At 39.6% G+C, this 144,179-nt stretch overlaps 3 protein-coding genes across 5 annotated transcripts; 1 reads left to right on the forward strand and 2 right to left on the reverse strand.

Annotated features, from left to right (window-relative positions):
* Positions 1-18,596: 18,596 nt before the first annotated feature.
* On the reverse strand, positions 18,597-46,724 carry ERCC8 (ERCC excision repair 8, CSA ubiquitin ligase complex subunit). 3 transcript variants are annotated; one of them, XM_032674892.1, is made up of 12 exons: positions 46,349-46,724; positions 44,386-44,481; positions 44,135-44,236; positions 35,274-35,397; positions 33,717-33,798; positions 33,038-33,106; positions 30,509-30,575; positions 29,163-29,266; positions 27,094-27,218; positions 25,748-25,945; positions 20,655-20,741; positions 18,597-18,956 (listed from the first exon to the last, which is right to left on the reverse strand). In XM_032674892.1, the coding sequence occupies exons 1-12, from the start codon at positions 46,423-46,425 to the stop codon at positions 18,888-18,890; spliced, it is 1,200 nt and encodes a 399-aa protein (XP_032530783.1). In that variant the 5' UTR covers positions 46,426-46,724; the 3' UTR covers positions 18,597-18,887. The 3 variants fall into 3 exon arrangements, with proteins under 3 accessions (XP_032530783.1, XP_032530782.1, XP_032530781.1); XM_032674891.1 differs by lacking the exon at positions 46,349-46,724 and adding an exon at positions 45,998-46,169; XM_032674890.1 differs by lacking the exon at positions 46,349-46,724 and adding an exon at positions 45,727-45,981.
* Positions 46,519-94,476, forward strand: NDUFAF2 (NADH:ubiquinone oxidoreductase complex assembly factor 2). The gene is made up of 4 exons (XM_032674893.1): positions 46,519-46,760; positions 75,827-75,916; positions 84,944-84,984; positions 93,367-94,476. The coding sequence occupies exons 1-4, from the start codon at positions 46,634-46,636 to the stop codon at positions 93,622-93,624; spliced, it is 516 nt and encodes a 171-aa protein (XP_032530784.1). The 5' UTR covers positions 46,519-46,633; the 3' UTR covers positions 93,625-94,476.
* On the reverse strand, positions 94,463-97,252 carry SMIM15 (small integral membrane protein 15). Its single transcript, XM_032674894.1, has 3 exons — positions 97,146-97,252; positions 96,999-97,055; positions 94,463-96,242 (listed from the first exon to the last, which is right to left on the reverse strand). Exon 3 carries the CDS (start codon positions 96,227-96,229, stop codon positions 96,005-96,007), a length of 225 nt encoding a protein of 74 aa, XP_032530785.1. The 5' UTR covers positions 96,230-96,242; positions 96,999-97,055; positions 97,146-97,252; the 3' UTR covers positions 94,463-96,004.
* Between the last annotated feature and the right edge of the window lie 46,927 nt (positions 97,253-144,179).

The raw sequence follows: 144,179 nt of genomic DNA on the forward strand, positions 1-144,179 counted from the left end.
AGTACATAGATATGGAGAATATACTGTATTTACAAATAAACTTAGAATGCATAGACACACACATGATATAATACACTTTATTATAAATACAGTGTGGTTCTCAAATGAAAACTGGTAGTGACTCACCTCTTCGGAGCGTATTGCTTGAATGTAGGCTGGTTGCAACTCAGTCTATAACAGGAAGGAGAATTAAATAATGTGCAAATAGTGCATTGCAGTCAGCCAAAGAAGCCTTATGAGAAAACCAAAGCCAGCACACCTGGCCATCTTATTCCCAAAAACCATAATCTTGCATCACCAGACTTTTCACTTTAGTCTGTCCCATGTCTGAAAACAATACATGAAAAAAAGAGCCAGACAGTGGCTGCTCTGGAGCCCACACCAGAAGGACAGAGAGCTCTAGAAAGATCAATAACAATAAGCTGTTAGTACATATTACACCACCTCTGAATCAGAATAATCAACAAGGATTTTTCCTTGATTCAAAGTCTGTTTCGTGCTTGTAGAAACAGGTGAGTTAATGAGGCAAACAAAGACAATCCAGCATAGCCTAGTGCTATGGTGCTAGTAAAGACTTAGCTGTCTGTGTCATTACCACATTCCATGTGCTGCGCAACATCTGCAAGGGTAAGAGTAAGATCTTAGGTATAGAGTTAAGTAGCTACTGATTTGCACTTTGTGAACACAAAAGGAACAGACTCTTTATCCAAGCAGCATGTGATGACACAGAAATATATAAATAGCTGTATTGCTCACATAATTTTCCTATTTACTCTGTAGTGAAAAATCACACTCTGTGAGCTCATGGGCTGCCATGTTCCCGTGAACAGAAGGGACATGGATGCCTGTCAAAGAGTTCACTCTGCTATGTTCAGCATCCATGCAAAAGTTCCAACTAATTTTGCCAGATTCCAGACATTTTGCTGTGAGAATATATTATAAGTATGTTACCCTTGGGTTAAAGAATGAGAAGAGATCTTCAAATCTGAGCCCTTGAATTGTTTCATTTGTTTCATATTCAGACCACTAAGGCTCAGAAGATAACTTATCAAGAAACTGAGGATCACTGTGAGAAACAGACATCTACAAAACTTCTGAGAAAGCTATAGAATGCTTGCCTTGTTCAAAAGCCAACCAGTTACTTTTTTTCTCCCATCTCTTCTCATATTTCTTATGCCAACATCCATAAGGACTCCTATGAAGGCTACTGAATTGCAGAATCTTGCTAACAGCAAAGCAACACCTCTTCCCTTTCTCTCCCAATCTCTGAGATATGAACAAAATCAAAAAAAACAGAAGAGTGAGTTTTACCATTAATTATAACAAATCCACAGTCCATTCTGCCTTGACAGATACGACAGCACTCAAAGAATGCAAAATTACAGTAAAATCATACCAAGAAGTTACTTTCTAAAATTGATTCTTGATCGCATTACATGTGCTTAATAATACATTGTGGAAACCTAAGCCTTTAATGGATTTCCACTTATTTATTTATCTATTTTTATACAACATTCTGCAGATGGGATTGGGAAGAAAAGCAGGAAAATAAAAGTCAAGAAATGGATAATCAAGACAAAGAGGTATTCAACACCATTTCTGTTATGCCTGGTTGGAGTTTCCATCTGATTTCAGACAAATAAGGTTATATTTGTCCCCATTATCCCCATGACAGTTATGTCTTCTGTGCTTGGTACACAGGCCAGAGATTAAAAGTAGCTTTGAAACTGAAGATACCTACTCATGCTCAAGGAAAGGTAAACCATGGAAAACAAGCTGTGTGGCAGACATGCTGTTCAAGACACTCAGAAAAGGAGCCATAGGCAAGATATATTTCAAATGGATTAAAGTACTGCCTCTTTCTTAATAAGAGCTCCAATAAATTTAGAAGCAACCTACCAATAAAGTGTAAGAACTTGGTAATTTAGATTAATTTTTAGATAAGATGCTAAGAAGAATAGGCTGGGAATTTCAGCAAATTTTGAATTGTGTGGCATGATAGAGGAGTCTTAGTAGCTGTTGTCACAGCTAGCTGACACACATAAACAGGTTAGTTTTGAAACTGAGACTCTTCATTGTCAATATGCCTGTGAGACAACAATTCCTGAAAAAGAAATCCCATAAGCTAATTACGAATCAATCAAACAGAAATCTGTATCACATTTCATAGCCAGTTACAATTCTGTGGCCTCCCACACATATAATACTACCACAGATCAGGTATTTTAAATTAGGATTTTGAAATTAAGGAAAAAGAACAAATGACAAAATAAAAACAAACAAACAAACCCAAAAGAAAATTAAAAATGCTCCCAGACAAAGAAGAACAAAATTCTTCACTCATGTATTTGTTTTTCTAGAAATATTTGCAAAGGTTATGAAGGAAATCTTCACTTATGATGCTTCTACATCTATACATGTGGACACTCAATGGCTTTCCTTTATGAAAGGATGTACTGTGCAGGTCTGCAGTTACGTTCGCAACCTATTAGAGTCACAAAAGCCCATCTCACTCACCATCCTGCAGTGCATGTTCAGATGGCATAGGTGTGTTGCAAAGTAGCAGTGGCAGTCATGAAGAGAATACTGGAGGAGTTGCAGATTTGTTTTAATCTGGAGAATGAGAGCACCATATGCCACCCTCCATAGAAAGGGCATTTACGCTTCTCTTTGGAGTGAGGTAGACACTGATCAGAACAATTAAGTCAACTAGATGCATGGTAAGATCTTACAAGGATGAACCTACAGCATCTTAAAGATATTTTGCCTAGTACAAGTTGCAGTCTTTCATTCCCTACAAAAAACAAGCTAAAACTGGCAGGAAAAACAGCAAATAGGGCAAATGTGTACAAAAAAACTTTTGCAATAAGGTAAGAAACAATTTCTCATAGAAATACTATCCTTGCAGAAACCAGACTTGAATTTCTGAAGAAGTAGGCTGCCAGCTTGATCTATTTCCCCTATTCTTTTGGGAAAACATCATTTTTGAGGAAATAGGATTCCACCAGATAATATACCAATCATCTTAAAAGTTTCTGTCTAAAGGAACCCAAAATGTTCAAGACCCTAAGTGCCAGCTATATGCTGCACCATGAAAAAGAAGGGAGGAAAGCAGCTAAAAAAGCTCTAGTTTCTGCTTATTGACAGTATGGTGGATCCACATCTTAGTTATGTCACTGAGAATATGGAGCAAGTTTCATTGGTTCAGACAATTTTCATAAATTATGTAATAATAGTCAGCGAAAATTTCCAAGAGTTGGAATTATTGTATATTTTGATCCAGAAGGACAATGAAAATAATATTGATACACCTGCATCTTGCATATGTGTGAGAACGAGCAGTAAGAGTTAAATGAATAACTCATTCTGGTATTTCTTAATCTAATCACCTAACCCTGAAGCTGTAGCAAATCACACTTTCCCAGTCCAAAAAGCAGCAGTTGATGAGCATCTCCATTCAGTTACTCATCTGCCCAGTGCAAAAGCTTGTGAAGATCACAGCTTTGCTGCCTAAAGCTGGTTCTTTCAGCACTCTGGATGGAGAGAATGACAAAGATTTCACCTCACAGTGTTGTTACCGAAACAACTACCCTGAAACACTTTCAAGTTCAGTTCTGCCCATGGTCTTCCCCTTCCTTTTGGGCAATAAGTTCATGCCATGGAAATAGGCATCAAGAATATACTCCTTTCTTGCATCTTCTTTCTCTCTTTGGTACGTTTTATACACTCTCCAAGGGTAGCACAGAGCTTTAAGACTTCAACAAAACAAAGTAAAAATAAAATCACATGCTCAAATACCTCAGATGTGCTCAACATTGACTTACATGAAACTATTTCTAGTTCTCTCCAAACAAAAATTTCTGATCCTGCCTACACAATCCTGACCAACCAGCACAGACATGCACACACCTCACTAGCTTTGCCTCCATGAGGAAGAAGACAGACAGTGTTCATAACACAAACTTTTATTCAAAGCATTTCTTGTTGTATCCCTCTTTTCTTTAGCCTTTACAATCAAATCTGACATTTTCACAGGAAAAAACTAAGCCACCACAATGCCCCAGCAAACCAACACAAGCCTTCCTATTGTGATTAAAGTTCTCCTTCTAGAGGATACACATTTACATTTTACTATCACAGGAATTCACAAAAACATACCTGAACTCCTTTTATTCTTACCAGTTCGAGTGTCTGTAACCACAGCAACAGCAAACTCAGAGCAAGGAACTAAAGCCTTCCTCGAGGGCTGAGTAAACATTCTTCAGTCTGCCTAGCCTGACAGAGCTGAGCTGTACTTAATTAGCACCATGGCAGGAGGAGAGGTGACAGGAGAGGAGTCAACCCCATGAGGCTATCGAACAGTTGCTTGGGCTGTTATTTGTCTGGGCATCACCTCCCTTTGGGGATTTTACTGGCCTGGCTTTGTTAGTGCCTCACAGAAAAAAACCCTGCACACCCCTTTGCAAGCCAACACAGACTCATTTGCATTGCCACATTATCCTTGATCTTTCAGGCAGCCATCAAAATATCTTTTAAGCAGACAGTACTAGCAAGCAGTACTACTGCTGATATAGATGTGAAATGCTTACAGAGATGTATTAAGTCATCTGATTTTTTAACAAAGTGCTTCAAAATCCTTTATTCCATTCCACTCACCATAAACAGCACTTGCAACAGTTCAGAACAATGAGTTTTGCACATAAAGATGTCTTTTCAACTTTCTAAAGGAGGGCAGCAGAGTTATCTCAGTGGGGCTCAAGGCCAGGCTTAAATATATGAATAGTAACATGCCTGGAAAAAATCATTCTATCTTGGAGAATCTGTTGGGAAACCTGATGTGTTCTCTGAAGGAGTCTAAGGCCTGTACCGAAGGAAGATGGGGAAAAACTCACCAAACAAACTAGTGAAACACGTAGTCTGAACTCAGTGAACCAAATGGTTTCTTCCAATAAAAAATTACTGTCTGTCTATTCTAGCTGAAAAATTAGACTTGTCAGTAAGAGACTTAAAATGCAACAGGGCATGTCTTTGCTACAGGGTATATCCCAGGTCTATACTCATGCTGAGGACCTTTTCCCAGGTGGACTTCTGTCATCTTCCACAGCTGCAACTGGGCAACTGCATGGGGCAACCTTATGTCTTACAGTGCTCTTCAGAGTAGTGCTGTATTTCTGCCTCTCCTCCAACTCCTTGTTTAGTGTTCAGGCTGAGAATTTAAGTAAATGTAGAGTAAAATGTGGAAGTGGAAATGTTGCTTCATATCAGATGGAAGAGCATTCTTTCACTCTGAGGTGTAGGTGGGAGCTCAGAAAAAAATCATAGATTGGTTTGGATTGGAAGGGACCTTAAAGATCATCTAGTTCTAACCCGCTGCCTTGGGGCCCCTTCCACTAGACCAGGTTGATTAAAGCTCCGTCCAACCTGGCCTTGAACACTTCCAGGGAGGTGGCTTCCACAATTTCTCTGGGTAACCTGTTCCAGTTCCTCAGCCCCTTCACAGTAACAAGTTTCTTCTGTAAAAGTCCTCTTAAGGGTGCTTGTTTTCATATCTCCACCCATTTTGACATGCCTTTACACTCACTGTAGAGTAGCCACAGGCAAAGCAATAAGCGGCAAGAACAGTTCAAACAGAGATTGGCTAAGATTAATGCAGCACGTTGAATCTTATTTTAAAATCTCAGCATTTCAAAAAAAAAAAGCTGCACTTGCTTGATTATTGCCATTGAATTAGTTGTTACCTCTGCATCAGTCTACGGCCTGTTATTATGGAATAATACATAACACATAGTCTGATGTATATTATGTTCATATAGACAAATTTTGAGGGCTAAATCTTCAGGGAAGTTTGCAAGACCTACATTTGTAGACCAGTTCTGCACCTGAGGTACTGTTTTCTCGGAGTATGTGACACCCGCAAACACATAAAACTATGATGTCTAGAAAGAGTATAGGAAAAATTTCGTATTTCTACAAGTCAAAAATTTCTCTTAAAATCTTAACCACTGAATAGGAGAAATCTGAAAAGTGATGCTACTGGTCTCTTATGGTGATTCTGACATGGCTTCTCAAGTATTTCTAAAGAATACTCTGCAGCTTTCTCCCTACTCTTTTCCTTTCCTGACAAATATTGTTTTATAAGAGACTTATCATGGCTGAGGTAAACCATTATTATATTTATCATGCTTACTTTTCTATTGAGAGATGTAGTAAGAGATCAAAATGGAAATTTTAAACATAGGTCAAGGTTTTCAGAGACATTCTTGAATGCAGCTGAAATGTCTCTCAGTAGATATAATGTAATTGTAACAAAAAAAAAAGGCTACATTACTTACTCTTGCTTACTATTCTCTCTTCCCATTTTTAAGGCAGCTTGTCTCTTTGTCATGTACTGAAGATGAGGAAAAAAAATTACCTCCAAGCACCTTTGTTTTTTCTGGTGGCAATACTTTCATATGTGCAGCCATACAGGAATTAGTGCTCTTTGTCAGGACATGCCCCCTAATCCTCTGGTACAAGATTCTGCAAATCACAGAGAATACTGAAAGAAATCATCCTACCTACTATGAATTAATGTAACAACAACCATAACATAAATTAAAAATAAATAAATTAGAAATATCAACATAATTCCCTTTTTCCCACTCTCTTTTTGTCAGTTGGGTTAGTTATTGTCCTAGAATGTTTGGTCTTTGCTCCTACTAGAAGATCCACACGCTTCCAGATCACAAATTAATATACAATAAAACTAATTACTTCCTTTTATGTCAGAAATTGAATAGGCACTTGAAATTTCACTGAAATGCCTAAAAACACGAGAAATTTCAGTCCAGTTTAATTCTATTGAAATGGTTAAATAGTTTCTACCATAATTTTATGACGAGATATAACTAAATATTTCAATATCACTAAAAAGGGACTAAGCAAAGTGCTATGTAGGAAACTTCTCACTGACATTGGAAACTGTATTTCATAACCTTGTATACAGGAAATGTCAAAATACCTATTAATCCCGGTAAATCCAGTAACATCGTAAAGATCTGAACATTTGGACCATGTTTGGTCCAAATTCAACATGTGTAGATACTTTTTGGAAAACCCCTATCAGTGCCAGGGCATTGAGTTTTCTTATCTGAAGCAATATTGTGTGATCTAAAATATTAATTTCAGAGCTTTGCTTTTTCAGCTGCACAAGTATGTCATTGTATTGGTTTTGAATGGCCGAGTTTTGGTAGCAGGAGTGAGGGACTACAGGCGTGGCTTCTGTTAGAAGCTGCTGGAAGCTCCCCTGATATCTGACAGAGCCAATGACAGCCGACTCCAGGATGGACCTGCTGCTGGCTAAGGCCAAGCCCATCAGTGATGGCAGTAGCACCTCTGTGACAATACATTGAAGAGGGTAAAAAAAAGATTTTGTGCAGATGTAATTGCACTCAGAGAAGAGAGGAGTGAGAATATGTGAGAGGAACAGCTCTGCAGACATCAAGGTCAGTAAAGAAGAGATGAAGGACGTGTTCCAAGGAGCTGGAGCTGAGGTTCCCCTGTAGCCTGTGGTGCAGACCATGGTGAGGCAGCTGTGCCCCTACAGCCTATGGAGGTCCACAGGTATGCAGAGATCCACCTGCAGCTCGGGAAGGAGACTGACACCAGAGCAGGTGGGTGCCTGAAAGAGGGCTGTGAACCTGTGGGAAGCCCGCACTGGAGCCGTCTGTTCTTGAAGGACTGCACCCAGTGGAAAGGGACACTGTTGGAGCAGTTTGTGAAGAACTGCAGGCTGTGGAAAGGACTCATGCTGGAGAAGTTTGTGGAGAACTGTCACCCACAGGAGAAACCCTGCACTGGAGCAAGGAAAGGACTCCTTTCTCTGAGCTGCAATAGAAACAACCTGTGAGGAACTGACTGTAACCCCCATTCCCCATCTCCCTGCACTGCCTGGGGGGAGGAGGTAGAGCCTGGGAAGAAGGGAGCGATGTAGGGAAGGTGTTTTTAAGATTTGTCTTCTCATTATCCTGCTCTGATTTTATTGGTAATAAATTCAATTAATATCCCCAAGTCCAATCTGTTTTGTAATCAATGTAATCTCTTCTGGTCCTTATTTCAATCCACGAGCCTTTTATTTTCTCTCCTCTGTCCAGCAGCTTTGGTGGGCAACTGGCATCCAGCCAGGGTTAACCAACTGCAATCACCCTTTCTAAAAACCCCTTTTTCTTTTATGTCCCTCACCTGAGCCTGATTTCCTGCATTCATCCCTTTTCCTCAGGCATGCATGCAAGCTCCTCTCTTCCACTCTTAAAGTGCACAAGCCACTCTCAGAAAACTCACTAGAAAGCTTCATCAAAATCGAAATGTCCAACAAATTGTGCCACTGAAAGACAGGTTCTTACACTGGCAGTTAGAGGCTCCCCACATTATGTGGCATGACATTAGCCTGCTTTTGTGCCTTCATATCAACCCAGTAAATGTGAACATGCTATTGAATCATTACAATAGCTGAGTTTCTCAATTTGCCAGGCTAGAGTCAAGTGTCAGGGAAGTGTGTGCTTTTTTGCAGATGGTTAATCTTTAATAGTTAAAAGGCTTTTAGATTAGAGTTTCTGTGGAAAATAACCCTTATTTTTCCAAACAGGCTGCAAAGAAAGGTGGGGAGGAGGAGAATATTTAAGTAGTACAAAAAAGGGAGATAGATGAAGCAGAGGAAAAGGAATGAAATAACCAGAGCAAAGTGGGAGAGTTTCCCTATAAACTCCTTCCATTACACTGGATTAGTTTTAGACTTTACCAAGACAGAGGAGGATTTTCATGCATGGAGAGCAAAGAAGCAACCCAGTACTGCACCAGAGCTCCCTTTCTTGCCACCTGAGGCAAGGTGAGGCAAAGTAAATTTTAGTAATTTTGAACTCTCCCACCCAATTGCCAAGGACATCCCTGTGCCTGAGTGGCCTGTCTTAAAAGTGAGGGGTTCAAAAACTGCAGACACTGGTGGCTGCTGTGGGGTAGCCTAGGCAGGCAGAGATGGTGTAGACATAAACAGGGCTGACTGTCCCTGATTTTGTCATTTCTGGTAACACCTTTGTCTTCTTGAATAGGTGACAGCTCTGAATGTGATAACATTTGGTGGATTTGGAATAATACAGAACATCTGTAGATTTCTGCAGAATCTAATCAAAGAACTCTTCTCTGCTTTGTGCAGCATGAGCTCAGATTTTATAAGGTTTGAGAGAACTGTTATTTTCCTCAAAGCATTTTTGCCAATAGCTTTTAACAAAGTCAAACATCTCTGTCAAGGCACTGTAATGCCATGTTACTTACACATTTCCTGTGTTTCTTGGCTAATTATCTTGTAATAATTTATAGTACATCTATGGATGCAACAAAATGCTGTTTTGTGTTTCTGCTAATGTCAGATGATATTAAATCACTCATATGTTTAATATACCTGTTAATAGTATTGAGTGGTATGAGACATGATACAATGAAGGGGTTAAAGCTTTAAGACAGCAGAAAGAAAGGGGAGTGGATGATGTGATCATGCAAAAGAAGCAAGGTCTAATGTTTGTCAGCTAAGGTTAGTTGTCCATTTTCCTGGTTGACAATGGCCTGCGGCTAAAAGCACAATGTGGAAACATAAAGTGGTAAAATCTCAACTCTGCAAGAAGCAAAGCTTGCAGCTCTGAATCATGGAAACTTCTGCCTTAGACATGGTGACAGGAGACAAGGCAGTGAGAATATTTTAAGAGAAATTAATTCAGTTTGGACTAACGAAATGGCACTTAAGAAGTGATGGGGTGAAAGGTAGAAATGTTAATTTGGGTAAAGAAAGATCATGGAGAAGTAGCATCTACCAATGAGGATAAACAACAAAGCCGGCAACTGGTTTATATTGCAAAAAATTATAAAACTGAGAAATACTTTAATAAAGCAATTAGTAGCAGTGCAGATGATTTTCAAAGATTTCTGTAATATTAAAGTTATACTTTTATTTAACTAAGTCTCTTTAGACAAACCAGACCTTGAACATTTATGTAATCAGTTTTGTTAATGACTGTAAGATTTAAAGAAGCTGCAACTGACTGGGGAAAATAATGAACATAGATCAATTATAAAATGAAAATAATATTTAAATGCCAGGTTTTCCAGATAACACTTTTTTACTGACTTTAATGAATAAATGATCCAAGTATGGGAACTAATGAGCTGTTACTCCATAGAAAAATACTGCACTAGGTCCAAGCAAGTTAACAAGCACCCAGTGTTATCCCAGAAACTGCATGTATTGGTTGACATAGGGTTATGAAAAAGCTAATGAAACCTTCCTCCCATTTTCCTTACTCTGTGGGTACCTTTCTGCTCAAACACAGTCAAATGACTTTCAGATCAAAGCTCTCATATTCTTGTGCTCAAAGACTATTTGAACTAGCAAACCACTATATGCACGCAAGCACGTAGCCAAATGGAAATGGAGAAGAAAGGAGAGGTCAGGCCCAAGGACTGCCCAGAGAGGTTGGGTGATATTTCAAAAGCAAACAGAACTACCAATTTTAAGAATAACATTGGGTGACCAACTACAACTACCCTTCTTTTTTTCTTTGTAGCTGTAGTTGTAACCCGTGTGGTAGACGAGGGATGAACAGGAGACCTTCCAGACAGATCTTCCTCTTGTCTGTCCTCTGCCTGGTTCTCTGAGTCCAGGGCCTCATATCTGTTCTCTAAGGGCACCTGGGGGGATGGTGGGGGTTGGGAGTGGATTCTTTTACCTCTCCGCTCAGGGACCTGTTTCCATTCCCCCCCCTTCCACCAGGTTTGCTCCATCTGCCTGATGGCAGGAGGGGCAGGGCTTCACCATCTCCTTCTGGACTTCTTTTGGGGGCAAAAGGGTGCGACTCCACCAGTCAATTTCCCTTTCACTGTCCCTAATACTTCCTAGTCTCTCTACCTCTTCCTTGAGCTCTGCCACCAGGCATAGCAAGTCATTCACCTGCTCGCATTGCACACAGACCCCACTCACACTGTCCTCTGGTGGTGCCAACCCCAGGCTCAGACACTCTGGGCAGTCAGAGGCCTGAACAGCTGTGTCCATCCTGGCGTCCCTCTTAAGGGATTCCATCTGTGTGGACACAACCTTCATCTTAACAGCAACAGCTTATGGTTTTTTGGAAACCATTGCTGGCTTAAGCTGACAAAAAAGAAAAAACAAAAACTCCTTCTAGAGAGCTGGGAGGTGGCTGTGCCCCTCCTGCTTGCCCTGCCTGCTTGAACTGCCTTGCTAACTGCCGTGCCACGTTCCTGTTTGCCTGCTCCTGTTCGCCGTGCTCCGGGTCACTGGCGCTTCCGGCAGCAGTTTAAATCCCTCTTGGCAGTGCTGGGTGCCATCCCCTTATCAGCTGATTGGCCTCACCTGAGACCTTCAGCAAAAAGGTGAGCACTGTCCTTGGTGACACAGCAGTGTAGCATGGAGGATTGCTGAATTTGCACCTGTGTGTCCTGTGGCAGAAGCAGGGGTCTACTTTTCCACCTGTAAACTGGAATGGCACCTTTGTTTCCTTCCTCTGTGTGCTGGTTCTGCCTGGAGTAGAGCTTGTTTTCTCCATAGCAGCTTGCATGGAGCTATGTTTTGGATTTGCACTGGAAACAGGGTTGATAATACAGGGATGTTTTAGCTGTTGCTGAGCAGTGCTTACACGGGGTCAGGGCCTTTTCTGCTTCTCACCCCATCCCACCAGTGAGGAGTCTGGGGGGCACAAGGAGTTGGGAAGGGACACAGTGGGGACAGCTGACGCCAAGTGACCACAGGGATAATTCCCTTTCATAATCACTGCGCTCAACAATAAAAGTAGAGGGAAAGTGAGGGGGAGGAAGGGGGAACATTGGTCAGGTGGAGGTAAGCAATTGTTTTTATTTGCAGCAATTATTTTTCTTGGGTTTTATTTCTACCTCTTTGTGGTTTTTAGTTGGTGTTGGTTTAGGGGTTTTTGGTGTGTGTTGTTTTTTCTTTTTCCTTTTCATTATAACTTATAATTATATTTTATTTAAATTATTAAACCATTCTTACCTCAACCCATGAGTTTTCTCACTTTTACCCTTCTATTGTCTTCTCCCCTTCATCCTGCCAGGGGGGGAGGGACTAAGCAAGCAGTGGTGTGGTGCTTACTTGCTGGCTGGGATTAAGTCACAACACTCTTATTTTTCCTATTCCGGTCAAGCTTAGTGCTTGAGCAGTCTTGTGAATTACTACCCTTTGACTTGCATCATTTTTCCTCTTTCTGGCAGGGAAAAAGCTTTGCCAGCACAGTTTTCAAGGCCACTAGAATATATAATAAACTTCCTTACTGATATGAGATGTACCAGTATGACCTTATACCTACCTAGAGCACACAAAGCAAGCCTCCTAAGGTACTGAAACCTGTAGTCCAAAACAGGAATTCTGCTAAGCACAAATATAATTCTTATACCAGAGAGTTCTGCATTTCTCACAGGTATCCACATCTAATATAGTAGTCCATTGCTGAGTGTTATTTAAATTACTTTGATATACTTCATTAGTCAACCTAAACTTCAATAGTTATCCAGAGTGGCAGAACAGGATGAAGCAGTTGTTTCAAACATTCATTTAGGCCCTCAGGTAAATTAGCTGTCTGCAAAACAATTAAGTGTTCTAGAAACTTTTTTTATAAACAATGATGAATAGTGTTCAGATGGCAAAGTTCCATGCAACTCTAGAGATTTTTTTTCCTTGGGAAACCGTTTATGCACTAGCCTGAGAAGTGCAATACATTCCAAGCACATGCCAAATGTGACCATTTTCCACAGGAGGTGTGTAGAACTGCTCAGTCCAAGGCTCCTGTTGTAAAAACTACAGAACAGCATCACACCATTAGGATACTTAACTTAGCTTCAACTCTGATAGGCCATAGTGCACGGTTCAGGTACAAAAATATATTCTCTGGGGCCATATACTTCACCTGGAAGAACTAGAGATGGGCAAAATCTATTATTTTATAAAGTCTCAAAACTTTTTTTCTCATCTTTGCTAGCATGAGAATCATCATCAGTTGATTTCCTGTGGTGTTACAGAACAGTGTAGGAGGTGATAGCAACCGTAATTAACTGTTGAGCAACACAAGACACTCCCTACTAACTGCCACAAAACATGAGAACCTGATATTCTTAACATACACCTACTCTCTGGTGTATCTTTTATCACAGCAGACATGGGCTCCCCCAATGGCAGTGTTCATTGTGTCCTTTGACACAGTGTACCTACAGAAAGTAGGAAAGAAGCACATCAGTAAAGCTCCATCAAGATGAATCAATACAGCATCCCCAGCCAGGTACATCGGTGTGTGATGGGGCTGCTCACAGAAGCTGAAGTTAACAGCTCTGTACCACACTGCTGCCTGCAGAATAGATGCACCCTAAGTTCAACAAAAGGATTAACTTTTTTTCTCTCTTCTCGTTCTCTCTTTTCTCTTCTTCACAGGCTCCCTCCCTTCCTTAAAATGGCAATGATATGTTCAAGATCTGCCATACAGACCAAGATCTATTTGTGTGGATGAAAGTAAAACACTGCACGCAGGCATTAATAGCTACAGTTCCTTCAGAGGCCATTCTGAACTACTAACAGAGAGGATTAAGAATCAGCTTTAAATTTTGGAACTGGCTGGCTGCCAAATTTAAGTTTATTCTTGCCAATGATCTCCAGTAAAAATATATTTCTTCTTCTGTTATGAATATTTTTGAGCTAACTTTTCTAAAAATATGATTCCAAGTTTTATTAGAATATTTTAATAATTATTTTGGAGGCTAAGACATTTTACTAACATAAAGTATCTTGTTAAATAAATGCTTTGCAGTCAATAGAAAAGGACAATGCCCAGTATCTTCCAAATGTAGCTGCTGAGAACAGTAAAAAAATGTTTTAATAAACCCCTTTTCTCTGCCCCCTATGTTAATCTATTTTGAATTAAACAAAGGCATATACCTATCATTTTTGTTGCTGAATACATTACCCTGTTCTTGCTTAAGCATGCTACTCTAGATTACAAACACATGGTTGTAAAAATAACTGGTTGGACTGATTAAAACTGCTGATTATAATCTCCAATTTGGCATGAGGAAATTTACTACAAAACCTGTTTAGGACTGCAGATGTATCTCTGTCCCACAACCGTAAGAAAAGGCTGGATTTCCAGTCTTCTAAGTGTACAGACCTCAGTGACTGACGGAAAGACTCATTCTTAGCACAAAGCTAAAATATGTAACTAAAAATATCTTCATTTCTTTCTGCCTTAATTTGAAGGCAAATGGTGATAAAATTAAAAGTAAGAACAAAGCTGTGTGCCTATGCAATTAAAACATTCTTTCATATGTACATAGAAACCTGCCTTCATAGTCCCAAATATTTTTTTCCAGTCTCTTGGGCTTGGTGGAATTTTGCAGGACTGGGTGTGGTTAAGGGTTCCCAGTGTGTTGGATGACACTGGTTAGTTGTCATCTGGGCAGAGCCCATGAGCTGGTGGGTAAGGCTGACTATACACACAGAGATATGATTAGAAGGGATGAAGCTGTGGGGAGTAGTTATGCACCTGCTTGAATTCCTGGCTCCTCAGTCATCCGTTTTTATCTTCCATTCCCACTGTTTTTATAAAATAGACTAGAAGAAAACAAAAGACGGGGGAGGATGGAAGAAGGCATGTCCATTTCATAACTCAGCCTTACCCACACAAAAGTACTTTATTGATATGTTTTACATACTTTTGCTTCTTTGGGTATTACAAGCACTAACTCCTGACCACTGAAACAAATATACTGCCTTCAAGAAGTCTCTCAGGTGTCAAAACCATCAGTATATGTGTACTAAGCTAGTACTAGGCTTACCCATTCTCAGTGGCAGATCCCAGGTCAGTGAGCACTAAAGAGCATGCAATTCTCACCTACATGCACCAGACCATTACCTGCATGTAAAAATTAGGTAGGAAGAAAACCAAGAACTATCCTCCAATGGTGCCAAAGCAGTGGTACTTTAAATATTTTTATATCTTGTGTGCATAGACATATGTGTGTGTACATTCAAGGCAGGATAAGGACTGTAATACAAGGATAAATAAAAGGTGAAAACCCCCATAACTAATTTTATTGATGTTCTCAAATCTAAGATATTTTAAGGTTTTCAATGATAAAGGTCTTAAATTCTGGGCCCTAACCTAACTGAGGAAATCATTCTTGATTTAAAAAAACAGATGTTTTGTGCAGCGAGAAGCCTGGACTGACTACAAACCCAAACAATGCAAAAAAAGGTGGCAAACAAATCCATACATTTTTAAACTTGTCAGTCTGTATGTAAGAGCTAGTATACCAGGGACAGAAAAAAGGGCAAAGGGAGGTAAGCACATGGTGTTAACTTGTTCTTCCCAGTACTTGAGAGTTAGCTATATTTAAATTCACAATTGCTAATGCTTTCTTCCAGATCTGTGTACAGAAGGAAAAAAAGAACAAGGCTTTTCTTGGCTGTCTCAATATCAGATTCTTTCTGAGCATCATAACCTAGACATAAATAATCAGAGTTGTATCTTACTGTCTCCACAGAACTCAACTTCCACTTAAGCTGAAGGAGGCTTGTCTTAGGCTCTTTGTATTTCTTCAGTTGGACTAGCTCAGTCTGACTCCACCTTTATTGTTTCCTTAGGCTAGAAGGGAAAGGAAACTCTTTGATCTCTTGTAAGAATAAATGCTTTTCCATCTTTTGCTACTGGCTGTATCAAGCTCAAAGAAAGTCTTCTAAGCAATATTCAGTTTCTGGAACAGCCTGAAAAGATTAAATTCTCTAGAATCTAAAAGATTAGATTCTCTGTGCTCTCTGACAGAATATGACTACTAAATCCCAGTACCACTACTGCAATAAGAATGAAGTTCATTACAGCCTAAGCTCTCTCCTTAAATTCTTAACTTTCTTACTGTTTTTAACAGTAAGAATCCACCTATCAGCTATAGTTGGCTCTCAAGTGAATAACTATTTCAATATGAACACAGCACCCATTTCAACATCTGACTGGATTTTCAGATGTGTTTTTTTTCTGACTGATATAAGGATGGGAAGTGCAATTAAGTCTATACTATTCTACTTGATCCCTCTCTGGTTCTGCAAGAGCTCTGATACTATAAAAACACATGTTATAAGCATTGAAGCAGAATAAACAAAGGAGAAGATTCAGATTTAATTATCACATCTAACACATAAACAAGAAATTGCACAGTTGCAACTGATACTGTTGGTTTAGTACTTAATTCTTGGCAGTGAAAAACAATATACAGGATACCTTCACTGTCCTTTAAAAATTTTCATTTTGAAGATACTAACACTTTAATTAGAAATTAAGTACAGACACCATAAGATTGCAGCAGACATAAAATACTCCTTTTTTCCGAGAAAAAGCTTGAATAATAAACTTATCACATCTACAGAAAACTAGAAGTACTGAAGGAAATCATAATAAAAATGCCATTCTTCAAAGAATAGTTTTCCCGGAAACTGGTGTTTGGTATGCTGACTAGTACCAAGAGGTTTCAAGTCTTGCCAACTAAACACCACCTATCAGCTACTGCCATTATATGGAAGGTTTGCAGGTGCTAGGTTGTAGAATATGCCTGAATTATTGCTCGTATTTCTCATTTCGTTCTCCAGAAATGCTTCCCCTTCCAGCAGAGGAAAACAGCCAAGAGGGAGAATAATGCCATCAACAACTGATACCAGAAGAAGATTTGAAAGGACTCCTACGTACAAGATACTAGCTACAGTAGGAGCAATAAGCCCGTAAGGCAAACATTTCTATTCTCAACTGTTTGGGACACTAAACCCAAAGGTGTCTGGGTGGGCAGATACCTGGGCAAATAATTCTCAGCCCACCTCTTCTTGAGCTGAATTCCACATTGCATTTGTGGTGCTACTTAGGCAAACCTGATGTGTAAAAAGTTATTCAGCAACAGTATGAAAATGAGCCCCATAAAAGTTTAGAGGAAAACTTCCACATTTCCAGCTAGATCCCTACTCAGGGTTCTGTCTGGAAAGGTCCCATGGGACATGGCCCTGATGAGAAGGAGTGTCCAGGAGAGCTGGTTGATTTTCAAGGATAGTCCAAGCTCACATGGGTGAGGAAATTAAGCAAAGGTGGAAGGATGTCTGCATGCATGAAAAAGGAACTTCTGACAAAAATCAGCATGCAAAAAGGAACCCACCTGGAGAACTGAATCCTGTGGTCCTCAGCACAGGAAAGAGGTGGACCTGTTGGAATGGGTCTAGAGGAGGGACATAAAAATGATCAGAGGGATAGAACAGCTCTTTTATGAGGAAAGACTGAGTGAGTTGGGGCTATTCAGTCTGGAGAAGAGAAGGTTCCAGGGAGACCTTATAGCATCTTTCATTAAGGAAGATGGGGACAAATTTGTTCCCTCGTTTTTCTGATTTTAGAGGGGAGCAGCCACTCTTGGTAATAAAAACTAATATGGGGGAAAAAAAATAGAAAATGCTCTTCTCTATTCCTGTAAAGTGAGTGTCAGGTGGATCCTTAACTTCAGCCTAAACTTCTGGAATTCTTGACGCTACAGCTATACAGTCAATAGTGGATCTGTCTCAGCAAACATGCACTAAATATGAAGGCTGTTTAACTACAACATTCCTTTAATATGCCCACTCCTCAGCTGTTATCATTTTACAATGCTAGGCATATAGAATCTGACAGCCTGTATCTTGTACAGATTTCAAAATAAAGAAGCACAGTGAATTATTCTATCATGCATACTAATGACAGAAATATCTCCACACTATACAAAGATTAAATTATTACCTTTCACTTGTTTGTACAATATTTTTCCCCTTTGTCTGAATTTGTGGTCTAAACTTCCGCTCTCCTTTGGAAGGAATTTTTCCTCTGTAGAGCTGCATCTATATCTGACACTAACCTTTAACTCAGCTCTCAGCTTGGTGACTACATTATGCCTGAAGCACAAACTAGTGACTGAGATGAGAATAACCCCATAAAATCCCTCCCTTTGAAAAAAGAGCAGGCATTAGGACCACAAAATGTTTTGAAACAGTTTTGAAGGATTACATTCGACATCCTTGAAATGTGATCCACTCTCTGCCTTGTACTGTACCTCAAGCCTGCTTTTCCAGGAAATCTTCAAGTTGGCTAGGGATGTGTGAAAAATTCATACATAAAAGACTGATCTTAAAAACCTGCTACAGGAGCAACAAAACCTCTAATTGAACTAGTTTCTATTCTTAACTTGCTGGGGCAGATTCAGATACTACCTGATGGAGTCACCATATAAATACTTGAATAGAGGATCCCCATATCTCTTTCTGAACTGAATATTGCCTTTATGGAAAAACATACAAAACTGAAAATACTAGAGAACAGGCACAAAAATCTGTTGACTCTCACAGCACATAAGCACTTGAAAATGCATTCAGTCTGCTCCACCTAGACACTGATAAAAATAAGCTGGTTCCTGAGCTAGTCCTCCTTCAGGCAAAATCATTTCTATCATGCATCTTGGAAATGAAGGGGTTATCTCCTCATGTACTAGTGATAATAGAAAAAATGTAATATTGACTGGTCTGAAGGGCTTTTATTTTTTCTTTATCAGCTGTTAAACACTGAATAAAGTATACCAATGTGTAAAGGTAAGTACAAAAGTCAGCATGAAAAAGTAATCCTTTAGATTTAACTCTAACAGTGACAAAAAACCACAGAGAACAGTGGAAACTTATTTCTGGAAGACATTGCTCTAACAGAACTGTACCAAAAATCCAGTCGTGATAAATCCAACAATATCCAATTCTGTAGATAAAGTCTGTGAATGCAGTCGATTTTGTATCAGCACATAATTTAAATTCAGCCTTCATCATCACTGCTGCTCCATGCATCTTCATATGCTGGATTTAAATGTTGTTGAGGCAGAGACTAAAGAAAATATAAATTATCAGTGTTTTTCTTAACTAAAAATACTAAAATCTTAAAAGCGCAAAGCTAAAGGCATTTTTTAAAATTACTCTATATAGACAAACTATTCTGTCTCTCATGAGTACTGGATTATTTTTAACTACCTTTTTGGCCATTCTGATTAGAGACATGATAAATTATGAAAAGAAATAGTCCTCTATTTAATTTCAATTTTGACAAAAAATATCTGGAGGACTGACTGGAAGTATTACAAATGTTTGGTATAAAACATAAACAAATGGATATTACTATGTTTATTGTGTGCCATTGTTTTAATTTAGGTCTTCATTTCCTCGGCCCAGCATAACTGAGCTAATGTTATGGTTTCAGGAAGCAGTCCTGGCCTTTATCCACATCCAAGATCTATTTCTCACATCAGCCCCACTAGGGTCCAAATAAACAGTTCGTGCAGCTATGCAGTGCACTGAATCACAATGACTTAGGGTAATTTTTTTTTATTTACTTCTATTCTGGGTTCAGATTCTGGTTATGCAAGCACTCAAGTGGCTGTTTTAACACATGGGAGCAAGCAGGATCAGTTGACAGCAGAACTACTTCTTACAGAGGCGGTGCTCATCTACAACATTTGCAAACAGCAGCTGTAGCTTAACAGATTTCAAAACAATGGCACATATTACACACTGCCACCATGTCAAATTTAAATGAGCAGTTCTAATCAGAGCTAGGTAAATAATCTTGTTGCTGTGGGTTTGTTTTTATTTTTCAGACTAAGAAAAATACAGTTTACTCACATATCAATTCTCACTGAGAACAAAAATGGTAATTTCAGGTCAAGTGAACACATTTTGGGTTCAGGCACCTAACTTTTGAAACTACCTTTTTTTTTCTTTGCTTAGGTGTAGGGTAGTTTTGAAATAAGTTGTCTTATAAAGCAAAGCAAATATTACAACAAATTTATGCTTCTTATAATTTCCCCATCCAAAATGGAACAATGCAGAAATTTTAAAAGTGACATTTTTGTATGGTATGGGGCAAAACGTTAATATATCTTCATTTTTCAACATTCGTAGAGTTTCCTAGACTCTGATTCTGTGAATGGTTTCAGTTCCTTAAAATCTAGAATTTTTTCTGCTCAGACTGCTCACTGAAATTTTTATTGCCCAGCCTTAATACCGAGAGAGAGAAAGTACTCTCTTGGAAAACAGTGTTATACATGATCTTCCTGCAACAGACCTGGATATCTTGCCTCAGACATGAAGATAACCTCACTTAGAATGTACTTTATTATATTTCTGCATCAAAAATATTTAGGTATGAAGTGTGACGTCCCAATATGCTTAATGGACAATATATTCTTAAACAATTTAAAATACAATTGTTGGCACCTTTACAATTCCAAAATAGCACAAACTACAGAAAATAGTTTGGAAATAAAGGAAGCTAAAGCAGAATTTGAAAGACCCATAGCCAAATTAACTACTTCTAGGAAGCTAGAAGTCTGCAAAAGACTGTACTAGACTATGAAAGAAAATGTTCTCTCAAAACTGTATAATAATTAAAAAAGTGCACAGAAACAATAGGTGATTCTGCTTTTAATTAGGAATTGTTACAAATTTTGATGGTGAATCACATACCTCATATTTAAATTCCACACAACAAGTCATAAAAAACTATAGTTCAAACTCCAAAATTCATTACCTTTTCAGAAATATCATCAAGAACTGGCTCTCGTGGAGCTGGTATCCATGCAAGGATATTGCAGTCTTTGCTACCACTATAAAGTTCCTTTAAAAAAACAAGCAAAAATTACTTTTATACAAATTTACAGAATAGTGATATAAGTACAACACTGGGGAGAAAAAAGATATAGAAATTTTATATAAAAATAAATTCAAGTAGTCAATTTTTAATTTATACTATAGTTTTGATAAACAGTATTTTAAATAATATGCCAAAACAAAATTAATACATTTTTCTTTTCTTTCCCAGACTGCTCACCAAAGCAGCACAATCCACATTTAAATGAGCTTTATTGCTTTTAAATACATTTTTCTCCTTCCTTCTCTCACATCTCCTGAAAATACACCTATTTTAACAGTTAGTAAACTTAAAAGATTATTTATGGAGGAGTAAAAAAAAAAAAAAAGGCAAAAAAGGAAAATATCTTTTTATAATTAAAAAAGAGGAACAAACTCAAAAGAATCTAGCAATACACGTTAGAAAAGTGCATATGTACAGAACAAAGAAGTATTAAATAAATGTAGTTTCAGTATGCTTAGGAAAGGAAAAAAACAAAGTAAAATTTGAAGCCTGTATCCTGTTGGAAAGGCACAGATAAGAAAGACCAATTTATTATTTTTAATATAAATAACTCTATTTATTATAGTGATGACTAAAGCCTGAGATTCCATTGTACAAGGCACCCTACAAACACATGGAAGCAAACAGTCCCTACATCAAACAGGTGAAAGTCAAATATATCTTAGTTTTCTTAGTTCTGTATTAAGGAAACACAGACTATCACTTTAACCTGAGGAAATTTTGCTAATAAGAGATACTGCACCATCTTTGCCATAAATTTTGCTCTAATAACACTTGTATTTTCCAAAGTGCTACTTAAATGAACAGACATAAAGATATTTTCATATGCCTTCAATCTTGAATCATCCTCTTGCATAGTATAGGCAATGTCTGAAAACATTTGAGTACTGCCGTGCATCTAAACTGTCTGAGTGAAGCACATAAAGTATTTTCTTTGGTATTTAGGCTAACAGTATGAAACTCTTGGTTCAAGTTGCTGGCTTTTACACTTAAACTAGCAACTCTCTGCATGTGGGCTCATTATTAATACATTGACTCAACATAAGTTCAAAATATTATAAGAGGTCTATCTTTGCAGAAGTCTCCTATATTATGTATAGTTAATTCTAAAACTGCATGAATTATGATGACATTTGGTGCAAAAACTTAATGCTCAATTCCTATAAATACTCATTTATGCGGGTAATCTCACTCAATAGAACTGACATACCCTCTTTTCTAAAACTGGTCCTATGCATAAAGTTCTTTATCATAAAACACATGCAAGATTAGAGTTTACAGTTTTAAGACAGAGAACCATGCTGCTTAACTTGCTTAAAAGAAAATATGTTATACCAAGGTATAGGTCAAAATCTACTATAGGACAAAAATTCTATCAGCAGTACACTAGTCGGGCCTTCTGTCTTTGATAGAATAAAGAATATCACTAGAACTCTAAAAGATCTTTCCATGTCAAAATATATCCTTGTGAGCAATGTCATAGAGATATCAGCATACTTCTATTTAATCCTTTTTACCCCTTGGCTCATTTTCTGATCCTGGTATGGCAAGATATTCAGTTAATATCCACTGCATTGAGCAATACTTACAATTAAATATTACAACCTGAAATGGTGACTCACACCTCAAGTCAGTCAAAAGAAAAGCTAGTCACTTCCATGTAGGATTATGGTACAATATGGGAGAGTCACATATATTGCACTACAAACATGCTCCATGCATGTTTACAGTATATTATATAGAAAGACTGTAAATAAAACCTAATTTAACTTTCAGCTAACTTTACTTAATAGCTTACTACTGGATTTACCGAATACCTTTGCAGATGTCACTAGCATTTCTTAAACAATATGAGAACCTATAATTTAAAGCAAAATTGCTTCCTGTTGCATACCTAATATTTTGCGACATGTTATTCCTGCATGATGCTTTACTCGATTTCCTTTTCTGAAAGGGAAATGTAGGTCTTGTTTGTTTACTTAAATTATTCTAAGCACATAATACGGCACAATAGTATCTAGCGTATTACATTCAACAGCAAACATCATCTAAGACATTGCACAATGAAGATTCTCTTTCACACCACCCTTGAAATTACTGTCCTCCTATTACATTAATGCCTCTTATTAGAGGGCCAAATTCTGCAGTTCTTATTACTCAAGCAGACTAACATCTTATTAAGTTCAGAGAGATATTTACGTAAGAATAGTTCAGGCAAACAATAATATAGTGGATTTTATGGTTCTGTTCCCAAGATCAGAAAAGGTTAAACTCACAGCATTCTGTGGAGAGAGCTCCATACCGTATCTCAAACTTAAAAAGTATTACACAAACATGCTAATTAATTTGGATAAGAACAGATAAAGACTAGTATCATTAGACTGCAAATAGCTAGCTGCTTGGCTATCAGTGATCATATTTGATTATATGGTTCTGAACAAACAGAAGACACTTCTCACCTCAAATACATAATTGGTGCAAAGTTTAAGTTCTTCTTAGAGCTTATTCTGGTTATGAGGTGAAACAAAGATAGCAATTAAAATACAGTTAATGAACAGAAAAAACATGAGGGACTGACAGCAACCAACATCAGTAAGAAATTTTCAACACAGTAAAAAATGGTAAGGAAAATCTAAGCACCAGATTTGATGATGGGTAGGACAAAAATCAGTCAGACAGTAGAAAAAGTTTAGAAGACTGTCAAAACGAAGAACACTCTTAACAGTGACAGAGACTCAATACTAGATGGAAATGGTCAAAACTATTAAAAAAAAAATGTAGAATTTCCTTCATATGAAGATAGTGCACTTATGTCAAACATGCTAATAAGTAACAAAAACATTAGAAAACCATCTGCTACACTTTTCAGCAGCAAATGCATATCTTACACCAGAGACTTAGAAGAATCATCAATGAAAATTTATGGCTTGCTTAATTTAATTATGTTTTGACATGTATTTACAAATTACAAAGGTGAAAGTGACCTAATATGCCAGTCAGGAAAAAAACAAAACAAACAAACAAAAAAAAAGCAGAATGATACAGATACAAATGAATTGACATTTCTTTAGTCCTAAACAAGACAACGGAAAAGGTGATTAAATGATGTTACTGTAGAGTTAAAATACAGGAATATAAATACCAGCCAATACAGTTTATAACAAAGCAGGTTTTGTCAAGCAAAACTAGTTACAAACTAGAAATGTACAGCTGTGAATAACTTTGCAGCATGCTGATTTAATATTGCTTGAGAGAGTAAAATAAAAAAAGTGCCTAAAATATAGGTACCTCAGAAAAATAATTTAACCTGCAAAATCATAATTTCTGTTGGAATTATATGAAGACAGATGAATGTACTTAATCGTCTCAAGACAGAATGAGCTATTTGGAAGTACATGTGTGAACACAGTCAAAATAACAGTACCACTACCTTTGGTGTTGATACACTGACATATACCAACGTTACTCCATCAGAGTAACTATTTAATACAACTGAAAGCAGAGCATTTACAGAAAAATAAAATCCAGTCACACTTCTAGAATGTAGAACTGAATTCTGGAAAAGGGTGATTCTGAAAGAAAATTAGGAATCACAACAGATAAATAAATGAAGTTGCTGACATCCATAAACCTACAGATACAGTGACAGATGAATTTTTTGTGTGCATACACACACACACAGGAGTGATCCTTTACTATGGATCTTAGAAGCCAAGGTAGAGACACCAGATGTAAAACAAGTATAAAATGTTTCACAGTGAGATTTAATTAGCCTTAGCTCTTCAGTTTATCAAAAAGAATACCAAAGATGACTTTATATAAACATACTGGAACTTCTGTCGGGAACCTATTCTTGGAAACACAAAGGGCTTTTCAAGAACAGTCTGGAAAAAATCTACTTTAGCTACAATGTGAATATTCCAGCTTTCAGTGGATGTAGAATTTCACTGCCTATTCATACCAGAACTGCCTTCCAGGCCTAATAAGGCTTATTAGCTTGCAATCTGTTGCATATTCATAACTTTCAGTGAAGTCTGTCTCAGTGATACAGCAACATTCAGTCAAAGTTATTTCACTCAAAGCAGAAGCTACCAGATTCACTTTGATGGTGCATTGTATGAGAGGTCACAAAAAGGTATCTGCACGCCCTTTCTGCCTCAGATATTTCTGCCTGATATTCAGAAACAAAAAGCAAGGAAGGAGGAAGTAGAACATGAAGTACAATCCTCAACATGTGAGGGCAACTATGTAATGGCCTGAAAATCCGTACTAACATCCACTCTGCTCTTGCCACAACACACACCATATGAACAATCTGTTCTAAAGTATGTCACAACAAATTAAGCTTTTTTATCCTTAAGTCTCTTGCTGCAAGAGAAAAATATACCATAGGTGGAGAAGAAAAGAAAAAGAATGAAGGCTGCCAAGCACTATGAGTTCCTGTAATGCTAAGGTATTTCTCAGGTGAAATGTTCTCAGATTAATTTAAGAATATTATCATGTTCTCAACACTTTATCCAAAGTATAACTACAGGCATTTGAGCAAGAACTTTAGAGCCTTCTCAGTACTGACAGCAATACTAATGCACTTCACATTCTTTCTTACTGTGATTAGTCTTAGGTATCTCTGAGAAAGACAAATACCTCCTCTTCAGTCTTACAGAAAACAGGCAAAAGCCTTTATGCATATTTATTAGTGAGTATGTATGCCAAAAAATTACTAGAAGTATATTGAGAAGTTACATATGTGAGACAAACTGAATAGTGGAAGGAAGCTAAACGAGAAAAGGCCATCCCAAGAATTTCACCAAACTTTTCTTGCATGACATGCAAGCCACAGAACTCTCTCCTATGTCATGATCTTTGATTAAAGCACATCCCTGAAAAGTTAATGCTTTTATGGTGCAAATTGTACAGCAGTCTATATAAATATTGCAGTTTGTCTGGAATACTGGTCTTATTTTACTTACCTGAAAATGAGGTTGAAATACACAGCAGTTGACAGTACTATAATGCCCTCTAAGCACAGTTATCAATTCGCCTGTGAAAATTGTATAAACAGCAATGGTACTTCCATATGGTATAAAGGCAAACTCTGGATTACAGCCACAAGAGATGGTAAATTTGAGTCCTTTCCAACTTTCATTACAGACTTTCCCATAGTTCACCTGTAAAATGAAGGATTACACAGTTAGCTATTAAGTAAAAGCACAGGAAATTATATTAAAAGGTCAATTTTATTTCATCCTTAATACTCAATAAAATCAATTTTGAGTTATGTTTGTATAATTCCTGATATTTCACATTACAGATGTCTATCAAGAGAATCATTTTTATGTTCATTCAAGATCACTCTTCTTAATATCAACTTTAAGAAAAAGAAAGAAAGTTATGTCTAAAAATCAGCAGTTCCACACTAAGAAATAGAATTTGCACAGGCTGTTCCATGCCAGATCTACATCGAACACCTAAACTCTAACTGAAATTAGACATGGTTGAGGAACTACCACCTATCATAGTTTAGGAATGGTATTCTCCAATTTAACAGTCCTGCTAAAACCATGCCACAGCTCGCTCCCCCTCACCTGCCTCCAATTGAAAGCACAAAGGCCAGAGATCACGGGTTGAGATAAGAACAATTTATTGGAAACAGCAATAAGAAAACAAACTGTAACAGCAACAATATTAATAACACAAGGTATAGGACAAGGAAACAATTTACACATAAAATAAAACAATACTGGACCGTTTCACCCACCACAGTCTCTCCCCCAGAAGGAACACCCTTCTCAGGAGAGAGAGAGTAAGCCCCCTTCCCCTACCTCTGTCAGTCATGTGGGGTGGTATTGAATAACATTGGGGTGTTGGCCACGCCTCCTTCTGATGATCTGTGCTGAAACCAGGACTTTATCCACCCCTTGTTCTATACCACCTATGATTCTATATATGCCTGGATGCTATACCTTCCCACTATATACATATACATTTTTATATAAATACACACAACCACAGGTATCATTTCTGTAGTCAATGGCCATCCTTCCAAGATGTCTGTTGAGTTCATTTAGACCATGACTATAAGTTCCATCCATCCTAGAGGTCTTCCAGGGCAGGAGGGCTGGTGTGCTGTCAACTGGTGGCAAGCTGCATCAGAAGCTCACGACTGGGGTATCTGGAGTAACCCATATTCATTGTCCATGGCAGTTATGGTATACAGTGGCAGTATAATTCAGCAAAAAATTCCAGCTTGTTTTTTTTAGAACAAGTAAACCTATGACACAAGTAAAAACATAACTGAAGTTCCTTGAAAACTTACTAATGTGTTTTCTCCAGTGGAGCTGTTCCAGAGTCTCATCCGATCATCTGTACCAATGGTTAGCAGATGAAGTCCATCACTGGTATAGCATATACCATTAACTCTCCCATTGTGAGCAGTATTTGCTGTCAGGAAAAAGAGCTGGTTCAGGTTTCTAGAGAAGAATTACTACTTTGTATACATTTTTAGTTCAACGCAGACCACTAGAAGTGCTGTTTAAATGGTAACATTCAGTAAATTAATAATTTAACTTCTGGTTTATAAAAACATCTGGCTGGCCAACAGCCACCAGTAGTGCTCCTCAGGGTGCAATTCAAGGGCCAGTTCTGTTCAATCTGTCATCGAGTGGTTGATGCTCTCAACCTGTCACTGTTTAAGAAGCATTTGGACAATGCCCTTAACAACATGCTGCAGCTTTTGGTCAGCCCTAAAGTGGTCAGGCAGCTGATGATCATTGTAGGTCCTTTCCAACTGAATATCCTATTCTGTATTGTTCATGGAGTACTAGAAATTAATTTCATTGAGTTTACCCTGCAGTACTGCACATTAAGCATGCTAAAATCCAACTCTGTGCTACCACAGCAAATCTAAATGTGGCGTCCATGAACTAACTCACTGAAAAACAGACAAAGTATCTCTACATTGTACTACACTACCTAATTTAGACATACCTCTTAGGTAAAAGTGTTATCAGCTTTAAAAATTTTTTTTAAAATCCTATTAGCTTCATTTGGTTTAGTTCATATATATTTTAATAAATCAGACATCCTACTCTATGTGATTAATATTAGATTGCCAAAAAATCATTTTGAACCTGTCAGACAGAAATAAAGTTGAAAAGAAAGATGTTGTGTTTGAAAAGTCAACACATTATTCAAAGGAATGTATAAAATGGCACTAATTATCTTTGGAGTTAAAAAGAATTTTGGTTTTTGTTAAGCAAAATTTGTCTGTTTTTGACAAAGTCTTAGCTTTCTTTAGACCATTTTCATCTCAGTAAGTTCTTGAATTTCAATGAAATTTAAAATAGTCAAAACCAAACATCTATATTACCATGCTACAAATGACATAATAGAGAGTGGCTATCAAAACAGATACTCACTGCTACTTCATGTTCTCTAGCCATACATTTTGGAAAATTAGTTTGACTTGACAGACATTTTCGTGAATTTTTCTACATGCAATTTAAACTGCACACAACAAGTCAGACTGAGCAGTAGCTTTAATCACTGATTTATGCTACACAAGTCCCTCTGTCCAGAGGTATAATACAGAGTTTCTCCATCGTGTTCAATTCCAAATACTATGTATTTCTATCTCAGAATAGCAACAGTTTAAGTACTTTCTTGGACTGTCAAAATGAAATTTATTTTGTCCAGAACTGGCCACAATTCATGAGGTTTGGGGGGTTTTTTCAGTTTCAGAAATGTGACTTAAAAATACATAAAAATGTTAATGCTGTAGTCAATTACAGCTAATACAAGGCATTATTATGCATTTGATTGTACTAAGATTTAATTCAACCTCCTGTAAAATGAAATACAATCATAACTTTACACTCTGTTGTAGGCTTTGGGTATAAAAGGAATAGAACTGATTTTATGACACCACATATGAGAAAACATTCTAAAGGCTTATATAGGAAGCAAGACTAATTTAAACAGGAAAAGGAATGCACTTTTGTGGGTTTGTTTGTCTTGTCTTTGTTTTCAAAAGAAGATAGCTACCATAACAGCTTATGAAGTATGAAGTGATTGTTGTTTATATAAAACCTAATCTACAGAATGAATGAATTCTTTCACCAACAATACAGATAACAAAATTTCCCATTTTAGGGGGGAAACCATTTAGAACAGATATACCACTATTGTCAAGGATATCCCTCTAAGAAAGATCCCTACCACAAACACTGTCTCTATAACAGAAATAACTGAATGGTCTGTGTTATGTAGTAGGTAACAAATGGATTACCACTACTCACTTCGCTAGTCTTAGTATTCAATGTATTTATGAAATATAAGAATGATTCTAGTTCCATATGCATTGCCACTAGTTATACTTTGTATTACCTGCCTCAGAAGACGCCTTGGACTTTTCCCCATTGTGCTGATCAAGTGTACTCAGACACCCAGAAGCTCTCCTCACATCCCATAGTTTTACTCTACCATCAGCACTAAGAAAAACAGATTTGCAAACATAACGTTAATTAAGTGCACCATTCTTCAGTAACTGTCTTCCGGCAACCCACCTGGCCCAGCAACTATTCTGAACCACTCATCATGCGGGCACATTCAAGTCAACAGAATTTCATCAAAATTTTTTAAGACAGATTTCAGGCATTCATTTACATGTATGAATAAGTATAGCTGTTACACTATCAGCACCTAAGAGTGAATCTTCATCTCTAATACAATACATTTGCCTCTTTGTCTACAATATAACACCCTTGCATATATACACAGAGGAGGAATAAACTTGCTAATTCTTCTGTTGATTAAACTGCAGCTACAGACTCCAGCATTATTTGTCATGGTTGTCTGACAACTCGGGGCTCCTGCTATCATAGATCTATCATGTGACTGGTACAGAAGCTGTCTGCAAGCAAACAATTTTTCATCTGCTAAAACAAAATAACCAACCAATCAAAAACCCCAAAGCCACCACGCTACCACACTCTGTTAAAACATTTTCCAACTTTGTTGAGCCTTGCAGAAACCTGGCTTTGGAAACAAAAGAGTTGCAACAATGGTATCAACTTATCCAAATTTCACTCTAAACTTATAAAACAGCCATTTCTCTCTGTAATTCAAAATAAAAAAACATGGCAACTAAAAAAATGAGAAATGTCACATTATAATCAAAAGATAACATACACGAAAAGCTATAGGAAGGTCAGACGATTTTTCACATTAAAAATAAAATTTTTAATGGACAGAAAATAAAAAAGGAAAATAAAAAAGGTCTAGGAGTATCAACATACAATCCATATTCAATGAATTACTGCAGCTTGGAAAGTTACTACCCATCAGCTAAGTTACCTGAGTTATGCTCTTTGACATGATTGAGTATGATTAACCAGGATTTTAATTTAAGCTAAACATGTTTTACTTTGTTATAAAAGAGATTAGCAACATACTACTAAATAGTAAGAAGTATCTCAATAATGTTCTATCATTTTCCTGTACCTGTAAATACAATTAGTGTTTCAAAATTCTGTACAAACTTCCCATAAAATAAGCATCACTTGTACAGTTCTTCAAATTTTGTTTTTCTATGGAAGAGCTACATAGGTAAAAGTCAGTGATGAAGATTAACTCCAAAAGTGCATTAGAATTCTAAAAAATGTTCATAAAGAACATATAAAATTTTACTGACAAACATTTCAGTGCTTTCAAGAGTTCAGCAACATCCCTACCTTCCTGTTGCCAAAACATATTCGTGACGTGGGGACCAAGACACTGCCAATACTTCTTGCCTGTGACCTAAAAATTATATGAAAAAGGTTTTACATAACATTTTATGTAAATAACTAAAAGTAAAAGCAAATATTTAGTTCTACAGGACACATCAAGTCAGAACAATAATCTGAAGTAACATGAATTTGAATTCTGTGAAACTATATAATTTTGTGATAGAAATTACTTCTCTTTGCTCTTCTTGCTTGAAGAAGAATGCAGTAAGCTGAAAGTGATGGAGTATTACATGTGTATAATTTTGATAATAAAGATGGTTTTACAGCTACAGCCACTGAGCTTACTTCTATTAACTTTTGTACAGCACTGGTGTTATCACACACAGAAGGAACTTTACATTTCTTTTTCTTCAAATCCTTTAAAAATGTTCAATAAAAGCTATATTTACCCTATGTACTTACATTTCAAACTTTACTCATCCTCAAATACTCTTCTCTTGAATTTATGGTCTGAAGTATTAAGATACCCATGAAGCTGGGGAAGGGTCTGGAGCACAGGTCTTATGAGGAGCAGCTGAGGGAGCTGGGGATGTTTATCCTGGAGAAAAGTAGGCTATGGGGATATATTATTGCTCCTACAACTGCCTGAAAGGAGGTTGTAGTCAGGTGGGGGTCAGTCTCCCAAGTAACATACAACAGGATGAGAGAAAGTGGCCCTATGTTGCACTACTGGAGGTTTAGATTGGATAATAAAGTTACAGCAGAAGCAGGTTTCCCAAGGCAATGGTTGAGTCATTAATCCAGGGATATGTAAAAGATGTGTAGATGCAGCACCTACGGAAATAATCTAGGGAGGGACCTGGCACTGCTGAGTTAACAGTTGGACTCAATGATCTGAAAGGTCCTTTCCTATATATATATATATATATATATATTCACATACACATACACTTCAAAATTTGGAAAGTTTTAAAAATGTTAAATAAATACAGACAATAGGAGGTGTAAATTGTCCTAAATGGGGAGACTGCAATCAGGCTTCATGTAGTAATAGAAACACATTGTTGAAAAATAAACTAAATCATACAAATACATTTCTGCTAGTGCAGTTTAGAGCTATGTGAATCACCTTGCCCCTCCTACATCTTCTAGTAGGTGGCTTTCCACTACCTAAATTAATCAAAGGGCTATGATGACCAGGATCACAGAAAAAATCTTCATTATACAGGTACTACAGGGTACACTTGGAAGGTTCAAGGCAGACAGATTTACTTGGATCCATTATTACACTACAGCCATGCATTTTGCTCCATTTCAGCTGCTAGAATTAGCCTACATGAAAATTCATACTTATCTTCAAGACACTACTGACTGCTTCAAGTTCTGTAAAGAATTATTAGGTTATGCTAATAGGAGGACATATTCTCCCTCCACTTATTTGTCCAATATTGCACTTGAGCTAAGTGTACCAGGCTGTGTACAATGACACAGAGCTTGTGCCTGGAAAGCACTAACTCTTGTGTTAAATTATGAAGCCCTGATGAAACCCAGCTGAATGTCTAGAGAACTGTTTTTGTCGTTGCACTCTCTGGTGCTCTTGGTTCTAGAAACAGAACATGAGAAGCCTACTGTGGCCAATTCAGTTCATAAGGGCTTAATGGCTTAAGCTCTACATCACATGAAACCACCTAGGCTGATTTTAGACTTGAGCTGGCCAGTGAAGAAATAAAGCTGCATTTGCACATGGCTGTGTCTGACCTAATGTTTCTCTACAGCTTCTAGATCAGCTTCTAGATCAGATCTTACCCCGCTGGTTAGAAGCATGAAGATTTACCTCGTAATTGCCTTCACTTGAGCACATGTATACATACTCATACTCCAAAAAGTACACATTAGAGAAGAGACACCAAAGGCACATTCTTCTTAAGTGCCAAAAGTAAAGGATTATGGAACAATAAACTCCTATTTTTAACTGAATTAGGAATATGCAAAGGATTAGATATCATCCTTCTACAGAAAGCAGTATCTTGCCTATTCTAGAGAAACCAGAAACTTCTAAATAAATTCATTTAAATGCCTCCATAGGATATATTTTTAAAATAGTTGTTGGGGGTTTTGTGTGTGTGTGTGTGTGTGTGTGTGTGTAGGTGTGGGGTTTCTTTTTTTTATGACAGGGTGGGAGTTTTGATTGTTTTATTTGTTCTTTGAGTTTCTTGTAAACAGCCCCCCATAAACCCTCAAATCAATGAATACACTTAAACATGTAATAAGTAATAATCACTACTGATTAGATCATGAAAATGCTCAAACATCTATAGTAACTGCTCATTAATTAATATTTGTATTCTCCAATTTATTAGCACTATTAAACACCCAGAAGAACCTTTTGCCACTGTGTAACTTTCACAACTGGTTATAAATAAATTAGTCATGTTACTGACAAAGAATACATTGTATATAGTGTTTCTTTACAGGACTTGTTTTACTCAAAGTAGTTATTGTTTAACATTTATGTTTCAGACTAAGAAGTACCCTGCAGTATGTGAGAACTGGATCCAGACTTCAAGTCACAGAGCTGTACTTTGGGGCTTTTGGTACCAACTGTAACAAGAGAAACAAAGACAGTTAAAAAAAAAACCCAGCATTTGAGAGAATAACAACAACAAAATACTTAGCAATGGCAAATAGAAGAAAAATGCTAACTGCATAACAGTTCATTCAGTCAGAGTCAATGCATTCTATTAATAGATTTACATTTTTAGTCCAAGTAAATTTACCATATAACAAACAAAATTTAGAAACTGGAGGTAAACAGGGCAATATTTAGGAAACTTAAAAATATTTTGTTGCTAAACATAGCTTACATGCATACATGTAAGCAATACACATCTATTTACACAATTTACTATGTTTGGACCTAATAAACCTCAAATGCTAGCTTAGGTAATGAAAGGTAATCTAATTATAGCTAAGAGTTTTTATCATGTAGGAGAATTGACTGATGCATTATTTCAGAAGAATAAATATGATATTCTCATTGACATCATCCAACGAATGGATACTATTCTATTTTACCTATGAACTTACATCTTATGAAGACTTAATTTATGTAAAAATAGGATAGGGCAGGTAAAAAAACCCTTCTGAATATTACTTGCTTGTTACTATAAACCCAAAATATGTAAGACACTTCTTACAAACAAATACATACCTGCTATTAAACAATGCTGTGTAGCAACTGGAGACATGTGATGGCTATAGACTGTTCCCTCAAAGTGAAATATATCTGCAGGCTGATAATAAAAAGATTAAACTAATGACAGTGCAAGTATGTTATCAGAATGTAAATGCTCATCATTATTTTTCAAGTACAAATAAGCTACAAATAAGACTAATAAAAATACTACTATATATATAGTAATAATAATTCTCCAAGTTAGAAACCCGATCATGCAAGCACCGCACAGCAAGTCTGTTTGCAAAACTAGGACAACACCAGAGCTCAGAGATGACAAAAAAGAAAGACCAAGAAAACTGACTAATAAGAAGCATGAATGGAAAACACTACAATTATCAAAAATTAACAAAGTTAGCAAGCAAACAAGAAGGTTATAATGTAGCTTCAATTCCTAAAAAAATTACCTCCTTATCATATAAAATTATTAGTTACCCTGTAAGTGTTTAAAATAATGAAATAAAATATTTACTTCAATAAACTTCAATGTTTAATAATTACAATTGCTTTCAGGTAAACTGCTTTTGTTGTCTCATTCTAAAATACTATATATGAAAAATCTCTTAAAACTCGTCTGTATTTTCAAAAACATCATTTGGTGGCAGAACAGGTCATTCAATAACCTTCATGTGAACACTGTCTTTTAAGGGATGCTCACAGAACTATTTGGAAAGCAAACTGTTCATAAGAAGATTAAGCAACTGCTAATGTAGCTTCACATCTCACAAAAAAAAAACCAAATGAACAAACAAAAAACCCAAAAGAGGTAAAAATTTGTTTTCTATTGTGTCCCTAGGATGACAAACCTCTTATTTTTTTTAAATTCTTTCATTATGTGTGAAACAATAGTCAAACAGCATCAGTGTAAATTCATCAATACATTCACACAGGAAACAGGACAAACTGCAGTCATGAATCCATGGTTCAACAAGAGATGTGAGGCAGAGCAACATGAATTCCTACATAATCGATTTACTTTGATAATGCCAGTTACATTGGTTAGCATTTTCTTAATGGTTTCTCTCATTCTCCAACAATTTCTAGAAATGCTGTCTATACTGCTTACAACAGCAAAATTCTGGACCTTATGATCCTGAATGCCAAAACCACCAGTCCTTCAAAACCAGTATTTAGGTGCCTGTTGCTAAAAATAACTCACCCTGCTATACATTCCATTACACTTAACTAACAATCCTCAAGAATGAACTTCAGACTACACCTTAGTGGGCAAGTTTACACAGCAAAATATCAACTAGCTGTATTCCTGACCACAACAAAAGCAGAGATGACTGTCCCACAGGTTCCAAGCTCTCTTACAGTTTAGACATTCAGATTTTCAGACAGGGAGAGGCACACACCAGGGTATACATGAATGCCGGAATCATATCACCCTTCTGCTGCACCCACAGTTCTAACAATAGGCTGGTTTTCATCCTTCTGGATGCCTGCTCCTGTTCGCCTCTGGGAAAACTGCAGATGTGGAATGAATAACACATACACAAAGAAGCTCGCAAGCTGCAGAAACTCTCTTACTTGTAAAGTGTTTGTATCCCATATTTTTAAGGTTTTATCAAATGAGCTGGATGTAAACATGCCAGTGTCACGAGGATACCACTGGACTGTCTCCACACTGAATTTATGTACATCAGGATGGCTCCTAAAATCAAAGAAAATATTCCAGTTGGTTAGTCTTAATAAGCATCTTGTAATTGTCTTGGTATTCAATGACAAATAGAAAACATTGTTTAAATATGGGGTTTTTTAATTTGTCTTGAAGTTTTCAAGAACTAGTTTTTTTTTGGCTTGATTTTCAATCAACTAATATTAATTTCTTTGAAGAGACCTGACTTCAAGAAACTACAGATCATTATCTTTTCAAAATATGGTATCTGTAGCATATCTCAAGTTAAGACACTCAGTTTGAAGCCCAAAAGACACTAATGTCTTTTGAAATGTTTTAAATTGCAATGTTTACAGTTCTAATTTTAAACATGATAGCCTAACACTACAAATCATTTATACTTCTGGAAGCCCCCGAGAAATGGATTCTATAGTAGATCTATTTCTACTAAAAAATACCACCACAAATACAGTTCAAAAATTTCATTATTATTAGTGAATAATTACAGCTACATAGTTATTGGCAATTCGTGCATGCTGAAGTCACCAGAAAGCAGTAGACTAAGTTACTGAGAGTCATTTATACTTGCATTTAGAAGTGACAGAGGAAGAACAATAGGAAACTTTCAGCTAAACTATGGATATTTACAGAATGCAATATAATTAATAATACATTGAACTTGGTAGGAAGAAAGGACAGTAGAGCAAATCCTGACAGCTCCAGGATACAGACTGAACTGACCAGGCTCTGAATAATATATGTAATTTCTACACCTGGTAGACCACTAATATCTGAGCTGTATTCACATGGATCCAGCTTCAGGGCCCGAAATCATGGTCCCAGACCCAGAATTACCATGTTGCTGTGGGTTAACCCTAGGCATCTACACACCACCACAGCTATTTGCTCACTCTACCCCTCTGCAGTGAGATGAAGGAAAGCATCCAAATGGTGAAGGTGAGAAAAGTTGTGGATTGAGATAAACACATTTTAATACATAAAAGGAAACAAATCAAAACAAACTCCATCCCCCCAAAAACCCCAAAAAACCAAAAGACCCCAAAAAAACCCCAAACAAACAAGTGATACAAGAACAATCCTTCATCGTAGGCTGACTAATGACCCTTCAAATCCTGAGCAATGGCAACCCAGGGTCCTCTCTTTCTCCCCCCCAGTTTTATTACTGCACACGACATAGTACATTATGGAATAACAATATCTCTCTGGTCAAATTGGGTCAGGTGTCTCAGCTGTGTTTCCTCACAGCCTACTGGTCCACCCCCAGCCTCCTCACTGAAGGAGTAGAATGAAGAATGTTGAATGCCTTGACACGACCAAGCACTGTTCAGCACTAGCTGAACATCAGTATGTTATCAAGACTGGTCACAAGTCTGAAATACAGTACCATACAAACTACTATGAAGAAAATGAACTCCATCCCAGCTAAACGCAGTATAAAATGAGAAAATAGTTCAGCCAGCTCCAGCTGCAACTAGTGAAGGGCTCACAAGATTTCCTCACTTCTGCTCTTATCTTTACATTTTTCTCTCAAGTGTCCTGGCCTCCAAAGCGGTAACTATTGCAGGGGTATCATTGTGTAAACAGAGATGTAGATTTTTGGTATTGTGAAAAGATGTCTGGGATAAATTAGAGGAATGTTACATTCACATCCTAACAGAAGTTATAATGATACATGAATTCTAGGGTGAAATGGAGTTGCTGCGTAGTATGGAATGAGGCAAGCAGGCCCAAAACTTACTCCAGGATGATTCCCATAAATGAAATCTACAACCTTAAGCATCTGCTAAGAGGACTGAAACAGAGAGTGGAGCAGAGTGAAGACACTGTGAACAGGGTCTGTTGAAATCCTTGAAGGGAGGGGAACTCGATGGTACTTTCTAGCTGATAAAATGCATTGCACCTGTCAACCAAGGGAGACAGATGTCCTCCTGCTAAGTCAGCAACTGTGGCAAAATTGCTCTCCTTTGATGAACCTGGTTCATTGTAATCTAATTATAATAATAATGCACATCTACATCCCAAATTTGCCTGTCTCCAAGATACAACCACCCCTCACTGACCACGCACTCTATATTTTATTAGCTGTATCTTTAAGAGCAAAGTTAAGAGAATGTTACACCACTCAATAATAAAGATATGTCACTCAAGCTCCATCTAAACATAAAGAAATAGTATAAGAGTAGGTCAAGAATGGGGAAAAGTTAGGGAAGACTGTTGTAGCTTCTGGAATCAGTGAATGGGCTGAACCTGTCTTCACCCTCAGAGGGACACCTATTGGGTAAGAACTGTACTCTATGTGCACTGAATACTTTTACTGGGTTTAGAGCTTGTCTGTGTATTGCTTTTAATATGATTTTGCAGTCAGGTACAATCATCAGCAATCCTTGAATCTTAATCTGTCATCATTTTATATTAATTGTGTTATCCCATAAACTGTTTGTGAGTCCTTCACAGGCACTGGCAGTTGCTGGCTGTGGATAACTCAGATAAAGTGGGCACTGCCCTTGGTGTGTGACCTTGAAAAAGTCAGTTGAACTGCCCTTTGATCCAGCAGGACTGTTCAGTGAAGGGTCCCAATAACAGGACACTGACAGATTGATCGGGCACAAGGGTCTGCATTTTCCTGGGACAATGACAGACTAATCAAACGCTAGGGTCAAGGAAATATCACCTTTTCACATGATATTTATAGACCTGATTTCAGCTCAACTAATACACCTTCCTGCTCACTTGGATTGCTAGAAAGCACAAAAGACATCTTAAAACTGAGTTAGCCTGAATCCAGAATTGACAATACTAAGCAAGAGCTACTGAGTAACTGTTGAGTTAGTTTCATGACTCCAGCATTGTTTATTTTTGAGGCATATTCTAGAATGGCCTGCTGTCCTGGCAGAGTGCTATAAATCACCAGATTTTGGGCATTTATTCTTCAGGGAAGTATACTGATTTTGTCTGGGGTAGAAGTAATTTTCTTCACAGTGGCTAGTACAGGATATGTTTTGGATTTGTGTTGAACATAGCACTGATATTATAGAGATGTTTTTGTTACTACTGAGCAGGACTTACACAGAGCCAAGGCCTTTTCTGCTTTTCATACTGTCATGCTGGTGAGGGGACTGAGAATGCATGGGAGGTTGGAAAGGAATACAGCCAGGACAGGTGACCAAAGGGATATTCCAGACCATATAATATCATGCTCAGTATATAAAGCTGGAGGGAAGAAGGGGAGAATACAGTTGGAATTCTGGTATTTGTCTTCCTGAGTAACATGTGATGGGGCCTTGCTCTGCTGGAGATGGTTGAACACCTGCCTGCCCATGGGAAGCAATGACTTAATTCCTTGTTTTGCTTTGCTTGCATGTGCAGCTTTTGCTTCTCCTATTAACCTGTCTTCCTCTCAACCCATGGGTCTTCTAACTTTTACCCTTCTGATTCTCTCCCTGATCCCACTTGATAGGCAAGTAAGCAAGAAGCTGAGTGGTACTTGGTTGCTGGCTGGAGTTGAACCATGACAGAGTCAAGCTAAATATCTTCAGTACCTGCAAAGCCAGGAAACCAAGCCTGATTCAGAGTGAACTTACTCCTGGAGAGCCATTTGTATGCACCATGCAGAAAAACCTAAACCCATGGAACTAATTATCCTGGTACAATAACTGGTAAGTGTACAACACTGGACTGTGTTCAACACTGTAGCTGAACAACCAATTCTTCCATAATCCACAGGGCTAAGGAATGAACTAAAAAACTCTTCAGTAGCTCTGCAGGAATTACCTTTGATCTAGCAAAGCTTAGTAGTGGCTACATGCCAGTTTCATGTGTCAGGGCTGTACATTATTTGCAGTTCATTCCACATACAGTATTTTCACCCATTACTCAGAATATCCCAAACTTTTCTACAAAACACAAACACAGAATTAGTTCTATGCATAGTATGGTCACTGCCATTCATTCTTCCTAGGCAGGTTTTGAGTAGAAGAGACTACCTTAAAGATAAGCATTATATATATATCATCTAGAAGCTGGTACTGTTTGGTTATTCTCAAATGCCAGTTTTTATCACAGGACAGCCTGGATTACATGAAACCAGGTGAAGCTCTCAGTGCTGACTCCCAGAAGAGCAAGGAAAACTCTATTTTTTATGTTTTTTTTTTTTAATAGTGGTCCTACAGTCTAGATGAGAAACACTGGGTAAGTTCCAGCCTATCACCAGGAATTATCACTTCTGATGTTCTACAACTACTGGACCCTCATCAAGCCCAGTTTAGAGTCTATTCAGAAACAGCTTCAAAGGACCTCTACCAAGAGCTTATTCTTTAAGCACCTTTGAGACCAGAGTTGTGTTGTGCCCTGTAAGACAGGTAAACATCTACATCAGCACTATATGCTTCAAAGATAGGAGCCAGATAATCAGATGAAAAGTGTTTCTTATCAGTAATTAGAAACTCATTTATGATGTCGGAACTCTGCTTGAATAATATTCCAAATATCTGAAGGTAAACATAATCTGCAGCTATTTAGTTACAGTAAGTATTTAAAACATATTAGGAAGCTATATGAACGCTAGGAATAAATTAGGCAAGAAACCTACTAAGGTTATTTAAGCAATAATAATCCTAAGTCTATCATTTAGAACAGTGTCACACAAATCTGACTGTAAGTCTGTAGTAAGACTCATGCCTCAACTGACAGGAAATAAAAGATGCAGCTATGCAAATTAACACCTACTCAGGAAACAGACTACCAACTAACCATGCTCATAAACAGAATCTTCAAGAATGGAATATTTCTACTGATCTAACTGAAGTCAGTGTTGGCATGATTTTAGCACAGATTTGACAGTGGCATCCTGGCCTCTATCAGGAACAGTGTGGCCAGCAGGTCCAAGAAAGTGATTCTTGCTCTGTACTCAGCACTGGTGAGGCCATGCCTGGAGTACTGTGTCCAGTTCTGGGCCCCTCAGTTCAGGAAGGATATTGAGGTGCTGGAGCAGGTCCAGAGGAGAGCAACAAGGCTGGTGAAGGGACTGGAGCACAAGTCCTCTGAGGAGAGGCTGAGGGAGCTGGAGCTGTTCAGCCTGGAGAAGAGGAGGCTCAGGGGAGACCTCATCACTCTCTACAACTCCCTGAAAGGAGGTGGTAGCCAGGTGGGGGTTGGCCTCTTTTCCCAGGGAACTATCAGCAAGACAAGAGGGCATAGTCTCAAGTTGTGCCAGGGGGAGGTTTAGGTTAGATATCAGAAAGAATTTCTTTACAGAGGGGGTGATCAGACATTGGAATGGGCTGCCCAGGGAAGTAGTGGATTCTCTGTCCCTGGAGGTTTTTAAGAAGAGACTGGATGTGGCACTTAGTGCCATGGTCTAGTAACTGCAGCGGTAGCAGATCAAGGGTTGGACTTGATGATCTCGGAGGTCCCTTCCAACCCAGCTGATTCTATGATTCTATGACAGCTTTTATGTTGTGTCCTCTTAGAATGAATTTCTTCGGTTTGCTGCATCTGTTTCAGAACTCGTTTCAGTTTTGAGAGTTGGGGATGTATAGTCACTACATGTTCTTAATCACAATTTAAAATAATTTTGTGCAAGAAGTCCCAGCCACAAACACATGTAGCTGACTTGCAGTAGATTCTGTCCCAACTCATCTGTTTTGATGCATGTTCTATTACCCTTTTTCCTTCTTATGGTCAAAATACCATTACGGAATTTTATTGTAACAAATCTGTTCTGCTCTTGTATATTTGGCTCATGAAGCTCTTAGACCTCAATTAATTTCTGGACTGGGAAAAAATAAGGGGAAAATATAGCTACTAATCTTTAACACAGTAGGATATATCTTACTGTCTCAAAGTTCCAACTTACTAGATAACCCTAAAATCCAAATACAGGGAAAAAACAGATTTTGCTAAAAGACTTTATGGCCATAATGGAAAAATTTATACTGCCTGCAGAGAAAGTCTGACAAATCAATAAAGGCTTTGACTCTTTATAAAGATTACACACAGCATGGCAGTACCCTGTTCTTTAGAAAAATATGCCCCATTTTTTTAATAACACATCTGTCTTCATTTGAACATGTTCTTAAGAAGTTCTGTATAAATTACTGCTGTGCCTGGTGAACAACCAGATGAACTTAAAATAGCTGCAACCAGGGAGAGAGGAAATAAAATCAACAATTGCAAATAGGTGTTAGATCTTTTTTTCAATCAGATGAACAGGGTTATGCAGATAATCTTCCTTCTGCTTAAAAGCATATTTATTCAAATATAAATATTATATACATTTGGGGGATAAAAGTAATATTTCTATAACAGTATCAAAACCTTTTTCTCATAGTTACTCGCATAGAGTCACTGTGATAGTTTTCACCCTAAGCCTTCCTGGAGACCGGCTTGTAACCAGGAGGGAACTAGGGGAGTGACCAAGGACGTATTCCATGCTATTCCTTTACGGAAGTGTCATGGTTTGAGATAGCCCCAAAATCCAATTCCCCAGCTCCATTCCCCCTCCCACATCTCAACCCAATGTGAGATGGGTTTTTCCAGACAAAACACAACCAGACTCAGAATGGGGGAACGGGAATATATTACAATGACTGTACAAATAAATACTATAACACATTATACACACGATCACAACTATCTCTACCATGACATATAGTATTTTCAGTGGATCAGATCTCTTCTCCCCTCCAAATAAAAGTCCAGGAGGGAAAGAAGGACAGATCCCTTCCAGTCTCAAAGTAGGAGTCTCTTCTACAGCAGCAGTCATCTGTCCTCTTCACATGCAGCAGCAGCTGATAGCTGGATTCTGCCAGCACTCACGAGGGAGGTATCCAAGCTCCCTCAGCCCCTTGATGCAGGCAAAGGGGTCTTCCTCCGTGGACTACATCACCCCAGACAAAGGTCGTTCCACCACGGTCATATCACGAAGCACAGGGGGTCTTCGTGACGGTCTGGTATCTCCAGGAGATTCAAGCTCCTTGTAGAGCCTCTGTGCCCTGTCTCAGGCTGCGAGCTTCTTTGTAGCTTGCAGCAAGGGAGGGCCCCCAAGGCCAACCTCCCACAAGGTCCTGGCTCAGCTCTCAGGACAACTGAGCTTCTCAGCTCCTCTCTGCAGTGCATGTAGCACTCCAAGGCTCTTTCAAGTAAGAGTCCATCATCTTCCTCCTTCCAGGAGGTCTCAAAGGAGTTTTGGGGGGTCTGGTATCAGTTCTTATCCCAAACTCGGTCTGTAGAGCTAGTTCTGCTCTCATCTGCTGCTGTTGGCTCTCTCTTGGCTCTCTGTCTCCTTCTAGGAGTTCTCTCAGTGTGCTGCATGCCGTTTGCTGTTTGGTTCAGTTCTTATCTGTTCTGGCTCTCTGCCACCGCTTCTCTGGTCAGTGCCAGCTGCTGCTCTGCACCCATGGAGAAAACATCTCCCGGCATACTACAGACACTTAGTCCAGTCTAACACTGTTCCAAGTCTTTGCAGTCCCTTCCCAGCCAGGGGCTGGGAGGCCCCAGAGGCCCCGAGGGGCTCAGAGCCCCTTCCTCGTGGCTCTACAACATGGCCACCTTTCCTTCAACCACCACCACCAACTCATCACTTCCGGTGAGCTTGTGGGATGTTGACATTTTTGCAGGAGCACCCATTGGGCAGAATTTCAAAACTTCCAGGGGTTTCCACCCCTTGGGGTCTACCACTTTTCTTAGCCTCTGGGGGAAAACAAAATCCAAACAACTACAGTAAGCTGAGGTATAAATAAAGGTGACCAGAAGGACCTCACTCTCCTTTTCCGGTGAGGTTCGAGAACAGTAGATCCCTACGTGGTCTTGCTTATCTGAAGTTGAGGCCTACAGTGACTGCTGTTGTCTGCCACTGCGGGAGGGGAGAGTGCTGGGCCACGGTCTGGCTGTCCTGCTTTTCTCAAGGGAAGTGGTGAGATTGTGCCAGTTCTTTATTTTGCTGGTTACTGGGTTTTTAGATTGTGCATACCTGTTTTGTTTCTGTCCCTTTTTGTTTGTCCTTTTTCCCTTCTCCCTTCCCCTCCTCCCTTTTAGGAAGCTATTTAGGGTTTCTGGGGTTATATGTACATAGTATTCTCACTGTATATATCTGTTTTATACGAAAAATGTATATCTTTTGCTATAGCTTTGGCTGTTTGGTTTTACTCTTCCCTCTCTGGGAAGCAGGCTCTGTTGCTAAGTTTTGGAGACTTGGCAGCAAGCCAGCTCGAAACTTGCACAGTCACCAAATTTCAACATGAAACAATAACAGAACTCAGAGGTAAGGAACTGTGAGCTAGAAGAGAGTTTGGTTGGTTTTTTCCTCACCTATCTTTTTCTAGTGTTAAAATGTGATTGGAGTACCAGCTCGAACTTCTTTTTGTGCGGTCTACAGCAACATAAGACTCTCTTACTTTAGTTCCCATATAAGTAAAATTTATATTCTCCCTTTTAACTTTTGAACTGCTCTAGATCTGTTCAAACAATACCACAGAGTCATTGTACATATATTGTAACTATCAGAGTAGACAAATCAAGAAGAAACAATTAGCTCCTGCTACTTAGTAAACCACATAAATCCCCACAAAGTTTCTTGCTTTTTTTTTTTGCATTTCAAAAAACATAAGTCATCACACTAGCCTTCAAAGATTTCTGGTATTATTTTCTACATTCTTTCTATCCTAGAAATAAGAACACACATTAATTTGCAAGTTCAATCCTAGCCACACAAGAGCTATACTATGAACTTTTAATATAATTTTGGAATACCTACCTTCCCACAGAGAAAAGTGCTTTACAGGTGTAACTTGGTTTTCTGGTCAAGTTTTCAAGGTCATAAAGTACAATAACACCATCTGATTCACCAGATAACATGCTGAAAAGTGTTAATAAAGCACAAAGTTACAAAATTCATGGTCTCAATATGCTCAGTATAACTGAGTGTTCAACAAGAAAATAAACCTATAGTACCAAAACACAATGAAGTACTCATATATGTTTTTACCAACTAAAGTATATACTTACTATCTTCCCTCAACAGGCTCAATATCAAGTGTGTTGATACCACTCTCATGTATTCTTTCCACATCTCTATCTTTATTTAATTCCAGACTTAGAACCCTAAAACCAACAAAAACAAAAATAAAAAAAAAGAAAAACAGAGATATGAACAACAAGAACAGAATTATTGAATGTTACTATGCAGCTCTGAACAGCTAAAACCGTAGTTTTGCCCTTTTCAATTTATTTAACTCATCCTTGCAACATTTTTGCAAAACTACATGACATAGGGATGGAAATATGTCTTGTGAAGTTGGCAGAAAAAAAAATACTTTGATGTTTGGAAGGTAAGAGAGAAATGAATACTTAAATAGCAAAATTGCATTTGGGGTCAACATAGGAAACAAAACCAGATGCAATTTGAAAACTGTGGGTAACAGAAGCATTCAGATGCCTTCTATTCACAACAAATATTAGTTACTTTGAAGTTTCATTATGTAACATTCTTTCAAGCTTCATCCTACTTGGAGCTACAGACACCTAGTGGACAAACTCATCTGGTTTATCAAGTTAATCAAGTTTTCCTTTAATTAACCAAAGTTTGCGTGTTACAGTTTCTGGAACAAAATAAATAAAAACTAGGCTACCCACTCTTCTGAACTGCAATTAGTAACTTGTATTTTTAAATATGCTAATATGTTACATGGTCAAAATAATAGAGATTCTGCTTCCTTAAACCATACTACCTGGTATAAAATTTAGCCTTACAATATGATCAGAGCTTTGTACAGTATCATTTTGTCAAAAGCACAAACAAGAACAAAGTAATTAAGCAGGTAACTGAAAAGCTGTGAGGCAGAGTGACCCTACTTAAGATCAACTGGCAAAAATCGTGATGTGAGAACCTTAGGCTGTTACAGGCAGGTCCCCAAACAGCACCTCTGTAGATATACATTAAAAGCAGCAAGTTATTTAAGGTCTTTTAACAGACATGAAATATAATTATGGAAGAATTTGCTTAGAATAAGAATTTTGACATATACAAGATATCTAGTTTAAAACCTCTGAGCTCCAGATTGAATTTTAGTGAAGCAAGAAATGCCCCTGCGGAACTGTTTTAAAACATATGACTTTAAAATACAGCTATATATAAAATCCACTGAAGACTATAGCTGTTTTTTATGTCAAACATTCTTAACACTGAATACTACATGAGCACTGGGGGCACAGAAAGGATGTAACCATATTGTCACAATGCTCACTGAAAGGAGTTTCCCGAATCACGAAAATTCATTTCAATTTAAAACATCCTTTTCACAATGATACAGCCCCCAAAAACCATAAATCACAAGGACAAATCCTTACAATGGAATCCCGTGAGCGACTGAACTGACGCAGCCTTTACTGGATTTGCCTTGAAACACAGCTGCAAAACGGATTCTCATTTTGACGTTGAAGAAATATTATCACCTTATAACCCATGAATATTAACAAGTCTGTCTACGCAGTCACCACTTCCCACAGAAGCCGCTGGGAACCCAATAAAAGCCGTACATCTGATTCTCCTGCAATCAACCAACGGGCCGGGTATGGGAAGAGGGCCGACGACCCGATGCGGGTGCAGAGCACTACGAACACCTCGTCTCTCCACAGGTGGAGCACAGCCGCGAGCGGACCGAGCCCCCGGTGGAACTGCGCAGGAGGCGACACCGCGGTGCGGGGATAAGACACTGGGCACCGCAGTGCTCTCACGCCATGGCTCAGACCCACGCACGACACCGCAAACCCACGGACGCTCCGAAACGCGGCCGGCGGGGCGCGGGGAGCCGCTGCCGGAACCGCCGCCGAGACGGCTCGCGGCTCTTCCACCCCGGCTCCCCGCGCAACCCCCACTCGGGCCGGTCAAGGCTCCCCGGCAGGGCGGAGCCAGTCGCTGCCGCTCCGGTGCCCCCCGCGTAGCGCCTCCCGCCCCGCCCCGCCGCGGTACCTGCGGGTGCGCTCGGCCCGGCGCAGCCGCGCGGGATCGTCCAACCCAAGCTGGCGAGCGGACAGCAGCCCCAACATGGCGGGAGCACCGCCCCACGCCCCGCCGCGCAGCCGTCTTGGGCCGGCCTGCACCAATGGCGAGCGGCGTTGCTGGAGCGCCCGCCGCCCATAGGCCGGAGCGGGGTAGGGCTGGGGCTGGGAGCGCTCGACAGGGACGGGATAGATGAGGGCTGTGTGTCCCTGAGCGTGTGTCCGACGCCGCAGCCTCGGCCGGAGGTATCCTGAGATGAGCCTCGCCTGGCGGGCGCTCCGCGCCTTGCGGCTCCGGCTCTTGGGCCCCGCCAAGGAGCTGGTGGGCACCGACCAGTTCGGCAACAAGTATTACCGGGTGCCCAAGCACGAGACCCGCGCAGGTAAACACCGGCGGCAGGCGCGGGGGGGGCCGTGTCCCGCGGTCCGTGTCCTGCTCGGCGCTGTGCGCAGCGGCTTCGCGGCGGTTGACGGGAACAAAATAGCGGGTGCTGAATGAAGGGAAGGGAAGGAAAGTGAGGGAAGGACGGGCCCGTCCCGTGCTTCGGGAAACGGGCGGTTTCACAGGCTGGTGCTCTAATGCCAGAAAAACCCCTAAAGCCCATCGTCTGAGGGTTTTAGAGCGCAGCCACCGCTCTGTAGGGGGGAGGTAGGCAGCAATGGTTTGTGGTAATTAGGAGCGCTTTTGCATGTGCTTTGAAGGATAGGGTCCAAAGAAGGGCAGTGAGGCTGGTGAAGAGACTGGAGCACAAGTCCTATAAGGACAGGCTGAGGGAGCTGGGGTTGTTTAGCCTGGAGAAGAGGAGGATCGGGGAGACTTATCGATCTCTACAACTACCTGAAAAGAGGCTGTAGCCAGATGGGCATCGGTCTCTTCTCGCAGGCAACCAGCGGCAGGACGAGAGGAAATAGCCTTAAGCTGTTCCAGGGGAGGTTCAGGTTGGACATTGGGTGATTAGAGATTGGAATGGGCTGCCCAGGGAGGTAGTGGAGTCACCATCCCTGAAGGTGTTTAAGGAAAGACTGGATGTGGGACTTAGTGGTGGTGGTGTGTTCACTTGTAAGATGGACTCCATGATCTCAGAGGTCTTTTCCAACCTAATTGATTCTGCGACTCTGTGAAATAATTTTTTAAATGTACGTTCATCCCACTTGTGCAGAAAAATACTTTTCTAGGTTTCTGCCTGTGTTCCAGGAGTCCAGATGCACTTACACATCACATCGGTCTCTACGGATGCCCTGTGTGTTCTGTGCTATGTACAATTTATGGAAGGCAGGTTTCCTGAAGTTGTCCAGGTGCACATGCTATAATGTTTTACAGTCCTCTTTTCTCTCCCTGCATAGGCTTGTTTATCTGCTTGCTGTACTCCATATCTTTTCTATCAGCTAGAGTGTTCTGAGACTGTGGAGGCTTTTTACATGGTATTTTTCAGAGTACAAGGAGAAGCAGAAAGTCTGAGATAGTGCAGTCACTTAAGTCGGTACCCTTCCATAAAGGGAGAAGGGGAACAGGTGCACACCTTCCCTTCAGAAACTTAATGTCTGCTGGAGTTATTTTCCTTTAGAGCAGTTCCCCTGACTTATTTTGCTGTGCAAGTTCATGAACAACTGGCAGTGACTTTAGGTCTACTCAAACAAGTGTCTGGGAAGATATTGTGAACACTGTTTTGTCAGCAATGTGTTTTTCCTCAGGCTTAATGTGGTACTGTAGTGCTTCCAGGTTTTCTTCCTCTTGCTTTCAGATTTTGATCTCATCACTGCTGGAGTTCATGGTGACTTTGAGGAGTGTACAAAAGGCTTTGTCTTTTAGCATACAGGAAGCAGTAAAAACTACAGTCACGTTTCTTCTGCGTGATTAATGCAGTGCCAGTCCTTATTAACAGTAAAAATGACTTGTTTTATCAGAACTACTGGTAGTCTTTTTCTCGATATTTGAATTTATGGTGGCATGCCTTTCACAGTGAAACCCCAATGCTGCAACTTTAGGGTTTATCTCTGTGTTTGGAATGGTAGTTGTGGTGCCATAGGAGGACAGGGCGGGTGGGACATAGCTACTGAACTCTGCAGGAGCACAGTATAAGAGGCTTTTAAGGTTAGTAATGAATTGAAATAATTGTATCTAAGACCACATTGTGGCAACCTTTGTGTTTCCTAATTTTTCTTTAGTAAAAATGCTGAGTATTACACTCCAGAGCTGAAGTTGCTCTGATTTTTCTTTGAGCAGGAGGGGATGGCTCTGAAATGCTCTGCAGTTGCACCTCTGACTGAAGTCAGTGAGAGTAGCACTTATATGAATCTTAAGGTTCTTGTACATTAAATCTATTTTAGTGATACAGATGACATAATGAAGATCTGCTGAATTATCAGTATGCCTCTGTTATTAGATGTTTCTCTCTCATTCTTCTGTTTGTTCAACTTTCTTTCACTTGATACATTGAAAGTTCTGCACCACCAGCTCGCACTGGCACAATGTTTTACTGTCAACAAAAAGGAGAGATCTTCTCTTTCCTCTATTTTGTTTCTCACTGCCGCTAACTTTTCATGGTCATTTATTTGACATAGCAAATAGTTTTCTACTTCCTGTAGAAGTAGAAAACCATAGCATAAAATGACTTGATGAAGAATAAATTGCAAGCCAAAACTGGCACAGGAGTGGGAATTAAGAGGATGAGCTCTTAGCAAAAGGTATGCAAGATATCTTGAAACATAGTGAAGAGCTAGAACTTTTACAGAGTCTCTAATAATGCCTAGCCATACTTACTTTTATTTCTCTAATAGTTTGCTATTAAGATTTTTAATTCCTTCAATCTGACCCAGTCAAGTGCATATTATCTGGGGAAAACTGTATATTAAAAACAATATTAAAAAGCAGAATAAGAAATCTGGCAAAGAGCTAATGTTTGATTCACTCTTCCCATGCTCCTCTCTCAACTTTGGAATCAAACTAAGGGAAAAGTTTCTGTAATTTAGCTTTACAAATTGAAATTTCAGATACTCAAAAATTTCAGCACATCTTCCATAAATGTGGTCATTGACTGTTGGTTAATTCTCCCTTATTGTTTTTTGGTTGGTTTTTTTTTTGGTGTAACTAGAGAACAGGAGCATGCATATGGGAAATACTACAATGATTATGTGTGAAAATACTACTTGTGAAAATTCTGCTTATTTTCTGTATATTTGTCACTGTGCTCTAGCTCTGGTTTTAGAGGATCTAAAAAAACCTTAACCCCTCAGCATCAGCAGAATGCAAGAACTCCGAAAGGAGTAAGCAAGACTTCCACTCATTAAGAAAAAATTGATGGTGGTGGTTTCTTTTTTTCGTGAATGTGTTCAAACTTTGCTTTTGATTCTGTTGATTTTGTTCTGTGTTATAATAATTAATGGAACTCACTGTTAGATATTCTTGACCGTGAGATGTGAGTTGTAAGAGTCGTTAAAGAGGGATGAAAATAACTAGAATATGAACAGCATCAGGCGAATGGGTTTCAATAAATTCAGAAAACAGATAGGAAATATCCTGTGAATATCTTAAGATCAGTGAAAACTTATGTGAAATTAATTAATTTAAGATAGGTTCTTATCAAATTTTTTTTCTGAGTGGGTAATACTGCAGTGTTTAGATCTTTTGGTGTGCAAAATTTAAGAATATGGATTATGAATTAGCTATGTCGGTGCAAAGCAGATTGGCAACTGTTCTTGGAATAGTCTGAAATGTTATCCTGCCAGATGCAGGGGATCCACCTGTCAAAGTTCAAAACTACTATAAATCTTTATGAGGCATTTGGATGAAGAACAATAAAGTATTTTTATTACATTTGCACGTCAAACTGTGCAGGAGGAAACTGGGAGTAGCTGGGAGCATGTCATGGCAAGTCACTGTCAAATTGTCATACAATTCAACTAGGGGACCCACTGGAATCAAGACATATTTATACTGATTGTGGAATTGAGACATACACAGAATGTGGATTTCCACAACTGACAGCATATAGTACAGCATGTATCATATTAGTACTGTTATAAATTTTATTTTTGTGATGTCCTAATTTGGATACCCATTTTCTTCTTCCATTTCCAACTGACAGACCTTCACCCACTTTCCTTACAAAATGGATTGTCTTGTGAATGCGTATTATTATTATTTTAAGATACAGTTTTCTCTGAACCTAGCCAGCCTCTTACTACAGTCCCTTGTTATGTGGGATTACTTGGATGTAGGCGATTCTACATCCATTAAATTTCCCCACCCACTGGAATCTCCACTGTAATTTATGCTTTTACTTCTGTGGATGGCAATCCCTGCAGTGTCAGTATAGAAAAGGTTCTAGGTTTCACCTATTCCAGAGCAGGGAAGTATGCCAGTCTTCCCTCAGGTTTGTATGATCTTGTGACTGAGGAGAAAGCAGTTCATTCTGACACTAGGGAAGTGATTACAGATGGTAGCACCTACTGCATTGGGTTTTGGTAACTAACTGGCTCTCCCAACATTTTTGAGCAGCATCCTGAGTTGGTCGCAGTTCTGTACAGCAGGGTCACACCGGCATTTGTGGGCTTTTATAGCTTGTGAAGGAGTTTAAGGATATGGATGGGGGAAGGTAATAGAAATTGAGGAACATCTATAGAAAATAAAATGCAGAAAATTTCTGAAGCTCATTTTTTAAAGAAACTAAGAATTTAAAAGTGCTGAGAGAGCAATGCTCTCTTTTTGAGTGTTGGAGAGTGTTATTTGTTGTACATTAGGAAAATCTGTAGCATATATCGTTCATATCTTACCCAGTGCCCTGATATATAGAGACCAGTTCAGGATGGAAACAGCACTGGAAAGAAAATGAGTTGTAGAGGAAGCCCTGTAGAGACAGTCAGCTGTTGAGTACAGATTCCACTGCAAGGTCACTGCAGTGTGTCTGTACTGTTTGCTGTTTGTCCTGTGAATTTGGGGAGGACTGAGTAGCTCTAGCACAGTGATGGGCCTAATGTGCTTTATCCCTTTGTACTGTACTTGGTCAAATATTGCAGAAAGAGCGTGCAGAAGAGACAGGTCCTGCCTTCTGTCTCTTGACTTAGACATGGTGGGTCTATTAGGACAGGCTGGGCTTTGTTTCAGTCCAGCAGGGATCTCCCACCTTCAGCAGGAGGTGAGAGTGGATGATATAGGTGGTACCTACACTGCCTTTTCCTTCAAGCAAAAGCTGTCTCACACCTTTCTTTTGGCCTGCCCTAATCTTCAGCAGGGGTTTGGAATAGAAATATATGAAGTGTGTGATGCAAAGAATGTTTTGTTTCTGTCAGTTGTAAATTGTGCTCTCCTACACTCAGTCCAGAGTACAGGACATTCTTGGAACCTGAGGCCTTTTCTGCATTAGTAGGGAGTAGTAGATACAAGTAGTTGATGCTGAGTTTCCTCACACCTCTGATTCTGAGAGTTTTCTTCAGGTTAAATTTAGTGTGTTTTGCTGGGCTAAGTGACTGCGATACAGAGTTGGAGATCTCAAAAAAAGTAAAAAAGTGTTAGGTATGTGCTTCAGATGTGGCTTTCAGATTGCCTTTGTACCTAATATCCTGTTATTTTTTGAAATGTTTTATAAGTGAGGATTTTTTCTTAAAAAAGGAAAGTTGTGCATATAGAAACTACTTTGAGATCTAAGTAATCATGTGCTAAATAGAGGCATCACAGGATTCACCACAAATCCTCACCTGCTTTGATTCAAGTCACTACAGTAGATGTAGTCTCACCAATATCCTTAGCTCTTGAATGTCCAGGTCAAACTCAAGATGTAGCAACTGTACCGTGAGACCACCTTTACATGTTTGCTGTCAAAGGAAAGTTGACTTGTGTTCCTGGTTTTGACTGTCTCTGAGTAACTAGGTTATTAGGAGAAGAGTTAGCAATTTAAATAAGTTGTTGTAAAGAAGTGGTATCCATTGTCAGTGATGTGCAAGTGCTGGTTTTAACATGTATTTTGCCTTAATTCCAAAAGTTCTAATGAGTAATGGCAAAAAGATGTGAGTTTGCAAGAGCATTGTATTCTCCTGAGTGAATATAGAAAGGATTGGCATTTTGGAGAGGAAGGGAGGAAAGATGTGTCTCAGTTTGAAGAGACTGGAAAGTTTGCTAAAGAGGATGAGTTATGAGACAAACCAAACTCCTCTCTCTCAGCAATTGTGAATTCAAAATTAAGGGGCTTTAATCGAGGAAGTGTGGAAAAAACAGAAGAAATAACAACCCTTTATTAAAAGATATATGTATGTTGGCAAGAACAGTAACAGAACACAAAAAAACCCAAAACCTAGGCAATAGTCCTGTACCCAAAAAAAGTCCCCTTCAAACAAAAGGGGGAAAAAAAAAAAGATCTGAATGAATACTTCTCTGTCCTTTAGCGCAGTTCTAATCACGGTCGGCAGGGGGCGCTGTTGGGTCACTGGAGGTGCAGAGCCTGCAGTACCCTGTGTGACCTGCAGGGGGCGCTGTTGGGCTCTGGCGGTCACCGTGTGGGAAGGGGGGTCTGGGGGATTGGTCTTGGATCGCGGGAGAAGCCGAAAAGAAAACAGAGACCTTTCCCCCAGTGGAAGAAGGGCAGAAGGAAAAGCAGTCCACCCCCCACGGGACTCACTGTTGTTCTCAGATGACGGTGTTTCAAAGCTCCTCCTTTTCTCCCAGCGAACACAGAGACTCTCCAATGAAAACGCAGCAGGTCCGGGCTGGAGACAAAAGACAGCTCGCAGGCAAGTTGAGGCCAGCAGTCAGGGCTGACCAGGACGGGACACCAGAAAGACAGACCTCCAGGCCTTCTCTCCAGATGCCCGCATGCAGGCCCCCATCTCCGTCCAAGAGAGAGAACTCAGCAGTCCAACCTCTCCCCTTCCAAGAAAAGCCCAGCCACCCCCTCCCAAAACTCCTCCCGACTCCCCCCAGCCTCTGATAGGCCCATCCATTAGGAATGCGATCTGGCCAGGTAGTTCTTTTGTAAGGTTAATTGACTCCTTTCCCCCTTTCCACTCAAACTCCGTCTTTCCTACAGTGGGGGGGCAGGGGGAAGAAAATATTCTCCTGGATTTCTAACCTATAACAAGATGTAAGACTTTGCTGTTTCAGCCTGATTATCTTATTTCTCTTGAAAGAAAGTGAATGTTTAAAATCCCTAGACTGTGAGAATAAGAAGTCAGTAAATTCAGTAGAAAAAGTAATGGCTAGAAATAGAAAAGGAGTTAAGAAAAATTTTAGTGTCAATATATAGAGAAAAGATCCTTAAAAATTAACTGTTCTGGTCACAGGAATACAGGAGAATTCAAAATTGGAGTAGTTAATTTTCTGAAATCATGTTTAATGTTTATCAGAGACTTTTATTTTCAAGTGGGAAAAACAACTTATCATCTTCTAAGTCAGGTCAGACATTCAGCACTAACTATAGTGAGACAGGCTTATCTGGAAGTAAAGATGATTCTGTGCTTAATGACATTCTGTAAGTGGTGTTTTTTTACAAGATTACCTTAAAGTGATGACAGTGATTAAATAGTACAACTACACTATGCTTGTCATTAGAGGAACATCCAGCATAGCTCATTAACTCAGAAATGACTCTTCAGTTGCCAGTCTTAAACTGGGTGTGATAAAAGATGGGAATAGACAATTGGGTAGTACTGATTGATGACTCATTTCAGTATTTTGGAAAAGTATTTCACTAAATAGACTAGATTTATCAACATAATTTATTTATTTTTTCTTATTATATAACATACTGTCATGGCATTGCCATGGCTTTGGTACATGATTAATTTTTCTTTCTGCAGAAAATATTTTTTAAATTGCAAAACAAATTCCTCATAGTTTATTGCAACCAAATATATCTTACTGGAAATAGCTGGTTCCATTTTTCATTGAAAATAATTTATAAAAACTCTTAGTAACTGGTTTATTTAAAAAATGCAGGAAGATGAGGCACTAAATACTTAAGATGTGGTATATAATTTTTTTTTTTGAAAGGCTGATTAATGAGCAGCTTTTATTTAAACTTTTTCAATTTCTTCATTTGTTCTCTCATCTATTATAATGATTAAGAGTTCAAATGAGTACTGTGAAGTACCAGCATATGCAAGTTTTTATAAGAACAGTAAGTCATCATCAAGAGGGTAGTTGATTTCAAAGATTATGTGTCAGTGTTAAAAACATGGTTCAAGTTTTGAGGTTACCTTTGGGGGAACAGCAGACTCAGGTTTGACTTATTTTGGACCCGCAGCTTACCAGGAACAGCTGGATAAAGCCCAAAGCATTCTGTATTCCATAGGTTTTTGCGTGTTGCATAAGCTCTGCATTAGGGGGCCATATGTGGCCTGAGCTTCCGATGCTGCGAACTTTAAGAAGGAAACTGGTAAGCCAAAGTTTCTTGGTACTCTTATAAATACCTTATAAATATCTAGAAATACAAGTGGCATTACCAAGTTTCAGATGTAAATTTTGTTGCTAATAACTGAATGCAAGCACTGACTACTGTGGGAAACATTTTCTTCATGTGAAATGCCCACTCACATTTGCATAAAAGGTCTGTATCTTGTGAACAAAGTTCTCAACAAACCCGAAATGTGCAAATAAAGAAGAATCTGAAAAGTACTAAGCATTCAGTTGCATAATACATGTAAGATGTCCTAAATCTGATTGAATGCAGACTTCGATGGAAGTGTATACACCATTTTATGAAAGTTAGAAAGATTTATGGTTCTGTTGAGATTAAAGGAATCCTCTGTGCTAGTTTTAGTAATTCCTTATTTTCTGTTTTAGGAAGTGGCCTGTTGCCTTCCTGTGTATCAGAAGTGTAGAGAATTTCTACTTTTCTTAAAAGTATGCTATAAAATATAGTTTTGCGTTGAAGACTAGACTGAAACATTCCTGTAATGTGATGATGTAATTTATCCCTGTAATTTATGATGATTAAGAGAGTGGAAGGAGCGACATCTCTCCAAAGCATATCTTCTGAGGTTAGAGCTATGGTTTTCTTTTGACTCTGAATGCTAGCTTTCTGGATAACAGGAGTGACATCTGAGGAAGAGGCAGAAATTTATTATGATTGTATGAAGCATTTGTAAGCTGGTTATTGGGTGTTGCAGGTAATTGTACAGAATATTACTGAACATAAAAGGTAGTTTTGCAAACTAGTTTTTCAAATGTTGCTGGAAAGCTGATACATTTGTTTTAGTTTTACATGCCTAATGTTAAGATACTAATGAAACATAGAATTTGAACTTTGATCAACAAATAGAAAACAAAATTTTAGAAGACTTAATTATCTTGGATGTGAAAATAAACCTATGGAGAAAGTGTTTGGTGGTTTGTGGGTTTTTTCACATAGGAAGGTTTTTTCCAGATACACACACTCACAGTCCAGCAATACCTGGTAGTTGGAAGCTTATCCAGGTGGTGGCAATGTTGTTTCAGGAACAACAAGCATTGACAGCTGAGTATTACTTTCTGGAGCGATTATGGAATAAACAACCTACCTCTAAAGTAATTGTGTGTATGTGTGTTTATACAGAAATAAATTGTGGAATGACAAAATAGCTTTTCAATCTGGGTGATACGTTGTGCAGCAAAAGCAATTGCACTTTGAAGAGCTCACGGCAGATTACAAAAGCAATAACATATGAAAAATCAGTGTTTAGTTGCAGTGATATGGAATCATGGAATCCCTAAGGTTGAAAAACACCTCTGAGTTCCTCGAGTCCAACCTTTGATTTGACTTTAAATTTGATTTTAAATTTGACTGCATCAGCTAAACCATACCACTAAGTGCCATGTCCAGTTGTTTCTTGAACACTTCCAGGGATGATAACTCCACAACCTTCCTGGGCAGCCCATTCCAGTGCTTAACAACTATCTGTGAAGAAACTCTTCCTGATGTCCAACCTGAATGTCCCCTGGTGCAGCTTAAGACTATGTCCTCTCGTCCTGTCTCTAGCTGCCTAGGAGAAGAGACTGATCCCCACCTGGCCACGACCTCCCTTAACATAGTTGTGGAGAGTGATAAGGTCACTCCCGAGCCTCCTTTTCTCCAGGCTGAACAACCCCAGCTAACTCAACTCCTCCTCATAAGACTGTGACTCTTACCCAGCTTCTTTGCCCTTCTCTGGACATACCCGAGCACCTCAATGTCTTTCTTGTAGTGAGAGGCCCAGAGCTGAACACCCTCACCGGTGCCCAGTATGGGGGCACAATGACTTCCCTGATCCTGCTGGCCACACTATTGCTGATACAGGCCAGGATGGCATTGGCCCTCTTGGCCACCTGGGCACGTGCTAGCTTATGTTCAGCTATTGTCAGCCAGCATCCTCAGGTCTTTTTCCGCCAGGCAACTTTCCAGCCACTCCGCCCCAGCCTGTGGCTGGTTGTTGTGGCCCAAGGGCAGGACCTGGCACTTGGCCTCGTTGAACCTCATACCATTGGATTCAGCCCATGTATCCAGGCTGTCCAGATCCCTCTGCAGAGCCCTCCTACCCTCCAGCAGATGAACACTCCCACCCAACTTAGTGTCATCTGTGAACTCAGTGAGGGTCCCCTCATCCAGATCATCGATAACGATATTGAACAGGACTGGGCCCAGTACTGAGCCCTGGGGAACAGCACTTGTGACCAGATGCCAACTGGGTGTAACTCCATTCACTACCACTCTCTGGGCCTGGCCATCATGACAGTTTTTAACCCAGTGAAGGGTGCACCTGTCCAAGCCATGGGCTAATAGCTTTTCCAGGAGAATGCCGTGGGAGACTATCAAAGGCTTTACTGAAGTCTGGGTAGATAACATCCACAGCCTTTCCCTCATCCACTAGGTAGGTCATAGATGGAGATCAGGTTGATCAAGCAAGACCTGCCTTTCCTAAACCCTGCTGGCTGGGCCTGATCCCCTGGTTGTCCTGTACATGCCATGTGATGGCACTCATAATAATATCTTCCATGTGTTTTTCCTTTAGCTGCCAGAAGTGAACTGACAAGAGGCATGGTATGTTAATCTCTCTGACTTGCAAAACCAGGAATAGCAATAAGTAGTCATACAGACAGGCAATAACTTGCATATTATCTGTTGCTACAGCCAGGTTTGCTTTTCAGTGTGTATGTTGGTATTAAACTGAGATGCTGATCTTGTTAAATTCTGCCTGCTGGTATTAAGGTTTATATGCTGTACATTTGTAACTTTTAATTATTGTGGTTTTGGCTTGAAAACCTGTGTTGATTCTTTCTGCAGAGGCGTGTGGAGACAGGATGGTTTGGTGTGGGTTTCTTTTTTTTTAGGTCTCTGATGGCCAAAAAATCAGATAGTAAAAAGAATACTTCTTTAGAAATTTCCTCGTGTTAATAACTTTTTTCTGTAGTATATAGAGAAAGAAGCAGTGCAGTGCTAGAAAGAGTTGTTTTTAATAGGTGGAATAATCTTAGCAGAGTTTGTTAATCATGCTGATTTGAACAGCTACCACCTGTAGAGCTGAGAGTAAGAGAGCTAAGTGTGTTGCAAACATGATCATTATATCTATCAGGATTGTTGGCATTATGCCTGCTTTATGACTAAATTCTATGCCTTTTAGTTTCATTATTTTGAGGAGAATTCAACTTACGTTTCTGGTTCCAAAGGAGGGGAAAAAATCCATCATTAATATGCATAGGAAGAACAAATCACCTACTCTGTGTAAGGTTTTAGGGTTTGAAATTGTATTAAGAAACTAAAGAACAGATTTAACCTGGAAGAGAGTGCAAGTGTGTCAGTAGCCAGTACAGGAAACGTTTTTTTTCTAATATGTCTGTATAGTTAATTTCAGTGCATTACTTAAATGAATTTTGGTTAACAAGATTATAAATACTGCCTACATACTTTGTGGATTGTGATTCTCATGTAAAAAATTTATGTGTCCACTTCTGCTTGTACCTAATTTGGTATATTTTTTTTTAGAAACTGTTATTATAAATTAAGACTACAAAGAAAATTAAAGCATTTAAATAAAAGTAGTGGGGCTACAATCTCATTTTAAAAGGGAAGATAGAATGGAGTAACGAAGAGCTGAACAAAAGAGTGCAGTTGAAAGACCATAGTAAAAGAGATTTAAACAGGAAGGTTGGCATGCTACCCTGTGGGCCACTGTAACCTTTTCAGTTTTTCCTAAAGAATAGAGAAGGTGGTAAAGAATTAGGTCTGACTTCTACTTTGTACAATAAGTTTCTTGTGTTCTTTATAGATCTTTAGAATACCAAATAAAGTTGCTGTCATCAGAGGCTTGATAGTCTTAAGGTCAGATTTGCAAAGATAAGAACTGCTTTGCTTGGAGGAGAGGGAAGAATCAGTTTCATGCTCAGCTTCTGGATACAGGGATAGCATAGAAAGGAAGTACACCAAGAAATGAGCGTGACAGGTTGAGGGAAAGGAAATTGTGAAATAGGGAGATGAACGAGATCTTAATTTGTAAATTGTGAAGGACCAGGAATCAGAATGAGGAAAATCTCAGAAGTGGAAAAAGATGTACAGTGATTGAAAGGACTTTATGATACAGACTTTACAGTTGTTATGTATATACACATTGTGTGCTTCCCCAGAATTTGTATTTCCCGTCCATGTTCAGGCTTGTCCGCTCCCCTGCTTTCCTGCGGATTGGCTGGAGAAGCTGCAGAGAGGGGACAGCCTCCATTCGCCCCTTCTCTCCCCGGTTCCTCCCACGTTCCTCCCTCTTTTGCCCATGTCCCTACCCTGGTTTGTTCCTCCGCTTGTCTGTCTCATGCTCCGCCCTATGTTCTGGCCCTTTCCCCTCCTGAGCTGATAAAAGATTGCGTGCATGCATGAATAAAGCATTCTACTTGCACCCTTCCTCGTGTCCCATCCCCTCTTCGGACTGCAGCAGTAAATGTCCCTTCTTTAAGGCCATGTGCATATGAAATGCAACATGTTATCATTTCATCCTCCTTGAGGTGAAGGACTGGTTTGACTATCCTCATTCATCTAGATGATCTGGAAGCACCATCGAGGGGAACTGCAGTCAGTATGAAATTTGCTTCTGATGAGAAGAAGTTAAAGAAGGGGCGGATTCTGGCAGACTTGTGTAGGCAGTGGTCAGTGCTGTAGGAATTGAAAATGTCACAAGCTTTGGAAGTTAAGAAACTTATGTAGTGATTGACATTTTATGTCTGTAAGAGGGATATCAAACTCAGGGATGAAGAAAAGTTGGTCCAGAGAACTACAATCAGAAAGGTGGATTGAGAAGATATCCACTGCAAAGTCTGAGGAGCTGAACATACTAGCCACAACAGACTTTAAGAGAACTGAAGTCCTTGAAATAGGGTCACATCCAGTCACTGATATCCAGAGAGAAAGCACCATGGGCAGCAGGGGAATCTCCATTCTGACACCTGGAGCACATTCTCGCCCTCCTTCTTCACTTGACGTTGGTGTCTGCAGAGCTGACAATATTCTCAAATTGAAATGAGATGCTGTGTAAGCAGCTTCTGTGCCAGAGTTGGAAGATGGGCAGCTCCTAGATTTGGGTCTGACCCAGATATGTAATAGCATGGGATAATGTCCAAAAAAGTGGAGCCAGAATCTCTTGTGAACTTGAAGGTGAAATGAGGTTGACTCTCTTGATTAACAGAAGTTTGTCATTGATGAAAGGGAGAGATCTTGTTCTTCCTTTACTTTCTGTTGTTCAAGCTGGCAGTAGCATTCATGAGACCTGTTGCTGTGCCAGTTCAGCTCAATTGAAAAAGTTGATCACGTGGTCCCATGAGGTATGAAGCTGGGACAAAGGAAGAAGGTGGAACCTTTGAGCTAAAAGTGAAGTGGGAGATTGGTGACTCTGAGTGGGGGAACCTAGGAGCACATCCCTTCTCCTGTAGCTTAATCTTTAGTGTTTCTGTAGGATTACGGATGAGATTCTCATTTTTGTTTTGTGTTAGAACAAAACATGGATTTTTTTATGTGCTGAAATAATAAGTTTAGTGTGATTTGTTACTATGATCACAGGTTTTTGGCAGGTATATTAAATACTTTTTTCAATCCTGAAAGAAGCCATTTAACCCTGTCACCATAAGAGATTATCAAATTGAATATTTTAATAGACTTTATAGAAAGTTTCTGCCAGTGGATTCTCTACTAATCAGTCTATGCGGTCTGTGCAGATAAGATATGATGGTAAGGTAATGCTTCCAAGGAGCTCTTTGTCAATACCAGACGAAGAGTTCTCCCATTTAGCTAAGGGACAGAAAATAAATTTAGCTTGATTGATACACACCCATATGTCATAGAAGTCTACCTGTCTCAGGTTATAGAAGGAAGCTTGCAGAGGAGTTTGAAAACAAAGTAGCTTGTAGTTGAAGTGAAAAATAGAAAACCTGTAGAGTATCTAAAGACACAATTGAACTGCTCACAGTTCCTGACTAGAAAAACAATCGTTGCAGCAGTGTTATAAATTCATGAGTAGGGTAGGATGCATATGCCAAGTCAGGAGAAAATTACGTTGTTGTAGTTGTGCCTGCATGGCAGATTTGGCAGTGTGGGAAATCAGGATAGTCTTATTGAAAAAATCTTATGCAAAGAGAACATATACATTGGAGAGAAATCCTGATTATAGAGGTGTCATGGTTTGAGATACCCCAAAATCCAATTCCCCAGCTCCATTCCCCCTCCCACATCTCAACCCAATGTGAGATGGGTTTTTCCAGACAAAACACAACCAGACTCAGAATGGGGGAAAGGGAATATATTACAATGACTGTACAAATAAATATGATAATACATTATACACACGATTACAACTATCTCTACCATGACATATAGTATTTACAATGGATCAGATCTCTTCTCCCCTCCAAATAAAAGTCCAGGAGGGAAAGAAGGACAGATCCCCTCCAGTCACTAAGCAGCAGCTTCTTCTAAGGCAGCAGGTTCTCCTCATCTCATGCATGCAGCTATAGCTGGGTCTCTGCCAGCACTCACGAGGGAGGTATCGAAGCTCCCTTGGCCCCTTGACGCAGGCAAAGGGGTCTTCCGTGGGCTTCGTAACCCCAGACAAGGTCGTTTCACCACGTCATATCACGAGACACAGGGGGTCTTCGTGACGGTCTGGTATCTCCAGGAGATTCAAGCTCCTTGCAGGGCCTCTGTGCCCTGTCTCAGGCTGCGAGCTTCTTTGTAGCTTGCAGCAAGGGAGGGCCCCCAAGGCCAACCTCCCCCACTCCGTCCTGGCTGAGCTCTCAGGACGACCGAGCTTCTCAGCTCCTCTCTCTCTCCGCTGCTGCATGTACTTCAAGGCTCCTCTCAAATAGGAGTCCATCTATTCCTCCTTCTCGGAGGTCTCAAAGGAGTTTTGGGGGGTCTGGTATCAGTTCTTACCCCCAAGAACTCTGTAGAACTCAGCTGCTGGCTTCTGCTGCTTCTCCGGTTCAGTTCTTATCTGTCCTGGCTCTTAGCCAGAGTCTCCGGAGACTGCGTCTGCTGCTGCTGTCTCTGCTCACATTGAAGAACCATTCCCCAGTTCATAGCTACAGACACATAGTCCAGCTTGACACTGTTCCACGTCCCTGTAGCCCCCAACCAGGGTTGGGGGGGGGGGGCAGAGGCCCCGAGGGGCTCAGAGCCCCTTCCTCGTGGCTCTACAACATGGCTACTTCTTCCACCAACCAAAACTACAACTCTTCTCTTCTGGTCTGGTTGTGGTATGTTTACATTTTTGCAGGAGCGCCCATTGGGCAGAATTTCAAAACTTCCAGGGGTTTCCACCCCTTGGGGGCTACCACTTTTCTTATCCTCTGGGGGAAAACAAAATCCAAACCACTACAACAGGCAAGAGAGCTTCAGTTCTAAAACAATACCAGAAAGAAAGGAGGATATTGATGGCATTCTTCATCATGATTATGTGGAAAGGGAGGATAACAAGACCTGGTTTAGATATGCTGATTTAGTATCAAGATTGTACATATATTTGGAGGTGTCAGAGGGAGACATCTTAAGACAGAAGGAGGCAAATCTTTAAATTCTTAGAAGAGAAGAATGTGTTTTTATGTATGAAATGGGTGAACCCTGATAGTAAGCTCAGCAGAACTGTGGACAGTGCTTAGCAGTAACTTGTATCAGAAAGAAATAGTAAAAGTGATTGGCATTATGTTGTGGTATCTGTACAACAAATATTTGTCTGAAGGATGTTTGTGTTGCAAAGATTGCAGTGTCTCCAGAGGTGAAACACAGAAAGACAATAGGGAATGAAGGACAGCCAGTGCCATGAGGCACTTGCCTTGTAAGTACAGCAAGATAATTATTAGTTACATGTTTCTGAGAGCAGCTGTTAGAACAATTGCTGCAAATGCTGTAGCGCACTGGAGCTTTCTAGCTCGTTTTGATGACACAACAGAAAAAGGTGGAAGCCAATGAAATAATGTAGAGAGAAAACATAACTATAAGAAGAAATGGTATGGTAGAGTTTTTTTGAAAGCAGTATTGTTGACAGACTATATAGAGGAAATGTTATGAAAGGCCAAATAAGTATATGTTGGCAATAGGTGAGAAGGGCAAAGTCTTGAATCAAATCAGAAACTTTCCTCATAATGAATATAGTTAGAAAGAAATGGAATTAGAGGGACTGAAAAGTTTAAGAAAGTGCTTTTCAGTGGGAGCTTTAATGTTGAATGATGATTGGTATTTAGGATTCGGTCCATTTCTAACTGCTCTTGGAATCAACAAAGCAATTCAGAGAGGGGAAGAGAACAAATATTAATAGGCATTTAAGATTTAGGAGAGTCTTATGCTGCAGTGGTTTTTATTTTTTTTTCCTCTACCAAGTAGGGAATGTGCATTATTTTCTCAAATTAACCCACGGTTCATTAATGCCTATTTTTTATTTAACATTTAGTTTGAAGTATTGCATAAATGTATAGTGTGATATAAAAATGTCAGCGTAATCTCTGCAGCACTCAATTCATTTGCTTTCAGATTGTGCACCTGCTTCTTAGAAGGCAGTAGCTGTCAGTATAATTTGAATTATATTTAAGTATTGGTCCAGTTAACATACAATGAGAAATTCAGTTGTTGTGTACAAGAATGTTTTATCTCTAAAGCATAATATCTAAAATTTACAACATAATGTATTTTATTTTATAAATTGGAAAATTCTGCACTTTAATGTTAGATGGAAATTTGATCAGCTCCATTTGGAAGTGCTTCAACACTCTGTGCATTAATAAACCTAGAACTTGGAGGATATGGATAAAATAGAAGTAATTGTTTTTGAGAAATAGTGGTGAGGTTTTGAAATAAGGAAGAACAAAGTTAAACCCTAAAATTGAATAGGAACAATAGGCCAATAATAGTGAATTAATACAATTAGGATGGATTCTTGGTTCCTGTACTTTGCATATATTGCAGCAAGCTCTATCATTAGTACTCTAGATATTTTGAGAAATAGAACCAGATTGTCTTGTTATGCCTACCTTCCTTTCTGGCAGGCTCCACAGATAAAAATAACCAAATAATGTTCAAGAATCTGTTATAACGAAAGCTGTTATAATACATTCAGTAATTACCATTCTTACATCTACCCTAGCAGAAGTTGTAGCTAAAACTTGTTCATGGAAACCGTATGTGTCACGGAACATCTGCCTTACATGAAACAAAACCAGAGTTCTGTTGAAATAACATTTTCAGAAAAGTTGAGGCTCTTTTGTCATGATCAGCAGACAACATTCTAATAATAGCAAGTTTATAAGGGTCAGTTTAATAAGAACAGTTTAAAAGGGAGCCCAGTAATTTTTCTCTGAGTGATTTGACCTCCTTGTTTGCCAGAGCATAAGATTTCACCTAAGTAGTGCAAGTCACTGCAACTGCTTGGGCCTTTTTTTGAGACTAACCTGATTTTTGGTATTGACTTGTGCTCCCACGTAGTTACTGTCTTTTAAATCAGTAAGTTATACTCAAGTTTAAGAAAGCAGTCTGGGAAGTTGTATAGATCAGTTTTGAGGGTTTGGAACTATGATCAACTATTAGATCATTCCAGTTCCCATAAAACAGAAGGCAGGACAGGTAACTGAGGGAGTTGCCAGCAAACAGGAGACAACTTGACCAAAGAAATGATATAGTGATATATTAAGTGATAAAAGCTCAGTACATTGAAAGTCTTCTGCAAGGCAATTATTCTGTAGTTCACTTTGAGGTTTCTTCCCTCATTCTGATAATTAACTGGAGGATTGATATATACAAAAAGAAGATGCCCCTTTGAATTTTGTATAAACTGAAAGACAGTCTTGTGTTTTGGAATGTGGTATTTGTACTGAAACATCCAGAAGAGTATCATTCTTTTCAGTGATGGTAAAGTACAGGTCAGTAAGCTCCCCACCCACCCCACCACAACATTCATCCATGGAGAGAAGAAAACAAATAGGAAGTCAGTTAGTTCTTAGCTACATGAATAGATAAATCATCTTTATTAGTGAATTTCTCTTTGTGAATTCTTCTTATCTCCTTGCTACATAATAAAGAAATATTTAGTTTGCTTGCAAATTGGAAAAGTGGTGTTGTTTTACATATTTCGTGTCAGTGTCTAGAGAAGAGAGAAACAAATGTTTTTCTAAAGCAAAATATTTGAACTGCTATAATATGCTTGGTAGGCTGTGTGTACTTTTAAAGCTACTGTAAGAAACAATAATTGAATGAGAAACTTATTGCTTTACTGTACTCAGGAAACAGCAAAACTCTACTAATTTTGAACTCTGTTCAAAACTCTAATTTTGGTAATTTATGTATCTGTTTTCTATTTCCATCAACATATAATGTAAGTTGAGATTTAGAAGACACTGTCTCTGTGAACTGTTTTGACGCTATAGAAAATTCTTTAAGTTGTATTGCAACGAATTAATTTCTGGGGGTTTATCACTGCAAAATACTGTAAAATCAGTGGGTTCAAATGACTGATTTGAGAGCATTTGGAACGTTTTGAAGGCCTTTCTATTTTCTTCTAAAAAGAACAGAAAATTATATCTAATTTTTTATGTAAAATAAAAAAGAAACAGGTAATTTTGCATGGATTATTTTGAACCCTTTCAATGGTAGAGTGAGATAATTAGGAGAAAAATTACTTGTCTCAAGCTGGCAGGGAGTGTATCTGGGCTGGCTCTATTTTAGTACAGCTCAAATTCTAACATAAGAAAATTGCAGAAATTTACAATTCAAAGTGTTTCATCAGGGAGAAATCTACAGATTGTTTTGACACTCATTTAGAAATTCAGCATGAAGATGGATGTCTCATGAAATTTGCAGCTGCTGGTTGAATTTATATTTCCATAAAGGCCATCAACAGTAGCAGCCTGCAGGGGAATTGGGGGAAAAAATGACAAAAATTGTGAGGCTAGCATTTTTTCCTCAGCCTTATAGTAGCAAATTACTTGTAGTAAGGTCTTATACTGACCAGGATTAAAGAGAAATATAGGCAGCCAGAAGGGAAAGATTTTTCAGTTTAATTGATTTGAACTAGGAATGTCTGAATTTTGATATTGAAATACACATTTAGTCATCTGTACATATGTAAAATGCAACTGCAAATCAAAAGTGTCCTTAAACTGAAAAAAAAAAAGATTCTTACTGGTAATTATAGAATATTTATCATAGAAGTAATTTGATTTTATAATAAATTCCCAGGATAAAAAAATGAATGGTATTGAAATACACTAAAGTAGGTTGTCTCCTAAGGGTGAAAATCTCATCTTTACTTTCTCCCTCTCATTCATACACACACGTAGATAGGATAGGATGTGTAAGATCTGAATTTATTTTTCTAAATAACAAGTCTCATTTTATTGATCATTTAAAAAACAAACATGCATTCACAAAAATAAATCCATATTATCAAAACAATTAGTAAGAAATGACATTGAGACAAATGCTATAACAGAATTGAACAAATTTGTCTTTTTTATTTAGAAAGTTTTGTATATTCCTATCTGTTTCTGGTTTTGTGAAAGGATCAGGGCAGGAAGGGGAAAAAGTTAAATACTTCTGAAATATGTCCTTTTTTGATAGAAGAATTGTTATCAGCTTTGAGAGATTCTAAGTCCCTTGACAACTTTGTTTCAAAATACCTGTGCATCTTAAGACTATGGAAAAGTTTAATGGTTAGCTGTTTTCATTCATCTTGGTGTTGAGAGATTTCTTCATGCAACTCCCAGGCACAGCAAGGCAGATGCACCCACCGAGCTGTGCTTAGAAGCCTTTTCCTTACAGTCAGTGGTCTGCATCTGTACCATCCTATGCTGCAGTTCCGTCATGCCTTGCAAGGTCAATAAAAATAAGTTTTGAGGTCAGTAGACACTTCAGTGTTGCAGAAACTGAAAAGTGACTTCTCCATAGCTGGACAATGCAGAGTTGTCCTTTTGTATAGCTAGGCACGGGTTGGTAGGTTTGATATCAGAGTGGTTTCTTACTGTATCACATATCTTAGCTGATCACACCAGAAAGGAATGAGTTAGAATGCTAATGAGGTTAATTGAATAATTTTGCAATAATGAGAATCTCTATGAATGTCATTATTTCTGAGAACTTGCATTTTAGAGATTAAATTGGTAAAGTGTGGTAAACTCTAGTAAAGTATTTTTAATTTTACTTTTAAAAATGAAAATATGGTTTAGGAACATACTAGTCTTTGATGTACAAGGAAATTAAATTATTTGGTTATAGAGTTTGTAAGTATCACAGCTTGTGTTTTTGTGGTTGTAAACACTGTATATCAAACACATATATTCCAGTTATTGCAAGCTATACAAGACTGCTGTCTAAGAGTAGTCTTTTTTCTTTCACTGGCATCAGCATAAGTGCTTTCACATAGAAACTTTTATATGTATTTATTTGCTACAATAGTTCCAGTTGGTGCTTTGGTGCTTTAGCTTCTAGTGACAACAAAATACTCTTATATCAATGAGCACACAATTAAGTATTTAAGTAGTTGATGATGAGGTACTTATATACTGTGAAAGCACACAGACCTCAGTATTTGCTGTTTAGTCTAAAATTTGCTTAGTTAAGCTGGAACTGTGAAAGTAGAACAGGGAAAACTCTTACTCTGTGTTGCTTTTTGCATATGCTTTGCTCTTTCTAACTTGAAAAGTGAACACAGAAACTCTGAGAGTTGAGTAAAAAAATAAATTAATGAGTGACTTAGATGTAAAAAGCTTTGACTTACAGGTAGTCCTTGGTCCCAGCTGTTCCACTTTAGTCTTTTTCTGCTCAAATTAGCTTTGAAAGCAGATCAGGTATTGCTGCGGTCCCTTGGCTATGTGAAATTTCTATATTTCTTCACCACCAGCATCACTCGGAGCTCACCAAAATCAGCTGAAATACCGGGTTTTTTTCCCTCAGATCAGTGTTACTGGAAAGTACCACACTAATGGGTGTGTCCACAGGCCAGCTTAAAGAAACAAACTTTTGAAGTCGAGTTTTGAAAGCAACCTAACAATGTAAAACAAGATGGTAATCAGGAAAAAAAAAAAAAATTCGGCTGTTGAATGGTAAATGATTTCACATTGCTGATACTAATCAACTAAATTCTTGTACTTACTAGTACATGTTGTTTAATATTGTTTAAAAAAGTATGAGTTACCTTTGAAATACTTATCTTAGAACCCTGCCCAACTAAACATTAGCTTATTTCTGTGTAATGAAAGATGCCATTTTACAACTTCAGATGTTAGAAGCTATAGAAGCACACACTAACCTGAACAACAATAAAACTTAAGTTTCTACATGCATTACTTTAGCATTCTTTTAATTTTTTTTTTAAATCATAGTACTAATTATGGTTACAGTTTATTTCCTATTTTTTACTTCAATACATTTTTAACAAATGTTCAGTGTTCTACTAAATAGCATATGTAACATATGTATAATAAAGATATGTGGAAAAGCACACTAGAAATTTATTTTAAGTATAAACACAAAAGTAAAAAAAATATAATGACTGATAAACATAAAAAAACCTTTATCATATGTGAAGTTCAAACTAATGAGTCAGAAATGTTTAGAAACTTGTTTCTGAACTTTTTGAGATTTCTAATTTTAAGTATCTCTCTTTGAGCCCTCACACCTTTTAAACAAATTTTTTTTCCATCTCAGATTAATTCTTTGGGATTGGTTAAAGCTCAGTCCAAGTGAAAGGTCTGTGTATTCAAATAGAAACTTCAGAACTGTTTTAAAAAAAACATGCGTAAAATATCAGGATGCAAAAGATGGTTGCCAGATCCCGCTAGGCCTATGGTTATATTGTCAGTTGGGCAGCAGTGCCCTTGGGTGCAGTAGCATTATTTGTTGTGCTGGGGTCTGTGCTATCATGGCCCTTTAGGATGCTATTTTCTGAGGTCTGAGGGAAAGGAGTCCCTGTTACCCCTTCACGTGGTTGTGTCGACCCTGACTGCCTCATCTCACAGGACTTAGCCATGAGATTATTTATAAAGTACAAAACTTCCTGCTTGACCCAGATCTACGATGAAATGGAAAATACTTTCTCTTTTGGCAACCCTGGCAGACTCTACTGTTATGTACATTTATTTCAGTCTTTGTTAGGTATTTTATTTCCTTGAGCTTTCAGTATTTTCTTTATTGTAGCAGGCTACACTTCACAAACATCCCTACAAACTATTTGCCTGTTCAGGGTCATGCTGTAGTCACTTACCCTATCTTATTGAAATTGCTTCTTCTTTTTTCAAGGAAGAGCTTTTACTCTTTGCTTAGATCCCCCTGATCTTGCCTAACTGGCTGTCCCTCTGAATCCATGCTAATCTATTCCCTTTTATCAGCCTTCCTTTCAAAATGGTGTTTTGGTTGTCATCAGCCTAGCTAAAAATGTCAGTGAAATGCCAGGTAGACTGCTGGGGTCCCATGGACTTCCTGGGAAGTCTGCATCAAGTTTTGGCTCTGTCCTTTGCACATGCACACCCCTGCCCCGCCAGTACCTTTTCTTCTTGAGCTTTCACAACTGTGTTTCTTGTGTTCTTCCTACAGCCGTATTTTAACCCATGAAGAGTAGCATTTCCCCTGCTGGATGACCCTAGAGGCTTTTCCGAACACAATATATGCATTCAGCGTGTGTCCTGATTGACTGTGACATTTGCAGAGGGGTCAGGAGCTTAGTCTTGTTCTACTCTGATTTTCAACAACACCATCAACTTCAGAGCCATGTTGGCATGTTTAGCGGGGGACCGCTTCCACCTTTTTGCAGCGTCTGAAATATTGGGACCTCTGTTCATTCACATCTTGCTCAGATGTGAACTTTGCAAGAGTTTTTGTGTAATTACTTTGTAGATGTGAACAAGCAACTTAACTACAGCAGGAGTTTATTTGTTGTGTTCTATTGATATATCTACATCCCAGTTTTTCATCCGAGTCTGTGTTTGTGAGACTTCTGTTAGTGAAAGGAATAGGTGGGGTTGTGTACATGTATTCACACAGACGCCTTTTCTTATGTTCTTAAAATGTGCTGTGTTGTAGTATAAGTGCAGCTTCAAAGACTGATTTTGTAATTCATATAATAAAATGAGTGGCATATAAATTTTACGATAAAGAGTAATTTTTTAAGGGTGTTAGGATATACATGAAATGGATAATACATTTCACAGTCTTTAGCTGACTTTTCTGCAGAAGTTGCAGTCTTCTGTTGACTGTGACTGAAATACATGAGCATTCTTCCATAACCTCTGCAAAAGAAAGGAAACACAGTAAAATAGCAGTACCAGTATTCTTTAATCCTTTAAGTGCTATGCACAGTATTAGCTGTAATTGTCTTCAGACCTTGTATAAGACTGAATTTCCTTTACAAATCTCACACCTGAAATCCTTTTGTAAAATTCATTAAAATGTACCAAAGATCAAAAATAGCATTAGTAGTTTGAGAACATAGTTGTAATAATTACTTTTATTCTGGAAAATGGAAATGGAAAATGGAAAAATGGTAAATGAGCGTTTGGAAATGATTTATAATTGAAATGTAATTAATCATCCAGACCAGTCCATAACACTGCTGTGTTTGGTCATATTGCTTAATGGGTGTTCTCCACAACTGTGACTTTCTTTTCATTTTGTTTACCATTCAGACCGTTGCTGTCATTTGCTCATTTCTCTTCCCTATGTGGCTGCCTTTTTGTTCATCTTCCTGCATTATGTTTTTATTTATAAGAGTACAGGTTATTGTGCACTTTCCATCTTCTTGCTAAATTCCCTTTGTATGTGGTAAGTTCCCATTTTAAGCTGTTTTTCATACATTTTAAAAATATTCATTACTTCAGTCTTGAATTTATTCACATTTTGACAGTAATTGGTAGGAAACTGTGTCTTGAATCAGATAGACCAAAAGAAATCAAAAGAACAGTTGGGAGGAAGCTTCTGTATGCCAGAGCACTGAGCATCCATCAGCTCTCCAAGGAACTGTCATTTGTACTAGTATCATTTACATTTTCGTTTTGAAAAAAATGTAATGTTGCATAATTCTGGTAAGCTTATTGTAGATCCATTTACAGAACAGAGGTTCTTTGTAAAGACATAGTATCTGCTGGGCTTCATAGATGAGAGCAAGGACTGGGAACTGATAGTGGTGCATCCTGCTGCCAGATTAAGAGAGTTTAGGGACTAGAATCACAATGGACATTTAGCAGAGGGATTTTGTCTGTCCATTCAAGGAAATTGCTTCTCAGTAAAATGGTATTTAATTAACTACCACAGTCTCAGATACAGCAGGTTTTCAAAACATAAGGTTTGTGTGAACATATATAAACACCATGGGCACTGATCCCCGAGAAAGTTACTGTCATTGTCAGCTGGTAATTCTTTCGGGAATTGTGATGCTTGTATTGCATGTATGTCTTTTTCTTTGATGGAGCATGTTCCCAAAAATGGAAGCAATCGCCCTGGCTTCGTTTCAAGAGAAATCTGAAGAAACATATCCTCTTTTGGAACGAAAATAATACTTGCAGACAAGATCTGTAAAGCCAAATGTATTGTTGTTAAGATGTAAATATAAATAGCAAAATGGAAACAAGATTTTTGACCCCAAGTGCCTAGTCCTTACAGTTTTTTGGGACCTGCTGATTCAGCACTTAACAAGTTTAATATTGCTTGAACCTGCATCACTGTAAAAATGGAAATCACTGATCCTGATTATTTTGAGGTTAGTAGAAATCAGAACGGTAGAACAAAGCAGTCTGGGGCCTCGCTTGCTGGTCTTAAAAGTTGAAATGAGTTTCTGTTATGATTTTACAAAGCCTAAAGCATTTTAGATGACTTCAAGTGTATGAATCATTGGAGAAAATATAATTATGTCTGTGAGTGATAGATGTTAGGTGCAAATATTTAACTTCTTGTATTTTGTATTGATGTATTATATTGAATTAATATAATGAACTAATGGAAGTTATTAATTTGTCACTCAGCAAAAGTTAATTAACCTCCTAGAAATCTAAATTTGGAAAAAATAAAATCATAATTTTGAGGGAAAAAGATATTATTTTAAAATATTTACATATTTTCTAAGGTGAAAATAATTATTACAGAAACATTGGAATTCTGACCATAAGGTAACATGAAGACAGACTCCCTCAGCTAAAAGTCTATGCAAAGGAAGGATATCAGCTTTCACAAATTAATGTTCACCTTCAAAGGGGTCCTTTTTTCAATGTCTTCTCAGCTAACCTTTTTTCCTGCTTCTCCAGGGGAGATGACAACTTTGTATCTTGCTCTGAAGGTGATGGGCTTCTCCTGCAGCTTATAGAAAAGTAATTTACCTTTGTTACCTCCAGAGAAGTAGTTCTTCTTTTCTTTACCTGAAGGATTGCTCATAGTCCCATTGCTTTGCTAACTTAAGTACTTCACATATAGCAAAAGCTAGTTTGTTTGGTGGTTACCAAACGGGAAAGAAATGGGGCATCTGTTCCATGAGTGTTTTAAGATAATTGCTGAAAAAAAACTTTAGAAACCCTTGGTTTGAGTAGGTGATGTTTATGTCATGTTGCTGGCAATGAAATAACACACTGTTAGTAAGTACAATATAGTCTCTTCAAAGTACATACACTTCACTAAATAGGTATGCTTTGAAAATGCTTGTTTCATCTTGAAGTTTACAGTAGTGCTGTGCAACTGGAATTTAGACCATTTGTCATAAATTCACAAAGGCTGCATATACAGTCTATGCATTTAAAAAAAAGGCCTTTAATTAATAGAATGTTTCTTCCATGAACTCTTACCATGCAGACATTGCAAATCAGCAAGCTAAAAGAGTCCCGGTCCTGAGTTCTCCTGAACATCTGATATTCAGTTTGAGGTTGCTCCATGCATGTGTGTGTGAGAGGGGAATTCTGTTTCCATCTGCTGACTGCAAAACATGCTGATATTTTCCAGTCAGCAGGGGCTCTTGCTCACTTTGGGTACCAAAAACATCCCATTCCCTGTTGATGGTCCCATTTCTCCTTTCACTGATCATGTATGCCACAGTCTGTTCTAACTGTACATGTTAAACAAAGTTGTTTGAAGGTTAACAGGAAACCTTTTCCAAATAACAGTTTTGTAAACAGTGAAAATCAGTCTAGGGCTCCTGGAGGTCTTTAAAATAGTGTGTATATATTTTTTTATTTTTTTAAGAAGATGATATTAGAACAGTAATCATTTGGTTGTACAACAGAACAATTTTAGAACTCATTATTTATTTTCATCTGAAAGGTTCTTAAATGGGTTTTTCTAAATTTAAATATGTATATATCAGATTTAGTGACTTTAATGGGAATACCCTGAATATTTTGTCTGTAGAAGAGAGGCTCTTCCTTAGAAGAGACTGAAAAATAAAATATTAATTTTATAATATCTGTGCCCATCTGTGATTAACCGTGTTTTTTATTGTGCAAATACAACCTAGTTTCTAGTCTTCTTAGGCTATAGATAAGGCTGTAGAAATTTAGAAACTAATTCATTAATTCATTTGCTACCCATTCACATTTCAATTAGTATTTCCTGGCTGGCTTTGACCACCCCTTTGTCATGCCAGTGGGCTGTGTAACTTCTGCTAAATGCCTTTATTTTCGAGCTTTTATACAAATTCACTTCAGTCATGACACATTGATTTTCAGATTGTGACAGAAAGGTTTGGAGAAAATATGCACAATAAGTATATAAATCTAACATATGTAAATACTATCTCATTTGCTGAAAGATCTGTCAATTACTTAAGACTTCTTGGCCATTTTACCTGCTTGTAGCTCCTGCAAATGTGCATTTGGCTAGTTCAGTGTTTTGTGTAAAATGATTTTGTATCTGAGTATTCTATGTGAATATTCTGTACATCTGATACATCCTTTCTGAAGTAATCTTCTGTTTGTTTTAGGAGTTATTGCCTGTTAGTCTTTGAATATATTGTGTTATATATATAATCCCAATTTGAAGTATTAATGGTTCTTCAACGTTTCTAAGATCAGTAATCACATGAAAATGAGGTTAAACTGTTCTTACTTGTAACTGCTTCATATGTATGCTCTTACAAGTGAAGTGTCTTGTGTTGCGTAGCAAAGATCTCAGTATTTATCTGAAAACATGGGAACAAAGAATTATGAAGCAAACCAGTCAATATAGTCAATCTTTAGCAGGAAAAAACACTTCCCTAAACTATAAAAGGTTTTAATTACATCTGAAGAGACCTCAGTGTGATCTTCAGTAGAAAAGTCTGCGTAAATTATTTGGCAGTGGTGGTCTGCCAAAAAAACCCTGGGGAACAAGGCAAATCAGATAGTTGAAGTTAATTGGTGTTGTGTGTGCATCACGAATGCAGAGAGGCTTAAAAGCCACCAGAACTATTCCAAATAACATTTTGGGAAATAATTTCTGAGTTTGGCTCTACTGTGTGATTTGACTGTGGGATCTGGAGAATGAATTTTTATATGTTTTATGAAAGCTTGCAGCAGAATAAGAAGTGGACTATTTTTGTTAAAAACATGAGTCACAAGTTGTGGTAGCAGTTAGAAAAATACACTTCATTAATTTTCCATGTCAATTTATTCAGACAGTGTAGTACTCAAGTTATAGACAGTTTTTTAAAAGGTACTGTTCTAACAGTAAAATCTAGTAACTTTCCAACATGGAGAAGAGTGGTAATCCTGAGACTTGTATAGGATCAGACCTAATTAGACACTTCTTCAGCTTTTCTGGAGATCTTCTGTATGAGAAGAAAGTAATTTTGTAGTTTTGTTTTGCTTTGTAGATAAATAGTTTATGAAATTAATTATCCATGATATTGTTGGAAAAAATATATTAAAGCAAGTGTATGAAGTATAGTATTATCAGCATGTAGGAGTTATATACTTATAAAACAAGTAAGTATCAATCACATATCTCTCAAGACTGATTAAAAATATCTAATCTTGAGGATGTAGGTATGCTACACTATATTCTTTGCCTGATGGCATATCTTGAAAAAATAAAAATGTTGCATTGCTTAAAAATAAGATGTAAAGCTAAAGAAGGTACTTCGAAAAGGAATTGCAGTTTCTATACAAGTTCTTATTTTACTGCATTAAATACTTAATAATGAATAATAGTGTGAAGTTTAGCTATTAATCAGAGATGGGTGAAATCTAAGTCTTAACTGGTATCAGTTTTAAAATAACTTCCATTGAAGTACTTGTTGAAAGCATACTGAAGGAATGAACTGCATTAATCACTTCATTATGAAATAAAATGTTTTATGCAGATATTACTTTGTGTTTCCTCAAAATGTCAAATTTCTCCATATCAGCTTGCCAGGAAGGGAAAAAGCTGGTAGAAGAAGCCTGGGGAATGTTGTAAGGTTTTTTTTTCCCTATGAGGAATGGCAGCCTTGCATATCTTTCCAGTACCTGCTAATTTAAAAAGCAAATTAAAATACTCTTTCTCTACAGAGTAGCTTAATATCTGACAATCAGTCTGCTGTGTACTAGCTTACAGTTTGAACGTTTTATTCTTTTTCTTTGACAGTAGTAGAACCAGATGTAGATTCGGATTCCCCACAGTGGCTCCCATTTCAATATACTGAATGTTCGCTATCAGACTGCTACCTCCTGGTTTTTGGTTTTTAGCAGAGAAAATATTTAGTTTGCAGGCATGTGTGGAAAAGCTGACATGCATGAGGCAGTTAGCGGTGATTGGAGACGATGTGGCCTGACTGATTTGCAAAGCTAACCAGTGAACTTTTAGTGCTATTTTTTGCCATTAATAATCCAAGTCAACTGTAGAACATGGAGGCTTTTCTTGAAGTTACTGAAATCAAACATTTCATATTGACATCTAAATGGGAATAATTTTCTCAGTATTTTAATCTTTCATTTTTATCCTGTATATATAATTACACTCATGTAAATAAATACAGTTCTTTCAAAACAGTAATATGATCAGCAATTATAAATTTATATGGAAATATGTAATTGACTTTTTCTTTCTTTTTTCTGCTATAGGGCGAATTATACCAGAAAGAAGATTTGTAGAAGCAGTAAATCGTGAAGCATATCAGTATCAAATGGGTGACTTTCCAACAGAATGGGAAGGTAAATCCTGAATATATTGGGTTTATTTCAAGATAATTTTGCCATTGAATATAGACTGTATTTTTAATGGAATGTCTGACTATGTGAATAGGTTAGTTGTTGTCTTTCATTTTAAGTAATGCAGGCTTTTGTTTAACTGCATAACAATTATGAATTCTTAAAGTAACGTCTTTATAAGCAGGATAAATTTTGTTTAGGGAGTCAGTACTTAGTAAAAGTAAAGCTTGTATGGTCATGATTTACTCCTGTTAAATGTGAAGATATTTGTTCCTGACAGGGGTATGATTGAATAACCATACAAAATTTGTTAAACCTCTGTAGTATGTCTTCACTGTGCTGTTTATTTGTAGGACAGTTGAATTATTGGTGGCAGAGTGATGGGGCTTGCTTTTGTTATGGTAATATTTGGTTTCCTATAGTTTTCCTTGCACAATCTAGTAGGGAGTTGTAGAACCTGTTAATAATTAGCCATTTTATCCCACTGCTACTGATTAAAATCTAGTCTGAAAATTTGGGGCATAATAAAAAAATCAGGGAAGTTAGAGCATTTCCTTAGGATTAGCTGATCAGTCTTACAAGAAATATGGAAAGGAAAGAGGGAGTATATGTTGGCCTTTGAGGTTGGTAGGAACTTGAGCCAAGTATGAGGTTAAATGTAGCTTGAAATCCAGGACTCTGCAGCATAAGCAAGGAACCCCTGAAATAGTTCACAGAGGCTATCCATCACTAAACATGCTTTTTGGGGAGAAAAATACCTAGGCATCCCCCAGAATTTGGTAGTTTTAAAGCAAACAACTTTTAAGCAGTATGTATTTAAACTATTGAGTTCTGCTTGCTGTAACTTTGCATGAATTCAAAAATTGATTAAAAGTATTTGTGGGTGGAAAAAATTGTTCTGATATACAGATGTTACTGTGGTTTAATTTGTTGGTGAGCTGCAAATGAATGGAGGCTACAACTCATTTTGAGGAAATATCTTGATATACTTGCTTTACCTCTTGGTAAAAATTCGCTTTCCTTTATGCTTGATGTTTGTCTGTGAGGGAGATGATACTGAGCTTAGAGAAAACGTCAGTCCTGTTATATCCCTTCAGGGAGTCAGTAGAGAAGTATAAAATGTTCTCATCTCGAATTTTATCAGTCATTACATTGTCAGTTCCTAGGATTTTTGTTGTGATCAACTGAGGCTTGTATTAACAGCTGAAAGCTTCTGAAATGTGCTTCAAGCCTATTAGCAGCATTTGCCAACTACAGTAAAACCACTGTATCAACAGTTTCTATCTTCTACTTCTGCAGTACCCACAGTTGGTTGGCAAGTCTTAGTCTAGTTGCTCCTGGTTCTTTTGTCAGTTCAAGATAGCCATCTTCTGAAGGAGAGCAGCAGCCTGGTAGGCTTGTCCTTATTAAATCATCTGGTACCTGAATGGGTAGCTACTTAATCCAACTTTCTGAAGATTGTCTTCTTCCTCATCCAAAAGTTCTTCAACCACCACTGCTCATCTTAGTTCTGTGTCACTGTCACGCAAACAACTCTGCAACACAGACACCAGGAAGCATATATAAAGCCTCAGGTAACGCTGCTCTTCTGTGAATGAACTCTCATCCAAGACCTGCTGCTGCTTTTTAAAGTCAAAAAATGTAATTCAGCAGTTTCTGTCTGCACTTGGCTAGAGTTAATAGGAAACAACATGGAGAATCAGACTGTCTCAGATGGGTGTGGGCTAGATCTCCTTTCACAAAGGGTCTGGGACTGGCTCAACCAACTTGCTATGAAAACCCGTTGCTTAGGATTGCTGAAATCTGTGTTGCACTAAGAAGCCTGTGCTTTGTCTCTCTTCAGAAACTTAGCACAAATCCTTGTGATTTGACAGTGTGGTGCCTGGGAGGGTACAGCTTTTTGGAAGGTTGTTTGTGGCAAGACAGGGACCTTAGAGTCAAATGTCAGGTCCCTGCATATGGACTTGCCTAAACAGCTGCAGCTGCCAGACTAGAAATGCACTTTTCAAATCAAGGCATCCTGTTCTGGTTTGCTTTAAAGAAGGGGGGATGAACTGACCAGTCCCATTTTTTTCAGGTACTTTTACAGTTCTAATGGTTAACTTCCTCATCTTTGTACCTGTGGGGTTTTTTATTTGTGATTTTGTCATCAAATAGAAAGAATTCACAGAGGAAAGGAAAAATTGCACTATGCAGATCGGGTAATAGTCTTTTCCCCTTAAGTATTTCTCCTGGTTTCAGCCAAGGATGGGGTTAATTTTTTACAATAACCAGGAGGGGATGTGGCTGAGGGGACATGGGCAGACCCTAATGTTATTCTATACCACCTCACCTCATCACCAGGCAGGGGGGAAGTAACTCTGGCTTCTGAGAATAAGGGCATGGCTTCTGGTTGGGAAAAAACCTGGGCAGATCTGTTGGGTCATTGAGCATTTTGCATGTAAATCACCCTCTCTTTTGTACACTTTTGTTATTGATATTGTTGCTGTTACTGTTCATTTTCTTGTCTCATTGCTGTTTCCAGTAAATTGTTGTTATTTCAACCTATGATCTTTACCTTCTGGGCCTCCAGTTCCCTCCCCTCTCCGGCCACCCAAGGGGCAAGGAGGATGGCAGAGAGAGAGGGAGAGGGAGCAAGCAGCAGTGTGATTTGGAGGGTCTCTTTGGGAGAACTAAATTGGAGAGTACCATTCCATCACAGTACTGAATTTTTCTAGGAAGAAGAAATACATGCATGTTTTTCCCCTCTGTGCATTCATTGAGCAGAATGGGTGTGTAGTGCATGCTTCAGAGAGAGAAAGTATGGGAATTCTAGAAAAAAGGTTAACCTGTATTTTTTTGTCCAGTGTCCACAAAGTTTTGTGGACGTATAATTTTAAAAAACCAAAATTGGTACTTTTGCTGCGGGTATGGAGGCTGCTCAAAGAACTATTATGCTTTTGCTACCTATTGGGGTGTGAGTTGGGGATGTAGGATGCTCTGATTCAGTTCACCACTACTTCTTTTCTGCCTCATGTAAAAAGAAAAATTCTCAATGACTAAAAAATGGGAAAGAACAGAAAATGTAAATAGTTTAAATAATACTATAGAGGCTACTTTATCTGACTGGGAACAATTTAATTCAAGATTTTTAGACATGCTTTGCTGAAAGGCTCATTACATTTCTGTCCCTATTCTTCCCTCTTTAAGACTGGTCTAGAAGTTTCCCAGGCCAATGAGACCTGTACTGAACTTTCACTCTATATATTTTGTCAAGACTCTTGAAAATATCCCAGTGTATTCTTTCTGTGGGTGTTCACTTTTTAATCCATGCTGTCATGGATACTGATCATTCCAGCAAATAGGCTGAGACTTTGCAGAAGGTGTTCTAAAATGCTTGGTGTTTCCTCTGAACAATAGAAGATGAATATAAGGTTAGAAGGTTGTATAGTATTTCTTACTTCTGTTTTCTCTTTACTCTTGGACTCTCTGCTGGGCACGTGCTTAAATCTCCAGGGGCCTCCTCTCCAAACCCTGTGTACGTACTTTGACATCCATGGCCTCTCCACCTCAGTTTTGGCTGGCTCAGCAATAGCAGTCTCCTTGCCTATCCTTCTCAGGCTTTTCACTTTAAGGACTGTGCTGAAGTTTCTGTTGCCTTATCTCCTCTCCTTTTTCTTGGGATCTGTGGGATCACTTATGGATAATTCTTAATGACCACTTGATTTAAAAGCTCCCTTTCCTTCTCCTTGCTACCTTACATCACACAGTATGAACTAGAAAAAGAAACCTCTTGTGACCTAGATTAATAAAAGTACCATCCCTGGAAATACTTAGGGGCATGAGTTGTCTGAGGAGAACTTGCACAAAACCAGGGACAAGGGATAGTGTAAGGAGTGGGAACAGGCTGTAGTGAAATTTGAAGAGGGTCTTGGTTAAATCTCATTGTATGCCTAAGACATTCAACTTGGACAGCTGGGCTGATTTTGGTGGTGTGTTTATGAAGTTATAAACACATAATACGGTAACAGAGATCAAGTAGAAAGCAATAAAACAAGTGCATAAACCAATCATCCAGATTACAGACTCTGGAGAGGATGTTTATGTATTAGTCTTGGGAGCTTACTGAATATAGCAACAAGGGTTTACTCCTGAAGAACTTGTCTAGAATTTTTCTCCTAAAGCTGTTAGTTTTAAGTGCTCTGCAGGATTGAATTTCCTACATTCTCAGACCTGTGAATTTTACAAAAGTTTTGAAATGTCCATTAAAGCTTTCATAAAACTGAAACCCAATCCCATGTGCTATCCTTAGTGTTAGCTCTTTGTACACATAAAATTCAGTTAAGTTTTATTGTAAAAATCTAAAAGCGTATTTCCTTTTGTACTATAGTTTTGAATTTAGAACGCAATCCATATGTATATAATATAAATATTGCCTGTTTTTGTTCAGGCGAAGCCTACATTTTACTACAAAGTGGGAGTGCCTTCTTTTCCCTAGGCATGTATGGATGCACACAATAGATAACTGTTCTGTATGCTAGTTCTGAATGTTCACCCACTGTAGAATGTGTAATTTACCTCCTCAGGACATGTCAGTAGTGCTCCTGAGAGGAGAGTTTTGCATACTACAGAGATTGATGAGATTGCATACTTCATGCAGCATTTTTTGCCATGTATTCCTAGTAACTCTTTTTTTGTTTTTTTTCCTGGTAATATTTAGTGATTAATAGGAGTCTTAATTTGCATGTTCACTTTCACGGTCATTACAATGTGTTATCTGCCAGTAGGAGTCTTAAAGTTCAATGAAAATCTCATGCATACTAATAGGAATGCAAATGATTGCTGATGAAAGAATGCAAAGGTGTTGAGGTAGGAAATGTCCAGCTGTCTTGCAAAATTCCTTAAATTCCTTTTAGACAAAGGTAGCATTAAAATGCATACAGAATGCAGGAAGTGCCATCCAGATAAAATTAGAAACAGCAGTTTTAAATGGAGTCAATGAATCATTTTGCCAAAGCTTTGCGGTGCAGGGAAGCACATTTTGGTTGCACTCAGTACATACATGTTACCTTCTCTATCAGGTTTAAAACATCTTGACTGTCAATGGTGAAGGCGTTTCATTTTGTTAGCTTGGGGAATGGGAGTGTTCATGTGGAAATTTTTTCCAGCTATAACTGTCACTGGATATTTGTCTGTTAAGTATATGCATGTGTGCATATTTTGCCCAAGTAATACATAATAAAGCACCTACCTACCTACCTTGTTTCCATCAACAAATATTTGACTGTGGTATAAATCTGTTCAGTAATTTAAACCTTCATGACCAAAACTATAATGAAAGTTGTAAAAAAAGATGTGAGAGCTTTTTCATTACTCAAGTGTATACACTGACTATGTTTTCCAAAGAGAATGCAAAATGTCTTAATTTCAATGTATCATTTACTTGGATTTTGTTAAAGCTAGTGCAACCTCAGTAGTAAATGGCTGGTTATATTTTTTATACATTTATTCTTCCTTTGTTATCATGAATTTCTCTTATGCCTGAGCTATGTGGTGTTGGTGCTTTTTTGAACCATTTGTTGGGTGCTCAAAATTTTATTGATAACTTAAAAATTTGAATGGCTTTTTAAATTTTTTCTGTCTGAAAGAGAACCACTTGAAAACTGGTGGAGATTGAATATATTAGAGTCCTCCTATTCTGCTTCCCAAAGATCGAGGAATGGTCAGGTGAATTATTAGTAAAATATATTGCTTTTGAAAGACTGATAAAACTGTTACATGCTAAAGTTCAGTATATTAAAATGTACTGAATTCAGATGATGTTTTCTTTGCTTTTAATCTTGTAATGTATCTTGAGCTGTGCTTTATGTAGAATATTTGTGTGATGTATTTGCACAGAGGAATATGATATATTAAAACTAATTAGCTTGATTTTATGGGTATAAAAAGATTTCAGTAAGTTTTCTTACTATGTTTCTCCCTCAGCTATGTTGCAGTGAAATAATGATTTTTCTAATGCAGTTAATTAAAGATGTTAAAATTAATTTACCTCTAGTAATTTGGGAAATGGTATAAATATTTGTGCCATCAAGTTTTATTTACAGTTAGACTGAAAAAGATTTGTACTCCGGACATTTATTAGAAAAAAGGAAGGTTGATAGCTTCTATAAAACTGTGCATTCAAGTGTTTGTTATAACTGGAAAGAAAAAATAGCACAATATTAAACTGTGTGCATTATTTATGTATTTAAATAGATACAGTCTGATTATAGAATGTTTGATACAAGAAATCTTCCTAAATATATGGTTTATTTTGTTGCTTTTGAGTCTTGGTACTAATTGAGAACTATTAATGACTTAAAATGTGTTGTGTAATGCTCCTTGCTTCACAGCTGCTGTTCACAGGAGGTGTGTCGTTGTGTTACCCTTCACTGTTCTGTTTGTGGCTTGTTGAACTGAGGTAGATAAGCAAATGATAAAATCTTTTGCTAGAAGTATTCCATTCATCTGAAAATCATTAATCAAATAACTACTAAAAGTCACAGCTTCTATTGAAAGAAAATCTATTGTAACAGGGTTATATTTCAGCAGTAGTTTCTAACTGCAGCTTAATTTTTGTAGGATTTTAAATTTTTTCTTTAATGCTCAGTAATTGTAATCAGGTGAAGTTAAAATGCAGCTGGTGTTTTAAGAAAATACTGGCAATTTAAAAAAAAAAAAATTTTTATGTGCTAAGAGCTGTGGGACTGAAAACAGTGGTACTGTCCTTCCATAGGTCAGAAGCAAGGCATGGCAAGGTAGAAGATAATACTTTGTTGGAAGTAATCTGTTAAATTTTGATGGTTTAAAACTTAATTTTTTATGAAACATTTTAAACTACAACTTTTCCTTTTTTTCCTCCAGCTCTATCTTTTATTGATTAGTGTCTAGTATACATACTTCACTATACTTGAAATCTCTACCACTTTCTTGCTTTTCTGGATGATGCTGGAACTGTTGCTGAGTATGGACAAAGTAAAGTTCTATCAGAAGGAAAATCTTATGTGATAAGATTTTCTCCAGTAGCATTGTTCATTATTTTTACAAAGAGTGTCTGCAAGAGTATCTGCTGAGAAGTGGCAGTCTCAGTTTAGTCTCTGATTTTGCCAGATTTTGCATTTTGAAATCCTTGGAGAATATAAATGTTTGAAAGAGCTACAGGTACATGCAAAACGTCCTCTAATTCTATAGATTTAATAGAAAGGCACTTAGTTTTATTTTGAATTTCCTTAATGGGCTGGTTTTCATTCCTTTAACATAGAACTTTTGCGGAAAGGGTGATGTAGTCTGTTCAGAGCTGAGTTACTTCCCCACAATGGCAAATTTGGGTCTCTTTTTCGTTAGGACCTCTGAGAAGAGTTGGCAGGGACTGCTTTAAAGGAAAGTAGTTTGAGAATGTTATTTAAAAGTACACATCTTCAGGAAGCGTCAACTGATAGACAAGAACCAAAAATAATACCTTGCTTCATATCATTACAGGTATTTTAACATTAACCTTTGCCATTAATCAAGGGTGTTGGCCTTGTCATCGTGGCTAAATTCCAAGCTATGTCATGCCATTTCGTCTCTCTTAAATTGGTATTATGTTAATTGGAAGCTATTCCTCCTAAAACCAGTTTCATACTGCTGCTGAAGCAGAGTGGTGTTAGTGTATCACCTTTTATGTAATTGCATTTTCAGTAACTAGGTGATGTTATGTCTCTGTGAAAGTTTTAATGTTTTTGACTTGTCTGACTCATTCCCTGGTTCCCCTCAAAATACAGCACAGATGGTATTAGAAAATTAAAATTCGGAATAGTTCCCTCTTAAAGTGTTTCTCAAACTTTATAGGTGGTTACAGGTGAGGCCAGAAATTTGACTGAGTGATAACAAAGTGTCATTTTTGCTCTAATTTTCAAGCACAGTAACAAAAATCTTAATTATCCAAACAAACACATGAAATAACATTTTGCTGTATCTCAGCACCTGGAACTGGCTTTCCTTATGTTTATCATTTTCTTTATTACTGGCCACTTGTATTCTGCTACTCATTAATCTGAAAAATATGACCAGAAAAGACAAACATCACTGAAATTTCCACCCCAGAACCTGCCAATTGTGTAGATTGAAAAGGCATGAAAAAATGTATTTCTAAAGAGTGATGAATATTATCTTGTTCAAATCAGGTAATTTCTCTAAATAATACCAGTAATAGTTGGAGCTATTTCATATAGTCATGAACTGAATAAAGTGAGACCTGACGGAGCCTGCAGGGGGGTCTCTGGTTTGCTGCCTCCTGTCAGTCCCAGCTAACATCAGTGGTAGTGATGAGAGTGGGCATATGTCTATTGGTTTTGCTTCGGAAAGGCTGAGCCACAGGACAATTGTCATTGCCACTGATTCCATTCCTCTTCTGCCTTTTCCAGCATTAATTGACTGAGATGGAGGGATCCTTCCCTCAGTCACAGTACCTGCCCCTCTGTGCAGTGGGTAATCCCACACAGTCGCAGGACGTACTGCAGTCCAGGCTCTGCAGCCCCTCAGTCAGGTTTGGGGCTGTGCCTTTCATGCCTGTAAAGGAATTCTAGTTGGCACTAACATAAAAAGGTTTTTGGCTTTAAGAATGCCAGAAGCATATACAGGAGTCCATTTTCTCCAGAGGGGTTTAAGGCTGTACATACTTTTCAGCAGTCAGCTTGTAATTTTCAGGGTGAATCTCAACAACAGGCCTGTGCAATGAGCCCTGCTTTTTAAGCCTTGTTTTGACAGCCAAGGTGGTATGTAAACTGTGTCCAAGCTCTCCACACAGAGGTGACACCATTCCCCACACCCTTCTTCTTTGAAGACTGAGAGTATTGACACAGGAAATAACATCTTCTGTCTACATTTTGGGAAATGACATAGTTTGCCAGGTTGTGTCAAATTTTATTGTAATTTTTTCATAACTGTTTATTTTCTGCTACAAATTTGTCATAAGTTTGAGTTTTAATATTCTGCGATCTCTGAAATAATCCATTTGATTTTTTTTTTCAGCATGGATAAGAAGAAAAAGAAAGGATCCACCCACCATTGAGGTGAGAAGAAATGTCTTTAAATTTTCAATTGTTACAATGAAACTACAATAATTAATTTATAGTGGACTCTTCTCTGCAGTAACTTGACCCTTTTGGGGAAGAATTTAGTATGTTCCTTGCCTAATTGATGAAATTATACACAGACTAAATATCTAACACTTAGAAAAAAATAAAACAAATGGATATACAAACTCCACTGTTCTTTAGTCATCATCTGTGTGAATTCTTTTAAGGTGGTCTACATAGGTTATTTAAAATGATCATGGTGATTCAAGAGTCTCTTTAATTAAACAAATTCTGAAATTACTGCCATAACTTTTTTAATTCAGGTCCTCTGTGCATTAATGGAAGGGTTTTTTTCATGGTATTTGACATTAAAATGTATGTTCCAAATCCATCTGCCAGTGGATTCACATCAAAACAGGAAAACTAATTTTACAATGCTAATGAGATGGGGGAGTTGCAGCTATGTCTTTTTCCATAAGATGACACAGGGAAGTGTCTCACAGTCTTTCATGCTGGTAAGTTTGTAAAGGGAGGAACAAGTTTGACTGCTGATCTCTGTTATACAGATGCACACACACACATACACAACTTGCCAGGATTTCTATTACAAGTTGCTAAGCACCAGCTAGGAATGAGAAGGTAGATGAGGACATGTTTTGCTATGGAAGGCTCAAACTGACATCCATGGAGGCAGATACTTGACTTGCATCAGGAATCTGTGTCAAGTTCAGTGAAGCTATGTTGGCATCTCTAGCCAAAGATTTGGCGACTGAGATCTGGAATGCACTGGTTTGTGAAAAGTTGCCCTGACTGCCTGTGTGTTGAGATAACCTGGGGAAGGTTGTCAGCTGATGTTTAGAAGATGTACTTCATTGAAACACGCTCCCAGATACAGCTTTTCAACTAAATCTCTCTGTTCCTGTTTCACACTTGCCACTGAGGCTGTAGAGACAATAAGGGCTATAATATACCCATGAATGAAAGAAGTTTAATTTAATTTATCCTTAAAGCTATTTGGGGAAGTCCTAAGTGTCAGTTTGGTTTTTTTAAATTTTTTTCCCTTCCCTCCTCACCCTAGTTACTTGTGCAGAATCATAGAACTAATACTACAACAGTTGTTCCATCGAAGTGTGGACTGAGTTCCTGAGCTTTGGCTCATACTAACTGCACGCATACAACTTTTATTGTTGAAATTACCACTTAATGTGATACCTGAAGATGAGAGGTGTTGTGAGTCTTTTGTTTTATCATTTCTGTGAGCCAGACTGTTGTGATAGTTGCGATGAGATAAACCCGTTCCAAGAAGGGCAGCCTTGGGTCTGGAATTGGTGCTAGAGATGTTGGTTCATTTTTGAAATAGGGAGCAAGGAGTCTCCACAGGTGAGAGAACTGTGGAACAATGGTTTTCTAAATATCTTACCTTCCAAAAAAAGCAATTTATGGAGAATGAAAGATTCCTGGAACTAATGGTGGATTCAGAGTTACAGGACTGCTTATACTTTCAATTTAATGAGGTAATAGATCTGAAGAATAATTTAGAAGCTAAGTATTTACCTGCAGGGCTGTATGTTGACCTTAACTGAGCAGAAGTGATAGACTAGGAATTTAAAAATAGTTATCTTTTCAAGTAATCTCTAAATTGTTTATTTCCTGTATAAGAAAAAATAGTTCAAATATATGTATGTTAAAAATTCTTTGAAAATAATGCTGCAGTCATATTTTAAATGATAGTGCAGCCTAATTTTTTTCTCTGTATTAGTGTAGGGCAATATCTATGATCTACTTTTCTCCTAATGTGAAACTGCTATATTACAAACCCTTACACCACAATATCATTATAAATATAATTATAGTAGTGAAGTGCATATAGAATATTATTTGATCCCTGTTTGTAGGACTTATTGGCTTTTGTGTTTTAGCCACATAAACTTTGCTGGCTGCTATTCTGTATTATATACCCTTTTTGACTGTAAAGATGATACAGTAAACAGCTGTTTGACAGCTATGGAACAAGGGAATATTTGTGACCATATTTCGTGTTGAAACCCTATATAACAAATCTCTTTGTTCTTTCATGTATTTCTCATGAGACTAAACTATTTCTAAAAAAAGGATGTAAAGCCTACAAATTTTGCATTGTTGCTTTAATGACGTTTTGCTGTCATATTCTAGCATCGCAAAACATCATTATAGTTCCTAAAGCATAAGTTTCTGGATCTGTGCCCGTGCTCCTACCTTTGCAGCCTGTAATACCACTTTTTTAGATGGTTTTCCTTTTTTTCTGTCCTCTGCCCTTCTTTATTAAAATTTCTGTTCCACTTCTGTTAGCCTACCATCCCCCTTTTGTACTGTATGTTTGGGTTTCTTGTATTTGTCAAATTTGTCTTTTATTCAACTCTTGGCTATTGATATTAGAGGTTGCCAGACTGCTCAGGTTATCAGGTCTCATAATGAGCTCTATGATCAATTTTTAATTGAAAATATTGCAGAGATATGGCTTCACAAATCAGCTGGATCTGACTGATCACACTGATGATCATATTCTGGGAACTAATAATTTGGTAAATACTGTAGGCTAACAAAATGTCATTCATAATCTCATTTGAATGAGAATGAATGTGAATTGTCCTTCCTTACCAGTGGTCCGAGTAGTTGGGTCGTGACACCTGCTAAGGCTGTTGACAGTGTTCTTGAGACTTGATCATGTTTTGTATTCAGGCCATTCTTTCTTCTACAAACACCTAACTGATCTTTTTTGATAGTTTGTTTCCATTATAAAGTTTTCAGAAATTGCTTTACATCTCTTTCTTTAGTTTCTCTCTCTCTCTCTTTTTTTTTTAATGGAAGAATACTCCAGTGACTTCACAAGTCAACTTGATCAGTGTTAAATGTGCCACGTCCTTAATGGTTTGTTTCTGCCTTGTGCCCCCACACCTTTTTCCCCATTTTTGGAAGAAATCACTTAGACTTCTGTATCTGGCTAGACATAACCCAAGAATTATGCTTTTCACCTTGGTTATTTCTAGCCTGACCAGTTACATCAGGCATTTTAGTGCTGGAAGCCTTGGACTTTAAAGCCAGCTTCTGGAATACTGGTTAACAGCTGGTTGCCTTTTAAATAATTATAGCTTGAAATTCGCCAAGTCTCAACTCAGTTATGGTAAGGGTGATAACTTTGCAAATTAATGCAGATCAAGTTGTTTCTTATCTTCTGCTTAAACATATTCTGTTCCTATGGTAATCAGGGAATCCATCTTGATATAGAATTTTGGATCATGCTTGCACCTAGTGTAAGCATGTATGTATATACATACACATACTGCTTCATAACAGGTAAGAATCTGAGCTTCAATATGTATATTTTTGCATTACTGTAACATTTTGTCATCAATGCCTTTATATATGTTTTGAGTATGGTCGTATATGATTGGCTGAGGAACATTTGTCACTACCTTTATTCCTATGAAGCTGTAAATTATATTTTAACCAGTTTAACAAGGAATGAATAATGAAGTAGACTAATACATTTCTTTATTATGTATATAGGAAACTAAATGTGTGTAGCAAGTTTTCTGGCAAATAGGAAATGTAATATCTACTGGACCACTGTGGCTATGTCTCACACTTAGCACTATCACAGATAGCATTATGTAAATATAATTAAAAATAGTAATGAAAGAAATTCTTATTTTCTATTGGTAGTGGCTGGATGCATAGGATACTTGTAAGTTCTGGTTATGGTACCATTTTCAACAGTGTACTTATATCTCTGCCTGTCTCTCAACACACAGCCAGGTTTTGCCCACATAGATAGTAAGAGTCATGTCAATTGGTTTAGTTTAGGTATATTGTATCTAGGACTCTGAGTCTTCAGCTTCTAAACCCAGAAGGAACTAAGAGACATATTTGTAAGGAAGTAGCAAACATTAAAAATATTAGGCATATAATTAGTTTTTAAGACTTTCTGTGCTTAAATTCTACTTGATTTTTTTAGTATTTTCCTATTTCAGAGGGCATCAGATTTGTAGCAGCTTTTAAAGAATCCTACTGTGCCACGGTCCGTGGGGAGGGGTGAAGGGCCGCGGCACTGCACAAAGGGGTTCAAGTGAGGTTTGAGGTGCAACGCTCGTTTAATGAGGGTGTGCAAGGGTCTTATAAGCTCTGGCGTGGAATGCACCAAAAAATGGGGTGAAGCATGAGACAGGGAACCAGGGAAACGAATAGGGATAGGGACTCAGGCGAAGAGGGAGGAACTGGGGAGGAACCGAGGGAGGAAAGGACGAATGATAGCTCTCTCCTCTCTGCAGCTTCTTCAGCCAGTCAGAGGGAGAAGCAGGGAACAGGCACCACACGGCATGCCTGGGCAAGCCCGGGTATTACAACCGTAGGGGGAATCATACAGTGCACATATTTATAAACACATAAGAACTGTAAAGTCCATATAATAAAGTCCTTTCAATTGCTGTATATCTTTTTCCACGCCTGGAATCGTTCCCATTCTGATTCTTGCTCTTCCACACTACTGTCTGTAACACAAGGTACCTGAATGTATTTAGAAATCTAACCCTTATTTTTATCTCCAGCAGACCTTGTAGCTACACTACAAGCTACTGCTTCTGATAATGTCTTGAGGTTTAAGGGTGTCCGAGTAACTTGGCATGGTTTAAGGTCTTGTCTGTAGAATGGAGATAGAGATAAAATTATAGACTGTCTTGAGGTGCGAGAAAACTAATGAGGAGACCTGCAGTTATGACAGTGCCAAGAGAAACTGGTATGGAGAAAAATGTGGTTTATCTCTGAACCCAGCGATGTGGTATTCTGCAAGTGGTAGATGTGAGCACAGGGCTGCACAGCCATGAAGCTTCTCATTTTGAATTGAAACCTTTCTGTTGCTTTGTATGCCTGTGTATGTTATGCTTATATTTTGTGGGAAGTAAAGTAGAATTGCATGTTCCTTTAATTAGTGTCAAGATCTGAAAACAGTTTGAAATAGAAAACCACAGTAAATGACTGCTTTTCTCATGCACTATGTACTTGTTACTCAATTAATAAATCTCAGTGGCTTCTGAATTGCACAGTTGGATAGAAGGTGAAATGTTAAAAAAAGAAACTTTTTGTGACAATGCCTGTCTTCTTTCAAACTATTTCTAGCATTTCCATAATTATCTCTTTTGACAAACTCCTTGTCAAGGGAGAAAAAAACATACTTCAGTGAGTTGTGATAAGCCTAAAATTTCGGTGATTGTTTCTTCCTCTCACCCCCCTGAATAATTACAGTGAAATTACATTCTGTTTTGTTCCCACAATGCGTACACACTTTTCCCATTTGTTTGATCTTAAGTATTATTTATTTGAGAGGTGGTATGATCAAAATTAGCTTCAGTCATAGAGATCAGTTTACACAAAATTCACTTTCCTTTAAGGAGAATGGAATGCAGTTTAGAAAAATGCTTGGTTTGGCATTGTTGGGATTGCATGTTAGAGTTTTGTCTCTGTCTGCTTTCAGATGCTTCAGCTGAGAACTTTTAAAATGAGAACTCTGACATGGAGATTGTACATTCTTACACAAAGAATAGGGCTTAGCAAATTATTATTTTGCTTGTGAAGCCACCAAAAGCTGCACAATATGATTTACAGTTCTGTAAATCATAAAAAAGCACAGGGATAAACAAGTCTCTGAGCAAAATATTTCTCACCGTTGTTGTCCAGGATCACAATCAGGATTTGGGCCTATTCAAATAACTTAGGTTGTAGTAAGTAGCGGTTTTTTGCATAGTAAATTGGGCATGATTCCAGGGAGGATTATTACTCTGTGAAAGGGCAGTAAAATTTGACAATATAAAGAGCTGAGCTACTAAGGTCTTAAATAAAAGGGAGTGGTCAGAGAAGTCAATAAAAAAACTCAAATTGAATGCTTGCAGAAACCATCACCTTTTAGATTTTAGGTTTTTTCCCTCTTGTTTATTTTCAGGTTTGAAACACAGGTGCTTGTCAACCTGCACAGAGGAGTATTGAGGCACCAATTTGTCCTATTCCTTCCAATTTGCCTATGCTGCAGATCCAAAGGCTGCAGAGGAGGGAACTACTGCTGTTCTGCAGCTCCTATTCGTGTGGGAGGGAGTGCATGGAGCATTGGTTCCATCTCCTAATTCACTGTCAGCACAGCTGAATGGGGGTGGAGGGCGAAGTAAAGTGTACCAGGAAAAGGGCTGGTACAGACTATATCATATGTAGACTAAGGGGAATGCAAGGAACAAACTGCAACTGAGTCATAGCAACAGTTCCTTGTTTGCTTGTTAGCAAATCCAGATATGCCTTTCTAATCCAAACTGCTCCTCTGTTTTTGCCATGCACTGACAGCCCTTCAGTGTGGTGGTTGTTTCTCATTCCCAGCTTGGTACTGCTTAGCTCATGTTCAGTGGCTGAGTTATCAAGACCTGCCCTGGATCAGAACATTCAGTGCTTCCCGGAGACAAGGTCCTCTCTCTGCCTCCTACTCTTGAAATATGATGTAATAGCCAGTTATTTCATCTTGTCTATTTAACTTGTCAAACTGGAAAATGGAGTTTAGGTAACTAGTTTGGCAATACTGTAAAAAATGGTGATTCACCTTAACTTAGCACTTTACCATATATTTAGTCAATTTGATAATGAAGAAAAATTCTAATGTTTTAAACTGTCTTATAACAATCCATGTTTTAAATACTGTGCCAAAGCAATTTTTCAATTCCGTTTATTATTTTTTATCTTTTTGCCAACTTGTATGTATGAATTTTTAACAGGCAGAGTTCAAAGTTCAAGTACATTAATGATTAAACATAAAATATTCAAACGACACAAAATGCAAGTATTCTATGAATATGCAGTGTCTGTATAGTTCAAACAAAGAGCATTAATCTGTCCAGATGTTTCTCAGTTCTGGCATCAGAACCCTATTCAAATCAGGAGAAATAATTTCAACTTACGTATATAAGATAACTTAGGAAGTTGGAATGGTTTCTAAAACAACATAAATAAGCTATTTATTTTTAATTTAATCAAAATACAAACCCATCTGAAATGAATGTGACACCTTGCTCGTAGTTAATAATAAATGCAACTCTTGTATTTATAGAGTTAGGTACAATGTCTTTAGAAAACCTTCTGGAAAGAACAAAACTAAAACAAGTGCCAGTCTGTTAATAACCTTTTAAACAATTCTGTTTAGAGATTGTTACATTGTGTCTAGATTCCTGCATCCTTAGAGCTACATTCATAACCTCATGTTGCCCTTTGCCTTTAGTAGTTTGAAAATGCTCTGTGAGAGGCAAGTGATGGTGTAACTGATGCTGGCTTGAGTCCAAGAGGGAAACAGTGAGGAAGTAAGAGAAGGGGGAGGAATATTTCCTCAGATTGTGGGGTTCGGGAGGTGCTGCAGGATAGAAATTATTAGGTACAGGCTTTTACTGTGGAGAAGTGTTCAGCAAAGGCTAGTCACTCACAAGCGAGATCCCAGCTGAAAGAATGAGTTTAGAGAACCCTCTTTTGTTTTGTGACATTTTCCTGCTAGGAGGAATTAATTTTATTTATTCTGTAAAGCTACTAGTTTATTCACAAAAGTGACAATATAAGATCCTTTAAGAGTGAAAGAACACTGCATTCCAAATGTTCACCCTACAAAGCAGGTCTTCCAGTACCGTGCGCAGGAACAGATTGCCCAGAGAAAGTAGGAAGTCTCCCTCACTGCGGATATTAAAGAACTGTCTGGATACAATGCTGTGCAACGTGCTTTAGGATGACTCTGCATGGGCAGGGAGGTGGGACCAGATGATCCACTGTGGTCCCTTCCAACCTGATCCATTCTGTGATTCTGTGATTTTAGGTATTTATTTATTAATCTTGCGTGTCTTCAGCTTATGCACTAGCAGAGTCAAGGTTGCACATCTGTTTCTTGCAAAGCTACGCCCTGTGGCACAGATACCTAATACCACAGGCATAGTGAATTACAGGAAGAGGTGCAAGTGATAAATAGCTATAAGTATCGAGTCCTACACAGAAAACAATGCAAGAGGTAGCCTTATTTTTAATGTATTTTCACATTTGTTGATGACTGTACCTAATTTCTTAATTTCTTCTTTTTGCTCCAATAGAACAGTGAAATGGACACCACAATGCAATTTTGCTTCAACAATATGATCAAAATATTAAGAACATTCTAAAAAAGCGTTGAATTTGAGGTTGGGGAAAACCAATTAATTTTGCCACATTTTATCTAAATATCTGAAAATGAGGATTATAAAGTTAAGAAAAGCAACGACTGTTTAAAATGTTTTATTACAATATTTAGTATTGGATTGGCTTGTGAATCATCTAATTATCTTTCTACTCTGTTCTTAGGAGATTCTTAGGAATGAAAATTATAGAGAAGAAATGAAACAGAAAATAAAAGATGTATCTGAAAAGGATAAGCTGCTTCAGTCCAAGGAATACAAGGAGGGACTTGTTGCTGAACCAGGTCATACTCAGGTTAAAGGTCATGCATCTGCCCCTTACTATGGAAAGAAGGAGCCTTCGGAAGATCCCACAAGCACTGCAAATACCTTCCAGCCTGGTGCCTGGATGCCACCAGGCAGTGGTAGTAGTCAAAATAAATGAACAATTGTATTGTACAGATTATTGCTCATGGATAAATGCTTTAACAGACAACATAAAGAGCTTTATATGAAAGTGTGCAATGAAGTGGTATTAAAGCAGTTTAATTTACTTTTGCAGAACTATTCAAATGGGCTTAATCATGAAAAACTGATGTAAAATGTTTGGGTTTAGTGAAAAACAAGATGTGTTACTAAGTTAAGTTTGGTTTTGACAGTTGCTGTTCATCAGTTAGTCTTGAATTCAGTTAGAATGTTGTCTAACTTAATTTCCCTAAAAAAGTCTAAATTGTTTTTTCCTTGAATAGTAATTATTTTTAAAATTGTTTTTGATGTAATGGTCGGTACGCTTACATTTTCACAAACCTTGGCCAAGATATCTCTTTAGAATAACTCCCTTGTCAGTGCCAGTCTGCTTTCCACTGGCAAGCAGATGGAAAAGCTGATTTCATTGACAGGAATCACTATGACACGACACTGATTACACACTGTATTCCTCATAGAGACGTGCTTGTAACTTAAAGAAAACAGTCAAGATATCTGAATGTTTGATTTGAAGCCAGCAATTTGCACAGGATAAAATCAGTTAAACTACATATAGCTGCTATAATAGAGGCTGGAAGTACTTGATAAAGCTGCTGCAAAATAATATGAGGTTTGGGACAAGGGACTGTCATGAATATTTAAAGAAAAAAAATAAAATTAGTTTTTATTTCTGGTGTATCCATGGACTTCCCTGAATGATTAAATCATTTTGGCCACAGTTTAGATACATAAAATGTATGGATTATTTGCTTAGAGAGGATGTTTGAGAACTTCGAATAAAAATAAAGACCACACAATTTTTTTTCAAAAAGTATCAAATTTATTTATGGAGTTTATCCCTCATCAGTTCTCCTCCCTGTGTTTCAAGCCGTGTAGGTATCAAAGGTGGAACACATATATATTTGACAACACTTCATACAAAACATGGAGACATAATCTCACATATTTATAAAATGCCCAAATGTCATATTCTAATAATGCTTGCTTTCACCAACAAAATTGAAAGGGGATTAACTTCACATTTACTTTAAGTAATTTCAGTTAGACTCCCCACTTCTGATCCCCCTTGGTGTCAGCGAGGTCTATAGGTCTATTCATTTGAACAATGGTACTACTTTAAGGTTTTATTTTTAAACATAATCAAAGACTATCTCCTGAAATGCACAATTCTGTGCTGCTTGTTTAGATATACGCAAAATAGAAAAACTTAATGACTGCCACAAGCTCTTTTGAACTAGACCACGTAGAGGCCTTTGAAAATTTAATCTGTTCTGTTAAGAAACATAAATTGGAAATAAGGTTAAATAATTTTGGCGTATTTCCTACACAAACCTTTTTTTTTTCTTCCAGTATACCAGCATTTTGCAACCTGTAAGGCAGCAGAGTTTCAAGGGCTATGAGAACAAGAATTCCACCTAAACTCAAAGATCCTAGATCAAAGGTAGCCAGGTCAGAAAGTAGGAAGAACTACTGTCACCAGCATGTGCACTGTCCTCCCACAGCCATGTGCTACAGGTCACTAGGACACAGAACACTAGGCCAGCTGGGTCTTTGGTCTCACCCCGTTTATGGCTATTCTTTGAGGCGTGAAGAATTTATGAAGGCAGAAACAAATTAGTTACAGGTGGAGAGCTCAGCTGATTGTTAGGAAAGACCAAACAACATAGTACTGAATTTTGTAGAACATGATGAGTGCCTTAAGACAAATGAAGCTAACAAGAACAAGCAATCAGTTTCCTAGAGTTTGGGCTGAATTTAAAGGCTGTTCATGGCTGGTAGTTCAGGAAACAGGAAGAGCTAAGGTAGGTTATTTTTGCAGGGAAGCCCCACCATCAAAGACACTGCAGCAGCCATTACAGGCACACGCAGCCATATACAGTGTCCTTAAAGGAAATCAGTCATCTCCGCTATCTAATTAAGCTACAGTTAGCTTATCTCTACGGCTCTGCTGAAGGTATGCCAAAACATGCATTTCTGTAATCCAGTTTATTATTCACATTTTCCCCTAAATTTGACAACTTTAAGACACTTGTTAAGTCATAGCTCAGCTAAGGGGAAAAACAAATTACCTCCAGAGTCACGCAACAGTGTAATTTTTTAACATAACATGCAAATTTAGAAAAGCAACCTGCACTAGAAACCACAAGTAGTAGATTTAATAAGTGTCACTTGGGCAAATTTGAACACAAATCATCAGAAAAAAAATACACTCAAAGTATTAAATTTCATACTTCAAGAAATAACAGGATCAAGTATCAAAGGACAGTTACAACACAAAACATACAAGTGTTTCATTTAAAAAGTGGATTCTTTGCGCATGGCAGGTCATTTTTGCCCATTTAATCCTTCTTTGTTCGTTTGGCTTTTGCAATGTTCTCTTGGCGTTTCTGTTTCTTCTTTTGCTCTCGCTCCCTGGCCTCAATCATTTTTGCAAGCTTCCATGAAAGTGCTGCACTGATCACGAACAACGGCGTAAGGGCCAAGATCACCGTGGTAAGAAAGCCATAGGGGTCCTTTGCAGCCCACTCCACGATGTACTCAGCCCAAGCCTTAATATCGAACATCTTTTCTGTTCTTCTATTGGGAAAACCCCGTGGAATAATAAAAAAAATAATTTCTGAGTACTCAGAAAAATAAAGGCACACATACATGAAAACAAAACATAAGTTCTACCTCTACATGAGGAAGAATATTTCTGCATTGGGGATGGCAGAGCACTGGAACAGGCTGCCCAGGGAGGTCGTGGAGTCTCCCTCTCTGGAGATATTCAAAACCCACCTGGACGTGTTCCAGGTGACCCTGCCTTGACAGGGTCGTTAGACTGGATGATCTCCAGAGGTCCCTTCCAACCCTAAACAATTCTGTGATCCCTAACAATTCTCTGATAGCAAATACCGTTTTAATACAAATTGTCATCAAAGAGCAAGCCCATTTTTGCTAGAAGTTAAAAGTAGTGCATGGTATGTGAAAGCGTAACACAAAGCACTAACTACACCTTAAAGTTCAGCGTTTATAAAATAATTAATTAGGCATTCCATTCAACAGAGCTGCAGATACCACCAAGAATAAATTGCTAAATCGAAAAAAAAGAGTACGGTCTGTGGTTCTCTGGAAAAGAAGGAAAGCCAGCCCGGTTGGTTTCTCTCTCCATAGGTTTCACTAGGGACGGCAGGGAGCCCGGGCAGCACTTCAGACACTGAGCTGGCGGTAGCCGGGAAAACAGAAACCCGGCGGCGGTGTCGGCTCCACCGCGTCTCCCCTGCGAACGACTGGACCGACCCCTCCGTCCCTCCCGCCACTCCCCTCGCCCTGTCCTGGCCGGCTCCACCTCACCTGGGCCCAAGGCACGCTCCGGGCCTGCCGAGCGGCGCAAGGGCGGCGCCGAGGTCCCTACAGAAAGAACACACGGGCCGTGAGCGGGAGGCGACACGCCAGCAGCGGCGCCGCGCCCCACCCTCCCTCCTCCGGCCCCCGCGATACCGCGGCCCTGGACGTCTCCGGGGTTCCGAGCGGAAACAGGAAAGAGGCAGCTGAGCCGCCCCGCCCAGGCCGGGCGGGAGCGGGGTAGCAGAGCCCGCCTGCGGCGGGGCTAGGACGGCCCCGCGGCGGGGCTAGGACGGCCCCGCGGCGGGGCTAGGACGGCCCCGCGGCGGGGCTAGGACGGCCCCGCGGCGGGGCTAGGACGGCCCCGCGGCGGGGCTAGGACGGCCCCGCGGCGGGGCTAGGACGGCCCCGCGGCGGGGCTAGGACGGCCCCGCGGCGGGGCTAGGACGGCCCCGCGGCGTTCCGCCCTCCCGAGGTCTGCGCGGTGCCGCCTCACGGGCACCGGCCATGGGGAGGAACGGAGTGCGGAGGAGGGACTCATCACTGCTTTGGGAAAAGGCTTTACGCTGGGAAAAAGGCATTCCAGAGGTACCCGGATGGGTAGTTCACGTTGTGGAATAATCTTTAGAGGCTGGAGTGCCGCTCGCCCCCAGGGAAGCCTGGCAGCGGCCGGTCGGGACGAGGTACCCTCCGAGAACGGCGGTGTGCTGCCGATCGGGTGCGTGGCACGATCGCGATCAGACCGGAGGGAACTTGTGCCAGTACCTCGGCGGCATACCCCCAATATGTCGTGCATCTTTTGAGAGCCCTGACCCTCCGACGGGCACACAGTACCTCGGGGGTACCAGCCATGCGGGAGCTGCTGTGGCTGTTGCGCTGATCCCCACCGAACTCACCTCAGCGAAAATAATTCGGTTGATCTCCGAATATTCTGAACCTTTAATGTGCTCATACTGAAAATTCATTCAAATTCAAAAATCTCGTATTTGCCTTTGTGTGTTGCACCAAGTCTTCTTCCTTTCACACATACACTGATGTGAATAAAAACGTTGTTACGTTTTCGAAGCAAGAAAAAGGAGCTTATTCGCTTAGTATATGAGAGGGTCTTGCAGTCACCCAAATTGTATTGATCAGTTCTGGAGTTCTTTTCTCTGTAACGTACTAACAAATGCCACCGGGGCATTCTGGTTTTGTAAATCTTTTCTTTACATCAATATTTATATTATTTAAAGGGCAACAAACAGTTAAATAAAAATATATTTTGTCAATGAGTCATTGACAAGTGTCATGAAAGAAATGCGCCACCACAACATGAAATCATAAAATTGCTTTAGTGTCAGTATGCTGAATGCAGTTCTGTGATATGTGCAAAATTACATTATTGCATTCTTGTTCAAAACCTGTCTGTTGTGTTCTGGCTCTTGTAATATCTTTTGAGGAGAGGAGAGGAGAGGAGAGGAGAGGAGAGGAGAGGAGAGGAGGGGAGGGGAGGGGAGGGGAGGGGAGGGGAGGGGAGGGGAGGGGGGGGGGGGGGGGGGGAGGGGAGGGGGGGGGGGGGGGGGGGGGGGGGGGGGAGGGGAGGGGAGGGGAGGGGAGGGGAGGGGAGGGGAGGGGAGGGGAGGGGAGGGGAGGGGAGGGGAGGGGAGGGGAGGGGAGGGGAGGGGAGGGGAGGGGAGGGGAGGGGAGGGGAGGGGAGGGGAGGGGAGGAGGGGAGGGGGAGGGGAGGGGAGAGGAGAGGAGAGGAGAGGAGAGGAGAGGAGAGGAGAGGAGAGGAGAGGAGAGGAGAGGAGAGGAGAGGAGAGGATTAGGAGAGGAGAGGATTAGGAGAGGAGAGGAGAGGAGAGGAGAGGATTAGGAGAGGAGAGGATTAGGAGAGGATTAGGAGAGGAGAGGATTAGGAGAGGAGAGGATTAGGAGAGGAGAGGATTAGGAGAGGATAGGATAGGATTAGGATAGGATAGGATTAGGATAGGATAGGATTAGGATAGGATAGGATAGGATTAGGATAGGATAGGATTAGGATAGGATAGGATTAGGATAGGATTAGGATAGGATAGGATTAGGATAGGATAGGATAGGATTAGGATAGGATAGGATTAGGATAGGATAGGATTAGGATAGGATTAGGATAGGATAGGATTAGGATAGGATAGGATTAGGATAGGATAGGATTAGGATAGGATAGGATAGGATTAGGATAGGATAGGATTAGGATAGGATAGGATTAGGATAGGATAGGATAGGATAGGATTAGGATAGGATAGGATTAGGATAGGATAGGATAGGATAGGATTAGGATAGGATAGGATAGGATAGGATTAGGATAGGATAGGATAGGATAGGATAGGATAGGATAGGATAGGATAGGATAGGATAGGATAGGATAGGATAGGATAGGATAGGATAGGATAGGATAGGATAGGATAGGATAGGATAGGATAGGATAGGATAGGATAGATAGGATAGGATAGGATAGGGTAGGATCAGATAGGATCGGATCGGATCGGATCCTTCGGTTCGAAGGCATCTACAATGATCATCTTGTCCAACTGCCTAATTGCTTTAGGGCTGAATAAAACCTACAGATATTGTTATAAGAACTGCACCCTGAGGAACACTGCTGGTGGCTGGTCACCAGCCAGCTCTAATCCCAGTCACTACACCCCTCTGAGCTCTGCCCTTCAGCCAGTTCTTCACCCAGCACACCATGAACCTGCTCATCTCACAGCTGGAAATCATGTCCCAAAGGATGCTGTGAGGGGCACTATCAGAAACCTTAATCCAGGCTTAATCCATTAGGAATCCTTAATCCTTCCTAAGTCCAGGAAAATAACATCCACCTCCTTCCCTTCATCCACTAGACAGGTGACCTTGTCATAGAAGGCTATCAAATCAGTTAAACAGGACTTTCTCATTGCGAACCTGTGTAGACTGTGCATGATGATTGCATTATTCTTTAAGTGCCTTTCAACAGCACCCGGTGTGATCTTCTCCATAATTTTTCCAGGTACTAAGTTTAGACTAACAAGTCTTCCTGGGTCTTCCCTCGTGCCCTTTTTGTAAATGGGAATAACGCTGGCTAGCTTCCAGTCAGCAGGGACCTCCAAAGACCCCAAGACCTTTGCTAGATATCTGTATATGTATCTCTGTACCTGTGTTACTCAGCCATTTAGGTGAGCATTAAAACCCTTAAAAGAAGTTATGGGTCTCTGTTCGGTCTGTAGTTTGTAAATCTTAACAAAACATAACAACCCCAATTTATTGGACTTAAGATATTAGTTCGGAGATGTTGTATTTAATGATATCATTGTAAAAAGTTTTTGCATGCTGTGTAGCTAAGTTAGAAGTAGGTAGGCTATTACATAAGTATATCCTATTTCTGGTGAAATTACGAATTGGGCTAGAGGGGACATAGTTACATTTCTGATGCTTGAATGTCAAATTCAGATACACATTCCAAAATAAGCACAGACTTAGTCAACAACTATATACAAACTGTTTAATATTACCATCTTTAGATCTGCTGCAAAGTTAATTTCCGGTACCAGTCTTTCACACAATAGTAATTGTCTCATCTGTCTGTCTTTCAATGTCTTCTCTGCCTTAGTGATTTAAAGATGAAAGTGCCTGATTCATTGTGGTAGGGAAGAAATAAAAGGTAGGGATTTTTAATTCGCTTTTCCTAGAAAACAGATCTTATATAATTACCTCTCCTGCTGTCCTTCTCCAGCTAATCTTGTGAAGCTGTTGACTGGTTATATTGGCAAAGTAGTAGAAGTCTCATACATAACAATTCTGCTCCTATAATATCTGTGAAAACAGGGGGCTAGGAAGAGAAGACAGTCCCGGGCTACCACCTTGACTGAAAGCGGCAGTATGTCTTTATTAGGAATGAAGAGATGTTATGGAAATACTACCTGAAGGGGAGGATTACTTTATGGCTCGTCCTCTACCAAATTCAGAGTAATTCAACCACAAAACCATGGGAGATGAGGATACTTGTTTTGGTTTTCTGAGTTACTCAATTGTACTTCAAGTAGTCAAACAGAGAACAGAAATTCCAGAATTCCCTACAGCTCGCACAAAGCAGCACAACCGTTAGCAAACCATCAGAATACTTTGAAAGACCACATTAGGCATGTATTTGTGTTAACCACAATTTTGTCACTGAGCTGCTACTTTGCAAATCTGCACTTTCTTTTACATCTCATCTAGAATTCCTTTAAATACCCCTGTTCTGCTATTTATAGCTATGTGTGTGCCTGTGTGTATTTTAAGAGTCATTAATTTTGTGTGTGTCAGGGAAGGATCCACTGATGAAAGATCACAAAGAGGAAGTGGGCAGATAAATGGAAGCAGCACTCCAAAAATCAAGCAATAATAAAGATACAATGCAGAGAATTGTGAATATAATAATGCTGTGAATATAATACAGGCATGGAAAATGGGAGAGTTACTTGCATGAAAGCAAAGTCTTTCTCATGCCAGCAGAGACTGAAGGGTCTGTAAATGTTTGATTCTGTGTGGTGAAGACAAGCTTTGAGGAAATGTATTCGTTTCACTCAGATGTGTTGACACGTATCAGTAGTCCAGAATAATTCTGTATAAGGAAGCTGCTAAATATTTCACTCAGTGTGATCTCCAGTTACCTTTTTATCATTTGTAAATTCTGAGGATATACTAGTTCTTTGAAGCTCATTTTTTTCTACATACAGCATGAATTCTCCAGTAATCTTTATGTGTACTTGTTAATGTCCTGGGCATGTCCTGAATTCCACTTGCTGAGTATCCCTTTTTCTTTAGGAGGTAGGTGGAATTCTTTGCTGTTGCAAAATGGAGGGGTTTTTAGGAAGTTTGAAAGGTAAAAAGATGATTTTTTTTTTTCTCCAACCTGTGAAAGCTTTATTGGCCCTTTTTTTGACCATCTATGATACATTCACAGAACGTGGCAGCCAATAACATTCTGAGTTTTACAGGTGTACTTGATTCAACGAAACTCCTTTGCAGCACTGGGGATTAAGGATTCTTTTTCTGCTACAAATCTTTATTTAAGAACATCAGCGTTTCATGTTGAAGTGAATGTGCAGTATATCTTTATTCTGTAAATTGCATGATCAACCCCAAGCATGATTCAGACCCCAAGGTCTGAATATCCAAGGCAAAAGTAGTCAAAATCATGATTAATACTGCTGCTGTACTTAAATTCACTGCAAACCACCCTTATAAATTGTTCTGCTCCTATATGTTTTCAAAAACAGAGCATGTGTTGGGACAGTGCATGACCCACAGGTTGAGTAATGTGCTACATGCTTCCATGTCTTGACGGTATGGTAGAACATAGAAGTACATTCGTCCAGTATTTGATTAAAGAATGATCAAATACTTCTGTGCTCTAGGTGGATTCATTTATGTAATAGCATTGGTTTTACTACTCTTATAATGAATTATATAATTGAAGAACTTAAGTGTGTCAGGCCTTACTCTAGCCTTCATTTGTTCCTATTTTTAGTCTTACTACAGTGTCTCCATTCTGAGGTAATACAGATTCAAATGCTCATCCAACTTTTCTTTCTCCAGGTAGTAGAAATTCTGTAGAAGAGATCAGGTGTGCTTTTAAAGGCAGAAGTATTCCTTGCTCTACTGCATGCTTTTTAAGAACTGTGCCCACAGGACTACCATGGGAATTTATTCTGTACCCTCCAAAGTATCATGGCCATACCTAGCAGGAAGCAGCAAGGGCAACCACTCTGTATAGAAAGGCGAGCCAGGGGCAAAGGCTGGCAGGATTGTGGCCTCACTGACAAGGGCACAGTCCCACAGTCCTGAAGCACAAAGAGCAAAGCAAGTCTGGTGATCGCAACAAGGCTCAGATAACAGTCCAGACAACCAGGCAAGCCTGTAGTGACGAGACAGGTCCAAGATCAAGCCACAATGTCAAGTGAGCAAGTCAGGATCAGAGTCAAGAGCCAGGAAGGTGGAAGAGTAAGCACAGGCATTCCCGCAACAAAATTCAGGCAGAGACTGAGAGCAAGAGCCCAAGCTAAATAGCAGCCCCAGCGTGAAGGTGGACAGAACCCTATTTCCTACAGCTTTTTCTTGCACCACTCTTTCTATGCAGACCTCTGACTCAAAGTCACAGAGCTGCATGAAGCCAGTGCTGAGCTTGAGCCATAGGCAGCTAAATTACAGAATCACAGAAACACAGAATATCTCCAGCTGGAAGGAACCTACAAGGATCATCAAGCCCAACTCCGTACTCCTCACAGGACTGCCTAAAACTAAACCATGACTAAAGGTGTTGTCCACATGCTCCTTGAACTCTGGCAGGCTTCGTGCCCTGATCACTTCCTTGGGGAGCCTGTTCCAGTGGACAGCCACCCTCTCAGAGAAGAATATTTTCCTAATGTCCAATCTGAACTTCCCCTTGATGCAGCTTGCTTCCATTTCCTAGGGTCCTATTTCTGGGCATCAGAGAGATAGATGAGATCAGGATTTCCCCCAGCTCCCTCCTGCTCTCCTCGAGGAAGTTGTAGAGTACCATGAGGTCACCCTTCACCTTTGTCTTCTCCCAGCTGAACTAGCAAAGTGAGCTCAGCAACTCCTCCTAAATCTTATCCTCGAGACCTTTCACAATCTTGGTCACTCTCCTCTGGACATACTGTAATAGTTTGAGGTCCTTAGTATATTGAGATGCACAAAACTTCACACAGTAGGGGAGGACACAATCTGTGGAGAAGAGGTGCACTTGGGGCCTTAACAAAGCTCAGTATGCCAGCTGCGTCTCTATTTAGTCTGAGTTGCCTTCCTTTGATGTCTAGAAAAAAAATTAAGATACACAACTGTAATTTTGGTCACAGTAAGGTGGGCTGTTCTGCCCATAGTTGATACAAGTTAATAAGTTAGTCCCCAGTGTTTGTTTACAAACCTGTTTGTAACTGCTCTCTAACACTTCTGTTGAAACTGCCTGGTTTAGAAACATGCTTGAGATAACCTCTGTTTAAGGTGTTTTTAAGATTAACTGCATCATTTCATAGAATTCTATGCACCCTTTCTTCACCTGACAGATGCTCTAAGCCCTTAATCATCTTCCTGTATGTCTGCTGGACTTGCTTTGGTCTCCTTGTCTCTTTTGTGCAGGAGAGCATAGAACTGAACACAACACTCTACATATCTGACTTTGTCATCAAGACACTACTTTTTATATGAGGCTAATTAATAAGAAATAAAAAAGATTAATCCATTCTTCTAGGAAACTTTTAACTTTATTTTTCAACTATAAATGTCGTCATCTACCGCTTTTTTTACCTTCAATGAACCCTATTTTTAAACAATTCCATTTGCTTACAATATATCTTTTGTTTAAAAAATTGATGTGGGATAATATGTGCCTTTCCTAAATTCGTGTTTCATATCTTCCTCATTCATTAAAAAATATTGTAAATTATTAAAAGCTAAATAACTTTAGGAGCAGAAAAAGTTTGAATATTTTAGAAACTTCTAAAAAAGTTTTTACTAGATGTCCCAGAATCAAAACCTAGATGTCCCAGTCTAAAAAAAATCCATTTTGAAAGAAAATTAAAGCCACTACTTCAGAAATAATAGATATCAGGAAAGGGAAAACTAAACATTAATTCTTATTCTAAAGCAGAAGATAAGAATTGCAGAAGGGTGGTAAGAGAAGGAAGAGGACAAGCTTACAGCCAGCAGAGTTAAGGATAGGTTTGAGTTTTGATTATGTTTTCTTCTAATAAAAGAATTAGTCCAGGAAGAGTTGAAATGTTTAGTAAAAATTTTTGAGGTACATCTGGTGGAGAGTCTTGTTTATGGCCTAATATGTGTGTTCACTTACTTACACAGAGATAGGACAGGTTTACCTATCTCAAAAGGACCCTTTTACAGGGAAAGAATGATTCTATAAAGAAGTTAGTTCAAAGTAATCTCCTAGCCAGAATCAAGCAACACGTAGCCTAGGCAGTCACAGGGGATTTCTTATATTACATATTTAGTAATTCAGTAGAATGTTGAATTGAAACCAGTGCTTCTAGTGACAATGATGCCAGCTTGATGGTGGCACCTAAAGAAAATTTTTGCCTCTGATACATAGTTTTTATTTCCAATTAAAGCAGTCTGAGTCAGTAGTATGTTACATTGTGTAATGATCCTTCAAATTAAAGTACAGGATTTTTTTGCGAGTTTGTTTCATTTTATTTCCCAACAATACTATCTTTCATCTGGCTTGGCTGATGAGCTAGGTGTTCATGCTTTCTGTCACACCTCCCTAAGTTGTTTGGTCTGTTATTTTATATGTTATATAATGTTTGCTGGAAAAGGCCAATGGCTGTGATATCCTTTTTGAATTGAAGTGTTTCATAATGTTGTTGAAGACTGTGTATCAGCTTAGCCTTCTATATCATATGTGTACTGAATTACCTGCTTTCACATATTAAGACTCTTTCAGCCTAGTATGACACAATGTTCTTGATTCTGAGTTTTGCTGGTAAACTGTGATTAACGAAGAAACACCAGCATGACCAGAACTACTTTTTCCACTCAAAGTTTTGCTTCATTTCTGTCTGGAATTTTATGCTTTTTCCTTCAATTTGCTTCTGAAAGGGAAACCTTTTCAAGAGCATTTTTCACATTAGTTACAGTCCTTTGCAAGGCAGGGAGAGGTGGGGCCTCTGGTTTTCGTTCTTAAAACATTTTGAACCAATAAAGTATGTTTATACTTGGCCCTGAAGTTTAACTACTCCATGCTTGTTGTGTTTGTTTAATTGCTCAAACATTTCCACAGGGAACTGTGCTTTTCCCATTTTGAAACAGAGAACAGAAAGATGTGTGAGTTCTAGTGGTTCCCACAAACTGTCCCAATAAGGAACATTACCTGCTCTGGCAGTGGAAAGAACAGCCCTTCTTGGTTAAATGAAGGGCATTCATGACTCCTAGTCCAGTTCATTCTAGCTAATGTTGATATTGAATTTCCTTCTCAAATGACATTGAGGAGCACAATGCAAATTTTATACTCAGAAAATCATTGCCTACATCATTGTAGGAGAGGCAAGCATTTAATTGTTTGGCTTTTTGGAAGCTGCTGGTTCATTTTACACCGCTTGAGAATCTGCAGAAAAAAAAGTTGAAGGCAGAGGAGAGGGTTGTGTGAATTGCTTAGAGATGATTGCTGAACTTGCATGTTGGGTAAGTGCTTTACAAAATGCCTGTGCCTCAGGGAGATAATAAATTAAAAGAGATGCACACACCCAAGACAGGTAAAACGTGGAGGAGGATTTCATCCTTGCACTCCACTTCCCTCAAAAAGCACAGAGTAGTTGTGTCCTAATCCTCTGTATCAGGGATTCAAACTATATCCGTTAATGCTACCAGTGTCTGATTAGTGAGGAGATATTCTCAGATATTCTTTTTTGTCTTTAACATTCTGGTAGTGCCAGAGAAGTGTAAAACAGCTTTAGTGGAACTGAGGATCAGAATGCCACTATGGTAGGTTTGTTAATTCTTTGATAGAAAATCCCTATATTAACGCTCCCATAAATCACAGGTGGAAAAAACTCTCTAAGTTAAATATCCTCGCTTTGCTGCCATGTGGAAGAAGTTGGGGCCTTACTTGCTATTTGCCCTTTGGAGAGAAATCAGTAATCCTTCCTAAGAGGTGCTGCTAAGCCACACACAAACCTCGTTTTTTTTCAGAAATCTTCTGTCCTGATTCCAGTCTGTTTCTTGGAAGCAACTTCTAAAAGACTATGACTTTCTACCAGTTATAGACTGTGCAAAAGTTCTCCACAGATAATTTGTATCATAAATAAGCCTATGTGACCCACTGTGCTACGTTTGTCTCATGCTGTGTTTAGCGTCTTTCACCCTAAGCTGAGAATGCATTAAAAAAGTCTATTGAAAAAACCGATTGAAAACAAAACATAGCAAATGCAAATGTAAAAAGGCAATGATTTTATTAAATGGTTTAAGTTAAAACTAATTTTTTATTACCTGTCATTTGGTTCTTTCAAAAGTTGGCCAGTTCACTAATGCAATCAGTAGGTATGGAAAAGAACATGAGGTTCTGACATTTAGCTTCTTTAGAGTGCATCACTTTGTTCACCCCCTCTGAAAAGTTTTCTTCTAGGCAGGTTGCACTTTCATCTTGGTTGCAGTTCTCATATATCTAGTGTTCAATACAGAAAGTTCTTTAACTGTAGCTTAGTCAGGAGTTCTCCCATGGCCCCACCAAGGGAGTCCATATTTAGAACGCTATAAAATGGTGGCAGCTGATGTGTTATTAAAGCTCTAATTTTAATAATGTACAAAGTAGGAAATTTCAAGCTTATTTTAGAGATGTCTCTTCTATCATTTTTCACTTTTTCACCCTGATGGGGGATTGAATTGCTTAATCCCAAAACAACAGATATCAAGATGTATTATGCTACAGTCTAAACTGAACAACACTGTTGTCTGTAATGAGCCATGCAAATATAAAACTACAAGCACATAAATACAGATATGTTTGTCTTGATAGTTAGTATTATTGCACCTATGTTAAAAGTTTCTATTGTTTTGATTTTGGTTTGGAGGAAAAATTGTATATAATTATTTATTACTTGTTTGGTTAACAACTATAAATACAACATAAATACAATGCACTAGATTACCTCACAGGCTGCTGAAACTTGGTACAGCTCAGACCATTTCAGCTTACTGACCACTTCAGTATTACTTTAGCATTATTATCTGAATCTTTCTCAGTTAGGATTTGTGGTGTTTAAGAATGTTATTCTAATTGACCAAAATTCCTTCAAGCATTACATTCATTTTTCTCATAAAAAAATAAAGGACAACATAGTGGAATATTTCTTTTTATAGTCTACATTTATTTTTATTTATTGATTTGATTTCTGCAGCACCATTTTGATTTCATAGTGTATAAGGATACTCCAGTGTCTCTTTAAATCACTTGTGAACCTTTTAATAGCACTCTCTGTGCTCACAGAAGCTGCCAGAAACCAGTCAGAGCAGCAGTATGCCCCTAGCTACATCTTGCATGTTTGTGTATTATTTAGTGTGTTTATTTGGGACTCAATTACACTGTGTGGTTTCTTCATACTGTTTTTGTTGTGGAACAAGTAAAAGACATGTACAACAACCCACAGCTCTAAGTACCTCTCAGAATTTAGAATGGTGAAAGCCTACAAGATTTCAGTACGTACTTCAGTTCATCGGGATTTCTTCTTGTTGATGCTTCTGTTTACATATTCTCCCACAAAAAACAAAGACACTCTAGGGACCAGTGTTATGAAACCCCACCTACATTGTTCTTTGCATTTCCAACCCTTCCATCTCTCAAGCCTCATCCTCTTTGAATGCCTGCAAGACAAGAGGGACATGTAGCATGCCTGGAATGTTTCTAAATCCAGGAACTAGTAGACCAAAGACTCCAGAGCCTAGGACCTCACATGGAGAGGGCTCTGTTATTCCTGAACTCTCAGATAGTTTGGAAAGTGTCAGATTTGGAGTTCGGCTTTTGTCCACATCTATCTAACACATATCTAGTGATAATATACAAGAAATATAAAGAAGAAAATAAGGGATATGTAATTCCTTTTTCTCAGTATTGGTTAGCAGCCCTAACTCTGAAGGCCAGAAGATTTTTGTCTTCAAACATAACTACATCTTCCAAGAGAATGTATATTTAATAAAATAGTGATTTCTGCCTATTAAATACAGCTAATTAAACTCATAGTTTAGCTATTGAAAGAGGAGGATTCTAGATTAAATAAGAGTCACTATAAGAACATGAAGTGTCCATCTCAGAGGGACCATGGTTTTTTCCTATTACGTGACTGAGATTTACTCTTTCTAGAACACATAATACAGTGGAAAGAGCCAAGTGTTTGCCCTGTACTTTGGTCCAACACTACAGATGTGTGCAAAGACTGCAGAAGACACAGTCTTCTTTGTGGACTTGATTGTAGTATCACATTTCTTACACCTTATACTCTACAGCCTTTCCTAAGGGTTATAGCTAGAACCTAGAATTCCCATTGTTTTGAGAAAAGTTTTATGGAAATAAACAATTACAGGAGTTCAGGGCAATTACACTTTGCATAAAGCAGGAATTGAGAGGAGTATGTTCTGGGATAGTTTTTATTTAGGTTAATTTCAAGAAAGTATACAGAATTTTATTTTCCATGTTTTTATTAACTGTGCATTCTTCCATATGAAAGACCATAACTACTAGAGAGTCTAAGTATATTTTTTCATTTGTAAAATCCTTAGTGCAAGCTAAAAGATCTCCTTTCCTAGACCAGATTTTTACCAGTAAAACAGCTGCATACTTGGAAATCATCTGTTTCTGACTGTTAGTGTAAAATAAAGTGGGATAAGCATTACAGAATAAGTCTGGAAACACTCATGTTGTGTAAATTCCTATTTACATTATCTGTTTCCAAAGTGAATTAGAGGCAACAAAGCTCAGCTTTGCCTTGGATTTTTGAGGAAATTTGAAGCTGCCATGGCTTTTCAGTCCTTTGACAAGTGTTTGTCAAACAAACTGTTATCTTTTATGACAGGTTAGCTTTCTAACCCATTTTGTTGCTATAGCAGCAAATGCCAGCCTAGGTGACAGTCAGGGCCTATATGCTGGCATTTCCCTGTGCACACACCGCTGCATTTCCTTCCTTGAGTCAGAGAAATTCCTCCAACACACACCTTCCCATCTGCCAGGGCACAAAGAGCAAATAGTGCAGGGGAAGAATTGCCAGTATTGGTAGCATCTGGCTGTTAAATTTGCTCAGCTGTATCATCAGCAATCCAGCTACAAATTTCATCTATCATACAACAGAATCACATCAGGTCTTCTGCATCCAGGTACTTTAGGGTATGAGATAGTATATGAGTTTCTTACCAAGAATAATACAAGGCAATTGTACTGTAAAGCAAGATTTTCAAATTGTGGCCTGTGAGACATCTCTAGGGCACATCAACAAGATAAGATTCCAACAGTTGGATAGACCTAGGTTGTAGCATCACCCACCAAGTCTTTCATGCTCTGCTAGGCATCACAATATCTAACACCTGCATTTTCAGCTCTTCCAAGCAAATGGATAACACTGTCAACAATAGTGTGGAGGTCAGAGAAGGCTACTTAAGTGAAAGTCCATGACATCTTATGTACAGCGTTATAGGCTGAAGAAGAATCATTTGCATGTGCTATGCCAAAAAATAGCTACCTCCTGAGACACTGAACCATTCACTGATTTGCACTGTGCACAGTGTCTTTCATGCATTTTGTCTGCATGGGCTCCCCTCTCAAGCTGCTGGCATTGTATCCCTTCAGCTAAGGGTGGGCTTCTTTTTAGAAACAGAGAAAGGTTCTGTCCCTAATTCTCTTCCATCCCATCCACATCCTGGATCAGATCCCATTCACACAGATACCCCTTTCCCTACTTCATGCTCTGATTTTTTTCTTCAGTGCTTCTAATTCAGCTCTGTTTCTAACAAGAACTGATGTAAGGATTCATCTTGCCTACCTGCTACTATTGAGCCCCTGACCTCATTAGAACTGCTAGGAAGAAATTACAGTTTAAGGGTGAAATTTATCTGACTCAAACATTCAGTTTGGGGAAAGATGAACTGTAATCCTGGAATTAGCTTCTTGTATCTGCAGTAGTGTTAAAGGAACATCATATGAGTAGATCATCCATAAACATCTTATTATGAACTTAAAGTTAATCCTTAATGTATGAAGTGTTCCTCTTCTCCTTGTTCTCATGCTGTAACATAACAGCCCTCCCCACACAAAATTACGTGATTCCCTCTCATTACTCAAGGAGCACATGTGGGTGTTTCAGGTATTTGCTTCATACTCTTCAAACTGGACACCTTAAAAATCTAGTATAGTAGTACTCACAGCTGAAAAAATGGCATTCAGATGATGTTTTTCTTCCAATGTAAAATGAATTTGCACTGTACAGTTTTCATTACTAGACTAGGCTTTCTTTTCAGACTACATAAACATTCAGTAAAAAAGATTCTCTTCCCTTGCCTTCAGAAATTTTATTTTTCTAGGTTTTGTGTTTCAGTATCGATTGTTATATTATCTATATTTGCTTTGCCTGCCCCTTTCCAGAATGACACTGTGCTTATCAGATTTTATCACAAACTACTTGGTATTGCCTAAGCATCTTTGAAAGCAATTTATAAACCAGAAAGAAATATCCAGGAGAGCTTTTATGAATACACAGGGGGATCTTTTCATTACATCTGAAAATTAAAAGTGTTTGTATTGAGATCAAACTAGAGAGCTGTGCGCACATGGTTAACATGTTTGTCCATAGGAAAAGAAAATACTAACCAGGAAAGAAAAATCTATGATATACATTAAAAAATCCCAGTTATCTTACAATAAACCCTGTTTTATTAATCGCAACATTGTGTGTATAAATGTCTATATGAATATGAGTTATTGTACATCACACAAAGGAGAATAGTCGGATCTCTCAAGTCAGTGCCGTACCACATAACAATAAAATTAGGTAAAAAATGCTGCAGCATCCTGGCAACAGAATCTCCTTGGAGTTCTATGATGAGGAGGTGGGATTTTGTGCTCTCATGCATACCCATGAAGGAAAACACATAGAAAGACCTTTGCCAGCTAAAGGAACATCAGGGTGCCTGTCAAATTGCTTTTCTTACTATTCTTTCTCTGTCACCTTCCTGAGTCCCACTCCACTACTTAGGCCTCTCACAGGCCTCCCTTCTCAGGGCAGGGCACGAGTGCTGTTGTGAGCTACAGAGGAGAACTGCAACAGTGCTGAATGACCCTTTACTGCAAACTGAGATGCACAGTGTCATCTTGCTGGGGTTTGCTCTCACTCTTTCCATATTTATTTCACAGAAAGTGTGTGTGCATTGTTTATGAAACACTTTGGGCTAGCTGTAAGCACTGTACAATTCAAAAGACACTAATTTTTCTGTGAGCTGGCAATGTTTTTGAGAATCCCTCTGGTAGTCTTCCACCCTTTATCTTTTCACTCAACCATGGAAACCCATTGTTCCAGAGGTCTGGAACTGGTCCATATGACCTGCTACACCACACATGAAGAAAGTATTTCTGTACATAATGTAATACTTTTTAAGTATTTCTGCAGATGCTTAAATTGTCTTCTTCTTTTTGTAAGTCAGCAGCTTGCCTTAGAATATCCTTGAGGTAACCCAGGGAGATGTTGCTATTGGTAATTGTGGTTCCCAGTATATATAATGCTTATATAACAAAATTCTCACATATTCTCTTTAGGTTTTAGAAAGAATTGTTTTCTTTTTCACTTTGTTTGGTACTTGCATGGATAAATATCTAAAATGCTGTGAATATCCCCTGGAGATGGATACCCTTGGTTTGCAAGGGATAGCTCTCACCTTTGTTAGTAAACCATGATAATTTTCTGTTCTATTGTCCCGTGTATTTGACTATTCTTGGGAAAACAAAAAGAAACTGACTTTTTTCTGTTGTTCTATACCAGAATGAAATTAGCTCTTTGTTGCAGCCATCAAACTTGATTGCAATCCTCTTTCCTAACAGAGAAGAAGAAATTTAAGAAATAGGTCAAAACTATTCTCTTTCTTTATGAATGCAGAAGCTTTTCTAATTTAGCTAGTTTACTTCCAAAAACTGAATCCCTATTTTCTGTTCAGCATGATTAAAGATTTGTAAAAGGACTCCAGTGAATAAAATATCAGCATATATATTTATGAGAAGAAACTACCCATCTATGGGTAGTTTTAAACTCATGCAGTGGTGACTAACTGCGTGATTCACTGCTCTTAGAAGTCAGTGGAAGCACTGCTATTAATTTCTGTGAGTACTGGATGAATTGGCTCTGTGAACCTCCATTTTGGGACCTAATCTGGTTTAAGCTTGGGTATATTAATGGATATAGATTCTTCCTGCTTTCACAAGTGTATTACTTCAGCGTTTTAAAGAAAATAAAGCCATGCAAATAGACATCCACTCCTGCATTAAATGAGATTTTGTCAATATTTGCTTTTAATGGCTGTTTGCTTGTGGCAGCTAACATGGAACATAGTCTACTTTGTCCACAGCATGTCATTTCCAAGTGTTGAGTAAATGGCTAAGGAATTATAAAATTAGTTCTTCAAAATTTAGCCAAAAGGATGCCAGTTTCTACAGCAGTAGAAATACAGTATTCCAGGTATTATTTCATTGCTGAAGTATAACAAATGAGCTGCAAACAGAAGTGTCACAAGACTTCGTTCCAATTTTTAAAAGAAGTATTGTATTAAACCTTTTTTCTATAGCTTTTTTTTTTTAATTCATATTGAACAGGAAATACTAAAAAGATATCTTGCAGAAATTGTTTATACAGTATTTTATATGCTCACAAATATAATTGTGAATCCAGCAGTAAGCACACAAAGAAAACAACCTGTTAGGGTTTTTTTCTTTTTTTCTCCATGTTTATTTTATAACATACTGAACTTATAGGATAATATTTCACAGCACAAGCTGCCCTGTTTCTATGCATGTTCCTCACCTATAGAAAACCGGTTATTCTGTACCCACAGTCCTACTACTTTATCAGTTTAATTTTTTGGCTTCTTTTTTTTGGATGAGGAATAATTCCGTATGTGTGTGACTGATGCAGGCCACTTTCAAGTGATGAAGGTCATTCTTAGTGAATGCACTATATTCAGTATACATAACTAATTTCTGTGATTTCAGCTAAATAGTCCTAATGAAGCCTTAATGTGGTTGTATATCAAAATATCAAACTTCAGAATAATATTTAGATATTAATCTTTAATAATAGTCATGTATGTCACAGTCTGATAAGACTGGAATGTTTACTAAAGAGGATGAGTTATGAGATAGACCAAAACTTCTCTCTCTCAGCAATTGTAAATTCAAAATTAAGGGGCTTTAGTCGAGGAAGTGTGGAAAAAACCAGAAGGAATAACAACCTTTTATTAAAAGATATATGTATGTTGGCAAAAACAGTAACAGAACACAAAAAAACTAGACAGTAATCCTAGGGGAAAAAAAAAAAGTCTGAATGAATACTTCTCTGTCCTTTAGCGCAGTCCTAATCGTGGCCAGCAGGGGGCGCTGTTGGGTCACTGGGGGTGCAGAGCCTGCAGTACCCTGTGTGACCTGCAGGGGGCGCTGTTGGGCTCTGGCGGTCACCACACAGGGAGGGGTCTGGGGGTTGGTCTCGGATCGCGGGAGAAGCCGAAAGGAAAATGGAGACCCTTCCCCCAATGGGAGAAAAGCAGAAGGAAAAGCAGTTCACCCCTACAGGACTCACTGTTCCCAGATGACAGTGTTCCAAGGCTCCCCCCTTCTCTCCCAGCAAGCACAGACCTCTCTGATGAAAAAAACCCAGTAGGTCCCGGCTGGAGTCACGAGGCAGTGGCTGCGCAGGGACGGTGGTCAGGCCTCACCAGGATGAAAGAACCAGAAAGACTGGCTCCCAGGCTTTTCCTCCAGAAATGCCCGGACACAGTCCCTGTCTCCATCCTGGCAAGAGAACTCCACGGTCTGACCTGTCCTCTGTCCGGGCAGCCAACTCCCAAAATCTCCAAAACCTTCCCCCCCTCACTCCAGCATTCGATGGGCCATTAGCGTGGAACGCAGCCTGGCCAGCCATTTCTTCTGTAAGGCTAATTGATTCTCTTCTCCCTTCCCTATTCGAACTCTGTTTCTCTTACAGGGAAGCAGGGAAAGTAAAATTTCTCTCTCAGATTTATAACCTATAACAATGTATCGTCAGTTATAAGTAAAGCATAAATTTGTGGATAATGGTATATATTTTGGAGTAGGGACTATTGGAGTAGGGATCGTATTTTGTCCATATTATCAGGTTATAGGAAGGTTATGAGAGTATAACCACATATCACTGGCTTTTAACTATTGGTCATACTTTGTCTTTCAGTCAATAAATCAGGTTATAAAATAGTTGTATTTGGAAGAAAAATTAATATGACTGCATTGGTTGCTGTTATTGCTGTTATCAGTGACCTGCATAATGAGACTACCTGCTCATGTGGAAGGTAAAAACTAAGCTATGGATTTTTTTAAGATTAGTTGCTGACAAATATAACTTGGGGCTTCCTGTGCTCTTCTCCAGGTACTTTTTCAGTCTGAAATTTTTTGGGAAAAAACCCCTTGTCATACCTTCCAGCACCTCTTAGCTCTAAATATGATTTCATGTTCAACATCTACCCTCCTTTTCTCTTAGCTATGCTGACATATCTGTCTCTGTGGAGGCTGTAATGGTAAAATAATGGGTGGTCTATAACTGCAACAACTCCCAAGTTAACTCAGAAGCAGGGAATAACCTTTTATGGGTGAGCTTGAAAATCCTGAGCCTCAGTGTACTGCAGCTGCATATAGAGACAGGATGAAATCTTGGCTTCACTACACATAAGTGACAAAGATCCCACTGCCTTCTTCAGCAGAGCCAAGATTTCACTAATTGAGTATTTGAAGTAGTAATCCCTCTCAAAGGCTGACTTGTGCAGTGGCACTGGCAGAGCAGCAGCTATCCTATTGCAAGCTTTTTCCTCCCAGCTGATGAGCTGGAAGCAGCACCTCCTGCCAGCCTCTGATAAGCACTGATTGAGGAGTGTTGTTTCAGGGTACAAGAAACAGCAGCACAGCTAAAGTGAAACTAGAAGTGGTAGGATGACTGTCAACATACAGGCTGATTAAAAGTACTATAAAGAGGGCATATTTCAATTAAATTTGATTTGAAACAAATATATGTTGTTCAACAGCATTAGTAAGGAGATAGGTGAGAGTGATACAACAATCTTAAATGTCTTTTCCAACCTAAATGATTCTATGATGAGAAACGAATGCAGCAGGTAGAGTTTAAGAAACATGAGAACAAGAACATTCTACTTAAGATTTATATTTATATGGAGTCACTCTTAGTCTTTGTACTTCCTCATTCTTATTCACATTAGTGGTCTTACAATAACCTGTATCCTTCTCCATTTTACAAATGGTGATACTGAAAGAAATGATTGGTGAGGATAAGACATACTGGTTCAAATTAGCCTTGAAATGTGACTGCCTCAGAGGGAATTCTTACTCTTCCTTACCACCTCTATGCTTCCCTGCACCCCTCCGGTGCTTGTGAGGCCACAAAGGAGGATGACTCAAGGAGCTAATCCAGAAGGTATGTAAGCCCCCACAAATGAGTACTCCTGCCAGTTTAGCCCCCGGCTCTGTGAGGTCAGACCTAAGCCAAGAAAAGCAAAAACAGCTCATGGGAGGATAAGGTGGGAGCAGGGTAGCTCTTATACCAGCAATTTGTTGGCCAATCACTTTTGCCATAACATAAAACCTCACTCTTAGTTATTCAGAACTTGGCTTCAGATATTCATGACTTTATCCAGACAATATCCCATCTGATTGCAGAGAGAACTGCAGGTGTCCAGGACTTTTGAAAAGAGATTCAGTGTCTGAAGCACAACATCTGGAATTAGAAGCTTCTCTTGAATATTTGAATCTTTGTTATTCACTCAGAAACAAGCCAGTGGCACAGTCTGAAATAGATCTGCTACCTCCTGCCTCTCAGCCACAGTCCCTGTGCAGTAACGCTCCTGCCAGACCCTGCCATCTTGCACATACTTTGTGACTCATTCTGGCCCTAAGATTATTTGCACCTGGTGTTTTATTAACAGTGTAATAATGGTTAAAAATATGGCCTTCAGAAGAGTTTGTTTAAACTACAATTATATTCTTATCACAAATCTCCAAGCTTTTATCCTTTGTATGTTCCCGAGTACCTGTAGTCTTCCGTGACATTTTGCCCTTGAGTCTGTTTAGCAGCAGCTGGGCTCAGATGCATACATATGGGGTGGATGTACCTTTCATCTTCCTTACCTCTGGTTCCTAGTTGGTATTGCCCAATGTATTCTTTTTTATGACCATTAAATCCAACTTTAAAATTTCACACTTCCACAAAGCTCTCCTCTTGTGCTCCTCAGGAAAGATTCCTCATTGTTTTTTTTTAGTTTCTGTTCTATGTTGCTAAGTCAGAACAAATATCTTTAGAGTTGGAACATTTTCTGTGTGCTTTCCTAGAAGAACAAAGGCACCGGCAGCCCTCATTAATATTATTAATATTACTACTGCCATGGTTTTCTTTTAACTCGTACTCCTTTTTACAACATAATCGATTCCCTGTGTATGGGTTTTGTGTATCTTTTGGCATGAAATTAGGCAGAGCTCTGTTTGTGAATGTGACACGCATATCCCAGAAACTGAATGACAGACATAAGCTGACCAGCTAGCCAGCTAGAAATTTCTCTGATAGAGTAGCCATTTAGGATACTTTGGTGATAAAGGCATAATATTTACAAAGAAGTATGCCTGCATTATGAAAATATTGTCAGTGTTGTGGGCCTTAAAATGAACATAGCATGTATGCTTGTTTCACTCCTTCCCCTCCAAATGTGTTTGGAGCTGGTAGCTGGAGGTCACAAGGCCAATTCCAACTTTTTTTCCAGGAGAAGGCCTGAGAGCCACCAAGCACTGCAGAATCATGCCCTTTGCCTGCTATTCTGCTCTCCAGTAGAACTTCCTTCTTTTCTGCATGGCCTCTGTCCTGGGCATTTTTATTGTCTTCTGTGAAGGGAGATTTGTGGACTTGAAATCACTGTGGCTGAAGAAGGATCTGAACTTTCTCAATTCATAAGTGCTCTAGGCCTGAGGCTGGATACATAAGTTACCTGTGCCACCAGGAACAAGGTCTGAAAAGGACAAAAAATGCAACTGCGTTTTGTGAAGGATCTCATTCTGTCAGCTTCAGTTTGGTGTTTTTGAACAACATTTACTGAGCAGGGCTTACACGTCACTCTCCAAGTTTCTAGGTCTTGTGATAACTGTGCAGTGCCTGCCTGATCTGATGGGAGCAGTCACAAAGGAGGTAGTATTTATGGGACTCCAGAGCTCAAAGACTAATTTATAACACATAGACACCATGTAGATGAAGGGTCATAGATAGGGACTTAAACCCCAAGCATTCCTAAATCTAATTCTGATTGCTCAAGTTCATCTAACTAAGGCTGCAAAAGATAGCAGGCAGAATAGATAAAAGCAGAATCCAGGATATTCCCTGGACTGAACTCTTCCCCTCAAAATCCTGCTTCAGTAAATCTTGTATATGTAGGTCTGAGTGCTTAAGTTCTCTCAGTTACTTTAACAGCCTGTTTGGCTAATGTAGGGATTTGTTGCTTTACATATGTATCAAATTAGATTCTTTCTTCTAAGAAAGAATCTGTTTCTGATTTTGATTCCCAAGGACATTAAAGAAAAATAAAAACATCGGTAGGTCCAGGCTGTCCACTGATCTGATCCAATGAGGGAAAACTCTGGGTATCATAATTTATTCCTAGCATTTCAACCTTCAGCACTTCAAAGAGGAGATGAAAGAAATTTTTGGAAGGAAGTATTTGCCTTCCCTGTGAAGTTTTAGCTATAAAATGGGACATTATGTGATTTCATTGAATATAACTGATTCATTTTTGACTGGAGTACCTGAATAACCAGCCTCAGTTGGAAAGTTTTTGGAGTGACATTTCACATACTGGAGTGTCATACTTTTATAATGCTAAGAAGCCTTTGTTAAGTGATCTAAAAATAGCTTTGAGGATAAGGCTTTGGGATGAGGCTTCAGAGACAAAATATGTACATATTTGATTAAATTTTTCTTTATGGGGCAACATTTTTTAAAGTGAAGTGAAATTTGATGCTCTTCTATCTTCTGTAGCTGAAGCCAGTGAAGTCAGATCCTTTCTGTCAATCATAAGTGATAAGGAGTTCATTCTTTTCACAGTTTTGTGGACCACAGCTAGTGTATCCACAGCTCTGGGGAGCCTTGACCCTTACCATCAAACAAATAGTTCCTTTCTATGACAATGCCTGACCTAAACCTGCAGAAGTAGCTGGAAATGGAGATGAAATCAGCTTTGCTGATCATGGGTGAACAGGAAGCCCATCTTTATTCTAAGACTTGTAGTTCCCTCCTATTTTTTACTGTGGTTTTGGGTTTTGTTTTGTTTTTAATTTTGTAGAAAATACACAGTACACTGTAATGAAGAAAAAGAAATGTTGTTCTGGATTCCTAAATAATTACACCAGTCCTGGTAATGGCAAACATCAAAACTATCAGGGAATGCTGAAAGAGGAGAGCCATCACATATTCTTTCCCTTGCATTTCTTGAGTTACTAGCTGTATGTCTATTTCACAAGGACAAAGGCATTCTTTATTTTATAGGTTCAAAATGAATTATTATAATATGTGATTTTACTGGTCTTGGGACAATGATTAACATGTGATAAGCTCTGCTGAGAGCAAAAATACTGGGTTGTTAACAGTTTGCAAACTGTGTGCCTCTAGAGTTTACAGCAAGATATTGGATGTCTGCCATGAAGTGTTTAAGAATAGCTGAGCAAAATCCTGCCAATTAAAGTCAATGTAACTTTGCCACTTAGTGCAGCAGGTTGTGTTTTCGTGCACTGGGGAGGGCTACTGTGAAGAATTTTGAGCAAAATCAATTATTTTTAATAATGAAAACCCTGTTTTTCTCTCATCCAAGATCCTAACCTAAAAGTCATCTTGGTAGTGACCTCACGATAAAATCTTGTTTACAAATTTTGTGAACACTGAAAAAGTGTAAAGGCATTTAAACTTAACAAAAAGTCTTCATTAAAAATGTAGGAATGTGAGAAAAGATTATCACTCATTATCTCCTCTCTAGGGAACAAGACTGGCCACCACCCTACATTCCAGTCCAGTTACTTGTTTTGGAGAATCTCACTCCCCTGACTTTCCCCCCTGCATGGAAAGCGTCTAACAAAAAATCCAAATCAAAACACAACAACCACACAAACAAATGAAAAAAAACAAAAACAAAACCAAAAAAACCCAAAACAAACCACCAATAGAAAGTTTCTAAGATACTTCATGTTTTCAGTAGCCAACTAGATGTGCCCAACCAGTGTGCTACGTGGTGCGCAGGACACAGATGCCTAGCTGTAGAGCCAACTATTTGTCTTTGACTTCCTTAGTTTTTAGCTTTCACAGTTTTTCTCTGTTCTCATTTCAGCCTTGGTGATTTTATATTTTTATATTTTAATTTTTTACATTTTTGTATATTTTAAATGCCTTTGGTGATTTAAATCCATTTGGGTCAGATTTTTCTCTTTAATACCAGTTTTCTCTGTCAATAGAAAAAGAAATATCTACATCAGAAGCTGACAAATTCTCACCTTTTCGTAGCTGCCATTACCCATGAAATGACAGAGTGCTTGTCTACTCCAGTTCCTAACACGCTTGTATTTCTACATCAGAAGGCACTGTCAGTTGTTGACCAGCTATACAGAATAGCTGCTGAGAATGAGAATGCTGCATTTGAGACAAGCCAATCTTCTCATCTTTACATACAGTTTGTGGTAGATCCTTGTGCTCTGAAAATGCTTTCAAAATTGAGGGAAAAGTGCATTCTGGAAGCTACAGGCTAAATATTGTCAAGTCTTCCCCTTCTAAATCAAAAAGTCTGGGGAAGTGCTGGTAGAACAGTGCGACTCTAAAGAAAGCAGTATTCCTTTAAGTGAATTACTAGAGAGAAATTCACTTTACTGATCAAATAGTTCCGCAAACAGCAGTTAGAGATGATGCAGTACTTTTCGGCAGGGGTGGATCCTTCATGTTTTTCATAGCTGTCTCTGTCCCTGTGAGCAAAGGGGATCAGGGAGCATTTTCACAAGACCAGCTGCCCTGCAAGGCCTAATCAGCTGACCAAGGGGTCGAGCTGAGGTCGACCGGGAGATTTAAACTGCTCCAGGAAGTGGAGGCGACCTGGAGCGTGGTGAACAGGGGTGGGCAAACAAGAGCAGGCAAACAGGAACGTGGCACGACAGTGAGGTCGTGGCACAGCAGTTTGCACAGGAGTTTGCCAGAAGGGCACAGCCACCCTCCCAGCTCTCTCTGGTGGGTTGTGTGGCCGTGGTTTGTTGTTGTTTTGTTTGGGGGGCTGTTTGTTTGTTTGTTTTGTTGTGTTTGGTTTTTTTTTTGCTGCAGCTCAACTCGACCTCGCAATGGTTTCCAAACAAGCAAAAGCTGTTGCTGCTGCTCTCAGGGGGAGTGTGCTAACCCAGACAGAACCCCTCAGGAAGGACGCAGCTGTTCAGGTCACCGGCTGCACAGTGTCTGAGCCTGGCGTCAGTACCAGAGGACAGTGTGAGAAATGCCTGCAACGATGTGAGCAGGTGAATGATTTGCTGTGCCTAGAGGCAGAGCTCCAGGAAGAAGTGGAGAGGCTAAGAAGTATTAGGGAGAGTGAAAGGGAAATAGACTGGTGGAGTCATACCCTTTTGACCCCAAAAGAAGTCCAGCAGAAGACGGTGGACTTGCTCCATCTGACCTTCCATCAGGCAGATGGAGCAAACCAAGTAGATGGGGAGGAATGGAAACAGATCCCTGATTGGAGAGGTAAAGGAATCCCCTCCCAACCCCCACCAGCTTCTACAGTGCCCTTAAAGAACAGGTATGAGGCCCTGGACCCAGAGAGTCAGGCAGAGGGCAGTCAAGAAGAGGATCTGTCTGGAGGGTCTCCCGATTGCACCCCATCTACCTGACGGATTACAACCACAGCTATAAAGAAAAAAAGAAGGGTAGTTGTAGTTGGTGACTCCCTTCTGAGGGGAACTGAAGGTTCTATATGCCAACTGGACCCATCCCACAGGGAAGTCTGCTGCCTTCCTGGGGCCCGGGTGAGGGATATTAGTAGGAGACTCCCTGAGCTAGTCCGGTCCTCTGATTATTATCCACTGCTGGTGGTCCAGGCTGGCAGTGATGACATTAGTGAAAGAGCTATCAGGCTAATTAAAAAAGACTTCAAGGCACTGGGTTGATTAGTTAATGGGACAGGAGCACAGGTGGTATCGACCTCAGTTCCTGGAGTAGGAGGGATGAATGAGGAGGGGGTAGGAAAACCTATCTTATCAATAGGTGGCTAAAGGTTTGGTGCCACTGGCAGAATTTTGGGTTTTTTGGCCATGGAGCAAATTCTATGTTACCTAGCCTACTAGAGTCAGATGCGCTTCATCTATCTAGCAAGGGCAAAAGGACTCTAGCCTGTAAGTTGTTGGGGCTGATCAGGAGGGCTTTAATGTAGGTTTGAAGGGGGAAGGGGTTGAAACTAGGCTCTGCGGAGATGAGCCTAAGTGTGGAAAGCCAGAGTTAGAATTGAAATCAGCAGCCCAGCTGAAGTGCATGTACACCAATGCACACAGCATGGGTAACAAACAAGAGGAGCTGGAAGCCATCGTGCAGCAGGAAAGCTATGATGTAGTCGCCATCACAGAAATGTGGTGGGATGACTCGCATGACTGGAGTGCTGCCATGGGTGGCTACAGGCTCTTCAGAAGAGACAGGCAGGGTAGGAGAGGTGGAGGGGTAGCTCTATATGTTAGAGAGTCTCTTGACTCTGTAGAACTTGAAGTCATTAATGACAAGGTTGAGTGCCTGGATCAGACTCAGAGGGAAGGCCAACAAGGCTGACATCCTGGTGGGAGTCTGTTACAGACTACCCAATCAGGATGATTCATCAGAATTATTCTACAAGCAGCTGGCAGATGTCTCAAAATCACCAGCCCTTGTTTTTGTGGGTGACTTTAACCTGCTGGATGTCTGCTGGAAACTCAACACAACAGAGAAGAGGTAGTCTAGGAGAATCCTAGAGTGTATAGAGGATAATTTCCTGCTTCAGCTGGTAAATGAGCCTACCAGGGGTGGGGCCCCACTAGACCTGCTGTTCACAAACAGAGAGGGGCTGGTGGGAGATGTGGTGGTCAGAGGCCGTCTGGGACACAATGACCATGAAATAATAAAAGTTTTCAATACTCAGGGATGCAAAGAGGGCCGTCAATAAAACTTCTACCCTGGACTTCTGCAGGGCAGATTTCGGCCTACTCAGAAGACTGGTTCAGAGGGTACCTTGGGAAACAGCCCTTGAAAACAAAGGGGTCCAGGAGGGACGGACATGCTTCAAGGAGGAAGTCTTGAACACATAGGAGCAGGCTGTCCCAGTGTGCCAAAAGGCGAGCTGACCGGGAAGACGGCCAGCCTGGCTGAACAGGGAGATTTTGAAGGAAATTAGGGGAATAAAGAGAGTTTACTGACTATGGAAAAAAGGGCTGGCTACTCATGAAGAGTTTAGGAATACAGTTAGGTCATGTAGAAAGAAAATTAGAGAGAAAAAGGCACAGTTTGAACTCAACCTAGCCACTTCTGTTAGGGATAACCGGAAGTGCTTCTACAAATACATCAGTAGTAAAAGCAGGGGCAAGGAAAACCTTCATTCTTTGTTGGACATGGCAGGGAACATAATCACCAAAGATGAGGGAAAGGCTGAGGTATTTAACACCTTCTTTGCCTCCATTTTCAACAGTAAGACAGGTTGTCCTCAGGACAACTGGCCTCTGGAGCTGGTAGACAGAGACAGGAAGCCAAATAGCCCCTCTGTAATCCAGGAGGAAACAGTTAGCGACCTGCTGAGCCACTTGGATCCTCACAAGTCTATGGGACCAGGTGGGATCCACCCAAGGGTGATGAGGGAGCTGGCGGAAGAGCTCACCAAGCTGCTCTCCATCATTTAGCAACAGTCCTGGCTCACTGGGGAGGTCCCAAATGATTGGAAGTTGGTGAACATAATGCCAATCCGTAAAAAAGGCTGCAAGGAGGACCCAGGAAACTATAGGCCTGTCAGCCTGACCTAGGTGCCTGCCAAGGTTATGGAGCAGATCATCCTAAGTACAATCACACAACACCTACAGGATGGACAAGGGATCAGACCCAGCCAGCGTGGGTTTAGGAAGGGCAGGTCCTGTCTGACCAACCTGATCTCCTTTTATGAGCAGGTGACCCACCCGGTGGATGAGGGGAAGGCTGTGGATGTGGTCTGTCTCGACTTCAGCAAAGCCTTTGACACCATCTCCCATAGCATACTCCTGAAAAAGCTGGCAGCCCACGGCTTGGACAGGGGCACTCTGTGCTGGGTCAGGAACTGGCTGGAGGGCCAGGCCCAGAGAGTGGTGGTGAATGGGGCTGCATCCAGTTGGCAGCTGGTCACTGGTGGTGTCCCCCAGGAATCAGTGTTGGGCCCATTTCTATTTATAATATCTTTACTGAGGATCCAGATGAGGGGATCAAGTGTACCATTAGCAAATTTGCAGATGACACTAAGTTGGGGGGAAGTGTTGATCTGCTGGAAGGCAGGAGGGCTCTTCAGAGGCACCTGGACAAGCTGTGGAGAGATGGTCTGATTCCAATTGGATGAGGTACAACAAGGCCAAGTGCTGGGTCCTGCACTTTGGCCACAACAACCCCCTGCAGCGCTACAGGCTGGGCACAGAGTGGCTGGAGAGCAGCCAGGCAGAAAGGGACCTGGGAGTTTGGATTGACAGGAAGCTGAACATGAGCCAGCAGTGTGCCCAGGTGGCCAAGAAGGCCAATGGCATTCTGGCCTGTATCAGGAACAGTGTGGCCAGCAGGACCAGAGAAGTGATTCTTGCCCTGTACTCAGTGCTGGTGAGGCCACACCTGGAGTACTGTGTCCAGTTTTGGGCCCCTCAGTTCAGGAAGGATATTGAGATGCTGGAACAGGTCCAGAGAAGAGCAACAAGGCTGGTGAAGGGACTGGAGCACAAGTCCTCTGAGGAGAGGCTGAGGGAGCTGTTCAGCCTGGAGAAGAGGAGGCTCAGGGGAGACCTCATCACTCTCTACAACTCCCTGAAAGGAAGTTGTAGAGAGGTGGGCATTGGTCTCTTCTCCCAGTCAACCAACAGTAGGACAAGAAGGCATGGTCTCAAGCTGTGCCAGGGGAGTTTTAATTGGATATTAGGAAGAAACTTTTTACAGAGAGAGTAATCAGACATTGGAATGGGCTGCCCAGGGGTGTGACGGATTCACCATCCCTGGAGGTTTTTAAGATGAGACTGGATGTGGCATTTAGTGCCATGGGCTATTAACTATGGCAGTGTTGGATCAAGGGTTGGACTTGATGATCTTGGAGGTAATTTCCAACCTGGTTGATTCTATGATTCTATGATAGATACCTGATGGGAGGGAATGAAGAGGGAGACGGACTCTTCTCTGTGGTGCCCAATGACAGCACAAGAGGCAGTGGGTACAAACTGAAACACATGAAAATCACTCTGAACACAAGAAAGTTTTATTTGACTCCCCGCCAAGTCCCAAGACCCTACACAGAAACCTCCAGCAAAGAGCAAAAGAAAAAAGCTATGAAAAATCCAGTCTAGGTGAACTATATTAAAATAAATGTATTTATGTATATTACAGTTATATACAGTTGAAATACTATATACAATCCCAAAAGGGAAAGGGAAAGGAAGGGGAAGGAAAAAAAAACCAAAAAACCTGAACAGATATACACAATCAAAAAAACCCCTCAGTATCTAGCAAACTAAACAATTAGCAAAAGAATATCTTACTACTTTCCTTGGGATAGCACAATTGCCCAAACGCCGCTGCCACGCTACCGGACTCCAGATCAGCAGGAACAACAGGCTCCGTAGGCCCAGCCAGGCCCCAGCTCCCCCACAGAAGTGAGACTGACTGCGGGGAATCTGCTGTCTCCAAACCTCGCTGGAAGGGAAGAAAGGAAAAGGCTTCTCTCTCTGTCTATTTATATGTTTGGATTACATAAAGGAATAGGATGGAATACTTCCTTCCTTCCTTCCTGGCGACCTGGAAGAAATGACTAAACTCAAAACCATCACAACTGTCAAGCACAGAAGTGGATTTCCCAGAAAGGGTGTGGAGTTTCCATCGGTGTATATACTCAAAACCCAAATGGACATAGTCCTGGGCAACCTGTTGCAGCCAACCCTGCTTGACCAGGGGACATGGATTAGTTATTTCACTATGTCCCTCCCTGTCTTTAATTTTTCCAACAGTGGCAGAGACTCAGAGCAGACCTTTTTCAAGTGTATAATTTTTTTAAAAGTACAAAAGAAATATCAGAATACATACTTTAATTTCATCAGCACTGACAAATACTGGCTGCTGTAAAATTCAGAATGTTTTCTTTGTCCATAATTGAGTTCTATGTTATTGTGAATTTTGTACTTTGGTACCAATGTTACTTTAGATTCGTGGTAACGTGGCTTGAGGGATTATCTCAGTTTGAAGAGACTGGAATGTTTGCTAAAGAGGACGAGTTATGAGATAAACCAAACTCCTCTCTCTCAGCAATTGTAGATTCAAAATTAAGGGGCTTTAATTGAGGAAGTGTGGAAGAAACAGAAGAAATAACAACCCCTTATTAAAAGATATATGTATTTTGGCAAGAACAGTAACAGAACGCACAAAAAAACTAGGCAATAATCCTGTACCCAAAAGTCCCCTTTAAACAAAAGAAAAAGTCTGAACACTTCTCTGTCCTTTAGCGCAGTCCTAATCGTGGCCTGCAGGGGGCGCTGTTGGGTCACTGGAGGTGCAGAGCCTGCAGTACCCTGTGTGACCTGCAGGGGGCGCTGTTGGGCTCTGGCGGTCACCACACAGGGAGGGGTCTGGGGGTTGGTCTCGGGTCGTGGGAGAAGCCGGAAAGAAGATGAGGGACCCTTCCCCAAAGGAAGAAGGCGGAAAGGAAAGCAGTCCACCCCCCACGGAACTCACTGTTGTCCTCAGATGACGGTGTCTCAAGGCTCCTCCTTTTTTCTCCCAGTGAGCACAAAAACTCTCTGATGAAAATGCAGCAGGTTCGAGCTGGAAACAAAGACAGCTACCCCATCTCCGTCCCAGAGAGAGAACCCAGAAACTGACTTCTCCCCCCCCCCCCCCCAAAATCCCAAACTCCTCCCCCCACTCCAGCCTTCAATGGGCCATTAGCTAGGAATTCGGCTTTGCTGGCCAGATCTTTTGTAAAGCTAATTGACCCCCTTCCTCGTTCCCATTCGAACTCCATTTTTCTTACAGTGGAGCAGGGGAAGGAAAAATTCCCTCCTGGGATTTATAGCCTATAACAGGGATGTTTTTTAGTTGGGTGTTAGCAAGCGAAATCTGAAATTATTTCTCATGTTAACAAAACTGGAAAAATACTTTTTATCCTTTAAGTTGGGGGAATGCCCATTACTATACCACCAGACAGTGCTTCTAAAAAAAACATGTTTAAGAAATAGGACAAATTTTTAGAAGGGAATTTCATCCTGAAAAAGCAATGAAAGAATATTCTTACTTGAAGGGGGAAATTGCATACAAGTGTAAAAACATATTGAAACATATAAGACTAGACACATTTACACTGTTAACACTTGCTCCAACCACATGCATATATTGCCTCATTTTTCAAATGTCAAGACCATAACAACTTTTGGTCTTTGTGGAACTTGTGAATAGGTTCAGGGCAATGGAACAGAACAGTCTGAGCTAATAAAATTCTGCTGCATACTTCCTTTTACTGGTATGATTGTGACTAACCATGAACTGGGACAGAAATTGCACACAGGCTCAAACCTCAGTGCTGTTAGACAGGAAAAAGCCAAATCTTTTAAATATCTGGATCCTGTAAGTTTCTTTCATTAAGTCTGAAGGTTAGGGCTTTTTTAAGCATTTAAGTATTAGGCCTGATCCTGTTGCTTACGCTTCTTTGGAGTTAAATCCTGTTTATCCTGTGTTTGTGGGTTCCCACACATTCCAACAATTTCATGAACATCAGAATCAAAACTACATCTACCTCCTTCCCTTCACCCACTGGGCAAGTGACCTTGTCATAGAAGGCTATCAAATCAGTTAAACAGGACTTTTCTTTTGCGAACCTGTGTTGACTGTCTGATGATTGCATTATTCTTTAAGTGCCTTTAAGTGCATTTTTTTTCAACAGCATCCAATGCAATTTTCTCCATAATTGTTCCTGGTATTAAAGGGTCTATGGTTTCCTGGGTCTTCCCTCACACCCTTCTTATGAAATGGAATAACATTGGCTAGCTTCCAGTTAGTGGAGACCTCCAAAGAATCCCAAAATCAAGAGGAATTCTGTCATAACATCCCCTATCTTCTTCAGTAATGTGGGGTGATTCCCCATTGGGTCCCATGGACTTGTGAACATGCAGCTGATCCAGCTGGTCCCCTACAGTATCCGTGTCTGCAAACAGAAAATCACTGTCTGCACACTCACAGTCCTCCAACTCAGGGCACCAGGTAGACGAAGGTGTATCAGTATTGTTAAAGACTGAGACAAAAAATGTCTGTATCTGCTATTCTCTCATCCCTTTTAGTCAGATGACTGTCTTCTACAAGTATCAGTCCAATGTTTTCTTTTGACTTGCTTTTGCTATTAATGTACTTAAAAGCAACCTTTTTATTGCCTGACACAACAATGGCCAGTTTCAACTCTAATTGAGCTTTGATCTTTCGTGTCATCTGCATGCATATACAAAGCACAACTCTGTAACCTTCCTGCGAAGCCTGACCTTGCTTCCAGAGATCATGTTTCCTCCCTCTTGAGCTCCACAACGAATTCCCTGTTTAATCAAGCTGGTCTTCTGCCACACTTGCTTGAGTTATCACACAGTGAATTGCCTGCTCCTGTGTCTGAAAAGTGTTTTTTAAAGACAACAACACTCATGAACTCCAAAGCTCTCAAAAGCAGATTCCCAGGGTACTCTACTAAAGAGCTCCCTGAGTAGCGTAAAGGTTGCTCTTCTGAATTTCAGGGTGGCAACTATGCTGTCCTTTTTTCTCATTACTGTGAAAATTTTAAACTCAACCATTTCATGATCACTGTGGCCAAGACAGCCTGCTACCATCACATCTCCCCCAAGTCCTTCTCTGTTCACAAATACCAGAATAGCAGAGTAATTGAAATAACTGCATGCTGAAATATGTATGAACAAAGTTGTCCTGGGAGATTAACAAAAGGTCCTGAGTTAGTTGCAATAGTTTTAGTAGTTGTTCTGATTTCAAAGTGATCACAGAATCTCATGCTGTTGGGCTGTACAGACAGCTATGGCCAAGAGTAGTGGCAGCAAACAGAGATGGAAAAGGTGTGTATGCTGAAGGGAATGGCAAGAAACATCCCCTAAACATCATCCTAAAAATATCTTCCTTCGTTTTATGGAAGAACAATCACACACACCTACAAAATACAGGCAAAGTTTAGAAAAATCATAACAAGCAGAGAGGATGGATGTGAGCACAGAAGAACATGGTGGCAGTGGGAGTACACTGTGTGAAACAACAGTTGCTTTGAGATGTTGTTTCAGGGAGTCCTTGTATCTTCTCTTCAGGGCTCCTCTCTTGCAGCAGCCGGTGGCAAGTTCACCATAGAGCAGGATCTTAGGGAGGCGGTGGTCTTTCATCCTTGAGATGTGCCCTGCCCAGCGCAGCTGTGTTCTCAGCAACATGGCCTCAATACTTGTGACTGCTGCTTGTTCTAGAACAGACGTATTGGTCACATAATCTGACCAGTGGATGTTTAGGATTGTACAGAGGCAGCGTTGATGGAAGCGTTCTAGGAGTTGCAGGTGGTGGCAGTAGATGACCCATGATTCAGATCCATATAAGAGAGTAGACAGCACTATGGCTCTGTAAACACTGATCTTTGTACTTTTCTTCAAGTGTTTATTTCGCCAAACTCTTTTATGAAGCTTTACGAAAGCACTATATGCCTTTCCTAACCTGTTGTCTATCTCTCCGTCAATCTTACCATCCGAGGACATGAGGCTACCAAGGTAATTAAACTGCTGGACTGATTTGAGCTCTGATTCGCCAATGGTGATATGGGGATGATGGAAGACTTCCTTAGGTGCAGGTTGATAGAGAATTTCTGTCTTCTTTAAGCTGACTTCCAGCCCAAAGAGCTCAGCAGCGTCTGCAAAGCAGGATATTAAATGCTGCAGAGCTGCTTCTGTTTGGGCAACAAGGGCAGCATCATCAGCATAAAGCAGCTCCCACACAAGATGGTTTAAGGTCTTGGTGTGGGCCTTCAGTCGTCTAAGGTTGAATAGGCTTCCATCAGTACGATATCGAATGTAGATACCATACTGATCATCGAAATCTGCCGTGACCCTTTGGAGAATCATGCTGAAAAAGACTCTGAATAGGGTTGGAGAGAGAACACAGCCTTGTTTTACACCATTGGTTATTAGAAAGGGCTCAGAAAGTGCATTGCCATCTCCGACTTGGCCGTGTTGATCCTCATGGAGTGAGATGATCATTTTAAGGAACTTGGGGGGACAACCTAAACGTTCCAAAATCTGCCATAGACCTTTTCTGCTCACAGTATCAAAAGCCTTGGTGAAAGGTTACATAGAGACCTTTGTTCTGTTCCCTACACTTCTCTTGCAGTTGTCTGAGAACAAATACCATGTCTGTGGTGCTCCTGTTGGCTCTGAAACCACACTGACTTTCAGGTAGAATTTGTTCTGCTATTGCGGGTGTTAGTCTGTTCGAGAGTATTCTTGCCAGGATTTTGCCAGCAATGGAGAGCAGACTAATACCACAGTAATTTGAGCAGTCTGATTTATCTCCTTTCTTCTTATACAAAGTGATGATGACTGCATCATGAAGGTCTGATGGTAGTTTGCCTAGTTCCCAACAGCACACCACAAACTTGTGAAATTTAGCATGGAGTGCTTGGTCCCCATGTTTCCAGACTTCAGGTGGAATTCCATCAACCCAGCTGCCTTGCCAATTTTCACCTGCTATATGGCCTTGAGGGTTTCTTCCAAAGTGGGGGCAATATCTGGTTCATTCTTCACCGGTAGTTGTGTGATAGACTGAATAGCTGAGTCTTGGACTACACGGTTGGTACTGAAAAGAGTCTGAAAGTGTTCAGACCATCGATCCAGAATGGAGGTTTTATCTGTCAGAAGCGTTTGACCATCTGCGCTGAGTAGAGGGCTTTGGACCTGGTATGTAGGCCCATATGCTGTTTTCAAGGCATCATAGAATCCTCTGTGATCACCCATATCTACGCATAATTGAGTTTTTTCAGCTAGACTGATCCACCATTTGTTCTGGATGTCACAGAGTTTCTGTTGAAGCCTGCTGCATGCAAGATGAAAGGCTGCTTTTCTTGTGTGACAGGATGGCTGTGCAAGGTGTGCTTGGTGAGCGGTTCTCATCTTCCTCAACAGTTCCTGGATTTCTTTGCTGTTTTTGTCAAACCAGTGCTTGTTCTTCTTGAAGGAGAACCCCAAGGATTCTTCAGAGGAATGCTGGATGCTGTTTTTAATATAGTGCCAAAGTGTTTCAGATGGAATCTATGGAATGGCTTTCAAGCCTAGTTTGAAGATTTGTCTGGAATCTGTCTCTCACTGTGGCTGATTGGAGATTGTTAACTTGGAGTCTTCTCCTTAGGATACTGCCCCTTTTAGGTTTGAATTTAAGATTGAAGTTGAGTTCACAGCGCATAAGTTGATGGTCTGGCATTCTGCACTGGGCATCACACAGGTATGGTGGACATCATGGACATCTCTCCGTTGCACCAAGACATGATTGATGAGGTGCCAATGCTTAGATCTGGGGTGCATCCAGGTTGTCTTCAGACTATTTTTCTGCTGAAAATAGTATTAGTGATGGTGAGCTGTTGCTCTGCACAGAATTCTAGCAGAAGTTGACCATTATCGTTGCAGTTTCCAACACCATGTTGCCTAATATTCCTTTCCAGGCTTCAAAGTTCTTTCCTACTCTAGCATTGAAATCACCAAGGATAATGATCTTATCATCTGCAGAAACCTTTTGGGTAAGGCGGCGCAGGTCAGTGTAAAATTTATCTTTTTCAGCAGGGTCAGCTTGGAGAGGTGGGGCATATATACTAAAGAGGATAACGTTTGCTTGTTGTGGAGTGGAAGGTGTAGGGAGATAATGCGGTCAGAGTGACCTGTTGGCAGATTTTCGAGTTTAGGAACAATAGAGTTTTTGATCATGAAGCCAACTTCTGAGAGATGTTTTTCAGTTCTGGGTTTACCTGACCAGAAGAGTGTGTAACCGGCACCATGTTCTCTGAGGCTGCCTTCCTCGTGAAGGCGAACTTCACTGAGAGCAGCAATGTCGATGTTGAGACGAGCCAGTTCATGGGCAATTAGGGCAGGCCACATTTTCTAGGCCTCTCCCCGAGTGGAGCAAGCAGTACTCTCCTCGAAAAGGCTGCTTGATCGTTCAGGGTGCTGCCCCAAGAGACTGTCATCTCTTGTCAGTCTCTAATGACTGAACCGCCTGCATGCAGGGTTGGGTCTGCGGCTTCCACTGCACCTTTCACCTGCCGTTTTGACCCTCGCCCGTTGCTACAGGGCTTTGCAAATGTGGGTAAAGCCTTCAAGCCTGTGCAAAGGATTTTTTAGGTGAGATGCAGTATGCGCAGAACTGGACCCATCCTTTAATCCTAAGGTTCATCTGCCAGGGCCAAGTGAGCTTGGATGGTGGCAGCGAGGTCCTCAGGACGTAGGTTTACTTAGAGTGACCTTCTCTTAGATGGATGGCCTTACAGGGCTAAGTGAGCTCGATCTGCCCCGGTTTGGGATTAGAGTTGTCCTTCTCCTAGCATGACTGCCAGAAGGCTAGTGGGCTCATCCTGCCCTTGGATGTATTGTGTCTGACCCTGCGTTTTTGACCTGTCTGGCATGGGAGACCCTGCCAAGGCATGTACCATCGCCAGCATAGCTTGCAACCGCGAAGGGGTACGCAGGCTTCTTTCCACTAAAGCCACTCGCCCCCCTACTTTTCTGCCATCCATCTATGCACAATCTCAGAGAAATATCCAGGAACATCCCTTTGTCCTCACCATCCAGTCAGGACGCAGTAAAAATATCCAAAACATACCAAACCTGGGCACTAGCCGCGGGTGAGTCAAAAACAAACCGTTCCAGTCCCTGCACCCACCCGGTGCTGAGCCCAGCCGAGACCCCCCAACCTCCAGACGAACCCACTATCCGCCCTAATCTTATCCTCCCCGCACTGTGTTACCACGGATCTACCCATGCACCCACGACACACCATACACTCCTTACGGGACTGCCCCTCCTGGCCTCCCGCCAGCCCGAGGGCCCCCATGGCCCACCCAACATCCCACCCCTCCCCCAAACTGGACTGCCAAACCTCTTTGTGCTCTGAGGTTCTCCCTCTTCTCTCCCACGAGGGCACAGTCCTTGCTGGTGAAGCTCCACCTCTCTCCTTTCTCCTGCTCGGGGGCCGCCCCATGGATGCCTGGGTGCTGCCCCAGGGGCCATGCACCTGCGGGGGCCACCCCGGGGGCCACACGCCTGGCCACAGCACATGGCGTAAGGGGAGGGGAGAGAGAGACCCTGTGCCCCGGCCACCTTTGGTGTGTATATATATAAATATGTGCACACACACACACACACACACACACATACATGTATATATATGCACACATATATGGTAGGTTAAAGATGACTCCCAAACATGTCACCTATTTCAAAATTATTTTTGCCTTGAAATATAGTGAGGAATTCTCCTGGAGCATTCCAAAAGGAAATCTGTTGGGCTGCTAATTCTAAACTACCATTTTCATTTTTTTAAAGCAGGAATGCACATTTTCCCCAACCATAAAATTTTCTCATTATAGAAATGAGCCAGTCCCCAAGGGTGTGGTTACCAAAAGATAATCTCACCCCAATCTGATTAGAAGCATAAGGCTCATGCCTCAAAATGCTCCAGGGTATGATTATCTTATGATAACCATACCCTGTATCATGTCTTATTGATTACCCCTAATTACAGCATTATTATTTGGTGGAGGACCCAAAATATCATCAAGAGGTCTGATTCTGGAATGGGAAAGATTCTTTTAAGCTCTCCAAATAGCCTCTCTTGTTCTGATTATAGCATGTCTGAAATTATGGGGTCACCGGATGCAAGTTTTTGTTTCCTACTGGTGACTGCATCAACGGTATGTTAAAACTCTACCATAGCCAGATATATACTTATGTAAAGATGCAATTGCATTAAACTGCAGCTTTGCATTTATATTGCAGGTTTAGGTTACACAGCAGAACAGATTTACGTTCTCTGGAGAGGATTTTGTAGTCCAGATACTAACTGTGCTCTTCACTAAGCTCTGAGTTTTGTGAACGATTGCATTGTGGAGAGATTTCTGTTCTGCCAGGGAATTGCTCCCTCTTTGCCCACACACTTTGTAAAAAGAGGGACAATAAAGCCAACGCTTGGGCTCCTGAGCCTCCCAGTCCAAGTCATTCGGAGTTGCAGGCTTAGTATAGCTGTTTCAAACAGTAGTACAAAGAGGCCACAAACCAATGCTGGAGCTTTAACTGCAAAGCCACCTCCACCCTCTCTGTAGTGTACTTTGTTCCGTACAAAAAAACCCTGCTTAATGATGTGGGACTTGCTTGAAAAGGCAATCTAAAGGCTAATGTTACAGCTAGCAGATGCTGATCTTCTCTGCATCAGTGAAAACCTGGAATTATTTCACTGACTTCAGTGGAGTAAAGCCAGGTTAACAGACACGTCTAAGAAGAAAATATGGCTGGTGCATACAAAAAGAACCTCACTAGGAATTCTCTTGCAGTGCAGCTTCTACATGCTGATATCAGAGAAGGCAAAATGACCGCTCTGTTAAGAGTTAGATGCTTTTATGGAAACAGGAGGCAATATTTACATCTGTATTGCAATCTCATTTTTAGATGAAAATTTAAAACAATGAAACATTTGATCAAACCTCTTATGTAGGGGTGTGCAGCTTTCACCTAATAAAGGGATCATTATATGGCAGTGCAATCTACACCACAGTAATCCACCACAATTTCTTCTTTGGCAAATTTGCTGTGTCTGTTGTATTGCCATCCACTCCATTAATGGAGAACGTTTATTTCTGAAACTAGCTGGAATGAGTTGGAGAGGTGTTATCCCACCCTTTCATGCTGCATGGCAAAAATAACTTGCTGTTCCTACTGCCACCACCAATCCCCTTTGGCTAGTCACAGAGGGAATGATTAGGCTCTGGAAAAAGTGGCATTTTCACTATCACAAGCCAGCAGCCAGGAGGGCCAACCCTGTCTTGGGGTTCATCAGGCACAGCATTGCCAACCATTTGAGGGAGGAAATTGTCCTGCTCTGCTCTGCACTGGGGCGGCCTCACATTACGTACCATGTGCAGTTTTGGTCACCACAATATAGTAAATATATAAAGCTATTAGAAAGTGTCCAAAGGAGGGCCATGGAGATGATGAAGGGCCTAGAAGCCATATGCAGAGCAGCTGAGGTCACAGTCTGGAGAAGAGGAGCCTGAGAGGGGACCTCATTGCAGTCTACAACTTTCTCACGAATGGAAGCAGAGAGGCAGGTGCTGATCTCTTCTCTCTCGTGACCAGTGACAGGACCCAAGGGAATGGCCTGAAGGTTTGTCATGGAGGGTTTAGGTTGGAAGTGGCCACAGCACAAAGCCAACCAGAGTTCAAGAACTGTTTGGACAGTGCTGTCAGACACATGGTGTGATTCTTGGATCGGTCCCATGCAGGGCCAGCAGCTGGACTTGTATGATCCTGATGGGTGCCTTCTGACTCTGGGTATTCTATGAGTCTATGACTCTATGATCATATTACCTACAACATCCTGAAGCAGGTTCACATGACTAATAGCCAAAAATGTTGTGTTCCTTCCACCACTGTAGCAGTGCTGCCATTTTTAATTGGGTACTGCTAAAATCTCTGCAAGAGGCAAGGTGTTAAGACTGTAACCTGGTCTCTATTGAAGATTTCTTTCTCAAGGTGAGTGATGTTATCCTAGGGCATGCACCCATAAAATAAAGGATAAATCACTTTTCGGACTGTTTGTCTCTCACCATTGTCAACAGGGAAAGAATCAAGATGACTAGTTTGGAAGGGATGGCATTTTTATAGAGCCAGGGGAGATGAAGGGATTTCTGCCTTTATTATACCAGTATTAACTGGAACTTGGATTTAGCGTACAGCCTTCGTTGTTGCCATCTTTTCCTCATCTACCTAGTAAATACTTATTTGCCAGGCTGCATGCCATGGAGCTTTGTGCAGCAATCTGGCTGTCTTCTGCACTGAAGAATTACTTCCAGATACCAAGCTTGCTCTCAAGTCTTAACTTTCTCTGTACAATGGTTCTCCTGAAAAGAAATGTACAGTTCCTACTAAAGACACATCCTACTAAGGAACTCTCTTCCTTCAATGGTACCTTTCTGTTTCATTGTTAATTACAATGAATAGAGTTCATCCTAAGTCATAATAAGTCAATATTTTTCTTGTCTTGAATAGGCTGTAGTCCAGGTGACAGAAAAAGAAGAGACAGGGCAGATTTAAAAGTCTAGAAAGCAAAAAGCGCACAAAAATGCTTTTTTTAAAAATGTCAAGATATTTAATCATTCTCCACTCCCTATGAAAATTACAGCTTTGTTTTTCTATGATGTCTGTGAAGTATTTTTGCAAAAACGTTTCTTGTTTTGTCTATAATTTTGTAGTGGAAAATGTTATGTTTTCTACTTATGTACCATAAACTAATCTGGTTCCAAGGGTTTATTTTTTATTTTATTTTATTTTCTGACAGAGAAAAATCCAAGTGGTCATTCTGACCATGAAACACCCGTTTCTTGAAACATCATTGAATGAAGTATGCCTTCAGGACCTGACAAACGGTTGGCTATTAAAGCAAAAGACCCCCATGACCCTCATTGTACATCACACTTTCTACTCATCTTAACGAAAAATCCATTGGGTGAAGTATAGGATGTAATAAGCAGTTCTGCTCCCTTCTATTGAAGATGGACAGGGAACCTGACTTGCTCTTGAAGAAGAGTTTTGAAATGGTTGCAAAGCCCTTTTGAGATTTAAGAGCTGATCATCCGTTTTCTACAGAATTATTTTACATGCAGAAAAATTTTAGTGGAATATAAAATCTCTACTCCTTCAAAATCTGAGGTATATCATCATGAATGAAAAAAAGGCTTTGGACAATCCCCTGTCAAATTCAGGCTTATGTTCAATGGGCTGGTTTTTTCCATGCTGGTTACAGATATACAAGCCAACAGCAGATGCTGTGAGAATGTTTATTTGCCTTCCCTTCTTTCCATATGACTTCCCTCCCTCTGCTTTTGTTGCTTAATTGCCCTGGCCCACACTGTGGAGTGAGCAGGGAAGAGTTCAGAACGCTGTGCAGCCTATGCAGTGTTTTTAGTAGCTACGTAATATTCCATCCCCCTTTGTTGCCAGCTCAGATCGTCAGCAACAAAATTGTTGTTTCAATGAAACACAGACAATACATCTGAACCTTGATGATACCCTAGAACAAGATATTCTACATTATCATGAGCCTAAATATGTGTGCATATGCGTGTTTACAATGTGTGATGCCCTAGAACAAAATATTCCACATTATCATGAGCCTAAATTTATATGTGTATGTATGTGTGCCATCTTCAGAAACTGATAATATCTCAGTTTAATCTTCACATTTCTCTTACTTCTTTCCCCAAAAGTTAGCAATATTTTAAGCATTTTGGAAGAGCAAAGCATATAAACAGACTTTCATTTTCTGCATAATATTTTTAATTAAGTATTTAATTAAATATTTGTAGAGACATAAAAGTGTTGTCCCTGATATCTGTAAAATACTAATCCAAGCATTCATATATAGTTTGTTACTCATTTAAATGTAAGAGTATGCAGCTAACCACGAGGGAGGGTTTATAGTTTGTTTGCTAATTTGTTTAGGTTTTCTTGTTGTCACTATCCAAGGCAATGTATTGAGTTTGGTACATAGCTGCAGTTACCGAGACACTACTGTAATGAAGGGTTAAATGTAAGGATAGTTGCTATTCCTAAATGTTGCCTTATTCCACTGATAGTTTCACTGATTCAATAGGAATAGTTTTGTCCAGTGGAAGTTGGAGAGTATTTTTTGGAAAATATATGTTTGTTTTCATTGTGACAGGAAATGCAACTACCTAAGTCAACGCATAAAAAGGCATCCTGTGGAGTTGAGAGTGATGCCTAAAAGTAGTAATGCAAGAGTAATGACGCTTTAAATGCTCTACAGTGCTATTTTAAGCAGAGACCTCTGAAAGATATTAATTTTTTGTAAACACCACAAAAATAACAGCTGCAAGGGAGACTGAAATTCTTTCTGAGATAACAAAGAACAAAGGAAAGACTTTGCATCAGGATTTGTGTCACCTTTAACAGCTAAATAGTGCTCTCAGCTCAGTGGGCAGGATCGCCACTGAAAGCATTGTGTGATCACGTTAGACTATGCCCAAAGGGAGAATTTGGCCCAAATGGATGACCAAATCCAGGGCTGAGAGCCAGCAGACAGTAAATGAATTGTCCTTTCATTGAAGTCCTCCAGAAAGTGAAGAGGCTCATCCCTAAATCTGTGCTCTGACAGAAATAGGAGCAAGAGCAATTTAAGCCATGTCAGTCTTCATGGCTGACAGTGCAGCCCAGCAAACTCCAGTGCAGCACAAATGAGGAGGGAGTACATTGCAGTACAAGACTGAGTAGCTACACTTCTGTAGAAGTGGAATAAACCTAAATGCCATTTTTAGAATGTAAATTGTTTTTGCTACTGCTCAGAAAATGAGTAATATCCCTAACTGAAATCTTTTGTTTTCAGGTCTAGGACCAAAAAAAGGCAATTCGGTCTCTAGTTCCCTAAGGCAGAAATAGGCCTTTGTGTATAATGTGTATTAGTCTGGAAGATTTATTCTGTGCAAACCAAAGAACAACAAGATAGAGTTTGCTTATTCCTTAATAAGTTAGTATATATGCCCTGATGAGGTTTTCATCTTGCAGGCTTTGATCCACTGCCTCTTTGGTCAGTGGTTTCAGGTAATTACAAGCTTTTTAAGTCTTTAACACTCCTTTTTAACAGAAAAGGCTGGCTCTGCACATTTTGGCACTGCAATGTGGAATGAAAAATGTGAATGCTTTAAGAATGTGGTTTTTTAAATACTGGAATATGTGTTTCACTTCAGTGCAAAGATAAAAAGACAGAAGGGACTAGAAATGTAGATGTCCCTCAACGACGGAGGTTAAGATACAGTACATCATATTCTGTCTTTGAATTGGTCTGGGTCACACTGTCATAGAGGCAGTGGCTGATCAAGCACCACCTTCATGGGGTGGTAGGTTGAGACAGAAGGATTGAAACTCCCATCGGGAACAGTCAGTGCCAGCCGCCACTCACAGGTCACCAGAGCCTCAATACCAAACTCTTTGGGTGACTTACAATTGATATTTTAAGCACAACATGAGGTTTTCCTCACTTTTGCCTTGAGCCGGGCAACATGGACTCCTGTGAGATGTAAATCCAAGCACGTAAATAAGTAAATAAATCCAGCACAGATAGATGTTCCTGCTGAGAAATACACACCTCAAGACAGGGTAGAGGGAATGAGATGTACAAATGCTTGTTTAAATATGAAAGAGATGTTTATGGCCTTTCTGTTTGCTTCTAACAAATATTCCCATGCTCTCTGATTACTACAAAGATTTAATATTAAGCAATATGTCAGGCAAATAAACCCTGACACTGAGTCTGTGAAAAAGTAAATGAGCCCTCTGTGAGCCCCTAGCACCTTGCTCCCACTCCTCCAGTCTAAGCCACCATGGGAGGTGACATGAAGGACAGGAGGTGAGCAGGTAGGGCTAACAAGGTAGAGAAATGAGCTAGAGTTTCTCCCCACCACGCAAGTATGGAGGAAATGGAAAGCAGTCAGGGTAATCCTTGCGCCTTTCCTCTGTAAAGCTAAGCTGCCCTGCTTAGCAGTGATCTCCTGTAACAGAGCCCTCCAGGGTCAATTGCAGTCAGCAGTTCGGCTTGTTTGAATTCTGTATGCCTGGGTCCTTGATCTTAAGGCAGCACATGTGCCCTGTGGATATTGTTGTAAAACTGGAGTCTTTTTTACTTCCCTTAGAAAGGACTGGACTGAGCCACTAGTTTAGTGCAGATTGTAAGCTGACAGCATAGAGAGAGATATCATATTGCTGTATGTGAACAACCTGTTTCTCTTTCTATGGGGCCCTTCAGTGTCTTTGGTCTATAGCCAAAGAGACTTGGACATTATAATGCTGGAGGTCATAGTTCCTGAGTTGTAGACACCCAGTGGTATTTCTAACATCCAAATCTGATTCATGGGTATGCTGGAAATTTGGCATCTTGCAGTGGGATTTGTTAGAAGGCAGCTGAGTAGGGAGCTGCCAAAGCTGGGCAATAATGCTGCCAAGGGGAGAAGGATACGTTTTAAATTGCATCCTTTTCTGAGAATTGACACTCTAACTCTGGGCAAAAGATGCCATTTTTTAATCACTCTACTGAACCTTCCCCTTTCTTTGAAGGAGCGGGAAACCTCATGTTTGGGTTTGAGAAAGGCCATGCTGCCCTGGTACTCTGGAGCCCACTGCAAACGTCTGTAGAATGCCAGCTTGTCTTTATCAAGCTCTTTTCTTCCATGATGTTTGCAGGGGCCTGAATAAGCCAGGCAGCAGAAGTGTACTGCCTAAATTGTCTGTTACTGACATTGTTCCTGACTGTTGTCTTATTGTGTCTTTCTTTTAATAGTAGGATTGTGAGTCCTTTAGGGAAGGATATGTCATTTTGCCCTTTGTTTTTCTTTTTCATCTTCGAATGACATTAATTCCTTGTGGTCCTAGACCAGGAAAGAAATGCAGTTCTTACTCTGTGTGTGTGCTTGCATCTGTTCAGAAAATAGATGCAGTGTCACCTATGTGTAACCACAAATACAGAAATTAGGACTATTGGTAGTGAGCTTTTTAAAACAGTTTTTTGGTAAGGCACTACTCGGTGACTACCATCACAGATAAGTAATTTGGAGATCTGGAGTGGTGTGTAAGTTCAAAAGATCTAAATACTTACATTTATACTACTATATACTGTACATTTATGCATGGCCAGCCACCTTTATGTTTGAGCAATTCTTTGTTGTCTGCTTAAACAGTGGAGAGTGGAAGAGAGAAATCTGTGAGTGTCTTCCCCTGGGATGTCATGGGCTGTATGATATCTGGAATAGGCTTTGATTAAGAGGCTACCTTGGCACAGGATGAGAATGGTGCATTAGTTGTCTTATGAGGTAACAAAAAATGCTGCTAACCAAGAGACAGATCTATAATAGCTGGTTTGACCTGTTTCACTACTAAATAAATATTTGGCTTCAGATAACAGTCAACATTAAAAAAAAAAAAATCAACAACGCTAGAAGAACTCCTGGGGGGATGGTATCACCATATTTATTTTTATCTATATTGTATTGAGCTCATCTCACTTAATTTTTCTTACCTGAAGGTTAAACACTCAGTTGTCCAGACTCCCTCACTAGTCTGTGGAGAAAGTTCTAGATGGGATGAATCACCTGCCAGGGATGCTCTCTTTAGACATCTGTCTCAGATGGCATGAATGTTTCTCTGGAGTGCCTGTTTCTCTACTATGTCTACATGTGGAGGCTTTTTACTACCCCAGCTAAAAGCCTAACTGTTAAACACACACAGCTGAGCAACCCCACCCTTCCATGTGGGCACTCCTCATCTTTCCATCTTTCCTTTTTCACAGGAAGTGGAAAAGCTTATTAGGTAAGGAAGTGTCTTCAGTGCTAAAGTGATGGGGTAGCACTATATTATCCCTCACTTGCCAGCTCACTGTAATAGTCAAGTCTGGCCAGGTGTATCAGGACTTAATTAGATGTTGATACTTTGGTCTGTGTTTGGCCCTGCCACTTGTGAAAGTTTCTTCTTTTACTGCCAAGTTATGAGAAAACAAGCACTGATAAACGAGAACTTCATCCTTGAAGCAAGCATCTTGTATAAACTGAAATTAATTGCTGTCTTATGATTGGCTCATCGCCTTTCAAGGGTACTTGAAGGAGAAATTGAAGAGGATGGTGATGAAGTAAACCTCCACACTTATTTAGAAGAGACTCCTGAGGTTTAGCATGCAAGTGCGGGGGATATTCCAAAGTACCCACGCACACACAGAAGAGATGCCACTTGCATAACTGGGGAGTGGGACTGAAGGCCTCTAGCGAGGCGGTGCTGCCCACACCTGCCCAGGTAGACATCACCAATTAATTGTATAAAAAGCAGATAGCTCATGCTGGGAGGAGGAATGAAAAATGCAAGCTTCACATCAAAGGACAACGTTGCCTTTTGCAGGGACGCTTGCCATCTTGTGAGCCTGCTGACTCTCCAAGAATGCAGCTGCTGCTATGGGCAATTATAGGCATTCTGGGTCGGTAAGATAACTTCATATGCAACACCTGGGTGACTGGGGGAGTCGTATTGAGGGCTTATTTCTCTCCTCCTTTCTCTCTCTTGGTTTTTTTTGTTTTACTTGGCCACTCCTTTGTAATAAATATTGGGTTTTTTGAGCTTTCAAAGGTGTTTTGGTTTCAATCTCGGCATCCTTCGAACTCTCCCTATTACACCAGGGAAGGGAAGTCCCGGGCTGATAAGACACCTCATTGTGGGAGATGAGTCTGAGGAAGAATACAAAAGATGGAGAGATCGTTTGAGAGTGGAGGATACTGATGAAGACAAAGCCTCTCAAACCCTTGTTTGATGTTTTCCAGACTGTTTTATAATCATTGCAATATTGAGTTTCCCCATTTTGAGAGTTCATTGTATTTTCCCTATTTTTGTATTATTCCCTATTTATTTGAAATCCTGTTTCCCCATTGGTTAATTCCTTCTGCAGTGCAGCAGTTTCCTTATATGTCCCATGGTCCCTTATATGTTCAAGCCCGTCCCATGTTCTACCATATATGGTTCTATTTTGCATGCTCCTCTCAAGTTCTGCCCCTTCTTCCAGAAAGTTCAGCACCTGCCTTATGAAAGGCAGGAGCCATATTAATAAAGTTGTCGTTTCAACCCCACACTCTGGAGTGACGTGCCTTTCTCCCATTTAAGACCGTCAACTCATCTCCCATGAGAATCAGTGGGATGTGCCAGGGCTCCCAGCTGTGCTGGGTGAACCAGCATTTACCCACCTCCCAGGGTTCATGGTGGGATCACCAGGGGTTTCACAGGTTACTGGTGGCTATTGTGCCAAGTACATATGCACGTGCCACAAAAGCTGCATGAGCCAGAGAAACACATGCCAGATCTGCCTAGTGAGTAGGAAATAGATTTTTCTGTGTAAATAGTGACACAGCAATGGAATAGACGTGAGTTTTTCATGGGAAAGAAAGACTGGTAGAACTGTATCTACATTGCCTCCTGGAGAGCTCCTTCTTTACACCGAGTAGTTCCATCTGCAGTGGACTCCTAACTTGGGTCCCTTTTAGGAGGTGTGGAAAGAAATCAGGCTGTGAGTCTCACTCACACCTGTGAGACACTCACACAGTGAGACTCAGTGTCTCACTTCTGCCAATAAAGCAACAGTCATTCAAGTTCTTAATTCTTGGGCTCAGTGAAGGAACAACCAGTTGTGGACAATGGAGATGATTGCCAAATTTCAATATTCTTAGCAAATAATTGAATAAACAGCATTGTGAAGCTCATAGAGCTAGCCAGCTTAACCAGCTGCTAAACCTTGTTTGAGAAAGAAAGAAGATAAAATCCAAATATATTATCACTCCACCTTGGCTAGCCCACACTGCAAACTTCTTTGTCTCCACTTGTCTGCCACTCAGACATTTAGACAGGCTGTCACTGTCAGCCATCCACTGGTCCAGCTTTACCCCAATTTCTTTAAGCCCTACAGCACTGTCATTCGATGTGTCTAGTCAGAGAATTAAAGTAGATGAAGACTGAGGATACCACTCCCTTAGGTAATGATATATTCTTATTCCCTCCAGCTATCTTCCTGACAACCCAGTCCTCCTCATCCTGGCCTTACTTCCTACTTTCAAAGACTGAAGAATAATTAAAACTCCTCTACATAAGGCATGGCTTCATTCAACAGTCAGCTTAGACTCTGTTAAAAAATGCTTGTGACAGATGAGGTATATTCTGTGCCATAGCAATAGGTTAGTTGGCATGCCATAGCCAGCAGGAAAAGAAGAACAAAAATACCTGGCATGCAAAAGCCAGGAAGGAAAGAAGACAAAACCACTAAAGTGTATATATGCTTGAAATAAGGCCTCATCAATTTAAATAAAAATGCTAGACCTTGAAACTAT

The sequence above is a fragment of the Chiroxiphia lanceolata genome, chromosome Z (genome assembly GCF_009829145.1).
Source record: "Chiroxiphia lanceolata isolate bChiLan1 chromosome Z, bChiLan1.pri, whole genome shotgun sequence".
NCBI lineage: Eukaryota > Metazoa > Chordata > Aves > Passeriformes > Pipridae > Chiroxiphia > Chiroxiphia lanceolata.

Coding starts and splice junctions, on each gene's coding strand:
- ERCC8 (XM_032674890.1), bottom strand. CDS start 45,806: ATGAGAATCCGTTTTGCAGCTGTGTTTCAAGGCAAATCCAGTAAAGGC. Junction 44,237..44,385: donor GAGCCTGTTGAGGGAAGATA/GTAAGTATATAC, acceptor AACACTTTTCAG/CATGTTATCTGGTGAATCAG. Junction 29,267..30,508: donor TATGTTTTGGCAACAGGAAG/GTAGGGATGTTG, acceptor TGTTTTTCTTAG/TGCTGATGGTAGAGTAAAAC.
- NDUFAF2 (XM_032674893.1), top strand. CDS start 46,634: ATGAGCCTCGCCTGGCGGGCGCTCCGCGCCTTGCGGCTCCGGCTCTTG. Junction 46,761..75,826: donor CAAGCACGAGACCCGCGCAG/GTAAACACCGGC, acceptor TTTCTGCTATAG/GGCGAATTATACCAGAAAGA. Junction 75,917..84,943: donor CTTTCCAACAGAATGGGAAG/GTAAATCCTGAA, acceptor TTTTTTTTTCAG/CATGGATAAGAAGAAAAAGA.
- SMIM15 (XM_032674894.1), bottom strand. CDS start 96,229: ATGTTCGATATTAAGGCTTGGGCTGAGTACATCGTGGAGTGGGCTGCA.